Here is a 143,592-nt window from a genome sequence, read left to right as displayed (position 1 = left end):
GAGAACCTTTAAGTAAGTGGCGACTCGTCACATTAGTGTACAATAATGTGTTATTTTATTTTAAACACCAATACATTGATGGTGATTATGTTTTGATCACTAATCTTGACAACAATGTGACCAGACCAACCGTATTCAGTAAAGTCATCTGAAAGGTGAATGAATTAAACTGACTGACTGGTCAGTGTAGTTATGAGAGGAAACGGCGAGGAACACAAGGACAAATGTTGCTTTATGAAAGGCAAGTTGTTCCAAACCGAGCAAAACAAAGTCGCTCAACACTCATGACATGCAGGTTTGTGAATCACCATTGGCTCATAGAATAAAGGACGTGTCTGTCTTGTCTGCCTCTCTGTCCTCTGACAGACTGTAGCGTCTGAGCTGTCAGGCTCGCCCCGTTGCACAATGATAAGAAAAGATTTATTTCAATAGTGCAGACAAAGGACCGTCAGCATAAAGGGAACTACGGATTCATGCAAATAAAGGTTCACGCTGTAAAAAGTGGAAGGTCAGAGACGAGATTTGCTTCCTACATGATTGCGTCTGAGTGTTGCTATGGTACAAACTACTGGCAGCGTTTATTGTAAGTGAAGGCCGCCGGCTCCTTCATCTTAAAAAAATACAAACAGAAAAAATAAAATGTCAGAATTTTGAACTACTTCTAATCTCTCCTTATAATAATCCGGAGAAAAAGCTTTAGAAGATTAGAATTTAATTTAATTGTAAAGCGTTGTCCAACGCGATAGCAGGTACTTTCAGGGCAACGGGGAAATATAATTAAAGATCTGCCGATTAACGATGCAGAGAAACACGCATGTGCTACTTACCCCGTGTAAATTCACCCATATGGACCGGCGTGGGTTCAGAACGCCGCCGGGTGCAGATGCGTGAATACGCTGCACGTGAGCCCGCGTGCCGCAGCACGGAGCCGAGCGGCGCTTAAAGACTCACACGTGTTAATTGGTAACTATTCACTGCGGAGGGAAAAAAGCGCACGGAGCATTGTTCACGTTTCACCGCGTTTCCATCGGGCCTTTGAGACGCGCCAAATGCAGCTAGCAGGTAATCACTCCTGCCTCCCGTGTTTTGGTGTCAATGACTTCACTGCGGCTCACAATCCACGCTTTTCACTCCCAAGGTCGGTGCACAGTTGTTCTGCAAGAGCCGGCTCGCTTCCTCGCCCACCTGCAACACCGCGAGTCACCGTCGGCATGTCGGCCCCCTGTTTTCTGTTCTGCACTCAGGACATCGAGGGGTTTCTCTAGTTTTCCATCGGCTCCGAATGCATTGCTGTTTTCCTTTTCTGAAGGGTTGTTTTTTTTTGGTCTGAATGTTCCTTGCACGTTCCTCCATGTGTGAAGTCTGTTACGAGTCTGCATGCAGGTGTGAAAGCGCACGTGCTCCGAGGCGATCGTCTGCCGCCCCGTTACGTGAGCGGCTTCAATTGGTTTGCTGATTTTGTGTTTTTCGTTTGCTGCTTGCTGTGCGACGTACTTCTTCAAGTTATTATATTATGTGTTTTTTCCCCAAGTTTGTGTGTCCTTGCATGTCTCTGTATCTATGTGTGTGTCTGTGTTTATAACCCAAGGCCATTCAATAGCACCACATGGAATCCATCCCATATCCAGGTCGCCATGGTGACCAGGGCCACTTATCACAGAGGGTCCCGGCAGATCAAACAGGTGTGCCTCCTGACAATGTCTCTCCTCGACGACTGTTGCTACGAACCTTTGTTGCACGTACCACACAGGTGTTTGTGGCCGCCCGTGAAAAGCAGCGGGAGCGTTAAGACATTGTCTTAATGTCCCGGCCTGAACTCATCTCGTTGTTGGAGACAGTCAGGTGTAGTTCTTCTCAAAGGAGGATGTTCTTTGTCAAGATACGAAGGGGACAAAAGAGTTGCTACTTTACGACCTGGAGCTGTGTTCAGTTGAGCGTTTTCTCTGTAACATCAGACATTCCATAATATTGAGGGACGTGTGTGAGAACGATATGAAAAATAAATCTGCAGCGGTATCTTGAATTTCAAAACCTACAATGAGGAGCTTCAGAAATGTCCCATCCTGCAATTCTCAGAATGCAATTCAATAGTACATTTTAATCGACCTGACCTACTTCAATATGCCATCCTTCGTTATCCGTCCTCTAAAGCCCCAGAAGATGCTTCCCTCTGGTTCCCTCTCCATCTTCCAGCTCCTTCTTTATCCCCCGTGGGTCCTTGGGAGGTATCACGCTGTGCTTAAAGCTTTGCTTCTTCTCCACTATATCTAAGCACAGACTTAAGCTCCGCCCTTTAAGAAAAGGAAACAAATGTCCCCTCCCTCTTCCTCTCCACCTGCCATCGGCGGAGGAATAGAGTTACGCCTGACGTTTGAACACTCGTCTCCCGGATTCCTCTCACTCAGTTCGCTCGCACGCACACCAATAACACTGATGGTGTGATTAATGTCGACAGGAAGCGCCCGTTCGGTCAGCCGTGCAGGTTTAAAGTATCCTCATAAATCCATATTGACAAGTGGATCGCCGCCCACCTGCTTGGTGTGACTTCGTCTTTTGTGCATTTACACCTGAGCGGATTTTGCTCCGTCAGATGGGGATTCGATTAGGTTGTAGTCGGGCGCCAGGTGCGTGAAGGGATCTTAGAAAATGTTGTCCTTTTGTCATTCCTCTTCTCTTCTTTTCCTTCCTTCCTTCCCTCGTTTTCCTCCACCTCACCCTGCCTCCCTTTCACTTTTCCCATATGTCGCTCATTTCAACTTTACTCCCAACATAGCACCTTTCCTTTCTCTCTCCTCTCCCTCGCACCTCTCTTACACCACTTCCCCTCACCTCACAAGCCCCCCCCCCCCGCCTCACCCTCCCGCCTCACCCTCCCGCCTTCCCCTCTTTCTCTTCTTCTGCTCTTTCTGCTCCTAACCCGATAACCCCTCCCCACACACACCCCTCTCACTGCTTTCCCTCCCCTATGGCGGGCCGCCCGTGTACAGGATGCTCGCCCCGTGAGAGGTCAGTGGTCTGGCTGTTGTTTCTCTGCCCCCCCCCCCCAGCTATTCTTCGACCATGACCAGAAGATCACAGAGTCTTTCATTCACCCTTCAACAAGCTGCCAACGGGGCTGATTCTTTATTTCACAGATGCACTTGAACCCCCTGATTATTGTAGACGGCTGCGTCCTGTGCTCTGCTTTTTGATCCCTTCAGTCGCACGGAGGGAATTTATAGGCATCCCGACGTGGATCTGTAGACTTTTTAAAACGCGACTAGAAGCGCAAACCCTCGTGGTGACATGCAAAAACGAAAAGGCATGTCGGTTGTGTCTCCGATGGGATCAAACCAAATGCATGTGAGATTTCCTTGTCAATCCTAATCAGAGAGTATGACTCCTTGATTTCTGAAAGCAGGACTACTTGCCCTGTGCCGCCCGATGTGTTTCATGTAGTTTCAGTGACGGGAATTCTGCATAAAAAGGCATCAGATATTGTGTTATGGAGGCCATCACATCGATGCAACGCTGCATGTGTGGCAAAACAAGAATTCTACGCCTTCTAGGCAGCTGAGAAAAATGCAGATTTCTGCTCGAGGCCACTCATTTGTTTGGTTTGGTTTAAAAAGGGGAAAATGTGGCATGAATGTACTTGAGGAAAACAAGTATTTCATTTTCAGCATATTCCAGAGGGATAATTAATTTGTAAACCAATTTGAACGCTGCTTCAGTTGTAAAGAGATGGTATCATTTATTATTTTCATCCCAGCTGAGACGGCCCAGTAGCACCAAACACACACACATACACACACGCAAAAATACTTAATTGCTGAACCTTTTTAATTCAACATCAATTTGTTTAAATGTACTTTCGCTAAAATAATCATAATTGAAATTATCTCCAAAATTGCAAATCATAATGTATGCCGGTGGCCGGAGGAGAGAGAAATCCGTGCTGTCGGCAGGGTGAATAATGAAAATGTGTCATCTTGGATGAGCGAGGCAGACGCACACTGCTCTTCAGAGAATTCCATTTTCTAATTCTCTGACAGACACCGAGGGGGAGCCGAACACATGTACCTCCCCCTCACATACACCAATTACCGCAATGAGCAAATGAAAGGTTGGGTCCCATCAGGGCCGCCGTAGGGGGTAGAGAGAGAGAGAAGAGGGGAGTTATATATAATTGCTCCCCACCCCCATGCACACTCATACATTACCGACAATCATTCACCGCTGTTGATAAATCCAGAGTTGTGTGTGCAGTTTTTTTTGAGCTCACATTTGCTTCCCTTGTTTTTATTTCGTGTATTTTTAAATGTTTCTATCTCGCCCTCGTTTTTTTTTTTGTTTTCATTTCCCCATTATGCCATTTTGCCCGGCACACAGACTCTGCCTTCCTCCTCACCTCCGCCTCCGCCTCCTCCTCATCAACTGCCACCGTGCTCAGTGACATTTTCCGTTCCTCAGTTTGTACAATAATAGCAGTCAAAATATGTAGAAAGAGTCTGTCGGGTCCATCAGGATTATTTGCAGCTTCTCAACATCCCGAAAGAAAGTGACTGACTGCTTCTCCAAAAATGAATCAACCATTGCTTTACGTCAATGCTGCTTTTATATGTAGTTCATAATAATAATTACAATGATTCATTATTATTATTATTATGATCTTACTTTTGACAACACCACACTTGAGAGCCTGTGGGGAGACAAAGGGCTCCTTCTAGTTAAAGGCAACTTAGTGTTTGAGTCTCTGGCAAAAAAAATTAAACCCCCCCCCCCCCCCCCCAACTGTAATTCCAAGGAGCCGCGAAGCCCAGCTGACCCGCGCGTTCTCACAGTAACTCGGCGTGTCGGCGGGCTAATTGAAGCGAGCCGCGGTGCCCTGCTAATGATCAGCCCGCGGCGACCCGCCTCGCCTTCTGCAGCGCCGCGTGGTATTTCGAGAGACCCTGCAGGTCGACGGAAAATGAGAGAGGGACGTGGTAAGAAAAAAAAGAAAAGAGATGGGGGGAGGACTGGAGAAGACCACTGGGGTGGCGGGAGTGCGCAGCGGGCGGATGGGGGGGGGGGGGGGGGGTTGTGAGACGAATGACGCCGCCGATGAAATGGCCGCCACGCTGCGCAGGAAGTAGCCCGCGTCCGGCTCTGCTCACTTCCGCTCAGTGGTCATTCCCCCGGCCCGCCAGTCACGCAGAACCCCCCCCCGCCGCGGCTCCAGATTCACTAACGCAAAATCAATAGGGACAGGTGGAGCAAAACGTGGGAGGACCGGAGCTGTGGATGAGGTGAGAGGGGTGGGGGGGCAGAAGTAAAGGAGTCAAGGGGGAAAGGAATTAAGCGAAAGGTCGGAGGAGGTCAGGATGTCTGGTTTTGTTTTCATGTGGTTACAAAAATCAGGGTGTCCTCCTCTCGTGTCCACGGGACCCCTCCTGGGCCGCTATATAAAGCATCAATCTCGACGATCCCTCGCCTTCTCGCCGCTGGTCACGTTCCCCCCCCCCCCACCCCCTCGTGACATTTGAGTTTCTACGAGTCCCGGGAGCCCGGCAGTCACCCGCCAGATGCAATGTGGCAAAAAATACGAGCATCACGGCTCCGCCAGTCAGGACACGGTGTGCTGTTTTAATGCGAGAGTTCCCTCTGAGCGCCATCAGAGCGCCCTGGTCGGGCCCTTTTAACCGCTCAGCTGCCGCAATAAATTGTCAGACCCCCAAAATGCGTTTGGATCTGTGTAGACTCGCTCAATAAGTCACCGAATAGCAACAACACGTGATGCAAAGGGAAAATGAACAGAATGACCAAATCCCTTCATCTTCTCACGTAATCGCCGAGGCCCGTCGGCAGATGTCCCCTCACAAACACAAAATGAAACGTCCAAAATGTCCTCGAGACGTCCCACGGGAGAGTGAGGCTTCCATCCGATGTACGCGCGGTAAAGGCGACGCCGGTCCAGAGGCCGCAAAAAGTTTCACCCGCCCGAGTTGGATTTCATCAGGTTCGAAGGTGCGCCTTTCATTTTGTCCACCGCCCCCCCCCATCACGTCCCGACATCAAGAGTCTTGTGAAGTGGCGGCGTGGATTAACTTGAGAGGCTTTGTTCTTCAATTCTTCTTTTTCTTTTCTCACCGATGACATGGCGGCCTGTTTGAAACCCCCATCATATCAACATTAACGATTTCATTATCTCACCGTACATGTGGAGGGAAATTATTCATGTTGGAATATGATTTTTTTTTTTTTTTTTTTTAAGGGCACCCTCCCCTGCCTTTTATAAGAATTACATTTCACTAGCTGGCCTTGACAACCTAATTGAACATTAGCCTAATACAGAACATCACCAGAAGAGAAATGAAAGCCTGCCACCCCCGAACGCCGCTGTCTTCCACCGGTTATTTCCGTCTTTGGCGCTGAGTGAAAGGACCTCCATCCCAGAGTGAAGAGCACAATTTAGCCCGCTCTAATGACATAGAAGTATTCAGCAGCCTGCCCGTAATTGTTGAACCAGGGTAAGGAGAATATTAGTCCAAAACTCGCACCCTCCCCCCCCCACACACACGTCTGAGTACATGCGGTGACCCGAGTCCTCAGAAAGTCAGAGAGACGGAGATAACCAGGGCCAGTGAGTTATGTGAACGGCAGGGAGCCCATTATTTCTTAATGGGCTTTCTTAATGTGTGAATTAGAGGCGGACCGGACGTGGAGCTAATTTGTAATGTGTCATTCTGTGTGCAGGCGTGCGGGTTTAACCGGGGCGCCGTGCCCTTATGTGGCGATCTCCAATGTTCCTCGGCTGATACCTGTAACCCAGTTGGCTTGTTCTGGACGTTATGAGTACCAAGAAGGGCACAGCTCCCCCCCCCCCACAGAGAATCCAAGGCGGCTGTAACTTAAGCGCGGCGGCCCGGCGGGGGCAGCTGTCGCTCTGAGCTCTGACGGCTCCGACGGCGGCCTGTGACGGGGGGCGTTGTGAAGAGAGCGAGTCGGACACAGCGACGGGAAAGCCGTGGGACGCGGCGTTCGGGAGGGACGGTGAAGGCGGATGTGCGTGTTTGAGGCTTTTGGGGCTAAACAGAGGGGGGAGGGCGTTTCTGAGAGAGCAGCGACCTCAAAGCAAGGAGAGGTTCAGGGTTTGATCCCCGTTCTGGACGAGGTAGGTTTCCTCCCACCACCAAAAACGAAAATAAATACCTTCTTAAACATATTTAATGTTTGCTATAAAAAATGGCAGTTTTTAACGTCACGTCTGCATTGATGGTTTCATTATTGTTGTTCCGTAAAGATATTGAGGTTTGGACAGACACAAATAATTAAGATGTACCAACAATGTACTTTCAGCTCCTCTCCCCAGGCCACTCATTATCATACAGTCCCTAATTTGTCTCTGTATGAAATTATTACAATTCTATTATGTATTTATTGAGGCAACACATTTTCATAAAATATGAAATATAATATATATATATATAAGATATATTTTGATAATAAAAAGCAACCATGATGAAAGATTCATTTTCAACAAACCCCAAAAAGACCAAACCCGAGCGGCCGCTTGTCCTCACCAAACGGATCAAAACTATGTCATTTCAAATTTGAAAAAGATCTATTGACTTCATAAAACGGCTTTATGTCATTTTAGTTTTTAGAAAAAAATCACTCCAACAGAAGGAAATAGCGTTTATACGCAATGCGTTTACAGCCGGGTGCTGAATGTGGGATCCAGTGCGAAGAAACTGCAGCGGCCGTGTTCATCATAATCAAGGAATGTGTCACCGAGTGCAACGGCGTGGCCCACTGGTGCGTTTGTAATCCTTTCTTGTCGACGTGGAGCTCAGAGACACATCGGGGGCCGGTTACACTGACAAAACTTGTTGATTGGATCGATTCATAGCTGCTTGCGCTGCTGTCATGAGATTAGTGTGAGGTTAATAAGGGCTCTTTGCTTGCCGAACGTACGTGTGGGAAGTGCGGAGCGGAAACGGCAAAGCCTCGGCTAGTTAGCACCCAGTTTGAGAAAAGAACTCGAGCATCACCACTTCTCTGTTCGGGGGCGGCGTTCTCGTTGGCTTCACAATAGTCACAAGTCTGTAAAAACGCTCTTGTCTTTTTGTTAGCGGGTTAATTCTCATCGCCATTATTTTTGATCGTAACACACCTCCGACAATCCTTGGCGGTATATTTTAACACGCAAACCAGGGGTGATTCAGACGTTAATCATCCATATCAGGTGTAAAATAAGAACGGGGACTTCTATGAGATATTACGTTTGCTTCTAGCAGTAGCAAAATGATTTTAAAATGATACTGATTTTACAGTTGGACAGAACCACGTGAAGCTTCTTAATGGGAGGACCTGAAAGGCTCCGCAGAGCACAGCACCCAGAGAGCAGGCATATGAATGGAGACATATTGAAGCGGGTATTGAGATCCTAAAAAGAGACGCGTGTGTGAGTGTGTGTGTGTGTGTGTGTGTTTCAGGTCTTTAGAGCTCTTGTCCACAAGCAGTGAAACATGGAGCGCAGCGCTCCACAAACCTGTCGGCCAATTCGTCTACTTCCAAATGTCACAGCGTCACGGACCTTTGTGGAGATCAGCAAGCAATGTGAGCGTGTGTGTGTGTGTGTGTGCGCGCGCGCGCTGCAGGCTGCACGAGATTGACCTGATGGACACACAAAGAAGAATAAAAAAAAAGAAAAGAGCACAAAAACCCCTCTGAACCCCTCTGGTGACTTTACTTTATCATCCCGGGGACGTCCGCTATTAGATAGAGAAGCTCCATCTCGTCCCGTAATTAGACAACAGGAATTGAAGGCTTGAAGCAGCTCGCTGCAGACAAGACATATAATGGAAAAGCATTACAAACATCACATTCCACATTCTCCATCCGCGTCAGACCAGAGTGTGATTTCGTTTGTTGTTGTTGTTGTTCCCCTTTCTCCCATCCAGGACAATAACGAGGAAGGAAAGCCGCGTCGGCTCGTGTGTGGCGCCGGGCCGTGTGCCGGCCATTAACGATTAATAGAAATAGTAGAGCGGCGGAGGGGTCAGCGAGGCGGAGGCCGGCGATATTAACAGGAAATAGGACGGAGCAGAGGCGCTGTGGGCGGGCTACAGCTTAACAAGCCATTATCTGTCATTTATAGGATATTTGTCATTCACAACACAACCGACGCCCGCAAATAAGTGTTGTGGTGTTTGACTTGAACAGCAGAACGACTGGTGAACATGAAAACAGTTGTTTAATCACTTTGCTTCCTCGCCTTCTGCATTATGCCTTTTTTCCACAATTTGATGTCCTTTTTTCAGCTTTCTTTACTGTTTATTCAACTGGATCTCCTCTCTTCTTATATCCGTACCCCTTTCTTGTCTTTCCCTCCCTTCAGCTTTTTCTTTTCTCCTTTTGCCTCCTCTTCTGTTCCTTTATGTATTTTTCCGCTATCTTTGTCTTTCCTTTCCCCCCCCCCCCCCCCTTTCCTTTCCTACACGTTCATTTCAGCAACTTATTTTCCTTACCTGACCTTTTTTTCCCCCATTGTCTTCTCTGCTCTCCGCTTCCTCATCCTTCGGAGATCCAACCTTATTGCCGGTGCTTTAGAAAACCAATACGAGGAGATTACGCGAGTGTCCTTTTACGCGTGTTATTAAAGCAGCCGCTCTGCTCTGTCACAACTTGCCGCTCAGCTGTGTGTGAAGGTGTGTGTGTGTGTGTGTGTGTGTGTCTTCGATCTCGCAGCCAAAGTGCCTCGATGTTCCTCATTGTTTGCCTTGTTTATTTGACGAAGGAGTACGGTCACGAATCACCAAGTGACTCATAAACACACGAGGAGACAACATGTGTGATTAGCCGCGAGCGTGCCACAATGTTTGGCGTTGTTTTATTACCGTGAATGAATGATTCCATGACGGATGCCTGGTGAAGACGACCAGACACGAAAATGAAATGATCATTTGTTGATCCGTTGATTAATTCAATAATGCATCTTTTTCACATGCAGATTCAGCTCCCGACTTCCCTGTTGATTGCCGCAGTAAAGAGCAGGTAGATCATCCGTATTTGGAAATCAGGCAGCGCCTTTTGCTTGTGCGACGCGCTGTGGAAGACTAGTGATTTTGTTGTTCTAAGCTCACGTCCCTGACAACAAGTCCCAGTCTACCTCAGCGAGTCCCGCTACCACCTCCACCTGGGTCCTCTTTGTATTTTGGGTTTTGAACCCCAGCATCCATACGGCCAGAATTATAATCAGCTCCACTTGTTACTGGAAACCAGATATGCTCAAAACAAATTGCACCAAAACACATTGGAAGTCTATTTCCAGAATAATGCCGAACAAAGATGAAAGGAAAGAAAAGGCATGAAATAATTCTGAAAGATATTGAAGAGAATGATTCAAAAACATTTCTAGTGCAACCCAGCTTTACCCTTGACCTGCAGAGTGCTTGTACATGGCCAACGCTTATGTTATTGTGTACAAATATATGTGGACAACTACACAGCAAATGCTAAGCTTAACCAACAGTTTTGTGAATAAAGTCTCTTTCTTTGCGGCCATGTCTTGCCGACGATTTGTTACTGTATACATGTTCAACTGCACCTGAAATAAACTTAGCGCATGTGACCGGTTGGTGTGAGCTGATTAATGTGCATATTCTACCCCATTGTACATGTCAGCCAGACTCCAACTGTGGCAATCAATTCAATCAGCAACGCTTATGAACCCATTACAATCTAGCTGAGAGCAGGCGGGTGCTGCATCCTTCAGCTGGCCTCAGAGTAATTACTATTTAGTCAAGCCAAAAAGGATGGAGGGATGAAAGGATGGATGGAGGGATGAAAGGATGGATGGATGGATGGATGGACTAATAAAACGCATCCCCTAATGACTCGCATGTGAACATGAATATGCATTACAGCTATTGGGAAACAAGAGTGGGTGTTGCGTTATCTACCCCCCCCCCCCCCCCTACACACACACACACACAAACACAAACACACACAACCCTCCTCCCGTCCCCTTCTGAGAACGCTGTAGCACGTTGCCATGGTGACTAACGTGTGACATGGCAACCACCATGAACTTTCCAATCCCGATAGTGAAGGCCGGAGGTCTAGCCGCGCCGCGTGAATGTCTGCGGGCTTTGAGGTCGACATATGCGATGGAGGGAAGCGATTGGCTGACGGACACGCCGCCCTCACCTCCAGCGTGATTACAGGATTGGCTCGCTGTCCGCCCAAGAAAGAGGGGTTTCAACAATGGCAGGAGTGAAATGGTCAAGCGAGCGTTTGAATTGTAACTTCTGGAAGAACAGCATGTGTCTCTGTGTGGTAGTGATGACGGTGTGTGTGTGTGTGTGTGTGTGTGTGTGTGTGTGTGTGTGTGTGTGTGTGTGTGTGTGTGTGATGGTTGTTCCCTTATAACCACTGACTCCTAAGATTTCTTCTTCTACGCATCCAGTTCGGAGCCTTTTGTTTCCGCTCAAAGGTACGATGTGTAAGATATGAGAAGAATTCTCGTTTACAAATCAGAAAAATGAATTGACCTTATCAACAGAATGTGAAGAGGTCACCACGTTGACATTACGTCGTCCGCATGTTGCATTTCTAGTGAAACGAGCATACGGATGACCTGCCTCGTTTGGACTTTCAGAAGCATGGAGATGACCCGAGGGTATGAAGACATACACACTCCGTGCTCATTGGTACAGCTGCTTGGTCTAGTGGGCTAAGCTACTGGCTACCCTGCATTAAATGAGATAAAGAGAAATAGAAATATATATATATATACACATATATAATTATGCACAATATAAAGTATTCACTATGCTAATATTTTAGTAATGTTAATAATATACTGTAAAAAAGGTCAGATTGTATGGTTGTCTCTACTTATCACTTGATTTATTAGATCAGTATGATCTCAAATGCTTGTGTTGAGTCTTATTCTACACAGCAAATGGTTCATATAGTGAGTTATGCTCAATTTAGAGGAAAATAGGTTATGAAGCAGGGCACGCTTTAGGGCGTGGCTACCTTGTGATTGACACGCGGCCCCTAGGTCACCCATCCACAGTGATAAAAATGCTCTTGGAAGACAAGATGCCGCGGCTTAAAACCTCAAACTCAAGGCTGAGAAACTGCATTCCACAAAGCAATGACGTCATGGCGGCCACGTCCACTTTGATTGAATTGAGCGTTGAGTGTTACCCAGTGCACCTAACTATCTTCAAGGATGAAAACATTTGCAGGATTATGTGTCATTACGTATATTGTGTCAGGCCTATATCATTTTATATACTTTCCCACAAAGCTCTAAACATCATAACAGCATTAAAATGTTCCCATTTTTCGGTGTGCGGATACGGTTCATTCTGATGGAAAGGAATTGAAAGAACCACAGAAAATGTTGCTTTTGAACGTGTTTCTGCTCCATTCTATTAATGTGCACAAGGACAAACAGCCCTGTGCCCCTTTGAGCACATGCACCCACTCCTCTCCTTGTTTACCAGCCTTGACCACAGACCGCCTAAGGTCCAGTGAATAACACATTCACTTACTGCATTGATTTCTTGTAGATTGATGTTGATGAATGACAGTCCTTTTATCCATTTGAATGTGTATTGCATTGATTTTGCTCTCAAAAGGAAGGAGCCATATGAATAGCACTGCCCACATCGGGCAGGAGGGGAGGGGGGGGGGGTACAGACAATAAAGATTGCCCTTTTATCAAATTCCACCTGAATTATTCGATGACAAGAAAATAATTGTTTTCTCTTTTAAAAACGAAGCTCGGCTTGGTATCGACGCTCAGGTAAAGACTTCAAGATCCCCGCAGCTTCAGAAGAGAAAGAGGGCAGGCATGTTTTATAATAAACATGGATTCAGTAGTCAGAACTAGAACAGCACCTCCGCTTCAAGACGCCAAGACAAACAAGCAGCAGTTTATCTGGGGAGCAGCAGGAGGGCTGTAAAACTGAGATTCCGTTTGATGGGCGTTCTCATTTTTCTCTTCTGTAATAAAGTCATTTTAAGCATCAAGAGTCAATTAGCCACCCTTCCGCTTTCCTCCGCTCGTGTCGCGGCGGCAGCAGGTTGACCCAGACTCCCCCTCACCTTCAACATTTTCCAGCTCCTGAGGGATCCCGAGGGGCTCCCGGACCAGCTGGGAGATATGACCCCTCCGGCGCGTCCTGGTCATCCCCGGGGTCTCCTACCAGTTGGGCCCTTCCGACCTTCACCAAAGCGGTCCGGCACGGCGTCTGTGCTTTTGCTGCTGCACCGATTCGCCTGTGAATCTCCCGATCTGTCTCACTCGTGAACGAGACCCCCGAGATACTTGAACAAGATCAGCCACGGTGATGAAACGGTAGGGAAGTAAATAAATAGTATACATCCTCCTGCTTTACCACAATTACATTCATATACTTGACAGACGACATTCTGGAAATACACTCACGTTACATTGACCAACGACGGCTGTTGGCCTAGAAATCTCTTTGAACCAAGAACCTACTACGATGAATCCTCGTTACAACCCCAATATCGGTAGGACAACATTGTTTGTCCGTGTCCTCTGAAGCGGAAGATATTTTATCCACTGCTGTATTCTCATTAGTGAACATGTCTGAACCACCTGACCCAAAATATTTTGGGGATCATGATGACATCCGGTTTCTTTGCGTACAGTCCAGCTGACCTTGTGCAACTCAAGAATGTGGGAGTTGTGAGACGACGTCTACGGAAGCGAGTTAAAGGCTAAATCTCAGTTGGTCAATAGCGTTCCACTTCGGGCCGCTGCGACCCGCCTCTTTTCTCTCCTCGCGGCCGCTTTACGAGCATTCTAATCAAAGCTTGCTCATATGGGACGGATCAATACTGCTCAGACTACAAACGGAAACTGCAATTACTGATACGAAAATGTTGCCCTGTTAGATTCTGCATTCATATGGCAACATCTGTCTAAAGAGATTTACCCACCGCTCTAATCTAATTACGATGAAACAAGTGGATACATGCTAAGAATCTCAGAGATGTGCTCGTGGGAGTCATGACTGATGGGGTGGAAAAAAACAAATTCAATTTGTGCAGTGAGGTGACACCGCGTCTCGAGCTTTCATCAGAAGAATGAAAAACTTTTATAGTTTGATTTTCACTAACCTCACATTGGGCAGATTTTGAAAATCAAGGTTCTTCATTCACCTTGAAACTCAAAGCTGAGATTTTAATGCTTCCCAGAAGAAATTTGTGAGTGTTTTATAAGCTGCACATCTCAGCTTTCGAAAAAAATGGTCATTAAATATTCTAGTTTCCAACCAAAGATTAATATCAAAACCATTTTTTCACATATTGTTAATCAAACATTTCTTACATGAACACCTTCAAAATATACATTGCACTTTTCAAATTAGGGCTTTTGCAATGATTCCTCTTGATACAGTAATAAAGAGGCCATCCTTAGGATGAGCTCAATATAGTACTGCATGTATAATCTTTATTTAAAATGTCTGACATAAAAGGTGTAAAAAGAAAAACAGAGTTCATCCTCGGCCGAGGATATCGCTGCAATGGTGGTGTTGTATTCCCCAACATCCTTCTGCCCTCTGCTGTCCAACCACGATGTAACAAACACACCACACATGCGCAATTACAAATCACATATTGTGCATGATGCCTACACTAAAAAAAACAAGCTGCGGTGAACGTGGTGCCTTTGGAGGAATAATATCTTACAAGATGTCTGCGGTTTTGAGGCAGACTCTTTGAACAACTTCTTTCCATGTCCCTCCTTACATTTACTTCACTTTGGACGATTCTCAATCGCGTCTTATAAAAAAAACTACTCATTGTGGTCTGTCAATGGATATGAAATGAAACATAAAATGAAACATAACAATTGGTTTAATGATAATGAAAAGACTGGAGTTTACTGAAAGGAACATTCAGAAGTAACACTTTCTTTTGAAGACTGAACACTATGGTGCTAAAAATAAAACAATCAGGATTTCTACATTCATTAGCCTCGAGTCACCAATATTACCAACAAAGCCTTTAAAGTTCAATTCTCATTTTGTAGCAAGTCGTTCAGTGGGTTCTGCTACGATCGTGTAAAGTGAGTGCTGCTGTTGATGCTTGCACATCTGTAGCGAATGTATTGAGAGATGTATAAAATAATAGAGGTTGGGTTGTTCTTTTTAGCACATTCGGATCTATAGGAAAAGAAAACCACACCAAATAAAAACAGTAGATCAATTATATGCTTATGGATGTATTTTAATAAAAATAATTCTGTCAAAATTAAACAGAATACAATATTTCTTTAACATGTTTCCAATACATTGTTTTGTTTTCCTTTTTTTAAATATTGTTTTAAAAGTCATGCTAAGTAGAGGGTAACTTATTCACAATTTTAATTTTTGCTAAAACTCAAAAGTCAAAATATGAAATCAAAATGATAAGTCAATTGTGCACAGCTCATCCGCGATGCCTCGATCCATTTCTCCGGCCTCTCGGGGGAAGTCCATGTGGCTTCAAGAGGCCCCGGGCCAACTTCCGAAAGCCGCTCAAATCCCTCCTTTCCTTAAAACAAACGCTGATCACATCAGTGGTTATGTCTATGCAGGGGTGAGAGGAAGGGTGCGTGGTAACAGTGCTGAGACGCAGCCCAGACTCAAACACAAAGGACAGCTGGGAGGCTTGTTCCCTACAGGTGTGCAACAGAGGTTGTTCGTCCATGTAAAGGTGTGCGTGTGTGTGTGTGTGTAACAGAAGTCCTTCACAGCTGAATAAGCAGATGTTGTCAAATGTGTGCTATGTGTGTGGATATTATAAAATAGTTCCTATTATAGCAGAGGGTCTTCATAAAAACCAGCTTGGTAAGTGTGAACATACGTATATCCTGTAGTAACCCCCACATATTATTCCATGTTTCTCTACATCAGAAGGACACGATCTTATAAACGGAATTTTACACTTGATGTTGACTGCACCAGATATTTGCCAGGTCATAACAAAGCAGCTGAAAGTGACAGCTGGCCACGAGTCCGATAACAGTAAATCAGTGCTATCTGGTAGAAAATAAATCTGGTGTAAAAACAAAAGTTGTTCACAATGTTTCACAGAAAGTTAAGGGATGGAACAAAACAAAAGTCTTTGTAATCAAAATCCAAATTATACGATTAGGGCGAAGTACAGTGCGATTACTCTTTGCAAAGAACAATCCTCTGATTAAATACAGAGACAGAAAGTTGTGAAAGTTGTCATGTCAAAATCATTAACTCAATATTAAACTCAAATACTTAATAAATAACCACAATATAATGAACTAAATAATCTAATGAACATATAAGAGCCAATAAACTGTAAAAATTCAATACATTTTCCAAAACCCAACTCAGCCCAACGGGATGTTGCTAACTAAGACCTCTTAAATGTTTCTGCGCACTGAGGAACAATAAGTGAATAAGTAACTCTGAATTAACTAATGATAGCCGCGAACACCCGCTCTTTGCTTTGGAGCTGCGCAATAAAATCCCTAACCCCCGTAAGCTAACCTAGCTGCTCTGCTGGCTAGGTTAGCATTAGGTTAGTAGGTAGCATATGTGATAAAGTCTTGCTAAGCTAGATCAAAACAAAGCTCGCTTCCCATTGACTGTGTTTATGAGCAGCAACAGCTAATTGGTTGATTCAAAATGACTAACTAGCTGGTTGGTTAGCTGCTAGCGAGTAACTTCTCTACTGGGAGCTAGCTGCCTACATTTTGATAGCAGTTGTTGAACAGGGGGCACTGGGGGAGAAGACATTTGAAAGGGGGCCTTTTGAATAGACCACCATATGTAATTTAATTACTTCACAATGCATTGCTTTATTCATATATTTATTTCATAGTCATATTTATTCATTTAATATCAGACAATTTGGGGTTGACAACCAGTAGTGGTTGACAAAGGAGGCTGTAGCTGTGATTTCATGCTGTCGAAGGCCTAGAAGTGATAGTTGGGACGTTTTTCTGTCATTGGTCAGACCCCAAATCAGGAGCAATGTGGTTAAATCTCATAGTGGTCAGCAGCGAACCTGGGTCAATAGAAAAATTGGGTTTTTACATCTTTGTTTTGGACATACTGAAAGACACTCCTGGACAAACTTACAAAGTGGGGCTACACAATAATCAAGTCAAGTTTATGGATGTTAAAAAACAAGAGGGATCTGAGTGGAATAAACAACACCTTCTTCCATTACGCACAGGTGGTTTTCACAACCTGAGAGGGGTTTGACATCAAGCGCCACAAGTGAAAGAAAAACTAAGCCAATTATCACTCACCATAAAATAAAAAACGCTTCGCATCGTCAAATAATTCCATTCGTTTCTTTGAAATTCTAATTGTCCATGGAAAGGACAAGTCTGGCTGTGGGTAATGAAAAAAAAAAAAAAAAAAAAAAAAAAAAGGAAACTGTGGTAGTGAAATTCTCAGGAGCGACTTCAGTCCACAAGCTGCGCTTGTTAGTCTGCCTTTGGTACAGATTTTCTTTACTCTGGCAACCGAAATAACAGGTGTTCTAAATGCAGCTGGTGCGGATCGGTCGTTACAGTAAAACTAAGGTTCCGGCACCTTTATTTTCCAATTTAAAAAGGGAAAATTCTCCCCCCACATCAGAGACACATATGTTTCACATTACCTGTCAGGCTATTTATTAGTCTAGGTTGTTTTGGTGTTAGTTGCTGAGGATTGGAGATAGTTGCAGTAGAGATGTCCACATTCTCCCCCCTATAATGGGACTATACAGCACTGGTCTAAAAAAAAAAAACTTGCGTTTGGGGGGTATAGTTTTGGCTGAAAAAAAGAAAGTGTCATCAAGTCCCATTCTATTTATGCGAAACCACAAGATCATGAAGGCCGATATATCAAACACTCAGCAACTAAAACCAGATTAACTAACAGCACTGTCGGTAAGAAGAAAAGTATATCATTTAGACTTTAGGGGTAAACGGTTTCTTCATCCATCAACCCCTGGTTACTACAGAGGCCCTTCAATTATGTTTTCTTACAAAGATGTTTTTTTACTGTGACCAATAGAAAAGCAGTATGTGGATTTATTTTTTTCTCTCACATAAATCCATTCATTAGTTTAATATCAGCAGCAGTGTTTATTATTGTACGGAATCAGGCTTGACTGGACCTCCTGATCTGCTCCAAACCACTAATGGTGTTTTTTTGTTCATGCTGAGCCCGTTTGCTCGGCCCGGTTCAATTTATTTCAAGACACGAATGCACTGAGTACTTTAGGAGGATAAACAAATCTTTGTCGTTTGCATCTTATCTAAGACGATGTTAATATGTCTCGGGGGTTTGCAAAGCTGACCTACAGTCTTGTGGGTCACGGTGGTAGCTTGGTGATGGTATTGATGCCGGTGATATGGTGAACATCAACGCGAGTAAAATACTGATCGCAGGAAATTAAAATCCATCCATGTAAAAATAGAAGAGAAAATAAAAAGGGCGTTCACAATTTGTTTGTAACAAACTGACAAAAAAATAAAGAACTATAAAAATGACTAGATAAACAGAATAATAATAAATGATCTTAAATAGTGTCACACATTTCTTTGTTTGATAATACTAAATTAAAAAGGAAGCCCTCTTCTCTGCTGCTCTCCTCCTCTGGCTGTGCCACTTGTTCGGTCTGATGGACAGCCAAACACACCAATCACACGCATGCTCTTTCCTCTGTCGCCATGACAACTATCTGCTGGACATGTCTTCTCTCGGTGCCACTTAACATTAACCTGTGGAGAGACGGGTAGTCATCTAAGCAAGGAAATGAAGGAATGTAGCATGATTACAAACAGCTTGCGGTCATATTGCTGCACAGTGGTGATGTGACGTTTTGGTATTTTCATTTCAAGTTAGTAATTGTAGTTCCTTTACCTCATGCACCATATGACCAGTGTAAAATGTGCCAACTAAATATTTTATCATAAATGTAACTCCTTGTAGGAACATAATGAATGGAGAGTGGTCATTTATACAAAATAACATTTAATACTAACAGGACACTGATATATTTCATTGTAGATCGTATTTTCTTAATTGAGGTCACGTCTGCAGTAGAGATTCAGGTAACGTGAACCTAGTTTTTTTTAGCCACATGGAGACACTTGTGGATACGTAGCCAGGCTGTGAACACAAGCTACAGCAACTACAAAAATAAAAGGGATTTCGTTTCTTTAAAGAATCTAAGAGCAGTGTTTACTGAGGACTATCATGAGGAAGATCAAGCGTTATTGTTTCACTTCCCAAAAAACAACTGGAGGAAACATTTGGGATCCCCCTCTCTGCGACCCAAGCAACGGCAAAATAAAAATAAAATAAATAAATAAAAATACACCTACAACGAAATCCTTTATCTGTCCTGTCCTGCGTCATTAAATGAATACGTAGTAATAAGTAACACGTGATGGTTGTTACTGCAGATGAACAGCCTGTTGGGTTTGCTGGAAAATTGCCCAAGAAGCAAATAGCTAATTACTGATCCAGGGGGCTAACTTCCAGGTTCCGTTTCAGTTTTAGTGAAATGATTCATTTAAAACTATATTCAAAATGTACTTATTTAAAACGGTCATACTGGGACAGTCAGTTATTTTGTCCACCTTTGTGAATCTCCACAGCAAGGGGGGGGGAGAACGCAGGCAGCAGGGCGCCTGGTCTGAAGGCTGAAAGCTCAATTACTTTACAACACATTAACTCACTCACCTGGACCTGGGCTAGTGCAAAAAGTTGTCTACTCTGGCGAAGGAGCAGGAGCCGGACCGGACCCGGGCCATGAGCTGAACACACTCAGTGGCCTGGCCGAGCGCTAACATCAGCGGAGGCTGCTTGGGCAGATTTTGGGACTCTGGAGTGGGGAAAACGCGGTCAGGCAAGGGAGCCACACGAGAGTCACAGTTTGAATGGCGTTTGCTCTTTACCCAGTATGGCGCTGTTGAGTGCGGAGCAGAGGGATTCTCTCTGGGTCGGGTCTAGCTGCTGGCCAACGGGGCAGTTCCACGGGTCCGAGTACGCCAGCAGGCTGAATGCATCCTACACATACAGGGTGGACAGACACACACGGCCCATATCAATACAGATGCTGTTGTTTGGGTCAAGGTCTACTTTATTTTTACACACACTCCCCTCTCTCTATATGTGTGTGTATACCTGTAACATCTTCTTGTGCGTGGCGTTCTTGCCGTACTCGCGGCACAGCTGTTCATTGAGCATCTGCAGCTCCCGTCCAAACTGGATCATCCTCTCTGTGGCTGCCTGGTTCCCTCCACACAGCTGTCTGCCATTACTGCAACTCTCATCTGCAGGCAACAGACACGCGCAGTTAAAATAGACACGCGGAACATTTTAAAAAGGAGGGTACACAGCAAAGCACACAAAGGTTCTTCAAAAGGAGGGAAAATAATGAGTGAAACAAGAGGTGAAAGGAGAAAAACAACATCAAATATTCATGATTCTGCAAATATGCTACATGCAGAGTGTAGATGTGTGTGTGTGTGTGAGAATTTACCTGTGACCCCGTTGCCAATGCTGTTGTCATCAGGTTGAAGGATTTCTTCGTGTTTGTACGTGCCGTTCATGATTCGCGCCGAGGAGCCCTCGACGACGCCATTGGTATAGTGCTCTGCTTCGACCTCCATCTCACTGTCGCTAAACACGCACACACAATTTTGGATTGTCAACCGAGGCACAGCTCTTCGTGGGCCTAGTCACTTTGTACGCAAAGTGCCCCAGGTTGACGAACGTGGGTGAACATTGGCTTGCCGAAAACGATGCGATGTCACAGATTATCAACCGCGCCCCACCCATTTCAAATCAGCAAGACGACCCGACCGAGCACACAGACTGGAGGTGTCTGTGGCTCCTTCAATGATCCATTGCTTTATGCTCCACTCGTGTTGCATGTCCGCTGTGGGCTCCGCCGCTCCCTACCTGGTTTCCTGGGTGCTGTTGGCGCTGTGTGGTTGGCTCTTCGTGGAGTCGGAGGAGTTGGACTCTGAGTAGTTGACGGAGGACGGGGAGGAGGAGGTGGAGGAGGAGGCAGAGGCGGAGGAGGACGACACGCTGGCGTATTTGACGCCGCCGGTGGAGCCGTGGCTCTTTGACTTGGAGGGGGGGGTCACGCCGTTGCTGCAGGTCGGGCTGTCGGCTCCTGCAAGTCGGATTTTTTTGAAAAAAGAACACGTTGTTTCCATCGTTGTCGATCTGTTGGTCTTAAAAATAGACCAGAGGCGTAGCGGCGGTGAGCATGTGTACCTGCGGCGTGCAGGTGCGTGTTGCCGGCTGCGTGGCGGGGGGTGAGGCTGGGGGAGCCCGGGTAACTGTCCTGTGACTTGGGGGAGCGAATGCTCAAGCAGCAGACCTCGCTGTCTGTGCCGTTCACCATCTCCACGAACTGACGACACCTAAAAAAAAATTTTTTTAAAAAGAAAAAAAGGAGGAGAGGCACACTGACGTCACAATGGCGGATTCAAATAAATGATCAAAAGCGAGAGGTAGCGAGTTTCTCAAGGGGAAACGATCAACGCTCGGCCTCACGGTTTCATACAGCACCTCCACCCTGCCCTCCATCTCCAAACACTGACTTACTTCAACATGAAGAGTAGGTTGGGGTTGTGTTCTAAGAGGGTGGGGTAAAGCTGCTGAGTGGCCTCTATGGCTTCGCCCACCCGTCCTGCCAGCACCAGCTTCTGTATTCCTATCGGACCGAAGAGACACGGGGCTATTCACGGCGACATGATCAAGAGGAACCGACTCAGACAGCAGAGGCCACCGAGTCATCAAACACTGAGAGAATTCCTTTTTAAAATGACGGGATATTAAAAAAATGTGGGGCAAGTCAGATATATGGATAGTGGAAATGTAATATTTGACTAAGAAAAGTTGTAAAGGCGGGCAGCTGCCCGGGGCACGTTGAGTGACGTCACAATACGGACGTGGTCGGTTGGTTCACTCACTTTGTCTGTTCTTTATGGACGTCTGGTCCTCTTGTATCAGAGTCTCTGTGGCTCTGGCGAAGGCTGTAGCGGTGGCACAGTACCCATGATGCACCAGGTAGCTAGACACCATACTGGAGACGGAACATAACGGAAGGCAAATGGTTAAAGGTTGAATTTCTTAAAGAGGATGAGTTTGCGTGTTCTATATTCATGTTGTTGTTGTTGATCCCATCAACGGTGAGTAAGTCCGTCTCTAAGGCTTCCTGACTGTGGCTTTCGGCCCCGAGCACACTGGTTCCTATTGGCGACAAACAATGCTAATTTTCTTATTAGCATTATTTTTTTTTAAAGCCCACAGACGAAGAGTTTCATCCTTAAACATTGATTGAAATGTCCAAGCACAGTTCAGCAAACCTCACTCCCACATTGGTAAATGGTGCAGTTGTTGGGGAGTATTTTCCGCAGTGGATTAATCCAAATTTTGGAGATCTGATAAGTATTTACAGCAACAGGAAGGTGTAAGTGGGATTTAATCAAAATAAATTACGGTGCCAATCTTCAAGGTAATGAGGGAATGTGTCACCCAGCGCAACAGCGACGCTTTCTTAATAGATTTTTGACAGGAGCGGAGCTCTTTGGAACAGCTGCTCTGAGCCGTCATCCCAAAGGCTTTCAGATAAACTCACTCAACAGCAACACGGATGTGTGTGTGTGTGTGTGTTCAGCGAGCGGCGGTGACTAAAGCTTACTTCTGCAGGACAGCCTGCCACTCGCCCAGCCGCTCTCCGATGGGGAAGCGGGCGATCATGCCGTGGATCTTGGCTCGCCATTCGCTCATGTAGTCCTCGATGTCGAAGACAAACGGCTGCTGGCCAAAGTTGGCGTCTACGATCTCTCCCGGAGTTTGCAGCCCCACGGTGGGGTACAAGTTGGGCTGGTAGAGGGTGTACAAAGAGTGCGTGTCTGGTTATTATGAGATAGCTAAGTTTCGTTAGCTTACATGAAGTGGGACGCTTGCAAATGATCCGCAAAATATAAAAACATGCCATTTAAAGGATACTTGAAATGCAAAAATGAACTTTGTGCCTAAGCCTCACAACTTTCTTTCAAGTGTGATTATTGTTAGGCTGCGGTCAGTGAGTACATACTGTTTTAGATGGACTATTTTAGAATGAACAAAAAACACCGACAGGCTATGAAACCATAAATGCTGGTTAGGTCGACAACTGTGATTTTGAGTTCTTGTTTTTTTTTTAAGAATAGAACATTTGCCCGGTAAACTGTTTAAGTGGATGTTTGGGCTTTACAATGTTTTCTTTCTTCCACTGGACACGAAAAGGTTGGTTACCAAACCGACTGCAAACACAAGCTGCAATTAGTCGCGGACACGCATGTAGAATATGAAAACCATCCATGTATTGTCATTGTCTCTACAGCTACACTTGTGTTTAATCTAGAATAATATTAATAACAACAATAATCATTAGCTCAAAGTGCAGAAAACTAATATAGCTGAATTCATATTTTGGCTTTTTCTCCAGAAGCAAACCGGTACAGATTTGAGTGGTTTCATGGCTGCCGAATGCTACACAATCAAAACTCTGAACTGAGAAAAAGAAAGCAAGTTAAATTTGCATACTTCTGAGATGAAGATATGATGATACTTACAGGGAGGTCTGTAAATGCTACACCTGAGGGACAAACGGGACAAACTGTTATTAGTGAAACATGAGGATTTCCAGCTATAGATGAAGCTGTAGCAGACACAACGCTACTGTATCTGTCACACAACTGTAATCAATTCATGTCCAGGGAGACCACGTGTTGCGCCGACCTAAACTGATGCCGTTTTTGGTGTAAAAGCAAGTGTTGTTGATGAGGTTAACGCAGCAGCCGATCACGTCCCCCGTGGTGAAGGTCGGGCCGTACGGCTGGCCGGTCCCGGAGGAGCAGAAGGAGTGGCCGTCGTCTCCGTGGTAGCCGTACGAGTGCTTGTCCCATCCTGAAACAGTGAGCAGGGTGAGTTTCCTTCTTTTACACTCGAAGAAATTGCAAATGAAGGCCGAGCCCCTGTGACTGACAACAGAGGTGCAGGAGTTCAGCGTGTTGCTTCACAGCATTAGTCTGCCCCCTATTTCAGACATCGAGTGAGAGCTGCTCGCCATGAACACAGCTTCTAAGAACCAGCGCAGCATCTGAGGCGGAAGTTGCTGGTGAAGGAGGGGAGACAGTTACTCATCGACTGCCGTTGCCTGCAGGGCGTCCCAGAGGGAAAACACACACACACACACACACAGCAGTGCCATGGGTGACCAGCAGGCGGATCGCTTCTATGCAAACAAGCTGGTGAGTCACTGCCAACAGGAGAAGGAGGAGGTCATGAATTGTTGTCGACGCCTGTAACTGAGCTGTATTTATTCAAGCAGACTAAGCGTTTCGCTTAGTTTTCAAGGAGTTTATCTGGAAATAAAGGAGTTCTTTTGGTACGAATTAAAAACAAGACTATGAGGGAAGGGTATTTTTTAAAGCAGACATTTTTACTTGTCCTTGTAGTGGAGGCCCTCGTGTGTCTAACAATAGCGCCATCTACTAACATCAACAATGGAAAATTTAATAATTTGTTTTATTATTGACATCTGTGCTTTTCCTACTGCAGCAAGTAGAATTGCCTTTCTTAAAAAAAAGACACTAAAACCAGTTGCTAGCGAGATCAATGCTTTTTGGCAATTAAATATCTGTAAAAATACAAGCGGCAGGCTTTTGTCACTCAAAAAGGTACAAGACTTCATTTAGAAAAAAGTGTGTTTGTAAGTTTAGTTTTGCCTGAGCAGAGCTGTGAGATTCACAGGACAAATGATGGGAATAATCCTAGTTTTCTTCTAGTTTCACTTGAAGACGTCTCACAGAAAAGAGACATTAGGGAAGAAAACACTGTTCAAAGGTTGCACCATTTAAACAATTTGTATACAGGCCTACAGAGTTGATGTATCCATTATTAAAGTCAGGAACAGAAATAATTTAATTGTAATTTCAAACAAGCTACAGTATAACATGTTCCTTAGAGGTGTCACTTAGGGAGCCAGGCTTGCCCTGGCCTTGCCCCCATATTACACCAATATATTAAGTCCAACATCATATACTCCTTTAGGATTTGAAGGGAAACTTTAAAAATCACCAAAACATTGCATTAAAAGAAACCACTGCTATTTGAGTTATCAAACGTGAGGGAGCTCTCATAAGTACATTCACTGCTCTGATTTTATATCTGTGTACTTAACATTAACCATGTTTTCTCACTGATAAAAGAACCTCTGAGGAAAAAAGAAGACGGCCCAGTAGTCACAACACGAGCAAATGTGTAGTTTCAACTCAAATGCCCCAAATATGAATACACGTATCTGTCCAACGGAGCTACACTGACAGCAGACACATCTCTGTATGTCCCCCTGAAGACGAAACACAAGCATAAGCAGAAATCACTTTAATCCCTCTTTGAATGCAACACAACAGAAACCAAAGCATGGATGTAAGAACATCCATTCTGGATCCACAAAGTGCTGACAATGAGGCGGGACTCCGAGTCACACAGAGTCTCAGCTCGCTGCTGCCCCGGCGTGGTCCCTCCCCTCAAATCCCAGGCCGCCCGCCGTTGCCAAAAACGCAAAGCGGGGTTAGCAAAAGTAGGTCGTGGTCCAGCCACGATATGAGATGAACACTCGTATGCGAGCATGTGATAAGTATTAACCTGAGGCCTAAATGTGGGGACCCGTTTCCGTGTCATGTGGCGCCTCCTTTTGAACTTGAGCGTCTACTGTGCTGTCTCTCCATGCATTATGTGTGTGCGAGTGCGTGTGTGTTTGTGGTGAGCTATTAGATTAATCTGCTGACACGGATATTGCCTCTAAAGCCGGGCTCACTGGTCCAACATGCTAATGAAATGGGCAGGCCTCCACAGCAGGATCAGACACAGAGGTCAGCAGTGGAGAACGTTATACTGTTAGGGATACACACAAACATATAGAAATATAAGGTCACACACAAACACACACACACACACACATTGGCCACTTTATTTGGCACAGCTGTTTAATTGCTTGTTAACACAAATTCCTAATCAGCCAATGACATCACATGGTCGCAGCTCGTAGCCAAGACGACTCGCTGAAGTTCAAACCGAGCATCCGGATGGGGAAGAAAGGGGATTTAAGTGACTTTGAACGCGCTGTGGTTGTTGGTGCCAGACGGGCACAAACTGCTCACCTACTGGGATTTTGAACCGCAAACATCTCTAGGGTTTAAAAGAGGATGGCCTGAAAAATAAAAAAAACATCTAGTGAGCGAAAATGCATTGTTGATGTGAGAGGTCAGAGGAGATTGAGCAGGCAGGTTTGAGATGATAAAACGGTACGGCCGGCGAGGGGGTGGCACTGACGGTACGCCAAAGTCGTCCACACTCCGGCCGTTTGTGACCACAGTGAACAATGGTCTGATGGCTACTTCCAGCAGTGTCACAAAGCGCAGATCATCTCAAACTTGTTTCTGTAAGATGACAATGAGTTCCCTGTACACGGGCCTCCATGCAAACATGCAGCAACTGGGTGATGTCATCATGTCAAAATCAGTGAGGAATGTTTCCAACACCTTCTTGGCAGTATGCCATAAAGAATTAAGGCAGTTCTGGAAGCAAAAGGGGTTCTTAAGTGATTACTCGTTAGTTTTATTATAAGAAATATAAATCTTAAAAGTTAACTTTAATTGCAATTAATGGATATCAAAATGTGACATTAATTAATTTGTTGGTTTGTTTATTATATATATATATATATATATATATATATATATATTAAAAAAAAGACGAGATCAGTCCATCCCGGACACAAACACACACAGAAATAATTCCGCAGAGTTAGAACACAAACACAGGCACACAAACGCAGCGATTTAGTCAGAGCTAAGGCAATCCACAGTAATCTGTCTACCACTGCCACCGACCATCTGTATCACAAACCTATAGCAATCAGACATTTTTAGAACTACTGAGGGAGCACATTTGGAGAGCACTCTTTGTTCATTATTCAATGTGTCAAGTATGATTGACCTGTGTGTGTGTGTGTGTGTGTTAAAGAGTGTGGATTCTCAGTCTGCCGAACTGGTGCCCACACGATTGGTCAGAATAGAGCAGTGATCCGACTGGCTTGGAGAGGCTTTTCGTTCAGGCTCCAGGGACCACTGGGCTTCCTCCCGTGTCATCAGGGATCACTAAACCGCTCACGTGTGTCCCCGTATGTGTGTGTGTGTGTGTGTGTGAGAGAGAGTGTGTTTTTCCAAATCCATTTTAAACTTGCTGCAATAAACGACGCGGCCATGTGAATGTCTCTAAGCTATTTTCCAACAAAACGATAACGCAGACAGTCACGGGCCCCCACACAATGCACGTTTGTATGAGTTGAAAGAGGCTTGGGTGGTTTTCTTTTTCTTTTAAAATCTTTATAGCAGCACCTTTGTTCTCTGGATGCGACCAGTGGACTGTTTGGCAGTGGTCTGAGTTTAACTTCATTCACACAAAGTCCCTCGAAAAGGGTCGTATGTATAGGATCAGTGAAGCGCTCGGCATGTGATGTTAAGGATAGAAGCTGCGTCACCACATTCCCACTCCCAGCTCAGAAACAAAAGTACTTGGGCACACAGAGGAAACGATGGTGGTGTGTTCTTGAAAATGTCCCTTTTGTGACATAACGCATACACGCGACTTGAGTTAGACACGTACGTTAAGTAAGAAAAGTAAGGAAAAATAAGCAACCTTGTTATCAGATACTTAGAGATACGTACAGGGTTGCCTGGGTGAATAAAAGCAGACTTTTTTTTGCTCTTTGCGCTCCGTCAGTTACTAAATGACACAAATGGAAGGTAGTTGAAATACAGGGTGTGTCGGTAGCACACACCAGGGAGCGCTGACTAAGTTCAGTTTCGACAAGTTTGGAGTAGGAGCATGTTGTATTGTGATAAGACACAAACATCCTGTATATACATATAAATGCATATTAAATTCATATAATTTGGTGTAAGCAATGCATCAATTCAAGAAGAAGCAGTGTTTGACATAGAGCGGTCGGAGTTCAGGCTGGAAGCCTAAATCAACATCACTCTGTAAGTGATGCCCAGGACTGCTCGGTGACATGCCCAGACATGTTCTCCCTGCAGCTGACAGAGGAATCCACAGCCACATCCAATCACTATGGCAACGCCACACGTCCTCTTCTCCTCCTGCGTTCATCCCCACATCTCAGACATGTCAACACTTCTCCAGCTACATTAACTTGTCTGCAAAATCCGCTTCTTGTCACTTCTCCTCATCCCTTTCATCCACATCTGCATCTTGCCTTCACACACGGAGACATCATCCGTCCACAACATGGGTGGGAATCTCTTGGCACCTCGCGATTCGATTCCGATTCAGAGGTCAACCGTTTCCAAAGCGGCAAACAGCTGTTCGGGTAGCTGGCGGTCCTTTCCGGGTCAATGAATTAATGTGTTTACTGAAAAACAGATACCGTCAGAATCTTTCTAAATCCTAATAATGGATTTTTGGCCCAGCCCAAGCAGCATGAAACAATGACTGGGATGTCCCCAAGAGCCGGAGAGGAGACACATTGAAAAGATGTAACTCAATCCCTTCACCGCTGTCCTCTGCTCGGTCTACACAGGACGAGTGACGTAGGACCAAAGACCGGGAAGAACCTTTTGATGTATTTGACTCCAGCCCCCTTTTCCCAACATTACCCATTAAACGAGTCTTTTTGTTGAATGATTACAGTCTCTGCGTACCCAAATTTATTCTGAGCGCTTGCCGACGCGTCCCCCGAGTTGCCGGAGCGCTGCAAGAATCCTCATCAACCGATTCCAAACCGATTATCGATTCTAAACTGATAAAACTTATCGATGCATCTCGATTTTCTAAATTTTCTCAAATCTGAGTTTGCTACTCAGAGGTTGCTAATCACTTCCTACTTTATTTGATAATTAAAGAAAATCAACAGATGAATTACCTTCTCTATTTTTTTTATAAAGAGAAAAAAAAAATCTGTCACAAATATGATTTTCTATCAACAGTGCAAGAACCAATGCAGCTTGCATTTCAACACAATATGGAAGTAGCCTATGTAAAAAAAATATTAAACAGATTCATTTTTCTTTTAAATGAAGAAAAGGCTGCTCTTAGTCTCAGACCGGTCCGTATTTGGAAAATACCGGAAAAAAGTCCAAATCTGTGAATATCTTGCAAACTTTCAATACAGATCGACTTTTTGGAAAATGGAAATAATGAGGTAAGATATGCACAGGCTCCTCCATAGTTGGGTAAAGTTATTAGATATTCAGATTCAGACTGACGGACCGGTCTGCGAGCTGGACGCATTGCTCTTAATGTGCCGGTAATGATGGTAAATGATGGTTGTAGCTGGTTGTCATCTACGGTCCACTACGATTACCGAAGGGGGGCGTTCGTTTTTTGACAACGTTTTATCTCATAATTTCGACTTTCTATCCCCTTTCTTTAGTGCGGAAATGGGATTCTATAGTTGTGTGAATGCATCACTCCAGCCAATCCAAAGACGGGGTTTGTAACCAATCAGATGTAGAGACCATGGTGACTGGCTCCGCCCCCTTACTGTCAAAAAGAAAAACACCTTCGAGCGCGAGCAGAGACTAACCTCGCGAGCGAGCAAATATCTTGCGCGAGACACTTTAAAAAAATTTTTTTTACTCCAATTAATAAAATGAAATATCAGTGTACAGCTAAGGATTTGAAACAATGTAATTAAAAAAGAAATGCATGCAATGTAATACTTGATGGCACCGCCATGTCCATTGGCAGAGAGACATTCAAAATCTAAGGTAACATTGAAAGCACCATGCAGTGTCCATAATCAGTAAAGGTGTCAAAATGACTAGTTACATGGAACGCACCAGAAGACGTTCTTTGTTTTCTTCTGATCTGTATGTATACCTGAATCTGGCCTGTTTGAGGTTTGTTGTTGGAAGCAGGAGACAAAGTATGTAGTCATTGAACTACTCGGTGGCGCGTGGATTGCAGAAGCCGGCAAATTCTCGGCTGAGACTTTTTCCACGCCTTCGGCTTTATTAAATACTTTTGATTGTAACTTTTTGATCAAACATGTCCTTTGTTCGTCCGGAGAGTTCATTTAAGGACACGACACACATAAAGGCTCAAGTAAACCAACCACCACACAGAACTACCAATGCTTGATTCTAATATTTGCCGATGGGGTCAAATGGCTCGAAACGTTTGGCCAACAACGAATTAAGAAAGTTGAGGTTCACAATCCTTTCATTAATTTATATTACACATCTACCCTTTTTTCCCCACTGTAACATCCTTAAAGTAGTGTCAGCTTTGTTACAAATATAACAAGGACTTATTAGTAATAATAATCTATCCATCTCCACGCCGGTTATGTTATGGTGACATCATGCACATGTTACTCACCAGGCAGCCTGTTCATGTTGACTCCCTGAGCAGACAGGCCGATGCCCATGTACCTGCACACAACATGAGAAGAAAAATTTAAACCCAAGTCGATTTTACACAGCCGGCAATCACATAACCCAAAGCACCTCAGGGTATCACCACTTAGGTGGGGTTAACTCTGAAATATAAATCAGATCAACGACAGGCAGAAAAACTTTGAATAAACCGCCTCTGATCGCTTTTCTTATCCCCAACGAGTGACGATCAGTTAGAATCAGCTTCACTGGCGTATTCATTTACCTTTGCTCGCCACATACTGTGCATACGGTTTCTTTTTACAAATAAAACAAGAAAAATGTAAAAGATAAAAGACATGGACAACACTAAAAAAGGAAAAACCGGTGTAGGTTTAAACATTTAACAACTATACAGTCTTTGTTAGTGGTGTTACAGATGACGGCTCGATAAACAGGTTGTGTCCAGGGTGTATGGGACAAGGATAATTGAACAAGTTGTCAATATTGTCAGTAAAATGCATGTGGCAAAGTCTCAGCGAGCTTCGGCACATGTCGATGACGCCACTCAAACCCAGCAATGACTTATTCCTTGGCCGAGCCGGATGGACGGTGTTATTCCTGCCTTTTCCTCAGACATCTGGGGCAGGTGTCTCAAACTCATTTCCGGTTCGGGCCAAATGCAGCCCACTTAGACTAAACGCGGGCCAGACCATTACGGTCGACGGGGTGGCGGAACTGACGGTCTAACCGGCAAACGGTGCGGCCGGCGAGGGGGTGGCGCTGACGGTACGCCAAACCGGACGCCCCGGCAGGCCGGATGTGGCCGCAGGGTAAGGTAACGGGTAAAAGGGCCGTGACACAGAGTGACAGGAGTAAGTCAGTATCACGCCAGAGAAAGGCCTGTCTGAGGGGTATTTCCTTATTTCAGTCTTAAACAAGACAAAAAAAAAGTCTAGTGCCAAGCTCCTTGAGCTAAACCCCAAAATCTGTGTTACATTTTATCTCTTGGCTCAAAAATTGCCTGAAACGAAAAAAACTCACTAAAGACGGGTTCATGCTGTGCAGACATTGAATGTTTTTAAAGAATTTCTGGACCATCTTGTTTATTGATTCAGTTGGACCCACTCCTGCCGCTTGACAAAAAGTCAGGAAAAGACCAAAGCCAGTAGGCTTCATCCTCCGGAGACTATGAATGTCTCCACAAAATTGCACAACAGTGCACGTAAAGTTGTTGACCAATGTCAGCCAGGTCCAAAGATTGATTGCCCCAAAAGCCGCTAGCATGGCAAAAAACTTGGATAAGAGTAGAAGGAATAGCAGGAATACCGCGAGACTATGCTTTGTCTCAGATTTACATCATAATTTCAGTCAAAACCAATCAATCATTTGTACAGAGGGGTTGAACAATATTTCTAATGGAAGTGTGCAATCACCCCAGAGTCACACCGGTGCGGTTGGTGGTTAAACTCAAGCCACCAAGTTGATTTGTACGGCTTTCCATTTACAGCTGAGGCCGCAGTTACACATGCAGACACTCACACTTACTGGTTTGGTCTGTTTGCACTGATCTGCTTAACTGGAACTGGGGAGTGTCAACAGCATATCATGTAATTACCGGGGAGGCTGGAAGAGAGTTTTGGTTCCCAGGAGGAGGTGTACAGGTCAAAAGCCAGTACCTGGCAAAGCCTGAGCTAAGGGGAAGTAACGAGTCTTTCAGTACAATTACATTTGTATTCATGTTTTCATTTAATTCAGTTGCTTCAGGAGCAGGGATGATGTCACCTATTCTGGCTGCTATCTTGGAGCAAACAACGCCTGGACCCGTGTAATCACAGGGTAAACATTCGGTTAGCACAGAGTGTACCTGAGTAAACATGAGTACAAGCAATAGCATATCAATCTGTGAAAACAGATGTGAACAAGCAGGGAGAATAAAACGGTGTTACAAAATGCAGATTTTTTTTTTTTTTTTTTAAGTTAAAAAATGACCCACCCAGAACCACCGGTTAAAATTCTACATTGCTTCTCTGCTGTTTTTTCATGTACATATATAATGTTGTATGTTTCTGGAAATAACCGCATGTTGTGTTTGGATCATTTTGTGGCGGCTACAGAGAACTTTCAACACTCTTGGTTTTCTGGTTTTTGTCCTGACGGGTCAGAGCATGTTGCTGAACCACTTTTGGATTGTAACGTCCCTATTTTTGCTGACACCGAAATTAGTTTAAACATAATTTCCACCACAGTTGGTGCAAATTGCTGGGCAGGAAAGCGTTTGGAGAACACGACAGCTGATGCAGATGTTGGCAACAAGACAAACAATGCTCCGACGGATGTTCTGTGTGAGTATTTGGTAATCGACTTGGAACAGTCACATCAAGATAAGTAGTTGTTTGCTCTTCTGCAAACTGAGAAGCACGTTCACAAATTCATCATCACGGTGACCCCGGAATGACTAACCTCATCAAAACAACGGAAACTGGCCGAGTGAGGATTGTCACTTTTTGCAGAATTACAGACCTACAGTCTGTCTGTAATAACCTAAAATGAATGACCTCTTCTGGTGTAGTTTCGTCACGTCTTTTACTAGACTTACTAAAAAAACGGATGTAATGTAAAAAAAACGGCTGAGGCCCACGTGCTTCGGAAGCAACGCTGTTGTTTGGTAATCGAGAGCGAAGGCGTTCATCGATCACCCTTTGTTAAGTCCAAATTTTTGTACCACTTTTCACAGTAACACAAGTTAATGTCAAGCCTGAGCAATCCGCCTCCATTGCTATGGTAACTGAGAAAAAAAAAAGCCTGAAATGTAATTTAAGACTTATTGTTTGTTGCTACTAGCAATAACATCTGAATGTTATGTTCACTGTAACTCCTGCATCGTGAGTGCCAACCAATCAGAACGTCCACTTAGGAGGTACGTGCCATGAGATTGGCTCCTGTTGGCGACCAATCCATGGACCTGAACGTGAAACGGAGACTTCACACAATGAAAACAATAGCTTGGTATAATTTAGTCGTTGTGTCCCTTGGTTTACAGTCTTTAGAGAGCAGTGGGGGACAGACGTCCGCTGCAATTGCGTGAATAAGATAAATACAATGAGTTATTTATTCGGTTTAATAAAAAGGAACAAGGTATATACTTCTAACGCAAATGTAACCATAAAGGACTTCTGTTGTGATCTGACGCTAAAAATAAAATGAAAGTAAATCAACCTGACCTTCCAGGCAGTGCAGGGGTGCCATTTGGGGGGGGGCGGGGAGTAATATAATGGTAATGGGAAACACTAAGCAGTTATTGATTCCATCACATCAGCCATTTTCATTTGGTTTGAGCATCAGAAAAATTTGTGCAATAGCAACACGGAAAAAGTGAACGTGCCACATAGGGCACATGCAAGGGAGTTGTGGTGAAGCGGGGTGAGGCCAATGTTACCCAGGGGGGCAGATCCAAAGGTTCAGGTTGGGGGAGGGGGTAGAGGGTCTGTACTACCCAGTGCACATGCGGCAACCCATCGGCGCCTGGCATTGGCCACACCTGCAGCCCATCAGCCGGATCAGAGGGGAAACATAGTGACAGGTAGGGCTGGGCGGTGTACCGGTTCAAACGGTACCAGTATAAGATTTCCGTACAGTCTGAATTTCTCACGTACCGTTCATACCGGTGTTACGCCATAACAACTGATGTTGCTCTTTGGCAGGTGGCAGAATTTATTTTTACACGCCTCTACGGAGCCCAGCGGTCGGAGCTACTTGTCTTACGTGTGTCGACATGGAGTCATAGTTATAACAACCATGAAAAACCCACAACAAAGACTCTTTAACAGGGTAAAACTTCACATCATGACAGCTTGTGACACATAAACAGTTTGTAACACTAATAATTGTACATTTATAAAAATGACCCTGCCGACCTGCATGCTGGTTACAGCTCACAACAACAAGTAACTCTGTTGCTACATGAAAACACGGAAAAGAGCGATACAGGAGGAACAACGAGAGACCAGGAGACGAGCGGAGTCCGTTTAGAGGGTCTTTGGTTTTGGAAAATCCGACAAGTTACGTTAGATCACAAAACGATTCATTGCAAAGTCTGTCTGTAGTGTACAATACACTGTCAAGCCTCCGGTGGCAACACTAGCAGCCATAACAAGCTAACACGCTAACAAGCTAACTCTCCAGCCTGTCAGCCGGCGAGCGGCAAACAGCTGTTCGGGTAGCCGGCGGTCCTTTCCGGGTCAATGAATTAATGTGTTTACTGAAAAACAGATACCGTCACATGCCGGGATACCGTCAGAATCTTTCTAAATCAGGGGTCTCAAACTCAAATCAGCTGCGGGCCAGATGCAGCCCACTTCAACTGAACGCGGGCCAGACTAGCGTCCGAACGGCATGGTCGACAATAACACAACTTAACACTCACTTTCAAAAGCAGTCATTGAACCCCACCCTGGGGGATCGGTCCGAATGAGACTACAACACTAGTCCTCCTTTAACTCAGCGGGGGAGACCTAAGGTCATGTGACCGTGGAATTCCTTTATAGCCAAACGTGAAGTTACGTGAATCGAAGCTGCGTAGTAATGGACGGAGACGCTCGTCGGTGACGTCAGATGCTTCATGTGTTGTTAGTGTGAGTCGTAAAGGAAAACTTTATTAAACGAGCGATGCTAACGGTTAGTCACATGATCACCTGCGCGAAAGAGGGCAGGAAACTGAATTTCACCCTCCTGCTCTCTGCACCTCGGCCGACACACACGACCCGCCCCCCATGTCAGTCACATGCATGCCACGTTCACTGGACAAGCACACAGTAGGAAACCAGAACATCATAACATGTCCCACACAGCAGCTGACAGTGGGGTTACAGTATAAAACTTGCGGGCCGCACTAACATTACACTTTCATATTAAGGATGGGGCCACAAAATATCGTCCCGAGGGCCGCAATTGGCCCGCGGGCCGCGAGTTTGAGACCCCTGTTCTAAATACTAATAATGGATTTTTGGCCCAGCCCTTTTGACAGGGCTGGGAAGCAGCATGAAACAATGACTGGGATGTCCCCAAGAGCCGGAGAGGAGACACATTGAAAATATGTAACTCAATCCCTTCACCGCTGTCCTCTGCTCGGTCTACACAGGACGAGTGACGTAGGACCAAAGACCGGGAAGAACCTTTTGATGTATTTGACTCCAGCCCCCTTTTCCCAACATTACCCATTAAACGAGTCTTTTTGTTGAATGATTACAGTCTCTGCGTACCCAAATTTATTCTGAGCGCTTGCCGACGCGTCCCCCGAGTTGCCGGAGCGCTGCAAGAATCCTAAAACATGGAAATGAGTCTCTATTTTTTAGCAATTCTGGTTCCCTCGTCATGAAGTTAATGCGTTTTTGGTAAGAGGCCTTTTATGTGGTTTACATTTCGTTTCTATGATGTAAAATACACAAGTTAAAAAAGGCAGTCAATAAAGTGGGCAAATTACAAAAGAATCATCTTGCTGAATCATCTTGCTGAGCGGAAGGGCTTATTTTCTACAACAATCCAAACTGCGATGGACAAATGTGCCTAATAATGTCTAAACTCCTCGACTACATGAAGTGCAAAAACACTAAAAGGTTCTTTTAAACAGTCACATGAACAGTAGGGGTATTGTTTGTTTTTTTCTTTCAAATACCGCTGCCTAAACGGTGGCTTAACCAATACTTTTAAAAAAAGAACAAAAAGATTAACTAAATTAACAGGTTTTTTTTATTGCCAAGGCACGTGTGTGTGTGTGTGTGTGTGTGTGTGTGTCCATGTGGGTTATCAAAGTCACTTGATAACGGTCGGGGAAACAGTTACTTTCTACAGTTAAATTCTAAATAGAAGGTAGATGGTTAGCTAGCTACTGCAGCTACACAAGCGGTAGGCTACCGTTAGCTGCTGAGAGGACGGCGCCATCGCTATCAAGTCTGAACAAAAATGATCTGCTTACCCGTCTCGACCTTTGCTTACAATCTTGACCTCAAAGTAGTAGATCCCGCAGGCAGCAGGGATCGGGTGTGTGGCTCGCACAGACGCCGCGTCCTTGTGGTTCTTACCATGGCCTGCAAGACAATGACGGAGAATTACAAGGCGTTCATGAACATTGTCGTTACAGAACGTCATACGAGAAGTTAACTCTTCTAGAAAATGTGTTTTCAGTGTTTGCTTCTTCGTCTGGAAAGATTTTGTAGCAGACAAGACAAGTTTCCCCAAAACCGGAGTTTAATTCCAAAACCAGCACAGGCAAAGCAGACTGCAAACTGAAATCCAAAACACTCAAGAAATGAGATGCCACAGAATTCTGAGATTGTGGAAATCCGCAGGTGGGTTTGCTAGACCCAGTTAAACTTTTCCTCACGTGTGGATGTGGACTATTGAAATTTTTTTTTACATTTTCAAACTCATGCGCCGTGAAAGGCACTAACCTATGGACACACGCGATGACCCAAGTCTGGTATTGCCGTTTTGTTTTCCACTGATCTGATTTGTTTTAGCGTTGGATAAATGTGATCCATGGAGAGCCTTTGTTTCACCAACAAGCTTCTCTCATCATATTTTGTTTCTTTGGGCCATATATATCAATCCACAGACAAGAGATGCATCTAAAGAATTTCACTTGATGCACTGCGACCTGAAATGCCCTCCAGTGATGAGTCATGCGCACAATGAGCGCAGAAAACACTCCTAGTACCTTGTACTTTTGCTAAGGTGACTTTTTTCACGAGCGCATTATAAAATACATACAATACATGGATTTGTATGGGTGCATACAGGTCTTAGACTTTACATGCAGTGCTGGGCAAATGTGTGGCCTCTGGACCAATTAGAATCAAGCAGAACCATTACGGGCCCTCATTCTATATTCAGATGTCTGCTTATGCAATCCCTCGGGTGGGGAGAGAGAGAGAGAGAGAGAGACTATCGAGACTATCCAGTTGTGTAACAGCAATCTAGGCCCTACAGTAAACATGTGCATCTCATTTGCTTACACGCAATCACACCGGTGACTGACGCTGCCTTTTCTGATAAAGTAATTGTGAACTGTGTGTGTGTGTGTTGTAGAAAGGCTGTACCCTTAAACGAGGCAGCTGGCTGTTAGCAGATACCTTGAAGCTGTGTGAAGGTTACAGCTACTAACACACACACACACACACACACACGCCGGTACATACAGGTCAAACGTTATGATCAAAATATGATAGTTGCCTGAAACCAAGTGTTGTGTTCTGCCGCATGGAGTGGAGAGGGAACCGCAAGGTGGGCGGTTCCAACCCTGGCTGCCCCATGTCCCATGTCAAAGTGTCCCTGAGCAAGACACCTAACCCCTAACTACTTCCCGGGCAAAAAATGTCAAACCATGAGTTAAAAATGAAGTCGCTTTGGATAAAAGCTCCAGCTAAACGACGAACTTCAATTTGACATATTTCATCCACCAGGTACAGCGTTTACGGAAGATCAATCGCAGACAATCGTTCCCTTACATTGTCATTTATTTGAAGGGCACTAGAAGTTGCAAAGAGTTATTAATACACACAATACGGTCATGTGCGCTTGTCTGGTCCGACGGTTGCAGCAACATTGGTTTAGTCTATTTTTAGCTGCTTCTTGTGAAAATGAGTCGTCGGTAGGCCAGCAGGTCTCCCTACTCAACAATACAGACTCTGAAACAAGTCAACATGGAAAAAAAAAAAAAAATCACATAAAATAAGATGATTCAAAATGTTAGGGACAAAAAAACACCAATTTCATAAAAGGTTGCTAAACCAGCCGTCCAAATTGTAACGGTCATATGAAATTTAACTGAAATAGACAAACAAAACATGCCGGCACATTTCAGCTGTGACATCAGTCCTCTCCACTAGAGGTCAAGGGTCAAAGGTTGCAACAAACACCACCACCACCAACGACTGACAAATGTATTCCACTACACTGTGGGTGACAGTTAACAACACTAGTACTTGAAGCGGCTATGGTTTAGCTACTGGTGCTTGGTATGGACACGTTATCATTTCTGTTGCAAAGAAAGATCATTATAACAGATAAGTAATACAGACCAAACTATGAAAAGACATTTTAAACCATTTCATGACCCTACACACTTGGGAGCATTCCCACAGGGACCTGGACCCTCTCTTCCTGACTCGGTGGGTGTGATATAAACTGTGATTTTTCTTTTTACAACAAAACAACATAGTTAAAAAAAAACTAGTTAAAGGGTTAGTGTCCTGCTAGTGTGTCAGACTGCTGAGGTGAAATTACAGAGATTACTTGGGATCAGTCCTCGGGCGACATTCAATGAGCGAGCATTTTGGAAATTCAACCTTCAAATACATGTGATCCCAATCCGGTTCCATAGCTCTCCAACCCACCTATAGAACTCACTTGATGAAAAATCGATACAGCCGAAGAGAAAAGAAAAGGCTAACACCAGTTTAATGAGCAGATGGCAAAGATTTCTAGCAGTGCAGACATTTTGCTTTTTGTATCTGCAGTACCTTTCACTTGTGACGGTGATATAGAGGTTTATTGAGCCTGACAAGTGCAAGGTGTCCAGATGAGATAGCTCTGGGATTATGGGCCAATGGGGCTGCTCCTATGAGAAATTAGATCCTTGTATAACTGGACCAAAAGCTCCGTCTTCGCTCTTGGCACCTCGACAGGCACCTTCTCAATAGATTACTCCTTTGTGCTTGGTCATTCTGCTTGTGATTTATTTATTTTTCTCGCACAGGGACAGAACTTTAAGGCACAGCCAAGGGCTGGAGGATGTCCAACCTTCTTTGTGGATCTAAAGATTGCATGTAAGATTTCGTCAAGAGGACGTAGTGGCTTTGTCGGGCCGTGACCTACATCACGCGGGGAGGGTTTTGCATCCGAGTGGTTTGGATCAGGGTCAGCATCTGACGGTTCCCGTCGTGAGAAGGTGAATTATCAGCTTTGGAATGAAGCGCTGACACAATTGCTAAAGCTTAAGCTGCATTAATTGATTTTCGTGGTCCCCTTGGCTGCAGTGCAACAAGTTGCAATCAAAAATACATTTGCATATGACTGATCCTAAAGAGTTGTTAGCAAACAATATCTTACTTACACATCAAGCAGTAGTTTTACCGATGAGGATAGAGGACTTAGATAAAAGCTTGAGAATTGAAGGTGATTTTCTCTTCTTTTAGCAAGAACTATACCGTCCACTTTGTTCTAATTTTGACCCCACGGGAGCTTCAACAGAAAAGTTCCACGTCAGCCGCCATCTTGGTTGTTTAGACATTAAGAATGAAAGAACAGGGTTTGTCTTGTTCCCAGGCAATGTTAGAATAGGTTTTATCTCAAAATACATTTAATGATTCATTCATTTAATGAACCAACATTAGCGACTCAGACAGCAGTGTCAAAAAGCCATGTGTGTTGTTGTTGTTGTTGTTTTTTCTCCTTGGCGTGGCTGCCATGTTTACCCTGGACAGAATGGAGATCGCACCGGCAGTCTCTTGCTTCATGGAGGCAAGCAGCGGAGACTCCAGAAAGTTCCCGTGCCAGGCCAGTTTCTCCAGCATGAAGCTACAGAAAACCTATTCATGTTTTTATTCACGTTCCTTTTTAAATTTTCATTCCGATTTAGTCCCTAAACATCGGTCATTGTGGAGGGCGATGAAAAGAGACGCACAGGATGGAATTTAACTTTCAATTAGTTATATATTCATTCATCACTTCTTACAAGAGGCACAGACAACACTATATGCACACACACACACACACACACACACACACACACACGTACAGAGGAAATCTCATTGACCAGAATAAAGTAGAGAAATCCTTCATGGGCCAGAGGGCCTACACTTTTTTGTAAATGAGACTTCCTCATTAGTGATTTTCCACTGAGTCAGTATGTTTGTTTATGTGTCAATTTATGTACCTATTAGAATTGGATAAACAAATCTCTCTGTGCACAGCAGGACCACGTCGACACCGTGTGGCCTTGAACAGAGAAAAATTGGCACACTGGTCAAAATAGCATTCAAACCACGAGGGTGAGGGAACAGAGCAGGAGCTAAAACTACCGAGAGAGAAATGATCCTGCACGCTCCAGAATAGACCTATTTATACCAGCAGCCCAGAACAATTGTGCAGTGTCACTTAATCTGGGCATTTCTCATGGACATAAAGACTCAATGACCGACGGAAATAACCGCAACATGACATGACACATCTTATCTGCAGACATTCACGGCTCCATTCATCATTCCGTGCCAATGCCACAGCGGTGACGAGTGCTAGGGAAACACGAGATAGACGGCCTAGGTCTCAATAGTACTGATGAAAATGGAAGGCTCGTGGAAAAAAATAACTATGCCACACCTCGATTTGTCACATCCTCAACACATATCAAAGCAGCGGCCAAAATATCTACTCGACTGATAAAACTGAACGCAGGCTTATATTAAATTCAACAGCAGGGATCTGATGCATTATGCATCCAGTAATTTGTGGGTTATATCTGGCAAATCGGCCTGAGAGTCTTGATTTGAAGCAATAAAATAAAAAAGGCCTTCCCAGTCTTTCTCCAACCGCAGGACCGTCACTACGTTCGTGCCAAAGAAGCTTTCCAAAAATGGGTTTCATAGCCTGGCCTGTATCCTCTCATCCTCTGTATGTTCCACTGATGTAAACAGCCAGCAGGCCTCACCGTGCCTCTGTGGGGATTTGACTTTGCCTGAGATGCAGAGCGAGCTAGTAGGAAAAAAAACAACAGGGCAGGCAAAGGGCTGTGAACAGGACTTCTCATAAGAGCCACCTTGTTTTGATCTGGGAGTTAGAAAGACGTGTGTATTTTGTGTTTTAATCCAGTTGATGGGCCTGGCGGGCCTATAACTCACGGCGTTTAGATTATCTGAATAAATGATCGATTGAGCCGCCTGACGGGCAACGTTAGAGCTGCCCTCGTTGTGGAAATGCCCAAATCTGACACGATACCCACCGATTGATTACGAGATGGGGAGATTTGGCCTAATGCAACGCGCACAGGCCTCCTCCCTCGCAGCAGCTGTTGGAAGCGAGCTGGCTGCCCGCTGGAGGCTGGACGCGAGACCGTTGTTGAGCTCAGGGCACACGCACCGTCCTCAACGGTTGGACCCGATTTCTTCCAGGCTTTGGCAAAAACAAAATATTTACCAATTCTGGAAAAGACTTCTCGAACAACGCCACTGAGATCACGCGAGAAACAAAACAATGCCATTTTCCCCCTTCTCTTTTTGGTGGCTCGCTTAGAAGAAAAAAAAAAAAAAAAAAACTAAACCACCGCAGCTTTGCCCTCAGCGAGAGCTGCGTCGTAATGTGTTGACAACAAGTTTGACCCGTTTCCACCTTGTAGCCAGCGTGTGCTGCTGTTTAAGACCAATACAGCTCGGTTAGCTGACGTTAGCCACGGGGCTAACTGCTGTATCTGCTCAGGAGGTAGCGGTTAGCTGTTAGCTGCCTCCTGTTTGTTAAATACCATTAGTTCGCTAAGCTCGATGCGTCGCTGCTGCTGCCAGTGTCCCCCCGTCCGGTACGAACTGTGGAGGACGTCCGACGCACACTTCACTGCGGACAAATAACGTCACGAACGGCACATAAACAAAAAGAGGAGTCTTGTTGTTGAAGGTGAATTTCAGCGTGGGGGGCGGAGGGGGGTGACACCAACTGTCAGGGTTAGCAAGTTCACTGTCCCCCACTTTGGGCATTCCTCTGCTCATTTGTGACACAAAGCAAGGTTACAGGAGAGGCAGCTCAGACTAGATTTAACAGGAGTGCGCATCCACGCACGCACGCACACACACACACAATCAACATAATCGCATACTGTATGTGAGTGAAAGAGACCCCCCCTCTCCAACAGCACATTGACAGATTTGAGCTGAGACCCTCTTAGCTGTTGTGGCTACTTGCTCGGACCATCGGGACTTAGCTAGCTCTCTAACCTTTGTAATGGACCCGCAGGTTGTTCTGTGACAGCCCAATGTAGCTGTATTTATCCTTGGGGCTCCAGGATCGGGGCAACGGGGTCTCTTCCTCGTTCACAGCCGGGTAGAGGCGCTTCAACCGCTCGTTCAGCTCGTGTTCCTGGTAGTTAAAAGCAGGATCTCCTGACGGCAGGCTTCCCGCTGCGAGCTCTGCCATGTTCGCCCCGGTTGTGTATCGTATTGTCCTTTTCTTTCTATCCAAAGCCCCGTGTCAGTGCGCTTGAGCTGTAAGCTGAGAGTGAGAGGGACTGAGGGGAGAAAATAGCAGCGGTGTGACATCCCCGGATAAGCAGCAGCGTGAACTGTAGGCTGGAGCAGGGGCTTCTGGGTAATGTCGTTCCGCAGCACACTGGCTTTAGTGTGGCCGTCTCTGGAAAGGACTACACACAGTTCCGCCGCTGTTATCTTGGTTAAGGGCTTTCAATGAGAGAGACAGCTAGGAAATGTAGTTTTTCAGCAGTTACATTTATGGAACGTTTTTTAAGAACGTTAACGATATATAATTTTAACTACATCCCCAATTGTTAGCATATGTGTTACATGAGAATGTGGAGCATCTAAAGCTTTGCTATGCATGGACACCAATTGACGAAGGTATTATTTTCTCCAGAACAACAGAAAGAAGTGTGTTTTTGTCTCTAAATGTGTCTCAAACGTTTTTAAATGATTTGGTTCGTGTGTGTTTTTTATCTTTAGGATATTAGGCCTATTATACTGTGGCATTCTGAAAGGTGCAGTTGATATGAAATACTTTTTTCTGTCAAATTTCTGTCATTGGTAAACGTCAGAGTTGACAGCTGTATAGAAGCATTCCTAAACAAATTGTTTTCCATGGTTGGAGAAAGTCTACGTGAATTCCTTTCAAAAGGAATGTTTTCCTCTTACAAAATGTGAATACTAGTTAGGCGCGCCGCGGTCAACTGCGAGGGTCCTGCTGCGTGGTCAGTCCTTGTTACCATGGAAACCATGTTGCAGTGTTGTGATTTTTCCGATGCTAATGTCAACTTGGAGCTAGTCATATTCAACAATATCAACAGGCCAAGGGGTTATTATGTTATCCAGCCTCAACAAAGTCGCTAGAGATGTCATTTAATAAGGATATAAAACGTCCACCATTAACACTATCACAAAAAGAAAGGCAAGTCAAGTTAATGCCTGTTTTTTCAATTCTATGTAGTAAACCTGGGATATTATTGGAATAACGAAATATAGAAACATTGCAGCTTTGTAAACGTATTAAACTTACTTGTAACTTTCCATATGTCAAAAATATAACAGTTATTATATTATTTGTAATTCACTAGCTTGTTACCAAACCAAAAGGGCTAACGTTACTACAGTTTGCGTTAACTAAACTACAGGGTTCAATGTATCTTTTTTTTTAGACTGACATATGAGCATAGACTACAAAATGACATTGTCCAGACATCTGTGGAAGGACAAGAAGGAGAAAGTGCCGGGGCTGTTCAACCTGCAGTGACAGAGGTAAGAAAACCAGGTAACTAAGTTAGGTAATCATTGAACCTGGCGGATAGCCTACTTCATGTTAATGAATAATGAACAGATCAAGTGGACTATTATATGCTGGCTGCAAATACTGTATGATTGAAGCACTAACAAAGCTGTGTCTGTGCGTGTGCGTGTGTGTGTGTGTGTGTGTGTGTGTGTGTGCATGGGTCGCGCCCTCTAGTTTAGCTCGAAAGGTAGCAGTTACATTTATTCAGGCCCAGGGAGGAAGCCTCAACTCCTGATGCACATGGAAAGCTACGTGAACAAGGAGCTCCATACGATCAGCTCCCATGAGCCAAAATTCCAGGAACTGAAACTACAGGTGCTATGTTGTGTTTTGTGGTTGTTGTTTTTTTACAAAAACAAATTCAATACACAGTTAGAGGGGCTACTCACATGTCTTGATCTGGCTACAGGTCTACCGTGATGTCTTTGGTTGCTTCATCAAAGAGTTCAAAACCTACCAACCGCTTCTTGCTGCCATCAAAAAGGAATATGAAAACACTTTAGGTCAGAGCATTTTAATTTCTTAATAATAATTGGATTTGATCGAGGTGAAGTTAATACCAGGCAGACATTAAGGTGCCATGTGAGTTTTGCTAAAAATGTTTAAAAAGTTAGAAATTGGGAACATACATAGAACATCAGATCTTTCAGAAACACACACAGAGCATTAATCTAACTTGCACAATCAGCTTATGTGCTATTTATTTATAGAAAAGATTTAATTAAGTGACAACCATATTTTCGATTTGAAATGTTTGAGTTTATCAGTCATTGGCACAAATATTACAAAATGCCAATCTCACAGCTTTAAGACTTGTCCAAAGTCTTTATTTTCTAATTAACTTTGTAAAAGTTTTTAAAACACATTGGCAAGTCCCCATCACATCGTCCCAGATACTTGACGTGATTGATGTCTCCAGATTGCTCAATCGTTTTTCATTTCATTTGAGTAATTGTTTCAGTCTGCGAGTTTCACAATAGACCATTTTAATGCTTTTTTTATCCGTTCAGCATATCAGCAAAATAAAATTCAAGAACTGATGCCCCTCCGATCCCATCTGAGGTTGGTGACAGAGGATTGTGACAGGAGGATTCAAGCTCGCTGGGCAGAGGAGCAGGCTGAGATTGGAGTCTTGAAAAGGGAGAAGCAGCAACTGCAGAGGGACGTTGAGGCCAGCAGGGAGAAGGAAAAGGACATGCAGGCAGTGGTACGCGCTATACATGCTAAATCCATTAAAGTTCCTTTTTTTATAATCCCAAAAGCTTCGTTTGAGGTTCAGCGGGATAATAAGGCCACTTCTATTCTTTCCAGGTGGACCGCCTGCGGTCTGAACTGTCCAACCAGTATCTGCAGTACAGGGAGGAGCGGGATGCTCGGCAACTGCTGATCTGTCAGCTTAATCATCTAACAAGAGGCTCCGTGAATGGGGACCGTCCCAGCGATGAAAACACAGGTAGAACTGCAGTCAGTCCATCCACTAAAAACTAATTAGAAGAAAATTCAATTAAGTTATTTTGTTTTTAAATACTGTTACAGGCTTTTGAAAATTGAATATTTCCAGGTTTTATTAGGTTTTAGGATTGTAAACTGGATAAGTTTGGTTTTTACATTGCAGAAAACCAGTTATTTAAAGACTTCACTTGGGATGTGATGTGCACATTTGACCAGTTTCTGACATTTATCTCATCAAATTATTAATTATTGATTAATGTGTATGTAATTTTCTAATAAAATACACATGAATCAATAATGAAAATGATTGTCAGTTGCAGATAGTATTTCTCATTGAAAACGTTGCCCACTGATTTGCACTTTGCGCTCTGAATAATAGTTTTGCACTTTCTTACAGTCATTTATCTCAGCTTAGCTCCAGTACTGGAAACAGGGAACAGCAACCCTGACTTTGTCCAAAGTTAGAAGCCCCACCTACGAGCATATGTTAAGGTCATTAATCAAAACATTTTATACAGTCTGTTTTATCCATTCAAAAATGAGGTGTGGTAGTACCGGCAGTGAAAGTACGTTCTGGATTTCATGACACAATCTGGAAGAAAGCATGTCACGTAAAATTTAAATTTAAATTTTAGGATTTTATGAATATATTCCCACCTACATTTTGCAATTTGATGCATATACATCTTATTTTGTTCTGGTATTCCTTCCATTGTGATAGAAGTGGCCAAGGACCCTGTGGAGCTGCAGCTCGCTCTGAATGTGTGTCGGAAAGACCTGACTCAAGTCCAGGAGGAGCTCAACAGGATGAAGGCAGACTACTGGGATGTCGTGCCGAAACGCAACTGGGACACCCTGGAACAAACACACAAACAGAACCTCCTACAGGTGGCCACATACAGACGCATACACCATACACGCTGAGCACACCTCCACGTACACATACACAGAATGCACAATTTCCAATTCTAACAGTCCCTAGCGTGGTGTTGTTTGTTCGTGTTTTCTGGCCTGTCCAGTTGAAGAGGCTGCAGGGCGACTTTGACCAGTTGAAGAGTGAGTATGACACCTTGCTGCAGCTCCATAAAAGAGGCAGCATGCAGATGGAGACCCAGGACCTCGTTACCGTGCAGGTAGCCTACTTCATAACACCCATTATTCAACAGCTATTGAGTTGTGTGTCCAAATTGGAAGCTAAATAGTTTGTTGGCACTCCCTAAATGCAAGGGAACACAGCCAGCTCAGCCTGCCTTAGCTTAGCATAAAGCCGAACAGGGGACTCTTTACTTTTTAAACAAAGACCGGCTTACCAGTTTACTAATTGTTCATTATATCCCTAGAATTTGTTTGGAGTTAATAGAAACAAATAGTGAGTGACTTTAGCTGTTACCCGTGTTTCATTTCTTGGGCTAAGCTAAATACCAGAGTAGAATAGAACTTCTCCCATAGCCCGTGGCATGAAGGCGAACAAGCATTTTCTGCCACTGTTTCCATTAAAAAGCTGTTTGTTGTTTTTCAGATGGAGGAGAATTTGTTTCATAGACAGAGTCGATCCGACCGCCTCAAAGACCCGATCAACTCCGACGACCCTGAGAGCGGCAACCTCCCCGTCCAGGAGTTTAGGTGATAAAAAAAATATTTGCAAACGGATCCACACACCCACAATTGCGGTCGCTGCGTATTTATTCACATAGACGAACAAGCCTCTATCATTCAACACTGAATTCAGAAAAAAAACGTTACATATAAATCATTCAGCAAAAGGTGAAGCGCTTCTGTTCTCTCTCGTCAAAAGAGAGTATTTCGTGTTCATGCTTGTTTGTACAGGATGGCCTTGAGGACGGCGCTCCCTCTCAAGTCAGACCAGGGAACAGATGAACTTCTGGACTCGACTCGACGCGAACCAGGCAACAGCGATGACAGCGTCTCCTCTCAGAGCCTCCACAGCCTGGTACGTACCACCAGAGGTTACACTGTCTTCTCAGGCTGATTTGAGTTCTTATAACTCCCCAACTGTGGTATTTGGCCTGAATCTGTATTCGCTCTCAGACCGTTGTACTCTTATAGGGAGAAATTATTTGGAGTCCTCCTGGAACACAGCTCCCCTGTTTCTGCGACATATCAAAATGTGTAAAAATGAAGGGGTCCCAATACATATTTTAGGGTTACTGCTCATTTTGTCAAATTTGTTTCAATTTCTATTAACAGCAAGGAGAAAATCGAGCCATACCTCCCGCTGTAGGAGAGTCAGAGGAAAATGATGCATCCACTTCCGGTCCAGCCAGCGATTGATTTAATGTTGTTGTTACATTTCATGGATTGTTCGTTAAGAAAAGTACAACAACTTGCTGGCTCATCAGATTAAACACAGGAAACAGAAAATGCGTACTGCAAAGACAGTATCTAAATTAAGATATATTTGACTAGCTGATGTAATTCATATTGTGTACTGCATGTGAAACACTAAAGAGCCGCACTATTCATTCTGGTGTGTTGCAGTTCTTACAGCTTGAGTGCAGATGGTGAATCTGCATACGGGCTCGCCTCAAAAGGCCTTGAAGTATGTGGTCTGGAGGAAGAGATTAATGAATGTGTGATGTTTTTCGAAAAAGTAACCACCCCAGATAAACTCTTTATCTCTGTAAATGTAAGTTTTACGGTTTCTTGTTGACGTAATGTTTGAAAATATCTTTCCCCAAAGATGTTGCCTTGCAAATTTGACAAAAAGCACAATGTTTAAGCATGTTTAAGACTTAGACGTTTTCAAACAGTAGTTAATGTTTTGGACACACTTTGTCATTGAATTAAATTAAATTGATTGGTACTGTATACATCATGACCTTTTACTTTAAATTTATAACTTGGAATTTCCTTTTCAAATGCTCTTGTAAAAAAGGCTGAAAATGAAAATGCATGCCACAGATATTTGTTCATATCTCAAAACCAATCCAATTAAATATTTGGATAAGACATTACACTGTATTGGTCGTTTTATTTAAAAACCCAAGAACCCATAAAAACATAAAAACCCAAGGTTTTTTAACTGCAAACATAAAAACCCAAGGTTTTTTATGTTTTTAGACTGCAGTAGTCAGGTGACTTTGCACTGTGATGGCTGGAGAAACCAAGAGGAACAACACACAGTGCAAAACTGTTCATCCCCCTTGAAAAACTCCAATTGAATGCTACTCTCGACCAATAAGTTCCAACTCCTGGATAATCCGCTTGAGCACTGACCTTCACCAAGAAACAGTCACACAATGAATATGGTTATTCATTAACTGAAAGACGCGCGTGTTCTGCATGAAAATATGTCGCCATGTTAACAGATGGTACAGAAAACAATCTCTAAAAGATACTTTCTTTGCACAACTTTACGAAAAACGGCAAAAGAAGAACGTGGAGGCTGCACTGCTGAGAGTTCAATTGGGCTTACACTTCTTACACAATCATCCGTTTGTCACAGCCAGTCATGGCTTTGGTTTGGGTTTGATGTCGTGAACGTAGAACACTTTGTCAAACATAAAACAGGAAACACTTAACATGACTGAACGAAATGAGATGAAACAAAGGCAAAACATGAGGTACGGAGCAGGACAGATTGTGACCTGTGAGCCCCAGTGTGTGATTTGATGACTTGCCAAAGAAGAACAAGTCCTCCTTCCACAACACTAGCGTGCAGAAGCCTCCTACGCTGATGTGTTGGGTGTCGGGCAGCACAGACGCTTTGTCAGAGACCCACAAATATCTGCGACACAAAGCCCTTTTACTGTTATTTGCCCAGAAGGTGCACGTTTGTGTTCTTACTGTCATCCTCTTGCCTTGTTTTAAGAATGCTCTCCGACTGCTCACGCCAGCTGGCTTACCGCTCTCTTAAGTGCACCGTCTTGTGGTATCTAATTATCATTTTTATTGTCAAGCTGGAGCATTGTCTGGGCAGACCCCTCATCAATTTGCCTCCATGCACCAGTTCCTGGCTTTGTCTTCCGCTTACTCTCTCTACACAATTAGATTTTGTGGTGACTGTAGCATAGAAATAGAATACAAATAGAATGGGCATTGAACATTCTTTTCCTGTGATCATTTAACTTCGTTATGGTGATAATATGTCAGTAAAGCTGCTTGCCAGGATAGCCGGCTAGTTAGCGGTGGGGAGTAAGGTGGACGAACGCACCACACAGCCACCGGCCCAGTGCCAGTTTTCTGTGACCATGTAACATTTAAGCATGGTGGAACTATCCAGCTTGTAGGTTATCCGTCATCCAGCAATAGCAATAGTTGGCAAAGTATATTTTGTTTGTTAGACTGTATTTATATTGACACTTTGCACACTAGGTGGTGGTGATTAGGTGCACATGGGTGTACATAAGGGACGTAGGTGACAGGTAGCGAGGGCACAGGTAGGGGAGCACCAGACACTTCTCACCAGACCACGAAGACAGACCACCATCAATAGGAGCACGTTCAACCGGTATCTTCATCTGTTTATACAATTGCCTGCAATAAACTACAAACCTCAACCACAATCATCGCTGGAAAATCTTTTGTGTGTCTGCGTCGAAACATCACTCCCACCTGTGCCTGATGGCAAAGAACAACAACAACGAGCCAGCTAAAGGGGCAGCAAACCTAAGATTGCCATTACATTAAGTGAGAACTGCGCTCTATGAGTGAAAATTGAGCCGGTGAAAGTACTGGAACTGGATAAGGATTGCCGGGGCAGACGGGGCCGGCCCAATCCACGGAAGATTGACGCCACCTGTGCGAGCTGATGGAAGGAGATCGGAAACTCCAAACAACAAGGAGCCAGCGGAGGAGGTACGTGCAACGCTAAGCTTTATTGGAAAAGCTATAGGACCAGAAACCGCAACACAGAATCTCGTTGACTCTCAATACAATATAAGCTGCTCGACGCATTCTGCCTTCAGTGCGGTTTACTGGATCACTTAGAGCGAAACAAATATGTCCTTAGTCAAGTCTGACGTTCGGTCACAAGATGGCGATATTGCACTGGATTCTGAAAAAGGAAAAAGGGTTACTAGACACACTGATAAAGGTTTGGAAATGTTCATTGAAAACTGTCGGAAAGCAAGAAACTTGAAATGTAAGCAAGCTAAGAAGTCAATGGAGTTTTAGAAGAGCTCATGAAATCAAAAGGGAATGCAAATGAAGTGCAATCTAACTTGGTTACATTAATCAACCTCTGTAATGATGCCAAAAGAAGTCATGAGTCATTGGTGAAGTTACCATTGCCTGAAAATGAACTTGAAAAGCCAAATCACTGATTTCAACAAAAAATGACAACTTTTGATGGTTTTATACAGGATTTAAATGTGTGGTTTTCAGAGGTTGGATGGCATACAACGCATACCATTGCTGAAAATGTAATCACAGATGACGTTGGACCGGATGACAATATTTCTAATGTGTCAAAACCCAAATCAAGCCACAAATCAAGTTCTTCATCACGTGCATCTTCAACATCCTCTGCTCGCATTAAAGCTCATGCAGAAAATGCTGCTCTCGTGGAACGGGTCGCCGCTCTGCAGAAAATGCATGAGCTGGAGGTGCAGGAAGAACAACTGAAAAGGAAGAAAGAACAACTGGAACTAGAGACTGAACTGGCAACAACCAATGCAAAAATCAATGTACTTGAATCAAGAAATAGCTCAAGAGTAGGGCTGCAACTAACGATTATTTTGATAATCGATTAATCGGTCGATTATTTCTTCGATTAATCAGATTTTTTTTTTAAACTGCATTAAAAAGCTTTAATTTCCAACCCTTTATTCTAAAACAGAACCTCAAATTCGTCAGAACTAGTTCTCTATACTACACTCACAAACACACCCTCATGTTCACTTGAAGCATATTCATTAAATTATTACCATCATTGTAGTGCAAGTTAAGTAAATGCATACAGCTAAAAAAGCGCTATGAGATGAATTTAAAATGGCATTTGTAAATAAATGCATTAGAGGCTTCTTAGTTGATTTAATGGATCACCATGTGTCTCCCTTTACATGCATAACATCAACTACCGTATAACCCACAGTAAATGCGCAAGCGCACTGGACTACCATATATGACAGCATCAAAAAGTACCACACACACAAATATATTTGTCAACAATAACCGATATGGGACAAAGCACAAAATATCAGACAACACATTGAAAAATGAATGGTCCAAAAGAGGCGAGTAAATAAAAACGTATCTTCGTCTTGCTAACTGCTTTACTGCTGTTGTTAGCGAGCTAACTCTAGCTTGATCAGCTGGATGACGAGTAAACAGGAGGCTTGTTACGTCAAAACGGGACAACGTGGACCGGGACCCCCCACGCTCGCACACCTTAGACGACTAGTCGAACAGACGTCTCGAACAAACAACTGCCGGCTGCTCTTTCCATTACGTCGGCTCGGCGCCTTTATTTTTATTTTTGCTCCGCGCGCATCTCCGCAACTGATTGAGTGACGTAATAATCGCGCGACACAACGAATCGATAATGAAATTCGTTGCCAACGCTTTTAATAATCGATTTTAATCGATTTTATCGATTCGTTGTTGCAGCCCTAATCTGACATCGAGTGTCAGACGGGATGAACTCTTATTTGGAAAAAGGAGCTGTTCAAAGGAAAAGGTCAGTCAAAGAGAATCCACATGCAAACACCTATTTACCCGAGCAAGTGCAAGAAAGACTGAATGTGCGGACGGGAACAGAATCTTCTTCCCAGCAACAGGTTGTTCAGCCAAAGGAAAGCGCTAATGGACCATCTGTTAGAGCTCAGGATATGACTCCTCTAACACAACCTGGATATAATGATCATAATCAAGGTGATATCTATCACATCATTCAGAAGCAAAGTGACATAACCACTCTTCTAGCTCAACACAATCTCTCTTCTACTTTACCACCGAGAGACATTCCCGTTTATGATGGGGATCCCTCGTGTAGGATATTAGAAACAAATATACGACCCGGTTCATAAAATTAATAAAAATGCATATAGTGTACACCAGAATACAGCCATGATTCTGAAACTGTGTAATCAATATTGTAAAACCCCTGTAAATCTGAAACTGTAATAGAATAATACCAATGCACAGTTATGATTGTATTTGATGTAATGTAATCAACTGGAATGCATGCATGTAATACTTGCACAACAACTGATATTGACTAAGGATCATTCGAAATCCAAGTTACATTGAACTCACCAGAAGACCACTCCCAGAGGTGTGGACACTGACTTTCACACCTTTAAGCATTGTTATAAATACCTGTAGGAACCATTGTTCTCGAGTTCACTGGTGGAGGCTACAGACGGGCACTAGGGATGGTCAAAGGACTGACCTGGGGCCTGTTGGTCGCTGAGACCAGCGGCTCCTCAGCTGAGATGTTCTTTTTACCACAACGCCATCTCCTTTATTAAATACATTTGATTTTAACCTTTTGATCAGCGATGACCTCTGTCCGTCCGGCGTTTCTTCATTTTTGAACACAACACTTGCAATATGGAGTTTTCATCAGGGCATTCGAGAGAGGAGTGGAAAGAAAGACTGATGACTACAGCGACTGCCTGCATTTCCTAGAGCAATATACCAGAGGGTATCCAAAAGATTTAGTCCACAGCTGTCAACATTCGTCTTCGACTAAGGGCTATAAAAGGGCAAAGGAGCTGCATAAAGAACATTTTGGTAGCGAACATGAGATTGCTACAGCATACATGGACAAAGCATTTGCCTGGCCAGCGATCAAGCCAGAGGACGTGAAAGCATTGCAAGCGTTTTCATTATTCCCGAGAGGTTGTTGCAATGCAATGGAACAGCTCATCTATATGGAGGAGTTGAACGTCGCTCCCAGTATGAAGACCATTCTTCTGAAACTGCCTTACAAGCTCAGAGACAAGTGGAGGAATAGGGCATGTCAGCTCCAGGAACAACATGGATGTCGAGCTAGTTTCTCTGACTTGGTAGACTTCATGGAGAGACATGTGAAGATATTGTCGGATCCACTTTTTGGGAACATCCAGGATGCTAAGACAACTACATCTGTCAAAACCTATGTCACAGCAAGAGATAGGCCGAGACCAAGAGGAAGCAGTTTTGAAACTACTGCAACACCTGTGGAAATGCCAATACAAGAAAAAATGACGAGTGGAATGAAAAATGTATCTGTCACTAACCCTCAAAATTCCTGTTTGTTCTGTGAGAGAGATGGCACACATTGGTGCGGTGTCCACAAATCAGGAAAAAGATGCACAGGGAAAAAATCGACTTCTTAAGGAAAAGGGGAGTCTGTTTTGGCTGTTTGATAGTAGGACAAATGAACAAAGACTGCAATAGTCGTTTGACTTGTGACATCTGCAACAAAAATCATCCTGAAATACTTCAGATTGAACAAAGAGACATAGGAAGGAAAACAGAATTGGATGGAAAATCAATTGGGAGCAATGCTGTTCTCTCACCTCATATCTCATGTCTCTTCTCTATTGTTCCAGTACAAGTGAAGACCCCCAAGGGAGACACTGTTGCAGACGAATGTGTTTTTGGACCATGGAAGCTCAGCCACCTTCTGCACAGAAAGCCTGATGAGAAGACTGAATGTAACAGGACAAAAGACTAGTATTCTTTTGCGTACAATGAATCAAGAGAAACCTGTGACTAGTCATCATATCCCAGGTTTAGAGATATCAAGTCTGGACAAAACTGATTTCATACAACTGCCCAATGTATTTACACACAAGATCATGCCTGTTTCCAAGCTCAACATTCTCAGACAAGAAGACCTGAATCAATGGCCTTACTTGAAGGACGTCAAGATTCATGAAATAGATTCTGGCATTGACCTGCTCATAGGCACAAATGCTTCTAAGGTATTGGAACCTTGGGAGGTGGTCAATAGCCAAGCCAATGGACCATACGCTGTGAGGACCCTATTGGGGTGGGTCGTCTATGGTCCTTTGAGAGGAGACAACAGCAGGGATGAGAATGGCTGCCCTGCTGCTGCTGTAAAACCGACTGTCCATCGTGAACTTAGAGGAGCTACTGGTTAAACAATACAATCACGACTACAATGAAGAAACCAGCAAAGAAACAGAGGAAATGTCCAGAGAAGAAATAAAATTCCTTTATCGGGAATCACTCATCAAAAATTACAGATGGTCACTATTGCATAGACTTACCTTTCAAGCAAGAAAATCCCCGTATGCCAAGCAACCGTTGCATAGCAGAGCAACGCATCCAAAGCCTGAAACGCAAGTTTGTTAAAAATTAGATGTTTCGCGAAGAATATACAACTTTTCTCAAAGAAATGGTTAACAACGGCTATGCGGAAAGGATACCAGAGGATCAACTGAATCGTACTGATGGGAAACTCTGGTACATCCCACATCACGGGGTGTATCACCCGAGGAAAGGAACCTTGAGAGTGGTCTTCGACTGCGGCGCTGGCTTCAAGGGAACATCGCTCAATGAACAATTGCTACAGGGTCCAGATCTTACCAACTCACTTATAGGAGTACTCCTCAGATTCAGACAAGAGCCTGTTCCCCCGATGGCTGACATCAAAGCAATGTTTCACCAGGTCAAAGTGTCAGACAACCATATTGACTACTTGCGATTCCTATGGTGACGTGCAGCAGGATCTCGTCAAATATCGGATGAAAGTACACCTCTTTGGAGCAGTGTCATCGCCGAGTTGTGCAAATTTTGCACTAAGAAAGACCGCTGAAGATGATAACCAAACTCACTTTCCACTAGGATTGCACTGGTGCGTTGAGACGGATGTGTTCACGTTCAGAATGACTGCACCCTCACAAGCATACACCAGACGCGGCATCCTGCCCGTGGTTGGCTCTGTATACGACCCTTTTGGATTCCTGGCGCCATTTGTTCTGCCAGCCAAACTGATTATGCAGGAACTCTGTAGAAAACACCTTGGATGGGATGAAAACATACCCCAAACCATTTCTCAACAATGGACACAATGGCTGACAGATCTAAACAACATGACCGAGTTAAAAGCGGACCGTTGCATGAAGCCCACAAACTTTAGTCAAATTGGACATGCACAGTTACACCACATATGCTGTCCCGACTCCATAAAAAATACTGGATTATCAAAGCTAACTCTGCAGCAAGAAGGATCATAACAAACTGTGTTGTGTGCAAACGACTGCGGGGAAGAGTTGGAGAACAGAAAATGGCAGACTTACCCCTGGAAAGGATTCTACCAGACACGCCTCCATTTACAGATGTAGGAGTAGACTACTTTGGCCCTATAGCGATCAAAAGAGGACGAAGTCTTGTTAAAAGATATGGCGTAATCTTCACCTGCATGGCAAGCAGGGCAGTGCATCTCGAAGTTGCATATACTCTTGACACAGACTCCTGCATCCATACACTACCAAGATTTATTTGTTGGCGAGGTCAAGTGCGGTCTTTAAGATCAGACAATGCAACAAACTTTATTGGAGCTGAAAGAGAATTGAGAGAAGCACTCAATGCCAGACAAAACAAACAAAATCCAGACGGCTATGCTTCAGAAAGGAATTAAATTGGCACTTTAACCCCAGCAGGATCTCATCACGGCGGTGTATGGGAGCGTTTGATCCGCATGGTCCGAAACGTGCTGCGCTCTGTTCTGGATGATGAAGGATTGCAAACTTTAATTTGTGAAGTTGAAGCAATTCTAAATGATCGACCCATTACCAAACACTTAAAGGACCCAATGTACCTGGAAGCACTCACCCCAAACCACCTTCTCCTGTTGAAAACCAAGCCGATACTACCGCCTGGACTTCGTAAGAGAGGACTTGTATCTAAGGCGCAGATGGAGACAATTACAATACATGGCAGATCTCTTCTGGCAAAGGTGGACACAGGAGTACTTACCATTAATACAAGAACGGCCGCGGTGGTCAAAGGTAAAAAGGAACTTTGCCCCAGGTGACATAGTTGTGGTGGTTGACTCCACTGAACCACGAGGCTCCTGGTTAATGGGTAGAATACTGGAGACGAAAGCAGATGCACAAGGCCTTGTGCGTACCGTCCGACTTCAGACAAAAAACAAAATATTGGAAAGACCAATAACGAAGAAATGTCTGGTGAAAGAAACTGAGATTTAGTAAGGCCTGGTGGTAAGGACCAGATACCACCAGGTGCCATGTTTTGAGCCCCCGGCCCCAAAAATGACTACTTCAAAAAGGAAGACTGAAGAATCACTGAAGAGGATTAATTGCCAACCCATTTGCTTATTATTTTTTGGTAATTGTTATAAAAGACAATTAGGGGCCGGTGTGTAGGGGCCATTATGTGTTGTTGTTGGAAAAGTATATTTTGTTTGTTAGACTGTATTTATATTGACACTTTGGACACTAGGTGGTGGTGATTAGGTGCACATGGGTGTACATAAGGGACGTAGGTGACAGGTAGCGAGGGCACAGGTAGGGGAGCACCAGACAGTTCTCACCAGACCACGAAGACAGACCACCATCAATAGGAGCACGTTCAACCGGTATCTTCATCTGTTTATACAATTGCCTGCAATAAACTACAAACCTCAACCACAATCATTGCTGGAAAATCTTTTGTGTGTCTGCGTCGAAACATCACTCCTACCTGTGCCTGATGGCAATTGAACAACAACGAGCCAGCTAAAGGGGCAGCAAACCTAAGATTGCCATTACAGATTTATTTACTTTGTAGCTTCCTAACGTTACTACACAATTCCATTTAATAGTTACTGCGAAACGTCACCTTGGTGAGTCTGCGACGTTGCCATTAATAGGTTTAGTTTATATGGTCGCAACAGAAACGATACACATTACGATACAAATTGGCCGCTTATCTGACCGTCTTGCTACCTTAAATTAAATGAGGAGGAACCAAACCAAATCAGCACACTTATTGGCTCACAAAATGTAATAGACTACAATCCCCACAAGCCACCGGTCTGGCGTTGACGTAAATCACGGAGAAATAGTATCAGCGGATTGTGCATAAACTGATCTGTGACTGGACTAAGGATGGGAGAGAACAGTGATGGAGAGAGTGGGAGTGAGGATATGGAGTACAATAACTGGACTCAAGTAGGGAGAAATAAACGAGCCAGGAATCGTAATAGTGTATCTGGTAGTAGTTTGGAAGGGAGAGAGGAGGGCAGGGGGATGAGGAGGAGGATTGTTGGGAATGTGGGGTTCAAAGTAATTTTGAGATTCAAGGAAGGTAATTATATTAGGAAAGTGAGTCCGGTGGCTCTGACCCGCGGGTTGAAGGAGAAAGTGGGTGATATTCTGATAGCCAAGGTGCTGGCTGATGGCGGCTTGTTGATCAAATGTAAGGATGAGGAGCAGAGAGAGAAAGCAATGAAGCTGAAAAGGGTGTGCAACATGGTGGTTGAGAGTGCTAAGAAGATAAATGATGGGCCCTTTGTGAGAGGAGTTATATTTGGTATCCCAGTGGAGGAAAGGGTGGAAGATCGTCAGTGTTGCTGGATTTCCAAGAGAGAGTGTTGCCTGATAAAGTCACTGTGGGATATATGAGGTACAATGTAAGAGCTTATGTCCCACCGCCGTTGAGGTGTTTCAAATGTCAAAAATACGGACATATTGCAGCAGCGTGCAAAGGCAAACAAAAGTGTGGAAAATGTGGAGGGGAACATGAGGATGGGAAATGTAAGGACGGGACAGAGCTCAAATGTGCAAATTGCGGAGGTGCACATAGCGTGGCCTATGGTGGGTGTGAAGTAAGAAAGAAGGCAGTGGAAGTGCAGCAGCTAAAAGTGAAAATGAATATATCATATGCAGAAGCAGCAAAGATGGTTCAGAGGGAGAGTAGAATAGAGGGGGGGGGGGGGGGGATATAACAAGGAAGGAACCGTCTCAGCAGGCAAATGAACAACCTGTAGCAAAGGGGAGATGGGAATGTATTGACAATAAATAAGGAAAACTTTATCTTTCATGGCGGAAGTAGTTAACTGCACATTTCAAGCAAAAGGGAGATCTGAGAAGATTGAAATAATAGTAAAGAGTGCAGCAAGATATTTAAATATTCAGGGGATAACTGGGATGGCTGTTCAGGAAGAGCTTAAAAAGCAGGAACAATTAAACAAAGAATCAAGTTCACAGGAATAGTCATAATGTTAATTCTACAGTGGAATGCAAGGAGTCTGATAGCAAATGGCCAGGAATTTAAAAGTTTTCTTAATGGGGTAGAATATTAACCGGATATAATATGTGTTGAAGAGACATGGCTTAAACCAAGCATAGATTTTGTGATCCAGGGATATGTGTGCATAAGAGGGGATAGAGAACGGGGTAATGGGGGAGGATGTGCTACCTTTGTTAGGCAAGGAATCTCTTATCGAGAAATAGGAAAAGACCTAGAATATGTCGTTGTTGAAGTGTGGGTAGGAGATGAAAGTTTGATTGTGGTAAACTTCTACAATCCGTGTCAACAATTGGAGTTGGAAGCATTAGAGGCAATAAAGGGATTAGACAGAAGAAGGGTTATTTGGTGTGGTGATTTTAATGTGCATAGTACTCTCTGGGGAGGGGAAAAGACTGATGGGAATGGATTGATAGTGGAGGAGGTGATGGACTCCTTGGGACTTGTATGTTTAAATGATGGGAGTTTCACAAGAATTAATTACAACTCAGGTAAGGAGTCAATTTTAGACCTGACAATAGTATCACGGCCATTGGCAGGTATTTGTGTGTGGGAGGTCAACTGTTGGAAGTGATCATTACCCTATTTTCTGTGGAGTAGGAAGAGGATGCAGGGTGGGGGCAGAAGATACAGCAGAAAGGTGGGTATTTGGAAAGGCTCAGTGGGATACATTTAGAGAAATCAGTGAATCAAGGTTTAAAGTTATAGATAGAGATCAGGATATAGAAATATTTAATATAAATGTGAGAGACGCAATAATTGGAGCTGCCAAACAGGCAATTTTCAGGAAAATCGGTACAAAGAGGCGGAGGTTAGTCCCATGGTGGAATGATGAGTGCAGTGAGGTAATAAAGAAAAGGAATAAGGCTTTTAAGGTCTTAAAAAACACCCATAGTTTCATAAATTTAATAGAGTACAAGAGAAGCTAAGCAGTAGTACGGAAAACTATTAAAGAAACTAAAAGGAAGTATTGGAGATCATTTTGTAACACAATAGGGAGAAGCGCTTCAATCAGTCAAGTTTGGGGCATGATTAAGAAAATGAGTGGAATAAAACGGGAGTGGGGGTATCCAGTATTGGCAAATGGCGGAGTGGTGACTGGCGATGATGAAGCAAAGGCAGAAATAATAGCTAAAGCACTAATTGAGGTCCATAGTTCTGCTAATATGTCAAAGGAGAGTTTAAATGGAAGACAAAAAACACGTGAAGCAAATAAAGAATTGTTGGAAACAGATGAAGGGAGGGAAGATTCAATTAATGCTCCCTTTACTTTGGAAGAAATAAAAAGGGCAATAAGAAAATCAGGGCTAACTGCTCCAGGTAAAGATCAGATTTGTTACATCATGTTGAACCATTTGTCAGATTTAGCACTAGAGGTGATTTTGCATTTGTATAATAAAGTTTAATAAAGTTAATAAAGTTTCAAAATTAGGAAATTAGGAATAGCGGGTAAAATGTTCAGATGGATTAAACAATTTTTGGTGGGGCGCTCAATGGAAGTAAGTGTGGAAAGGTGTGTGTCGGCCAGCCATTTGGTGGACAATGGAACACCGCAGGGAAGTGTGATTAGTCCGTTATTGTTTTCAATAATGATTGATTATGTATATGAAAATGTTGCAAATAATATAGGGAGATCTTTATTTGCAGATGATGGGGCACTGTGGAAAAGAGGTAGGAATGTGGAATATGTGGTGAAACAGATGCAGGAAACAAAAGAGTGGAACAGTGGTCATTGGAATGGGGATTTAGATTTTCAGTGGAAAAAACAAATAACCTTTTCTTTACAAGAAAGAAAATTGGGACAATGGGCAAAATGTATTTATATGGGAAGGAGCTGAAAAGGATGGACTCGTACAAATTTTTAGGAATGTGGTTTGATGCGAAGCTCACCTGGAAGGGACATATTGAGAAAGTGGTTAATAAATGTAAAAAGGTTTTAAATGGAATGAGATGCTTGGTGGGAACAGAATGGGGAGCTGACAGGGCTGCTTTAAAAGCTACATATATGGGACTGATTAGATCAGTAATAGACTATGGGTGTGTGCTTATAGGTCGGCGTCTAAAACTATGTTGGTAAAATTAGATGTAATACAGGCAAAAGCATTACGACTATGTAGTGGGGCCTTTAAAACACCATCAGTGCCGGCATCGCAGGTGGAAATGGGGGAAATGCCGTTGGAATTGAGAAGGACACAGATAATGATGACATATTGGGCCAGTCTACAAGGACATATCAATCATCCAACAATAAGTGCAATTGAGCCGTGCTGGGAACATGATAAAGCGCCATCAAAGAGCTTTGGTTGGGTTGCTAGGGAGAAGGCTAGGGAACTAGGTATACTAAATAGGAGTTACTCTCCAGCAGTGGTGCAGCCAGCTGTTCCTCCTTACTGCCACAGCCTGAAGTGGACCTGGGACTACTTGAACTGATGAGATATGAGGGTGGGGGTAAATGTAAGATCTGCAAGTCTTATATCAGGGAATTACCATAGCTATATACAAATATATACAGGCGGAGCGAAGGACCCTGAAACTGGTAGAACAGCAGCCAGAATTCCAGCATGAGTGTGGGAAAAGACTCAGTAATGACTTATCAGTGTCTACATGCGAGATGATGGCCATAGTTTTTGCACTACAGTGGGTAGAGGACGTCAGGCCAGAGAGAGTGGTAATAGCATCAGACTCATGTGCAGTGCTAACGAGTCTGAAGTTTTGCCACTCCAAAAGCAGAGAAGATGTAATGTTCAAAATCATACAATCCCTATTCAGATTATTATTGTGTGGGTCCCTGCCCATGTTGGAGTCGAGGGAAATGAGGAGGCGGATAAAGCAACAAAAAGGGCGCTGAAGTGTGGGAGAAATATAGTCGATATAAAGATGAGTAAGGCAGAAGCTAAAGGGGTGATTAAGGGACAAATCAAAACGATATGGCAGAATGAATGGAATTAAGGGAGCAAAGGAAGATATCTGTTTAAAAATAAACCATTGATTGGGAGTGTAGGAACTGGTGGACGAAATAGAAAAGAGGAGAGGGTAACGACAAGGCTAAGAAATGGCCATACTGGTCTTAACAGTTCCCTCTATACGGTTGAGAAACATCGAAATGGAAGGTGCGAATACTGTCAAGAAGAGGAAACTGTGGACCATGTTTTGATGGCATGTCAGAGGTACGAGGCAGAGAGAGAAGTCCTGAGAAAGGGGCTAAGAGAGCTGGGAGAGGCAAATATAAGCGAAATACTGAAGAAGGGCATTAGGGACAAGTGTTGGGAACAGCTTTTGGCATATTTAGATAATACAATTTTTTTTTTATTTTTTATTTGATTTGATTTGATTTGATTTGATTTGGTTTGGTTTGGTTTGGTTTAGTTCTAGTAGAGGTTTAATTTCCTTAAGTCCACACTCCAGATTAGTAGGTGGCGGTAATGCACCCGAAAGTTGTTTGCCAACCGCCATAAGAAGAAGAAGAAGAAGAAGAACGAGAAGCGGACACTTCACTTCACATCGTGAACGAGGCCTCGGTGTTGGTTAGAGGTAAATTTATTTTAATTATTTTTTAAGAAGCCGTCTTGATGAACCGTTACTTGAAACATTTGCTAAAAAGAAAAAGTGAGAGTTAAGTCTGACATTTGAGCGAGTATAATGTATTAGTCGGCTGTTCCCAACAGGTTTAGGGCAACCGTTGGGCACGCCTATGTAGGGTAGCTGTTCGCGCGGGCCCGCAGGAAGCAGCAGCCGTTGGTGGAGACGGGGTATTTTTAGCAACCAGGGAAATGTCGAACGTCAGCCAGCCAGCGAGCTAACTATTGGGAATAAACTGTATCTCCCGTCCAACATCAGCAGGCGGGGGGGCATGCCAAGTTTATATATTCTGCCTTTGCCAACACAGGCTAACGTTAGCAAACAAGACAGCTCACATGCTAGCAGCAGCAGGCTAGTTAGCTTACGTTAACGGCTAACGGTTCTTTCCCGTTTGATAACGTTCCGTAGCAAGCTTCTCTTCTTATGTTGAGCGGACCGTGTTGCTATTTGGATCTTTCATAAGCTGCGATTGTAAATTAATCTTGAGAGTCGTCTGATTGTCCCCTCGATAACGGTGCATAACGTTAGTTGTGTTGGAGCACATGACTCGTTCTGTCACTGTCACCCAACGTTAAGCTTTCACAGCAGCATTGCGGTGTGTTCAGTAAAACTGCTGAGTAAAGTAGTTCTAATGCTTGTTTTTTATATTGTGGTTGTACTCGCACGTTGTTGTGCTCTTTGAATAGTACAGTGTTTATTTGTTCAAACTTGTTATCGTTTTTTGTTGACCCTCTCAAGGAAGTAGTACGTTTTTATTTAAAGGAAGTACATTTAAGTCCGCTTAATACGTATGTGTGATCAACAAAGGTTAGCTATACAGTTTTCTAGTTTAGTACACCATGAGGGTAAACATAATGTTTGAGAGTATTGCTACAATGGTATACAAATACTCTTTACCTTGAAGCCTATCGTGTATTTACATTGCATTGTGTTTGTAAATGGTTTATAGAATATAACACCCTTACACCCCTGTTGTGTCGCTCCATGTTCCCAGTGTGCGTTGCAGGGTGATTCAGGATGGTGGACCAGCCTCTGTGGGAGCAGATAGGATCCAGCTTTGTGCAGCACTACTATCAATTATTTGACTCTGACAGATCACAACTTGGAACCATATATGTGAGTGTGTCCGAACAATGTTTTGGTCCATTTATTAGACGTCACGCCAAAATGTAACAAGATCTTTAAGTCAATTCAATTCATTTTATTTAGTATAGCCCAAAATCGCAAATTACAAATTTGCCTCAGAGGGCTTTACAGTCTGTACACATACAACATCCTCTGTCCCGAAACCCACCATCGGCACAGGAAAAACTCCCCAAAAGATGAAAAAACCCTTCCAAGGGGGAAAAAAGGGAAGAAACCTTAGTGAGAACGTCAGAGGAGGGATCCCACTCCCGGGATGGACAGACTACAATGGATGCCATGTGTACAGAATGAACAATATATAATACATGCAATTCCTTATGACAGAAATGATTCAAATAATTGCGAGTAGTAAGCCAGGCGCACAGCAGGACCACTGCAGAGACAACCACCATCAGATAGAACCACCATCCACAGAAGCCTGTGGGGAGGGAGAGCACAAAGACTTTAGGAGAGGGTAATGTTGGTTTATGAGTACAGTAATATGATTAATATCTAAAATAATAATGATGACGATGATGTCGGCAGCAGGCGTCAGCAGGGCCACGGCTGTATAAAACTAGGTGTGCAATGTAATTAAAGACCGAGCCTGATTTAAAATAGTTTTGTATGCGTTCTCACTTGATGAAGGAAATATCATTGTGAATACCTTTTAAACACAAAATTGATTTAACTAAGCAATTGTTTAGTTAAATCTATTATTCAATGTCTTGAAATGTTACCATCATTTTATAAGTTTATTATAAAAAAAAAATATATATATATATATATATATATATTATAAATTCTAAGTTAGTTTCATCATTGTTGCAAGCCCAAATGCCAAATTTCTCTTGTTCCAACTTCTGGCGTGTGGGACTTTAAAAAGTGCGAAAAACTGTCTTTGCAATTTGACTTAGTGAACACACACGAGCAATGCTGGACTGTTTTACAGGACAAAAAAATTAATCAAAATATTATTTCTCTTTCTTAGAATATAAATAATACATCTTTGAATATGAAAAAAGTGAACTTCTTGTTTTGTTTTTTATATTTAAAATATGTATTTAAAACTGGTCAAATAAAATAAATAAGGCCACTTCAAGTTTTGATGTTTATTTTAAGTCAACAACCAAACAGTGTGCTCTATTAGACCTTTTTATAAGGGGGCTTGGGAGTGTTTATTATGCTCATTGTATCCACGGTTAAGGGTGTTTCTGTGCAAACCTACTGCCTGTTTATGGTGCAATATTGTAGGACCGGTTCCCACACTGTTTAGGAAAGTGCTGGTCCATACAATTACTCCAAGCAGCATTCCTGGGAGTCAAATCACAAGCTATTATATTTGTATGTATTTTTGTCTTTTCGCTGATGGTCTGAATCGGTGGCTAAATTGGTTGCTAGTCACTTTGGCGATTTAAGTTCGGTAACCAGGTCTGATAAACTTGGTGAACATGAGTTTCTCCCATTCCATGTCTTTTTTTTCTCGTAGTCTATTTCCACCAGGTGCAGGCAGTGAGAATCCCACAAGAAATCTAGTTGTGGACTCTGGTCTCATGATGAGAAGCAGTGTGACTAATGACACATTGTCTTAATTTGAACGAGTAACCAGACTTTAGTCTTTTAAACATCAAGACTGAAAGGAAGTTGTCTTACACCACAGTGCTCCAGTCAGTGACCAAGATCGCCACTAATTAAACCACAAAATCAGATTATTTTCTGAGTGTCAGTTGGAATTTGTCCAAAGCGAATGGTGAAGGAAAGCGTTTGAATTTTTTAATATATATATTATTTTTTTTCAGTTTCACACATCAAATTGTCTTGACAAGCCGCTACCACTTGAGTTTTTGTAATTTTTGGTATAGCTTTTTTTTTTTTATGTTTTTTTTACTGTTATTGTAAAAAGCATCCTTTGCAACTGATTAACCCCCCCCCCCCATCCTCACCCCTCTCACTTGCTCTGCACAGATTGACGAGTCATGCCTCACATGGGAAGGACAGCAGTTCCAGGGGAAAAAGGCAATCGTTGGGAAACTCATTGTGAGTTTATTTGCTAACATATTCTGAATACGGGGCAAACATGTTTAACAGGGAGACCAACTGAGAAACACGCTGGCAAGTGCAACCAAGAAACCAGATTGTATCTAATAATGTAGGTAATCGGACAACCATTTACATGCACGTCTGTAACTTGTTATCTAAAATCTGTGTAAACTTGGATGCTGCAACCATTTTGCAGTTGTAAAAGCCCGACTGAATTTCTGTTGTGGATTATTATTCATGATTCTTTTAAGTATATGAAACTAGTTGTAAATAAGTTAATTTTTTATACTAAATGTATTCCTTCTCTTTTGTTTCTTCTCCTTTTTCTGTCTGTGTGCCAGAGTCTACCCTTCCCAAAAATAGTGCATAGTATAACAGTGCAGGACCACCAGCCAACACCAGACTGCAACATCTTGAGTATGGTAGTAGGACAGCTAAAAGTAAGTAACACCATCATTCACTCCTTGTTTTAAAGCATCTCCTATTACAGCCAAATCGTTCAACGTTAAAGCCAAAGTTTTACTGTATATATTTAATTTACTGTAGAAGGGTAAAAGCAGGGTCTCATTTCTAAAGCGCAATACGATACAGACTGATGGAACACTTGTGTTTTGGAGTAAATCAACTCGCTAGCAGCTCCTACTTCCTCTGGGTAAGGAGAGCCCGAGTGACCTTATTGCTCTTAGACTCCCTCACTTTCTCCACAACTAGTCTGACTTCGATGTGTGCGACTGATCTTGAGCTGCTGACGGTGCCCTGATCCCCTGCTGGTTCTCTGCGTTCGTAGGTAGACGACGACCCCGTCATGGGTTTCCATCAGAGTTTCCTCCTGAAGAACATTAACAGTGCGTGGGTGTGCACCAATGACATGTTCAGGCTGGCCATTCACAACTTTGGATAACTCCCTGCTCTGGTGGGCAGGGGCGCCTGTAGTGGAGGACACCACGTGAGTGAAGCATGGAGGGAGGGGGGAAGGAGGAGTGTGGGATGGAGAGAAGAGGGGACACTCGCCTCTCCCTTCTGCCATCTCATTTACGCCTGCTTGACTCTCGCAAACACCGGATTCTAGTTGTCAATCACTGAACCTCATCCAGGTGGGTTTACAGACCGCCCAGCCAGTAGAACTGCGATTCGTTCCCTCGCTGAGAGCCAGCCAACCAACCAATCAGAAGCCCCGGTCTGCCACTTCGCTGATCTGCATGACGCCGGGAGGCCCCGCCCCCCCCACCATTCCAATATCTACACTCACGACACCAGAGAGACAAACAGCCGACCGACGCCGTTTACTCAAGCCGCGCTCCTCTCTCCACCCTCTTCTAAAATCAGCCCCATTCTACTCTGCCGTTAACGCCACCGCAATCGAATCCCTTCTGTTAGCACTGTTTGCCGATTGGTTTGTAGATTCAGGTTCAGAGACGGCTCCATCGCGTGCGACTTCTTGTGTTATGTTTTTTAGATTCCACTCGTGTGATGCCTTGGTGTGTTCAATTGAGTTTCATCTTCTTTTACAAGATTCTTACACTTTGCTGTGATTCACTCTCATGCCTGGCTTTGCTTTCGCAAACCAATGGAGTACAAAGTGTGACCGCTCCTGAAGATTATCTCTCTCTCTCCCTCTCTCGCTCGCTCTCTCAATGTGTCTTTCTCTCTCACACAGACATGTCGGGCAGTAAACATGGACTGCAGCCATGATAGACAATAAAACATGGACTTTTTTTCTTAACGGTGTGGCCTTTTCAATCCGTGTTCTTCTCTTTGCCTGATTGTAATGGTTCCCTTTCATATTACAGTTTGGGGGACATTACTGCAGAGCATCAGCCGGCATAATATCCATTATAGTGCGTTCATATTTAATGTGATCAGTTGATCTGCAGTTAAATAAATAGTCGAGGCCTTAGTATTTGGATTCTGACACAATTTTTCTAAATTTGTTTTATGCAACTCTCAATGATTTGAACTGAATCAGTCAATATTTGGTTTGACTGGTTCAATGGCTAGGACAAAAACACTTTTAGTTTAGATATACCCAGTTTATTGGAAGTAATCTGGCAAACAGTTGTGAATGTAAGGCAATGGCCTCCTGAAGTCTTGCACCCATAGACCTCACTAATTTGTTTGTCTTGTCTTTGACTGCAGCCGCCTTCATTTGCTGCTTGTTTGTTGTTCTATTTGCCTTCGGTTTTATCCTAAATATGTGAAAATCATGTTTAATGTGATCAGAGGACTGACTTGGCCATTGTCAAAGAGGGAGACACAACCTAACTAAGTATCTATTAGCAGAACCACAAGACCTCAATGAAAACAAACCTGCAAAAGCAATACATGCAACACATCTACAATCCTTTACACAGCAAGCACCCAGTCAATAGACGGCTTTTTTATTTTTTAAAGTAATGCGCATGAGATGAAATAACATGGGATAAACTGACGTTTCAATTACTCAAACTGGAGCCTGTGAGAGTGCACTCACAACTACATTACCTTCAGTGTGTGTGATGTCCAGATGTTGCGATTATGGAAACATTATTGACTACCTAACCAGCCTTCGGTTAATCCAATAAAGGTCTATGTAGGAGTCAGACTGGCTCAGTCCGGACCCCACATGGACATGGATGGTCGAAATGGAGAACACAAAAGAGACTTAACATTACCAAAATCTTCCTGGTCCTCTGTTGACCCCACACCGGCCCGTCTGTAGGCGGCACCACAACAATAAAATGAGCCGCTTCATGGCGTCGCTTTATAGCTCTGGTTCCCAAACTTATTCTGTCAAGCCCCCCTTTGATGGTGGAGGAACATTGAAGGCCCCTTGTCCCCAAATGGGTTTTACCTTCTTTGTTTTGAATTAATATATAAACTATTGTATGTGTATATAAACTCTATAACATTAGTTTTCTTTTTGAAGATGAGTACATTTTAACTGACTTAACATATTTCCTCGCACTTAACAGAACCATATTATTTGTTTTCCAAGTGTCTTGTCTATTTAGTTGTTTGCAATTGTATTTGTTAGTCTCATCTTACATTGTTTAACCGGGGTGTCTGTTCGCCTGTGTGTGGGTTGGTGACAAAATTGCCGCCCCTGAGCAGAACCTTAGTGTCTTATTACCTTTAAGCACCAACAAACATGGAGAGAGTCCCAGCTTGATGATTAAGGGCCAAACAATGTTACTATCAACCCTACACTTTACCTCAACATCTAAATAGTTACGCTACCTGGGAGAAACTAGTTAACAGGCCGACAGCGAAGCCGCTACATCGAAGTCGTGGTCAGCCCAGTTAGTGCGGGACGGCACGTCTTCAAACCACCCTCTTCCAAGTTCCTCTGCCTGTGCTTTAACGTAGATCGGTCACAGCTGTCTGCTCCACGTTAACACAGACGGTTAAATTCACTCTGTCTTAAGATGCAAAAAAAAATACCACAATATTTGACTGGAATGAAGTTTTAAAAAAGGCATGAAAAAGGTCAATTAAAGTGTACTTTCTGAGTAAACTACTGTGTTACATCCAAAAAAGGCACTGCCAGGTGTCAATGAGAATATTACATGAGAGGGTACTTTTAGATTTAAAGAACAAATTCAGATTTAAAGAGACAAAACCCATCAACACGTCAACATGTTCAGTACTAGTCAAGGTTTGGACACATTAACTTATTTACTTCAACGAGAAAGTGTCCAAACTTTTGAATGGTACAGTATAATATGTATGAATGAATCAACTTGAAATGAAATAAAGACATTAAACTGTTTATCGGGTCCACTTTCCACTTGGTGGGTGTATTTTCGGGGGACCCATGGATGTGTTGAACTCTGTGTACGCCACACGTTCAGTGTCAATAAACCAGTGAAAAACCGTCTTTGCTGCATCGGGCCGCTGCGTAACGAGTCTAGCATGTCGTCCATATTGGGCCTCGCTGCCTGTTGACCGCAGTTCACTTTTGCTGCTGGATAGTCAACGGTAAACTTTTTGGTATTTTTCTAAATAATCTAAGGGTTGAGTCGAAATTACATTGTAACAAACAAGTTAGATTTTTTTAAAAGCATATCTTGTCCCCCGATGTTATTACTTTACTCTGCTGCACAAAATAAAACTAGTGTGTTGGCAGAGAGAAAACTACTTCCAATACCGTAGCATAACCTGTTAAAAGCTGCCCAATTTTTAGACCTGCTCAAAATTTGCATACCCATTTTTTTAAAGACTATATCTCTGCAACTGCACGGTCTATTTGAATACAACAAATATCAGTGTATGTGTTAAATGAAAATGGCAGACAGCAGAATTTTAAAAAGTTTCAGGTTGCCAAAACTAATTTTCAAGATTTTTACCACAATGTATTTGAAGCTTTAAACCTCAAATACATGGGCATTCTCTCTGCAAAGTTTGACTTTGATTAAGTGAAGCAGAAGAAAGTTAGGGCGTTTTTATTGCAGACAGTTCAGGCAACAGCTCCAAAATGGCCGTTCTGGCACAGCTGTGTCGTTTGTAACAATATCTTCCAAATTATTTATTCCACTTGTATATCACTTATGGTGTCAAATATATCCAAATACAGTAGTTTGGAGCTTTAATAGTATATAGATGCACAAATTTTTATGTGGAATTACCGGGAAAAACACCTTTTCATCTTAACTAAACAGCTACGGTAAGAGGGTATTTTTAAGGTAAGCGAATATTATCGTTTAATAAAGATATTTCTGTTGTTGGCATTCTTTGGCTCTTACCTCACAGATGCTTGACGTTAGCAGGACTTGGCTTATATGTCCGTAATCTGTGGGTTGTCAGTCTTTACAGCATGACGTGTTGTAGAGTCACAGCCAGAGAGGTGGCGAGTAGGATGACTTGGTGGCGCTATAGGAATGTTGACATCTGGTAATAATTCATTTTTGGGGTTTAGTTGTGTTTGGAGCATTGTGATGCCACATTTAGAGGCTGATTTTTTTTTGCGTAAACACAACATATTCACATTACACTGTAACATTTAACATGGAATAAAATTTTACATGAAGCTCAACAGCTACAAATACACTAACTGCAGATACATGAATACAACCATGACCAGATGCTGCTGCTACTCAACGGACAATGCATATAGTCAAATCAATGTTATTAACTCAGTGACGAGAAGAATCAGTCACATTTATTTACAACAAAACATGATCAAAACTGTTCACTGTTCAGTGTGTTTTCACTGGTCGCTAAAACACTGCATACTCAAGATCCATTTAAATATTATTTACATCAGAGGAATTGCTATTTATTATTTAATAAAATCAACTGTAGACCTCTAGGGCGTCACGGTGGCGTGGTGGTTAGCACTGTCGCCTCACAGCAAGAAGGTCCTGGGTTCGACTCCGCCCAGTGGCCTTTCTGTGTGGAGTCTGCATGTTCTCCCCGTGTCTGCGTGCGTTCTCTCCGGGTTCTCCGGCTTCCTCCCTCAGTCAAAAGACATGCTCTGGGGATCAGGTTAATTGGGGACTTTAAATTGCCCGTAGGTGTTTGAATGTGAGTGTGAATGGTTGTATGTCTCTGTGTTGGCCCTGCGATTGGCTGGAGACCAATCCAAGGTGTACCCCGTGTCTCGCCCGAAGTTGGCTGGGATAGACTCCAGCCACCCCGCGACCCTGTGTGCAGGATAAGCGGTTTGACGATGGATGGATGAATGGAACTGTAGACCTCTGTGTCTCTGAATCATAAAGTCTTGGTGTTGGCCTACAATTTACTGTTCCACTTCAAATGTTGCTGTAGTTCGATCTGCACATGACCAAAAACCCTGAAAATGGAAATGAAGTCATAAGGAAGCCCAAGTCTCATGAATTTTAAGTTGTTATAATTAAAACACTTTTAGAGGTTAAGGGGTGACGTTATCATAAAGTGTGAACCTCTTTCACCTCATCTCTAGAACTCGTGGAGGTAGGAACCAATGTCCTGACGCTAAGACTAGCCGGAACCTTTGCGCGGACATGACGGAAGTTTAGACGGTTGCTCTGGGTGAACGAAAGGAACGTTGACAGAATCGAAAAAGACACTATTCTCTTCCCGCGCATGAACCCAGTTTCCCTTGTCCCCCAACACATGGCGTCCAATTCTAACATAGATATTGAGGATGCGACCCAGCATCTTCGGGACATCTTAAAGCTCGACCGTCCCGGGAACACCACCGGTAAGTTGGACCGGGAATGAAAAGCGCCTGCGCTAGTCTAGGCCGCAGATGCTAAACAAGCGCTAGCCTAACTAGCTAACGTTAGCTAAATAGGTACCAAGCTAACGGGAGTTGGTTTAGCGCGCTGCAGCACTGGAGTAAAGTTAGCTCAATAGCAGTTGCACTGCCTACTAAGGAAAAACACAATTTGTATGTCAGTGGGTTCAGCTGTATTTTCTGACTAACTTTCCCGGAGCGACGCGTGTGTTCATATTTGTCGTAATGACGGAGCGCTAACTACATTGGGATGGTGTCAGGTATTTTCTATAGCTAACGTTAGTGGGAACTGAGCTAACGTTACGAGCTTTGGCTAGCTTACGCCTCGGTCTATTTTTGTCGGCTAGGAAAGCTGGGTCTGTTGCTGCCTGGCAATAAATAAGTAGTTGGAACGAATGCTTGTGTAATCAAAATGATCTCGTCAAAAGCTGCAGATATTCGTTAAATACTTCATAACAGTAAAGTGAGGCAGATCTTTAGACCGAATCGTCTAGCAAGAAGTATTTGAGTGCTATCAGGAGTTCGCTCGAGCCTCCTCAACTGCGTAGAAGGTCGGTGTTCTTGGCTACTTTAAACATGCTCCTTTTAGGCTTTGTTTAATGTTTCCGCAACCGAGGAAAGTCAAAGTCGTTTTGAAACTTGCACCTGTCAATAATGGTCGAGCCTAGTTGGGAAACCACTCACGTTACTGGTTCCAGGGAGGACTGAGAAAAAAAACTCCATAGGTCCTCCAAAGGCTAAAAGTGTTTGCATTCGCTATTGAATTCATAGTGATGTTTTTTGGATAAATAAAATATTCCCCCAGCTATCTAATAATGACTACAGTACCAGCCAAGCGTTTGGAAACACGTTCTCATTAAACATAATGAGAAAATGTGTCTAAACGTTTAAGAAAATACATTTTGTGTTTATCTACACACGTATATATGTGTGTGTGTGTGTGTTATGTATATGAGCCATTCAAATGGCTTACTTGATGCCAATAGAGGGTTTGCACACCTGTCATTCTGATTAGTTGTTGCAGGCACACAGCACAGGTGTAATTGATAACGTTAATCATTAACGTTATCAATTAATCTCGTTAATCGATAACGCTAATGATTAACGTTATCGATTAATCTCGTTAATCTGTGTGATTGAGGGGTCCCAGTAAATGATGGCTGGGCGCCAGCAAGCTTTTTAACAGTGCGTTGGAACTGGTAATTGTCAACTAATGTAAGGTTTACAGTTCAAGTTTTCCTTTTGACATATCAAAATATGGGGAGAAACACTGCTGCTGTCTGTCGGTGTGATTAGCACTCGTTGCTCGCGAGGAGAATCTCTGCTCGCGCTCGAAGGAGTTTTCTACGCGCTCGCTGTTGTTCTTTTTGACAGTAAGGTGGAGACGGTGCTTTCAGGGTCCGATTGATGCTGCGAGGGTGCGTCCGCTCCCGCCCTCCACGCCTTAAATCTTCAGCTCCTTTTAGAATAACTTATTTTCCCCGTTAAGATGGTTCAGCTACTGTAAAGAAAAGGACACCGTCTCTCGCTCTTTAAAGTGCTCGGCAAGAACGACAGCTTTGTTTCTCCGACGCGCCCTGAAACAAGCTCCATATCTCACGCGCTTGAGCACCCGCTCAGCATCTCGCCGTCGTAGACCGAGCTTTGGCATGTTTGGCAGAGCGCCTTGAGTGCCGTGTACAACCAGTATGGATCAACCGATTAACCAATTGATGAAAATGTGGTATATTTACTTTAATGCTGCAAGAGGGCGCCCCGTTTGTTGAGCAACGACAGGCGGACAAGAGCAGCTGTTTCGAGCGAGAGCCTTGTTGTTTTATTAATCTGTCCATTTAAATTGTTTGCTTCATCAACTAATGTTTCACATAACTAATGTGCCGCATCATAAATAATTTTATATTAATTTCAAGCTTTTAAAAATTGAAAATTAAAAAACTATTTATTGTAAATGACCTCTCGCGGCCCACCTGCAGTACCTTCGCGGCTGAATTATTTGAATTATTAAAACAATTACTATAGCTGAACAATTTAGCTTTCGTATTTATTGACCAATAATTAAATCTATAGTCTATATGATGTCTATTTTTCTAAATGTGAATTGTAATGGTTGAAGTTGATTTCTGTTACACCTCCTTGCAAAAGCAGTATGATTCCGTTTGGTGCTGGAACGCTGTCAAATAATGCAGTAATAAACTAATAATCAGCATCTCTTGACTATGCTTTGTGTAGTTTCTCCCCCTCCTCCCTAAACCTGCATCTAACGTCTCTCCTCAGATGCATCCAGTGATAATCTAAGAATGGCAACTTTAAATAGAGAGCTGAATGGGTTATTGGGAGCAGCAGGCCTTCTGGGAGGTACGGATCGGTCATCCATGTCGGACTCTACCAGACCCATCTCCACAGACCTGTGCAGCACTCAGGAGTGTCAGATAATGTATGTCCGTTACTCATTAAACGTCAACAGAGTGCAGTCTATCCTCTATTTGAAATGTATGATTTAAAATGAAAAACGTTTTATTAAGCACCGAATGTTTGTTAGCAAACTAAGTCAATATTAAACTTGAGTGGGCATCCTGCAATTTCAGCTGCCTTTCTGGTGATGATGGTTCCACCTGTACCCCCATCACCTCCAACAACGTGGAGATAGTGGCAAGTCAGGATACCAGCATCAATAGCAAGGCTCGTGGCAGCAACAAGGTAAGAAGCCGAATCATCAGCATCAAACTATTGAACGTCAAAGGCAGAAAGACACAAATCACAACCATGTTCGACAGTGAAGCTGGTCGGGACGACTTACCAGAGTGACGAGCTTGCTTATGCACACGAGAAGAGCGATGGAGTTTTATAACAAATGTCAGATTCCTGAATGAAATGGGAAATTATTCATTTTTAAAGGCGTAAATGATGAAGAGTAAACCACCTTAGTCTATGCTTCATTTTGGCCTCGGTTACGGAAAACCACAACCCTGTGGTTAAAGCAAGTAACAATGATCTTTTTTAAGAGTTTTAATTTTTCTCATGCAGGTAAAGATTCAACCTGTTGCGAAGTACGACTGGGAACACAAGTATTATTATGGCAGACTGATTGCGGTCTCCAACTCCTTCCTGGCCTATGCCATCAGAGGTGAGTCATGAGTTCCCGTTTCTATCTATTTATATCTTCAAATGACTCAAACGTCTAAAAAGTACATGAGATTTTTAAAACGAGAAATGCTGCCACATTTTCTCGAATCCTAAAACAATATTTTTATTAAATCACAAACAAAGAAAAATCGGTGTCTAAACACTAATGCTGCTTGGTATACTGATAGTAGAAAGGTATGACAAGAAGTAAAAAGGGGTATGATAAACCATACTTTTAAGTATGACTGTGTTGTCAGAGGAGTGCATGTGTTTATGTGGGCGTGTGCAGCTGGATCAGGAACCAGAGGCTTGCAGCAGCCAGAAGCTATAACTGCCGGTTGCTGGGTTTAGCTGGAGTCAGCCAGAAGGATGCAGTCAACAAATGATTTTTAAAGGAGATTAAAGCAGGTCATGAACCTCACTAGCTGTGCTCTGCTGCTCTAAGCTGGCTTCTTCATCAGCAGAAATGTACCAATACAACTTCTGAATCTGTGGATTTGGTTTTTACATAATCAGATAAGCGCTTGTGTTGAAGTATTCTTCAGACACTATGGTCTGTCTCATCAACTTGAAATGGACAGAAAAGTAAAACCATTACGTTCATAAACAGCATGTTGACCCAATTCAGCATTTCTACTGTTACGTTGGTGTTTGAGCAGCTGTTCCCCTCACGATTTAATTAGAATTCATCACCATATGTGGGTTTTTGTTTTAAAAACCTTTCACCTTCTTACTTACTGTAGAAGCACCACCTGAACTCTTACTTATGCGTAGGCTGGAGCTCCCTTTTACAAAACTATAAACAAAGTATTTTATAAAGCTGTTAAATGGGACATCAGATTACTGCATATAATGCAGATGTTTTGGTTTGATACATTTTTCTTTTTGAATTAGTTTTCCCAAAGTTTATTATGGCAGTGGTCTAATATTGGTATGGAGATATTAAGCCATGTGTGGTATTTAAGTAGCACGGTTTGATATTGTGACCACTAATAAGGATTACATTTTCTTTCCCACTTGTGGAGGGATCTAACCACAAGAATAGAGCGTAGCTGAATGCTCACAGCAAACCGTGACCTTGTTGCTCTTGATAACACCCACCTCACTGTCAAACCAGCTCCATGTGTGCTGAGCACTATCGGGGGCTAGCATTCTAGCTAATTTCTCCCGTCCTCCTGCTTTGACAGAATGTTGACGCATGACCACCTGTGATACCCCAGGTTCCATGTTTAATCTTCATTGAAAGCCACATCTGTCCCCCCCCAGGAGCCAACAACCATGCGATGATTCGCGTCCTGAGTGTGACTTTTGCCGAGCGCTCTCTGCTGAAGGGCTTCACCGGAGCTGTTACAGATCTGGCCTTTGCCCACCTCGACTCCTCGCTGTTGGGCTGCGTAGATGAGGCGGGCAACCTCATGGTCTGGCAGCTCACCTGCACTGGAAGCAAGATATTGTATCATTACATGTGGGAGAGATTCAAAGGGAGTGTGTAGGAGGGTGTGACGGTCTGTGTATTTCTCAGGGTGGTGGTACCTGCAGTTAATGGTTGGCTTGTTTATTTCATCTTGTTTGTGTGTACTTTTTAAGTGCAAATAGTCACTGTCAGCAGCCCAAACCTCATGGCGACCTGCTTTGGCAGTGATTGCTGAAGATATAAATGGTCTTTTGCCTCATCTTCCTTAACCCAACGGCCCTCCAGTGATCAGGTGGTAGTTCATATCCGACGGCCGGAGGACTCTCCGCTGAACTCCCACCGTCGCCTCATCTGGTGCCCGTTCATCCAGGATGACAACGATGATAACCAGGACGACATCAACCAGACGTTAGCCCTTCTCCACGAGGACTTGGTATGAATGTTTTTGCTTCCAAAATGCATCAGGCGTAGATGAAACCAAAACCATTGCCCCCCTAATTCACCCCCACTCTCCTTCCGTAGGCGGAGGTGTGGGACCTGGAGGCATTGAGAGCCAACCACAGCAGTTGGCCCGTGGATGACACGGACGTGAAAGAAGGCCTCATCATAGTCAAGGGACATACCCAGGTAGGAGACGGTAGAACCAATGGAACCATTCCTAAGTGTCTATTCAATGCAGTAGATAGAAATGATTGTCTGCAAGTATGCTATTTTCATTAGAAAAGAAATTACATTGTAGTAAACTAGAGGTAGAAAGTGCAGAGTTTTCCCATCCGTTCCTTGCAGCACTGACTGAGTGTTGTTTGGTGTCTGCCCCTCCAGAGGGTCAGTGAGGGGGCTCTGTCTCCGGATGGAACAGTGTTGGCCACAGCCAGCCACGATGGGTACATCAGGTTCTGGCAGATATACATTGAAGGGGTACAGGACAAGCCACGGTAGGCATTTACTTTCACACGTCACCCTGAAATATGAATGTGGTCTTTTTTTCTGCCTCACCTACTCTGCACGCAACTGTGCTTGTGGTTTCTCACACCATCTTTGCGTCTTTCTTTCATCCCCGTTGTCCAGGTGTCTTCATGAATTGCGGCCCCACGGAGGACGTCCCCTCTCCTGCCTTCTGTTCTGCGACAACCACAAAAGACAGGACCCCGAGTCAGTTCCCACCGGCGCCCACACTCAGCTTCCTGTGAAAATTGTGACGGACATCTAATAATTTGAGGCTGTTGCTTTTTGTTTACCTTCTCTTTTCTCCTGTGCTCCTTTGTAGCGTACCTTTCTGGCGGTTCCTTATAACTGGAGCGGATCAGAACCAGGAGTTGAAAATGTGGTGCACTGTTTCCTGGACCTGCTTACAGACCATCAGGTTATTGCTTAAATAATTCTTGCTATCTGCAGCTCATCCAATGTATTAACATTGCCGCTTCAAGTTACTAATGGTGCTGTTTTTATTTCATCTTGTAGGTTTTCACCAGATTTGTTCAACTCCTCAGTTCTACCGAGTCTGAAGGCCAGTCTGGACCTCGCTTCAGAGTACCTCATCCTCACTGACGTCCAGAGGAAGGTCAGCACAATGTTTTCAGCTCTGTGCTTTGGCTGATGTTCATGAATAATCACAATGAACTGCTGATGTTCCTCCTTAATGGGCACATTTCAAGCCTTTTCTTTCCACTTTATGAACACAAAAGCACTCAACCCTCAGAGACCCAGAAATACCTATTTTATTTTTTTTAATTGGTTTCGGGGGAGATGCAGAATACATTTGGTATAAAGCCTCATCCTCACCATCTGAAAGACGGGAACCTGAAAATAAATATAAAACATCAAGACATTAAAGACTAATGTAGATAAATAATAGTATGTAAAACTTTGGACATTTGGATTTACCATGAGAATTCAATTTTTTGAAGATTGAACTTCTGTTGTGGAAACTGCAAAAAGAAGTAGTGTCAAAGCCGTACGTCCCTCAGCCGTTGGTTAAGCTATTAAAGTTTCATACGGTTGTGATTATTTTGTCACAACAGGTAACTTTATACGGCGATGAATTGTTTTCACTATAAAATGAATTCATTCATACATTGGGGCTCTCATCTTTCCAAACACACCTACTTTATGCAATAGCATAAAAGACTGCTTAGGGTTATACGTGGGATTAGTATAAAGTGGGTACTTCTGCATAAGGGAAAATTGTGTGGCTTTACCTATTTTTCAGGGAGCTGTCAAAAGACCCACTAGAAAATTGCTTTGCAAGTATCCCTTCCACGAAACGTAATGTAACTTTTGTTATTCCATCCAATGCCAGACAAGCATGTCTGTACCTGTGGATTAATTAGGTGTTCTTGTTTCATATTAAGACTAAGGTCGCTGCAACTTCTTAGTAGATCGCAGAGGCCCAGAACGTCCGGTGATCCTTCTCGTCTCAGATGGTTAAACCCTGATTTAAATAAAACCTGTGTGAGCGGGTCATGTAGATTTAATATTGTTTAAAGAGCCACTCGTATTCAAAACTGTGGTTAGTATGTCCGCTACAACGGTGCATTATTTTTCAAGTGTACCCACTATACCACTTTATCCTGGCCCCCAGCCTCCTGGGCCCTGAAAACACAGATTTGGGTCTGGGGTGGTTCGGGACGTGTATTTAAAGATCCCAGTGTCGAACAATAAACTAATCACAAAAAGAATATAGCAATGTTGCACATCACATTACACAGGCGAACAGGGGCTACAAGAATACATAAGCCATATTTACACTTTCCAAACACAACACAAACAACGCCTACCGCAATGACCAAATACAATAGGACAGGATTTAGAAAACCCATTCAAACACGTGCCACGACCTTGAGCTAAACATACCAATGACATTATTCAAGAAAGCAGTCAGCCGGTTTCTGAGATTTCTGCAAACCCCTCAGCAGCACATCAGCCAAAGAACGTCCACAACAGGAATCCGAAAAGACAAAAAATGTTTGTTGAAATTCACGTACCATAGCGGTTAGCCATGATAAGAGTTTTCTCTTATCGTTGGGATATGTGACCTCACCACCTCCTGTTACAGTCAAATCACTTCAGGAGCTTCTTGGGCCTTTTTTTGATGTCTTGGACTTGTGCTGGTTCTGGTTGGCTGACAGTGCTGTTGATCTCATTCTGATGAGACCAGTTCAATTGTAAAGGCTGTAAAGATTCGAGTGAGCTGTCAAACATGCAGAAGTAGCCCTGCGGTATATAACGATCCAAAAACCCAAATTCTAGAGAACTTGCCTGAACTTTCTCTACTAACACCATCCCTAAAAATGTGCCCTTCACTTTGTCAGCATCCACAGGAGCTGCATAACATGTTATGATCTGGTAAGGGGTTAGAGTTATAATGAGGATAACCGTCCTCAAAGAGCTTTTTATTTGAGGCGAACCTCAAACGTTTTCATTTGCACAGCATGCCATCTTCATTTACTCTGAACCTGAAACACACATACTGACATTTACATATCATTTCTCACCAGTGTTTCATTTATTAGACTCTTGTTTTTTGTTGCGGGTATGCAATTTTCGAGCAGGGGCCTAAAAATGGCTGCGGGCTGTGGAAGCCAGCTTCATACTCTGCTGACGCCCTTCTCACCAGGTTCTGTATGTGATGGAGCTCCGGCAGGACCTAGAGAAAGGAAAGGCCAGTTTTACAGCAGTGTCAGAGTTCCTGCTGACTCACCCCGTGCTCAGCTTTGGGGTCCAGGACGTCTCCCACTGCCGACTGCGACACACCGAGGTTCTCCCCGCTGAAGAGGAGACTGAGAGTATGACCACAGGTGACGCGACCGATTGTTCCTGTTACATTCACATTGGCCGCTGAGCCAATGATGTCCGTTTAGTGCGTCATGGTGTCTGTGTGTCGTCAGTGACCATGTTGCCAGTGACCTGACAAATAAGTGAATTTGGTGACGCAACGTTAGGCGTGTTCAGTGACCGCAGGAGGCTGCCTCCGCCATGCCATGCCGCGCCTCGCTGACTGCTCTCAATGTTTACCACGACAACGGACGAACGCACAAGCTATTTTAGCTTATTTGTTCGACAATAACCCTTGAAATTATAATTTGACGTATTTAATCTAGGAGCTATAAGTGACTGTGGATGCAACATGATTACGTTTAGTTCCCGCAAACAATGTTAACTTGATGACAAAGATGCCCGTCTGAGGGGTTTTAGTTGGACGATGCCAGATACCTGCACTAAACCCCGCTCAGATGACGAGGCTAAATGTTAGCCACAACTAGCCATGTTGGAATACCACCATAGAGCACGTTTCATGAATCGGAATATTCCATTGCACGAAGTAACTTCAAGCTAATATCGTAGCTTATGCATGACTGCGTGTTGCAAAAGAAATTTCCCAAAGTCAACAAAGAGATCACTTGACAGACTGCTCTCGTTCTCACTCCTGCCGAACATGACGTAGACGACTGGTGCAACAAACCCGTCGACTTGCCTCATTCAGGGTTCCCGCGGGTCCTTAAAAATTGGACGAAATGAGTCTTCGCAATTTCATAGCTGTTTACGGTACGTCGGCTACAGACGCTGACGTCAGGCTGCGTGTCGCCATTACGCGGTTGTCGATGTGAGGTTGAAAATGCAAAGAGGATGGGGCGAATTTAATGACAAGTGGATGGAAGAGGATGCATTTAGGAGGTGGTTGGCGCCGGTTGAAAACAACAACGAGGCAATGTGTAAACTATGCAAAAAGACCTTTTCATTAGTGACCGTGGGGCTCAAAGTCGTCGAGTCGCACATGAAAGGAGGAAAGCACCAGCGATACGTTGCAGCAGCTAGCCATAGCGGGGCCAGGTTAATCCCTGCATTGTTTGCAGCACGACCTAACGACGTTACAAGTTCACACGCCACCTCTCAGTCGGCTGTAACAAGTTTCATTTCAACACCAGACACCCAAAAGGCAGAGGTACTGTGGGTTCTCCATACTGTGACGAGGCACGATTCATTTAAATCTAATGATGACATACGTGGCGTCTTTGCTGCCATGTTCCCCGATTCGCAATGCATTGTGTTTAGTGTAATCTAAACGTATGTATGTTATGTTGGCTCTGTTCTGCATCACAAAGGAATCACTTTGATTGTTTACATCTATATTGGCCAAACGGTGTTGGAAGGGTTATTGTCAGCCATTATACTGTCTCCTAATTTGAAAAAAAGTTTTGATTTCCATTGTAGGAGGCAATAAATTGCGTATTCCAAAGAAATTGTGAGATTTTTGGGTCTTAAATTATATCTGTTTAGGTCTTAAAAAGCATTACATTTTATTTACATTTCATTTTTTACTTTTGAAATCCTGTCATTCACTGAGTGAAGTAACTGCAGAACACAGAGCTGGCCAACACATTTGTACTATGACATTAACCAAATTGAACTTGCTGTTTATTTCCTGGATCTCTTCCAAACAAATGCTTAAACAACACAGCTGTACTTTGAGCAAAGACACACACGTGGCTAACAACTGTACACCACTAGTTGTGAAGTGGATGCAATGAAGCGGGGAAAGAGTGAGACATCTAGTGTCCGTATGTCATCAATAGCACCGTGAAATGTGTTGCAGTATTGATCCTAATTAGGTGTTGGTTTTTTTCCTCCTCCAGAGGGCACGCAAGGACTAACCGAGTCGAAGTCTGGGATCCAGATTAAACTCTACTGTGTCCACACCAAGTAAGTTTCTTCCTGCAGTTCGATGTCAGGGTTTTGGCTTTTTGGCTTGAGTTTAAAAAAAAAAAATTAAGTCAAAATTAGTCAAAACCCAAGACCATCTTTTTATTTGTAACAGTCTGGGTAAGGGAACCTCAGTGTTTTAAATGCTTTGTGGTCTGGGACAGGAGATATGCAATGGGCCAAGGCTTGATAGTAAGTCCTAATTGAGAAACACTTCTTTGTGCTTTCTTTAGGAGTCTACAGGATGTCCAGATCTGGTTTCAGCCCAGCTCTCCAGTTTTCCTTCCCAATTCTGATACTCAGGATGGTTTTGGTAAGTCACAGTCCAAAGATTGCAAAACACAACGGACAAGGACAAATCTCGGGGAATGAAGGAAATGTGTTCACCGATGTTTCTTACTGCAGAAATGATGTATCAACTCAACGTTGGTGTTTCTTCGGAAGCTGACCATTAAATTAGCAATAGGCAGTAAAGCAGTTCTCCCCAAATCGCCCTACTACGCCTTTTGCTGCTTTTGTACGTCAAATACACTCGTTACTTTTTGTGTCCAGCAGGCTTTTCAGACAATCTCACTGACCACAGCTCGGACAAGGAATCCGGGAGCGGCTCCCAAACTGACCTAAGGAAGATCCCCTCTCTTCCTGCTACCACTGACTTCCTGTCAACCTCGGGGGCCAGCAGTGGGACCAAGCTAATGACTCCGGATGCCTTCATGACACCAAGCACTTCGGTACATCTCTTGTCCTCCATCCTCGTCCACTGCTCCCCTCCAGGATTCATTAGAGCAGTTTTGGTTGCTGTAGTGAAACTCCAGCATCAACCAGTTTACAAAATGGTCAAAAAACACTTCAACCAAAGGACATGCTTGAAACTATTCCTGTATGTTGCCTAGCAACAGCTTTCCCCATGAACAGCACTGCCCTCCTGCATATTGTGCCGCTACTGACAGACACAAGGCCGTAACCCTGTTTATCATCAGTCTTCTCAAACTGAACTCATCTCATGCTGATCCAAAGATAAAGCGAAAGGCTGGGAAGGCACGAAGTAGAAGATTTATAATAATATTATATAATAATATATTCATATCAGCTGTCGTTGTGTACATTGTTCTTGTTTTTGTTTTACCAATGATTGGTGGTTTTCAGAAGCATTTAATCATAATTGCATCTTGTTAATGACTTTATTCGTCTCGTTCCAGGTACCAGCATCCCCGGGCAGCAGCGTCAGCAGTCTGACCGTTGTGACAGCGATCAACAGCAACTCTGACTTAACTAACAGGTGAGCTAAGATCATTAAAATGAATACTGACCATTTTGAATTTAGAATATGATAATAAAGGAAACATCAATTCCATCTACATCCTCCTAGCAGCTCACTGGGGTTGTATGGGCTGTTATGTATGTTCTTCATTGCTCGATTCCTTCCACAAACAGACAACTGTAAATATTCAATTGAATAACATACACAGTCTCCTGCTCTTGAACATTGACGTCTGTGTCACTGTGTAGCGCTATGGATGAAGTCAGTCAGAGTCCAAGCAGAGCAGAGAACAACAGCAGCAGCAGCAGCAGCCTGACACTTTCCAGCAGCAGCCCAAGAGCTGTTTCTGCAGTGCTTCTGCCTGGACTAGAGAACCTACAGGTGGGACACAGTTCCAACTTCTACCAGCCTCTTGATACACTCACTATGGAAGGCCTTTTCTCTCATCAGCACACTCCTCATCTACATCCTCAGGCATTAGCATCCCCCAGCGGTCCTCTCGCACTGGACAGCCCTCAGGTTCTGGACTCCCCCCTCCTTCCTCCTCTGGCTTCTCCGACCAGAGCCCGCTCCCCCGACGTCATCTCCTCTGCCTCCACCGCCATGTCCCAGGACATGCCGGAGATTGCATCGCAGACCCTACAGCTTCAGCGCAGCCACGTTTCCGGTTTGGAGCCGGTGCCTCTCTCCGCCCTCCAGACGGACAGCATGGCTTCCGCTGCATCTGCCCTGCACCTGCTCACCTCCCCGCGCTCAGCCAACAACGGGTATGTTTACTGATATAAGATCTGTCGGCAAAGTAGTATATCTAAGTATGTATATCTAACCCTCCTTCATTTTAACAAGCATGCATTCAAAACAAGTTCATCTGGGATTAAAAGCATACAGACAAACCTTGAAAAAACTTCACTGTGGGCCTAATTTTCTGTCTCAGCCTGTTGCCCCCGGAACTTGGGGGTGCAGATGGTCCGGTGGGCGGAGGAGATTCTGAGCCCAGGCTCAGCCACACCCCGTCCCTGCTGGAGAACGCCTTATTGCAGGAAAACCCCGGGGTCGGTGGAGGCTCTTCAGACGGCAATGTGGGCCACACATCGTGGCCGGCTGCACCCGACATCACCAGGGAAACCAGGAACAGTCTCAGGGACAACGGCCTCGGAGAATAGTAAGAGTTAGAAGTAAAACGTTTCCACGGGGGATAAGGAAAGTCTTTCCTGGGATCATGTCTGATGGAGGGAGAGATGGACTACAGAAAGAGTTGCCTATGGTGTATCTTTGAGATTTTCAATGGCACCGCCTGAATATTTAACTTATTTGGACTTTGTAGTTGAAGCCTAAACCCCTTTTCAAAACAAGACACAATAACAAACGGATCGAGTGACAATCTCAGCTTGTCCTTCGCAAAACAATGATACCTGGAGGATAACATTGCAGCTCATTCAGGATCTCAATACTGGTCCACTTTAAAGTATTGCTCTACCTATTTGTTACTTGGACAAAAAAAAAAAAACTGGTTTGAAAAATGATGAAGCTACCAGTTATCATTTAAAAGTGCATAAAGTGCCTGGGCAAAAAGATAATAAGCCAAGGGATGATATGGCGTTAAAAAAATGACACAACCATTTTTGTTCATGTCTGTTGGAATTGTTGTGATGTTTGTGTGAGAAACTAAAGCCAAAAGTGTCCGCTGTGTTGTAGTTCGAGAGAGGAGTCGAAGGACAGACGCCTCAGCTCACCTTACCATCGGCGCTCCTATCACCTCACACAGATTGACAGTCAGGACGCCGGCGGGGAGCAGAGGTAACGCCGACGAAAACATACCGTCCTTTTGTTTGTGCAGAAAAGACGCATGCGTACCGTGTCGAACTAGAAGAGATTAATCACAAAACGGAACTTGACAAATTGAGTGCTTTTAATTCCAGCCCCAATAATGATCGATGATTTGATGGATTTGAGGAACTCAAAGCGCGGGCGTACGCTCTGCTGCATTGATTGACATCAGCTGTCTCACTAGTTGTGTCTGTATGTTTCTGTGTTTGACCCAGTGACCCGAACGATGAGGGGTCCGGCCTCGTATCATCCTCAGTAAATTGCGGCTCTCGTTCCTCTCACCGACTACCGGTTAAGGACTGGAAGACATCACCACGAGCCTCACCCAAAGTGAAGAGGAAGACCAAGAAAGATGACGGGTAAGTCGATGTTTGCTGGTGAAGCAATCGCTGTGAAAGAACAAGTGCCTGTGTGTGAAGTCGGTAGGCCTGTCGCAATATGCGATAAAATGATATATTGCACATTCTCTGAAATCGCGTGCAATAATTTTTGGTGGTGCGATATTCATTTTACATATAAAGAAACGTCACCCACATTTAAGCGTGCAGACAGACACAGAGCGGACACAGACGGGTGAGGAGAAGCAGTGAAGCCAACTAAGATAACTAAGCTAAAATCTTACCTAAAACAACAACAACCATCCGCCCGGTCTTTCAACCTGACCTACTGTCGGTTCCTCCGGACTGCTCGTTCGCCTCTTTGGGTGGGAGGAACGCTGTCCCCCGGACCCCCGTCCTGCGTTCCTTCCGGGCCGGCCGATTGTTAGCGGCACCGGGCCGCTCTGTCTCTCCCTGCAGCCGTCGAGAGCGTCGCTCTGCCGGCGGTCGAAGATCCGCGTTAAACTTCCCCGGCTGCCGCGGTGCGCCTTTCCACTGGACACATTTTCTCGAGCCCAACCGCGTCGCCCCCAGCCCGATGCTTCGCCCACTCCGTGCCCCTTGCACTTATTATTTTTGTATTATTTATATAGGATATATTTTTTCAGATTCTAATGTCTAACTATTCTGACAAATAAAACGTTATTTGTTCTTTGAAATGGCATACTTTTATTACTACGCTATTATATTTTCATTATGTTATCAGTGGCATAAAATGGTCTGAAAATTTGAATAATCGCAATAAATGTTGCTGCAATAATCGCACAACAAAAATGTGATATTGTGACAGCCCCAGACGTCTGGTTGAAAAGGTGTTTTTGGTTTCAGCTTCGAACTGATTTACAAAAACATGCGTGAAACCTTCAGTTGACTTAATCTCATACTGTGAATGCCGCGGAACGGCCAAATAAATGGGATATTGGCACCACCATCAATGATAGAGAGCCGTGAGGAGGCAATTACCTACGGAGCTCCATTAATGTAGAAACAAAAACGATAGAATCACAAGTGTCTTTTAAGCTTATTCTAATGTTTTCCCGGCTGTGTGTTCACTGTGAGACATTGCCGTTTTACTTCCACTGCTCTTCACAAAAAGTAACTGCCAAAATAAACAAAGCGCTCCCAATACATCTCTAAACGTGATTTGGCACGGAGTGCTTTTGGCGGTTTTATGGTTACCATTCAGACAAAGACACAGATGTGTTTGTAGCACCAGATGCCGTACTGGTAGCAGACTACAGTTGACCAGATACGCTTAGAGTGAGGCTCAATATCAATCTTTCAATCTAACGTTCAACAACGTTAAACTTTTCAGTTTGTTGGAATATTATTGGTAAAAGTTCTTACTCATTCTTTCTCATTCTCCTCAGGGAATTGTCTCAGTCCAGGCAAATGGACTCTGGTCAGGTAAGGTGATCTTAGATGAACTATTGTTAATCTACATAAAAAAACAACAACAATGTGTTATCGAATCGTTTCCCACTTTTATCAATGCGGAACTAATGATTAAGTAATTTATGTGTCTCATCAGCACTTTGTCTGAAAAAGATCTGCCCTCTACTCTTAGATGAATGCCGAAGTGCAGGACGAGCTGCTGATGCTCCTGCGTAGCCAGCAGAGGGAGCTCACTGACCTGCGTGGGCAGATCGAAGCCATGCAGAGCACCATCATGGCCCAAGTTGAGCACGTCCTCACCAACCACCAGGAGCAGGAGCGTATCCTTCTGGCTTTTTCTCGGCTCACGGACTCGTTGTCGCAGCTTTGCGAGTGGAACGCCGCTACGAAACGATGCATTTGAGTTCCCCAAAAGAGCTGCATACTGTAATGTAATATTACTCCATGGTAGATTAACAATATGTCTTCCTTTGCGTGACATGAGTTCATCGATAAATGTAATAATATGCAGTAGTACTTTACGGCAGGTATTGTAATGGTACGTTCACACCGAACCGTTTCTCTCGGGGAAGTCAGCGCTATTTTGAGGAAAGTAGCGCCAAACGCAAAAGTTTAAATATCCCATCTTTGGCGACAAAACACTGTGACGCTGCGGCGCAATAAAACTGCCCCCTGTCGTCACTGACACTCCGGTATCCTGAGCTGTACGATACATATTCGTACCTTTATTGCATCCGGTCCAGGAAAGACCTCGCACTTTTAACAAACCGCATACAACCATATGTGCCGTTTACAATATCCCATCACTGCACTGAATATAGTACAATTAAGTCTATGATAATTATATTTTTTAACGACACACTGATACTAAATATTAAGTAATACCAAGGATATTTGCTCAGTGAAAACGTGTGTGTGTGTGTGTGTGTGTGTGTGTGTGTGGCTCTAAAGAGCCGTTTGGTTGTGCTTAAGCAAGCAATGTCTCCATGGGACAGGACCCTCGGCATGGAAGTATGATGCGACAGCGGTAAGGTCCAGTGCCCGAGCCGAGCCAATGAGCTATCAAACAGGCTAACGGCTAGCACCATATACCGCTGGAAGCGCCAGTCATCCAGACGCAGTTTTCTGTAGAAGTTGGTGAAATTCACCTACAGATGCTATTTACTACAAAAACACGACTCCGTTTGAAAGTCTGACATTAGTAGGACTTGCACAACAAATAGAGTTGCTATGTCTTCCACGGTTGATGCGGAGGAAAAACTATGGCGGATGGTGATTGACCTCGCCGTCGCGTCAGGCGCGAATACGCGACACATGCAAATTGACCAGAAATGATCCCCATGAGTCCTGCGGCGCGTTTAGAGCGATTGAGGCGACGCGTTCAGTGTAAACGTACCATTAGGATGAGGTGAGTATTTCGTTGTGAACGGTACATCACACATGTGAGCTCCATCCCTTTTACTCTAAAATTTCCATTAACGTCATCTCGTTTTCTTTTCTCCATTATGGGACAAGTCATGTACTCTAGAAATCAGAGTATTTCTCCCAGACATAAATCCCACACAGCTCAATACATGCGCTTTCAAACACTGCTCTCATCCTTTCTCATGGATTTCTACCGAGCTGTTGATGTTTTGTCATCTGCATATTGTTGCGAGCCTTGACCTCTCGTGACCCCAGAGCGGAGACTAGAGCGGGTTCTGGCAGAGAGACAAAGTGACCAGCAGCAGCTTCAGGAGCAGCTCAGCAGCACCCTTAGCTCGGTGCTAACCAACAGGATGGACAAAGTGCTCCGGGAGGAAATGAAGAAGACCGTCCCACCAAGTGAGCACATGCACATTAACAACAGGCCCAAACAGCTCTACTCTGACCGCGCGGACTGTGAGCGAGTGGTCGTCGACGTTTGTTGCCAGATGAGGGGGGTTTTGCTTCCATTTTGTTATTTTGGCAGTAACCGTCGGATGGTTTTAAGCATCATTAACATTCTGCTGAACCTCGTCCGTGGCGCCTCTTCTCCATCTTCTAACAAATCTGTGCTTTTTTCTGTTGTCGCTCTGTCCAGAGTTCTTCAAAAATGTGTTTCTGAATGACACTTGAAGGTGTCTTGTAATGTTTTGTTAAACTTTCTTTTCTCTAACTTATATTTACAAATGGGTTTTCTTTCTCGTCATCGTGCACCTCAGACAGCTCTGTATTTAGTTTAGGAATTTGCTTTCCGAGTTTTGGGCGTTTTGCAGCAGGGCAGATGTTTGAGCAGCTGCACTTATGTTTGTGATGCAATGATTTTTTTTTGGCTGTTCATCTGACTGCCTTTGCCTTGACTGCCATCGGGCCTCTGGCAAATGAGATGACGTTCACCTTGCGTCGTGTGGGATCAGGGATCCCATTGGTGGCAACGATAGATAACAAATGCGTCGGAATAACCCAGAGAATCCGATCTCTGCAGTCTCAACCTGAGGGCAGTACGGTCACTAGACTTTTAAAACTGGCCTGGAAACCATTTTAGCGTTTTTTACGCTAACTTTTCTTTTCTTTTTTTTTTTTTTTTTTTTAAACTGTTTTGCTATCTCTGTCGCACTCTTGAGGTCTGCTGAGGAAGAGTGAATAAAACGTATTATTATCTACTTGGGGCCCTCTTATAATCCGTCCCCTCTCTTCTCCAGGCATCTCTAAAAGTCTGGAGCCGGTGACGGGGCAGCTGAGCAACACCATCGCTGCCAAGCTGACCGCCGTGGAGATCACACTGAAGGATAATGTCAGCAAGGTGGTCAAGTCCAAGGCAAGTGGATGTTGCCCCCCCAACCCCCCCCCCCCTACACACACACACAGTCCTGCCCATCTCACTGTAAACGCTTGTGTTACAGAACACGACGGATGCGATTGGTCGAGCAGCGGCCGAAGCGATGCAGGGGCCCATCCAGGCGGCCTACAAAGACACCTTCCAGAGCATCGTGCTGCCGGTCTTTGAGAGAGGCTGCCAGTCCATGTTCCAGCAAATCAACGACAGCTTTAAACAAGGCACCCAAGAATGTAAGGCGGTCAAGCAGCCATGTGTTGTTTTGTCAGCAAGTAAATAAATGCAGAAATAAATCACCATCAAATAAACATTCCTTTCGGTCTCTGGATGTCCAGACACGAGAATGTTCACGGCCAATGTTCTGCTTAAGGCTCTTCTATTGGTGCTTTACCTGCAAATCTATTTAAATAAACAAGGCTGTTATAATGTGTGCAAAGGGGAGAAGCACACTTCCCCTGCAGTAAATGGGGAGGCCACAGTACTCCTATGAGCGTGTGCTCCCTTGTGAGCTTGTTCCAATTTAATTTGTAATCCCTGACCAAATTTTGGGTTTATCTTTTTGTGTGTAAATATTGATTGTAACTTTTGTGAATGCTGTGTTAAGATCCACACTGCTCCCTAGCTACAGTGGTGTCGTTAAAGGCCATATTTTCTCCTTGTTTCTGGTGCATATTATGACGCGCAGAAAGGCCACAGGTGTAATATTTATCAATACATCCCGCATTGTTTCCCGTAAGTCGTCGTATTCCTGGAAGGACGTAGAATCCAATTCTGTATTTTGAGGACTGATTTTTCTGTTCACCTTCATCTCCGTAGACATCCAGCAGCTCGAGAGCCACATGAAGAACAAGAAGCAGAGAGAGCAGGAGACACGAGACCCCGTGATCAGCCAGCTCCAGCAGACCATCGAGACCTTCCAGAGCTCCACCGATCAGCTGGCCAATAACATCACGGCTAATGTGCGGGCCGAGGTCCAGCACCAGATCCAGATGATGGTGGGAAAGTATGTGTTCTGGAGAGACCACACAGTCCGCTGCTTAAGATTAAAAATCTGTTTTTTGTTTTTATTTATTTTTTCACACTTCACACAGTATAGGATCTAGTCCATCACTCTAAATATCGGCCTGCTGCTGTTAACTTTCATTCCTCGTAGCAATTGATCCGATAGCAATGATTAACATTCCAGGCAGATATTTTGAATATCAGATGTGCGTATCAGCAGCTGCCTCTGCAATAAAGCCCTGGCCTCACCCACTGCCTATTGAGCAGGTGCATAATGGGGCCGGAGAGGAGAAACAAGCAAGGCTTAATCCTCAGGCTAATGTAATGTAACATAAATTCAATCAAGTCTCTTATTCCCTCTGCAATTAATTTTGGGCCCTCTAGAGTTCATAGATGTGTCGGAGGGAAGGGGATGGAGCAGGGACAAAGTAGTTGGTCTAAAACTTTGATATCTTAAAGGAATTGACAAATGGAGATGGAACATTACATTTTTTAAGTAATCGCTTAAAGGTTATGGCAACAAACAGAAGGTAACGCCCTCAGAAAGTGCTGGAATGGGTGTCCCTTGATTGGGCCTTCCCACTACGGTGCACTAAAACCCTCATACGTAGGATGCCCCCCTTTCTCACGTTCCGTCCCTCCTGCGGTTTGTCTCTTCTGCAGTTTGCAGGAGTCGATTCTGAGCCATGTGCAGCGAATCGTCAAAGGCGAGGTGAGCATGGCGATGAAGGAGCAGCAGGCGGTGGTCACCTCCAGCATCATGCAGGCGATGAGGTCAGCGGCCAGCACTCCCGTCCCCACAGCGCACCTCGACTACCAGACGCAGCAGGCCAACATCCTGCAGCTCCTGCAGCAGGGCCAGCTGAACCAGGCTTTCCAGCAGGTAACACACACACACATACAGCGTTAACCAGGTGTTTTGCTGTTCACATTGCGTGCTCGGCAGCTGAGCTGTATTTCCAAACTTTTGATAAATCTGTGTACATTTAGTGTTTTAACTGCTGCAGACGCCTCTCATGAGATGTTTATACAAAGCAGCGTGTCAGTGAATGGAAATCCATGCTAGCACATATTAACATATTAAGGGAAAAAGCTTCCCTTCTGCTTCGGCATAAGAGACTTTTTTTTTTTTTTTTTTGGTGCTGGGTAAATTTGTTTTTTTAAACACTAATTACTAGTCACTATCAAAATGCTTAAATGTGTTTGGGATGCATGCGGATACGCCGCCCCCCCCCGTAGCAGACTGAATCTTAAACTGCGGTTTGTCCAAGCAAGCCATGTCTTTCATATTCTGAACCTTCACAGTTTATGTCCCATGGATATTTTGATTGACACTTGAAAACATCACAATAAACTGCAACGCTCATAGTTTAAATAGACATGACCAAGAAAGACGACTGTACTTTCTTCAGACATTTATCTGGATGGCTTTAGAAGCAACATACAACAAACAAGTCGCTTCTGGCTGGAAGGTTTCTCCCTTTTTAAGCTGTTCCTTCCTTTCCGTCCAGGCTCTGTCGGCCACAGATCTGAACCTGGTCCTGTACGTCTGCGAGACCATTGACTCCCAGCAGGTGTTTGGGCAGCACCCGTGTCCTCTCAGCCAGCCCGTGCTGCTGTCGCTCATCCAGCAGCTCTCCTCCAACCTCACCACCCGCTCTGAGCTCAAAATCAGGTGAGGTTATTAACAATGGCGTTCAATTTGTTTAGTCTGCTTGTCATTTGTGGATTGTTTCTAGACAAACCCAATCAAGGTCCGAAGACAACTGACACATGACGATATAATTATATCAGTCAATAATGATGTAAGGAAGCAGAAGGCTTCCTACACAGGAAAGTAATGGATGAGCAATACAAAGTGTTGGACAACATGGATGGTACTGCGATATAAAACATCTGTATTACAGAGTTAATGAGTATCTGCGGTATCTATACATTCTGTTCACCCCACACCACTGTATTAGATGTAAGACTTGTTGAGCTACGCAGCAGCAATAGCGGTTAAAAAAAAAGAGCTATGAAATGTGTCCGTTAGTAGGCAAGGATTGATAATTAGCACGACCTAGTTTTGGGTTAAACTAGCTCCCGCAGTCGACCGTGCATGCGTGGTGACTCGACAGCAGGCGATTTGCACTGTCCAATCGACCTATTGGCCGACGCTCCTCGTGTAGTTGAACAATTGGAATACAATTGAATACGTTTGGTTTATATCCGGCGCAATTTCTCCGGCTCGTTCTTTCTAAAATGGGAATATGGGCTTTGAGTCAGTCTGTTATTGAAGTTCAAAATAATTAGGTTAAATATAATTAAGTATGCTGCAAATAGATGTTGTTTGTTTAGAATTCATTCAGGCATCTGTGTAGAGTGCATTGTAGCGGATTTAGTCTTTGTTTTTTCTTTATTCTCAATAGAGCAGTACTCCCACAGCAGATTCTTAGCTTTAGATGTTCCCTCCAGCCCACAACATGGACCCAAATGTCTCTTCTGTCCTCATCGTCTGTCCCCGTTTCAGCTACCTGGAGGACGCCGTGATGAATCTGGACCACGGCGACCCGCTGACCCGAGACCACATGTCCTCGGTGCTGGCCCAGGTCAGGCCGAAGCTCTACACCTTCCTGCAGCAGGACCCCCACAGCCCGCTCAGCAAGAGGGCGCGCCGCCTGATGATGATGCTGCAGGGCCTCGTCAGCCACTAGTGCAGCAGAGCCGTCTCCTCTATAGATAACGGATCACACAAGCCCCTTCTTTTCTTTTTCTTGTAGTTACGGGCAGTTTCTCCAAGGCCCGGGCGGTCGTTGGGTGGAGATAGATTGGAAGACGAGAGTTTGCTTGGTTCGAGAATACAGATCTCCGCCCGTCTTCTCCTTTTTTTTTTGAACATAACTTGAATGCAAGACAATGTCCTCCGTTGTTTTTTTTTTTTTAGACATTCATGTTCCTCCCGGCGACCAGAAGTATGTAACCCTCAAAGACATTTCATGTCGGCGGCATATTTTCTTTCAGTTATTTCGTAATAGGTTGGAGAGGACAACCTTGCCAGGCCGAATGCGTCTCTGCTCTGAAAAAGATCAACGAGCCGCATTGTTGTTAATTGTATTCGTTGCTGCGGTGTTACCCAGGGTGGGAAGCGCGTCTTGTACACTCTCCATCTGTCCTAACAAGACGTCTCCGATGGATACAAATAAGATGAAAGAATGAGAAATAACATTTATTTTAAATAGAACAAATATTTGCCAAGCTGCCCCCGGCTCAAAAGAATTCCGCTTTAACAGTCTGAAATGTTGGGAGCTCGACATTGGGTTCTGCACGCCGTCCACGTGTACATCGGTTTCCCCCCTCCCTTTTTATATAAACATTTGGCATTCGTGAGACCTGTACACCGGCTTTAATAGTTGTCAAACTAGTTATAATACATAAAACACTTGCCGATAATGTTCTTTTATCAGGTTATTCCAAATGTTTGTGAAGGTAATGTGCAGTTCCTCCTCATAGACTCTAGGAGGCAGCACTTAGTTGGACTGCAGATGTGCACCCTTCTCGTTATTTTAGGTTTTAGGATGCATTCCTGCTCTTCCAGTATCTGTTTTACCAAACGTTCTGTTTCTGTACTGAGAGCGTAGGGTCATTTGTGTCCGGCCCGTTCGCCCCCTGCAGGGCGGCCACACTGTTTTGTTGATTGTAAAATAAAGTTCTGTTGTTTTCACCTGCGTGTTTAGAGTTCTGTTGAGTTTAAATTTGTCTAGCAAAGTGCCTTATTGTATTCATGTTTGGGCCTTTAGACAAGTTAAAGCATTATTCCATAGTGGTTCCCTTTTCTTTTTAAAGCGTTTGTGTCTAAAACGTTGACGGCTCCAAATGCCAAATATTCAACCCGCGATACATTTGATTTTTGGACGGACATTTGAATGATCACGCAACAGAGCGGGAAAACGATGCCATTCAGACTACTAGCTCCTCCACTTCTGGGTTTTCTGTCCTCAGTCCAGAGGACGCGTCGACTCCTAAAGGCGGCGCTGTGTGGGAGTCACAGGCAAGAGTATGCTACTTTTTTTCCTCTGTCCATTCTACTTGGATGCTTATGTTGTATATTTTACATATTAATTTTACCCATTTTGGAATAATAAAAAAAGTTGTTTACTTGATTGTGTCTTCATTGTTCCTGTACTCCCGCGTAACAGTTGTGACCTAAAGTTCAAGTGAGCGGCTTCGCTGTATTTTCCCTCCATGCTACTAAATACTTTCACTGGACTGCTATGCAGTTCATATGATGCGTTCAACAGATTTTTAGATTTTTCTGGATTTTTTTTTTTTTAGGGCTACAGTGGAATCTCTTGTGCAGAGCGAGTGAGTGACCTTTCACCCCAGTTTCACGCCAGTGTCCTTGGCTCATCTGCTCTGCTGCAGCAAACTGCATAATGTTTTGGATGGTATTCTCGCAGGCCCAAAGACCTCTAGTGGTTGGAGCGACTCTCAAAACTACTCGCAGGCTCAATATCTTGTTTTAAAATTCACCTAAAAACATTTTCATCCCGCCCATCATTAATCTCTCGGCCCCTACATATTAATATTGACCTTTCTGGGGGCTCCAAACACCTGCATTACACTTCCAAACGTTTTACAGAGTAGTCGGTCACCAGATACAAGGATCTTTAAACTGCAGAATTGGACCGTAATCCCGGTTTGGTGACGCTTTCGAACTGCACGTTACCTTCAGTCGTATTTTGAATCTAGCACTTCAATTTAAACCAGGGGGCTGGTGCTTTGCCTGCAGCTCATCAGAGACACTCTGCAGCTGTGGACGCACCTTCCTCCTCCTCCTCTTCCTCCCGTGTACGGACGCGCCCTCCCCTCCTGCACTGGAGCGGATGAGCGCGCCGTGGATGCGCTCACACCGCAGCTCGGAGCCGCGCCACAGACGGGAGGGGACAGCTCTCCACGGGACAGCGGGGGCTCAGCCTCGTCTTCTGGGAGACAACTTTTTTTTCCTCCTTTTTTTTCCTCTTTCATTTTTCCGGTTCCTCCCTGAAACTTGAGAGGTCGGAGGACGACTCGTCGGTGTCGGCATGGCGTCGTCGGTGATCCGCGCGTGTCTCCTCTTGCTGCCTGTTGCTCTGCTGCTGAGTAAGTAGCGTTTCTCTTGTAACTTTCTGTTCCCGAACCACCTTCCACTCCCGCCGCAGTGCCGGGACCGGTTCCGGCTGCGAGTCGCTATGCGCAAACGGATGACATGGATGCAGATGTGTAGTTCTTAGAGGGTCTTCCGTTGCAGCGTGCTGGCGTGGACTTACTGCCAGTTGCAGGGGGTCCCGGCGCTTCTTCCCCCCTCCACGTGCTGCTGCGGGGGACATCCGATCGTGACAAATTACCTAAAGGATGTAGCGTGCGTGTGCTCCAATGTGGAATGTGATATTATTTCCCCGGAGCCTTTGATACCTTTTTGAGCAATAAAGTAGATTGGATTAATAGTGCGTCGATGGTGGATTCATTCACAAGTCGGTAGATGATTGCGAGCCTGTTTAAGTCACCGATGGGAGGTTTCTCCACCTCACACTTTGCCTCTGAACTCTAGAAAAGTGAAACGTGTTCTATTAAAAAGGGAGCTCCGGCAATGTTGTACTCTTCTTCCTTTAAAGTAGCAGGGCTTCACCAGAAACAGATTCTTAATAAATGAAAATATTAAAAAAAAATCATCAGTTCATTGCAAAAGGATCATACATATCCCACAACGTCATTAGGCCGGCCTTGTGGTCTGCCTGCACCTCTCAAGCTCCCTTCTATCGGTGCCAAACCTGGTTAAATACTTTGCTCCCTAAAAAGCCCCTACAAGATGTCAAAATTGGCGTGGCCCTTTAAATACACACAATACAAAATTTCTGATCTGGAACCAATTCTAGTGCACTTTACAAAGCAGTATACGTTAAAAAGTCATCCCAATCATGATCATCACAGATCATCCTCGCATGCTGCTGCAGATGTCGCAGCAGTATGTGGATGAGGGTTTGGATGGCATAGGGGTCCCCTGTGGAGGGGAGTTGATGGAGATAAATTATGAATGATCTGTCCCCCTCCTCTCGCTCAGCGGAGTCTCTGGAGATTCCGTTCAGCCAGATATCCGAACCTGACCGGGAAAACACTCCTCTGCTGATGCCTGTGGTCTCATTCACTCACTGTGTCGCTCAGCCAACTTCTAAAGCATAAATTGGCTTGGATTAAAAGTAGCCTATAATTAGGACTAGTATTTATAGCTGTCTTTGATTAATAGGGATCTTCACAGCACAGAGCTCCTGTGTGTCACACCGTGTAGAAAGTCGTTCCAATGCATCTTCAACGCCTCTACTCAGTCCTGTGGGAGGAATTTCACCATATGTTTACGATTTCTGCAAATGGTAAAATAAAAGTGAAAAAAGGACGTATTTTAAGAGCCGAAGAGTGGGAACAATTGATTTACTCAGCAGCAGGGTGGTTCTGTGTCCCTGGGAATTAAGAAAAAGAAGGACATGGCACGATTCAAAACGATTTCTTTTTTTGCCTTCTCCACAAAAGTGGCTCAGGTGTAAATAATTAAGCCAGAGTGAGGACTTAATTCCATACAGCTCGGTCAGTTTCAGGGTTCTGGTCTTGTGTACGTAGGCCCACACTGTCACGGCTCCCTGGGACACTTGAGTACAAACACCGCCGGAGTTGTTCTGAGGAGCATCTGTGCTTATCCTGCTACGACGCATGCAAAATGTCTGCAGTGGAAAAAGGACTATTCCAGTAAATATGACTATCAGTAAAAGCATAATGATGTCACGTTGTTGGTGAGGAAGGAGGACAACGTTCAGACGATGCCTGCTAAACAATACAGATGCAATGGTTGGTCAGAGTAAAAAACAAACAAAACATCAAGCCCAACCAGGAGGCTAAAACCCTACACAACGACGTGGCCGCCATGCTAGCAGCTCTATAGAGACGTAGCTAACTGATGTCGACGTGTTGCACGTATACAGGGACAATGCTAACGTGCTACGGTTTACTGTGGATGGTTCTCTGTTAACATGCTAACATTTGATAATACACACCACGCGCTACTTACCTTGTGACCTTTATGTGCTGGAATGCCACTTTTGTTCCATTTGAACGGAGCCAAGATAACTGTGTCCAGTCTTTCACTTAAGCTAAGCCAGTGTCTCCGAGTGGTCCCCAACCACAGGCGACTGGTCTGCAGAGAAAGAAAAACTACTATTTGTTTTGTCTGATGGAGCAATCTGGTCTGATTACTTTTTTTATTTGAAAAAGCATAGGATTACAATGTTATGTCAATAAAGATTTAAGATGTTGAATTTTGTTGGCGGTTTCATGACATAAAAAGTTTGAAAACCTCTGACCTAAGCTTACTGGTTACTGGCTCCAGCTTAATTTGTACCATACTGACACGAGCGGGGTTTCAATTCAAATCTCAGAAGAAAAGTGTATTTCCAAAAATGTCAAACTAGTCCTTGAAAATTATGTTGCACCACCCAAAACCGCATGTCATTGCGTGTTGGCTAGCTAATGGCCGCGCGTCTGTACTGCGCTCATACGTTGTTATGGCAACGTGGCGCCCGCACTGCGGCTCCCCCTCAGGTCAACGCTGTTAGCTCATTTCAGCACTGTTGCCGTTGTTTCTGCAGTTAGCGTTGCTAGCATTATGGCCGCCGCTAACTGCTGGTTAAGCTTCAACTCAAAGTGGTCGTATTAAGAATGCCTCATTTCTCTTTGGAACACAGGGTTATTATTACTCGTGTGGTCTGTCCTTGTCTCTCCAGTTGAGGATCACTTCAATGTTGGTCTCAGAAAGCTCTTTAGCATGAAGGCCAGAGGGTTTCCCCTGGGTCCACGTCTCCTCATCAGCGCCCCAATGATACCATTAAAATCAGTCCATAGAAGAAGAGCAGAATATATTTAGCTTTTAATTGTTCTCTCCAGGAAACACTTCCTTTCCTCGCGCTCTCTTTAGCTCGAAGTCACCCATCACTGGGTCGACTGCTGGGTGTTTTCCCCCTTCTTTTTCCGTTAAGCGTATCACAGACCCGCAACATGAAAGATTCCTCATTAAAATTGGTGTAAAAGTGTCAAGGAAAACTGTCTTTGCTTCCCATCCTCCCTCTGCAACCAACTTACAGAGATCACAGTCTGAACACACATAATTGTGTCCAACAAAATGCACACTTGTTTCTTTTATTCTTTCCCTTCTTTCCCCTACTTCTTTCCTTGCCCTCGACTTTCCTTCTCCACTTCAAGCAAACCGCATTTCCTCATTTGTCTTACTTCTCGTGTCCCTGCAGTCATTAATATCACTACGCCATCCCCCCCTCTTTTTTTTTATTTATTTCAAACTTCTTTCGGCTTCTGCTTCTTTCATCATCTTCTCCTAGTCTCTCTTTTACCCTCTTCTCCGTTCTCCGTTAGTCCTCCTTTTGCATCAGGGATTCACAAATTTTGATAAATCTGACAGCGGGAATCCTTCGTTACATGTCGAATCAAAGTGAGCCTCTTAATTTCCAGGATTTCTTCTTTAAAACCCGGAGGAGATTGACATATCTCATGGGCCATATTAACCGACTGATTGACATGTGATCACATGTGAGGAAAAAAAAGTTGACCCGTCGTCTCATTCCCTTCATTTGCCTTCATAGGAAGGTTTTGAAAAAGAACTTCTGAAGTGAACAATGGTATTTATTCTTCATACGTTCTGATTAAAGCTGCAGTAAAGGATCTGCTCGGGCCACTTAGTGGCAGCAGAAACAAGATGTGAACATTATCACTTTCTTTAAGTTGAAGAAATAGAGTGACATTGGAATCATGTTTTTGTCCAACTGATAAGTAGATATACTGTAATAAACAGTATATCTACTTAAGTGCATAGCCTACATTTAAAAAAGGACTTATTTGCAGTAAGATACAGGTTTTGTCTAGAAAAGAACAATGAATGTTATTAATGAAAAAACACTGGGAAATTCTTGAAGTTTGAATTGTATCACCATCAAAAATCTCAATTAGAACAAACTGAATAACTTGTGTTGTTCTGGTGCACTTCTGTAGGTTCCATCACCTAACATAGTTGTAGTGCCAAATGGGCTTCTACAGATGCATTGATCGATGGACATTTGCAGAAAAACGCCAAAATAGCTTTTTATAAGATAATCGGGATACTTTTGTTGTATTATCAATGGTTGGCATTTTGTCAATAAAAGCCATTCAGAGGAGAACATGCTGGATCACTATTACACCACAGCAAGCAGGGCTTATCACGCCGTCCCTCGTGCTGCGCTGGGACACTCTGACGAAGTCATAGTCCTTCTGATTCCTGCATACAGGCCGAAACTAAAGCTCTGCAAACCTGTGGGGAGTGAATTCAAGAAGTGGAGAAGTGAGGTGCTAGAAGATATTCAGGCGTGCTTGAACTGCACAGACTGGGATGTTTTCAGGACTGCCACTAACAGTCTGGATGAGCCCTGACCTCTGTAGTCATGAAGTCTTTTGAACGGCTAGTCCTGTCCCACCTGAAAACCCTCCTGGACCCCCCTGCAGTTTGCCTTTAGAGCCAACAGGTCTGTAGACTACGCTGTCAACATGGCCCTCCACTACATCCTCCAGCATCTCTCCAGGAACCTACACCAGGATCCTGTTTGTGGACTTCAGCTCTACCTTCAACACCATCATCCCGTCTCTGCTGCAGGACAAACTCTCCCAGCTGCACGTGCCCGACTCCACCTGCAAGTGGATCACAGACTGGGGAAAACATGGAAACATGTCTCAGCCTCTCTGTCCATCAGCACCGGTTCCCCCCAAGGCTGCGTTTTTTCACCTCTGCTCTTCTCCCTGTACCCCAACCGCTGTACTTCCAGTCCGTCAAGCTCTTGAAGTTTGCAAATGAACCCTCCCTCATCTGGTCACGTGGTGCAGCCAGAACAGGAGCTCAACGCTCTAAAGACTGTGGAGATGGTTGTGGATTTCATGAACTGAGTCCCACCTTCCCCCATCACCCTGTGTGACTCCCCCGTCGCAGCTGTGGATTCCTTCCGTTTCCTGGGCTCCATCATCACCCAGGACCTCAAGTGGGAGCTGAACATCAGCTCCATCACCAAGAAGGCTCAGCAGAGGTTGTTCTTCCTGAGGCAGCTGAAGAAATTCAACCTGCCAAAGATGATGATGATGGTGAAAATCTACACGGCCATCATTGAGTCCATCCTCTGCTCCTCCATCACCGTCTGGTACGCTGCAGCCACAGCCAAGGACAAGGGCAGGCTACAGCGTGTCATCCACTCTGCAGAGAGTCCCTGCAGGACTTGTTCGCTTCCAGGTCTCTGAAGCGAGCTAAAAAGATCGTAGCAGACCCCTCTCACCCCGGACAAAACCTCTCACCCTGGACAAAACGTGTATGTGCCCCTTCCATCTGGCAGGAGGCTGAAGTCCATCAGGACTAAGACCTCCGCTACACAGTTTCTTTCCGTCTGCAGTCAGGCTCATCAACAGAGCCCGGTCCCCCATTGACTGACTTTCCCCTTTTCCACCGGTCACTCTTTTCACACCCGCAACACAATTGTGTAGAGTATGGCTATCTGTTCACTGGTGAACTTTATTTTTAACTTTTATTCCTTTTATTTTTAAACTAACCCATAGCCTTATATTTTATTGTTTTTGTCGTAATGTCTCTCTAACTGTCTGCTGTTATTCACCAACCGCCAAGTCCAATTCCTTGCATGTCTGACATATTTTGGTAATAAATGTTTCCTGATTCCTGACCAGGTGCCCTTCAATCTTCCACAAACCCATAAAGACCCTCCAAGGCCACACTTGAATCTAACACCTGCTAACGCCTAGTATACGCGAGTATTATGCACACATGTATCACACTTGTGTGCGTGAGATGAAAGTATTGGATTAAGACCGCTTGAATAAGCTTTGTGTGAGTGTGTGTCAAGTGTCCTCTAACAAACACCAATTAATGAAGTGCCAGCCGAGCATGACTACCAAAAACTACACTGGCAATAAACATTCATACACACACGTACAGTTTAAAGACGTGCGACATGCACCCACCCACACATCTCTCTATACCGTTTAATGTAGGAGCGAGTCACTATCTATTATTACCAGTCTAATTCATCTCCCGTTCTCACAGGGTGGTGCTGTGTGTGTTGGCATGTAGAACCTAACGTTTTAATTGATGTGTTTGTAATGCCTTGTGTTTGTACCCCTGTTAGACACGCACACACACAATTCTCTCCTTGCTGCATGTCCGGAGAGCATATACAGCTATTGGTAAGGAGGAGAGAACTGGGTGTCCAAGGTCAGTGGAGCTCTTGTCTTTTGCTTTAACACACACACTACATAATCCACAATTCTATAGGGAAGGACTGCAGAAAGCGTTGGCTTTGAGTCTGAAAGACTGGGCAAGCAGAGAAAAGTAAGACATTGCAAAGCAGGCTGCAGGTACACAGTAAACAAGGAGTGAGAGATGCTTTATTGAGGGAGGGGAGAGAGACCTGGACCTGCATTTATTAGGCCTGTTGGAAAAAACGCAGACCATCATAGATCACTGACCGGAACTCCCCGGATAGTTGAATTACATAAGACCTGAAACCAAAAGATACTGCGGAAGCGCTCCAACTCTTCAAACCCACACACACGTCGGTGGTTTTCAGTGCCGGACGAATAAGGAGGAAATCAGTTTAGCGCACAAGCTCACAGGGGGAAACTTCTTTGAGTACATTAGGCGTGTAAACAGTCGGGAGGGCCATGTCGCAACATCAGTCCACATGTAGTCCGGCTTCCCTCCAAATGGGCCGAAGATGTGATAACGGCCGGTACGGCCGGGTTACTCAGCGTCTTTTAGATTGATAATGTTCTCGTTCCATCCCTGATGAGCAGAGCGGGATCCAGCGCTAATGTGAAATAAGGGCCTGCGTCTTAGCAGTGGGGACTCCACAGTACAGCTGCTTTATTATTAATAATGGCAACAGAACTGGCTGTAATTATGACGTCCGTAATGGCAATTCCCTAGTGCGGCGTTTTGGTGAAGTCGGCTGGAATTTTCAGTTGTTTGTCGCCATTTTGGAGCCTTTAGTTCGACCGTCGCCATCTTTGTTTTATGCGTTTGTTGTTTTGCCTTAGCTTCCAGAAAAACAGAATAGTTTAACATATTTGGAGTTTTTTTATTTTTTTCTAGAACATTAGCACCGATTAGTGAGCGTTTCCCCCCCAAGCTCTCTGTCTTCGTGCTAAGCTAGGCTAACCGCCCTCTGCCTTCACACTTTACGAAGAAACGAGGCTGATGGCAAATGTTCTGCTCTGGTTCTCAGAAAAAGATTGTGTTTTCGTTTACCCACATTGTGCCACAGAGGAGAGAGGAGTTTGTTTGAACGGATGTGCTCGACCTGCAAGAATGTGAAGTGAAAAGAGCTTTAAAAAAAACATATGCATGCTTCTTCCGATGGGCACGTATCTACGCCTGAAATCACCGCTGTGTACTTGTGTGTGCGGATTTGTCTGTGTGTCTGCGTGTCTGTGTGCATGCTCGAGCGCCTGTGGGCAAAGCGAAGCTGCGGGTCCGAGGGCTTTTGAGGCTCTGTGACTAAGAAAGAACCGCATCGACCGCAAGCTTCAGAAAGCGGCCGGCCCGGGATAAAGCCAGCCAACGGGTAAAATGGAACTGACGGTTGAGGGAGCTGCATTTTATTCAAGCGAGCTCAACCGCTCCTCACCTTTCCAGAGCGTAAACTTTAAAGAACTTGTGGCGCTTTGCCCTTTTGGGTTTGTGTTTCATGTAGAAAAATGCCCCTTGATTTCTGTAAAACGTTTAAATCTTCATCTCCTCCTCGCCGAGTCGACACGGGAAACATGCACACAAAGGGGCAAAGCCACGGGGTCACTGCCAATCGGGTGGTGCTTTGAAGTGGAAATGTGGATGGACACTTGTCAACGGCAGGTTACCACGCACACAAATGTGCACAAACAGACCTAATTACTTACTGTGAGTTGAGTAACAGTATTTAAAACAACCTTTAAGGGCTATGATTTATATACTCATATACATACTGCCCTATAGGAAATTGAGTGTTAGATTTTTAGTGATTTTAATAGATTCATTTCCAATCATACATCCCCTATAAAACACACACTGTTCAGACCATTCTGAGCTTCTATCCTTCGAGAGCTGATTTCTGAGATACTGCATCATTAAACCCCACTTGAATCGGATCTGGATTGGACACTAGTTATTGTTTCCGTTGGTGCTGCTTCCGGGTTACGAATCATTGATAAATGCTGCCAATATTCTGTTTCTCATGGGTAAACATGGCAGTGGATGGAACATTAGAAGCAGCTTTAAAACATAATGCAGTACAATTCCTGGTTGACTGGTTCTTGTGAGTTTGCGCTTGTCATCGAGTTAATTGAGTTAATAGATTTGAATATATGGCTCACCTGCGCCACAGATTTGCCACGACGTCAAAGTGATGTCGTCCTCGCACACCTCATTTGTTGATGAACAAACTGCGAAATGTGCTCCAAGCCCCTTTAGTGAGTTCCTCCCTGTTTCCAGTGTCCCTGGAGACCCTGTCGGTCTCCACACCGAGAGCCAACTGCCTGTGTGTGTGTGTGTGTGTGTGTTTGAGGTTGTGTCCCTGGATCTACACACACACACACACACAAAATGTGTGTTTGCTTGTCAGCGCGCTCTCCGGTGCGTTGTGCGTCTGTGGAGTGAGGTGCTAATGGTGATAAGTTACAGCAGCAGCTGCAGGTGCTGGAGTCAATAAAAGCTCATTAACTCAATGAGGGGGGTCAGTGGTTCCGTACGCCACAATATACGCCCCACTTTGTCTACTTCACAGGGGACCACTCTCTCTCGTTCTCCGTCTCCGTCCATCTGAGGGACGGCGCTGTGTTTTCTGCCGCCCACTCGTGCGCGCGTGAGCTGCAGGATCAATGGGAGCCGGCGGTTCGGTCCCTCTGACTCCCGCAGAGAGGTGCAGGATGGGGACCGGGAGGAAACGGATGAAAGAACGACTCCATTAGCGGGATCAATGGCCGCAGTCATAGTGACAGAATTGGTCATGATAATTTCAGGGGAGATGAGCGGACGCGAGTCGCTGCAGGGAAGGCACAGGGGGGAGTGAATAATGCCAACCGTGGGAAGTGCACCAGCGCCTCTGTGCTGAAGATCGGTGTTGTTTGGCTGTTATTGGGACCCTGCTGCCACTGGTTGGTGTTACCAGTAACACCTGTTTTTCGAGTTAAAAGCACGCGCTTATGTCGCACACGGGCTCATTTAGACGCTCTTCTTTCCATCTCACACAAGAGAACATTGACGATAACAACATGAAGTTTTTCAGAGACCCTTTTTGGGACATTTTTTGATTGAATTAAACAGCCAGGACAGAAATGAGGCACAGCAGCGTAACTTCATCCATGACGTACATCTGGTTCATTTTCTTGTCTATTTTGGGAAAAAAAAAAAATCATGTAGTGGGCCTTTTATTCCTTCACTTTTCGAATTGCTGTCATCACTGATCTTTTTGGATTTGTAAAGTCTAATTTTCATCGATAGGAAATTACTTTTGCTCCGATTTCTGCACAGTAATTTAAATATATGTATGTCGCAGAAGAATCTGTCACAAGAGGGGGACGGTTCTCATCTCACGGATGTTTCTTGCTGACATTCCTTCTATATACCTGCAGAGTGTATCTTGTGTGTTTTGCGCTGGTCTGCTCTGTGCTGCCGTGTGCAGCGCGCTGCTGTCTGTCTCTGCGCTGTTTTCTGCTGACTTGTTTGGTCTGGGGAACTTGTTACTGGTGTCTCATCCGGAGACGTGGGGCCGCGCCTTACGAGGACCTTATTAATTCATCTGAGATTACTCTCTGTCTTGTCAGCGTGCTGGCTGTCTTTCCCCGGTCTGCTAGGATTTTCACCATCACTCGGCCCTTCTGCTCCTTGTTAGCGCGTCAGTCCTCGCGTTCGCCTTGTCTGCTGAAATTCCGTCTCAACTCCGTCCACCTTATTTCCCCCTCTGAACGGCTGCTTTGTTGCTTTACATAACATGGACTAAACAGTTTCTTGCACATCAATCTTTCATTACTGCTACATTGTGAGGTCTCCTTAACAAGCTTTTAGGCTGAATAATGCACCGACCGGGGGTCCTCGCTGTGTGTGTGTGTGTGTGTGTGTGTGTGTGTTATCAGATTCACATTGACGTAGGTCAGATTCATTTCCATCGCCCATCTGCTGCCTGCGTCGCAGCGGACTACTCTGTAGCCCCCGGGGGGGGGGGAGGTTGGAAGGTTAGGTGCTTTGCCCAAGGGCACATAGTGGGACTTCAGGGAAATATCTCAATTTAGAAAACACGCATGAAGCCCTGGGAACTGTTCTATTTGTGTTGGTCAGGCATAAATACGTGAAAGAGTCAGATTAAGGAGTGAAGGTTAATTTGACTCCTCATCAACAGTGGACTCAAACTAGCGCTGTGATCTATATTCTTTTAGTCTGTTAGGAACCAGCGTCTTTTCAAGCATTCACTTATAGGGTGTCGCTGCTCAGGACTAGAAATGTCACAATTGGATGTATTTGGTAAGTGTTCAACTAATCAATGAATCTTCTAAAATGTTCTTGTATAAGGCTGCACATAAGCAGCACGTGCATCGACACGTTCCCACTTCAAACTCCTCCAAGTAGCAAAGCTCACTGGCCCAGCACATCAATATGACTCCTTTAGTTTCACATTGTTACATGCATCGTTTTTAAATGTCCATGTTTGCAGGAAACGCAATGTTTCCACCCTGTTACAATTTTCAAAATAAAACCCTGGGACTAGGATGACTTGTGGTTTGGATAAATATACCTACGTCCGTGGAATAAAATAACAATTTTTGTTACGTTACTGGCATTAGTAAAGTTTGTAAATTGTATAAACAAAAATAAACTGGGTGAAAGTCTTATGGGAGATCTCCGCAATATCTGATGCTGAAGGGAACCGACCAAGAGTTGATATTTGATGAGTTGGTAGAGGGAACGTTTGGATCCATAGGTAAACAACCTCCTGTCGGCAGTGTATGAAATACAGATGTTCTAAGGCTCAGTATTTAACACCTACGGACCCTTGGATTCCTTAAAATCCTGTTTTAAGAGTGTCTCCAAAGCAAGGAGAATTAAATAAAATGGTGCTGAGAAATGTAGACGTAAATAATGGGAACTTTAGTGAATGAATATCAGTTAGTCAAAGCTAAATATTAATAGTCAGTTAGTTGTAACTCACGATCCATTCATTAAACCCTATCGCAAAGTTACTGAAAAAATCCCAATATATCTACATGGGAATGTAATCAAAGCGGGACACTGCCTCACCCCTCATCTCAGTCCAGTGTTGTGGTGTGAAATCCAAATTGAATCTTATGCCGCTGTTAGATTTATGCTTCAAGGGAAACGAGTAACAAACAGGAACAACATACTTTCTTTTATTGTGAAAAGCTACTTTGCATAGGCATCCCATAAAACAAATCTGTGTTGTGACAGACGAGGTTTTCTCTGAGCAGACTAGTCTGGCGCATCGTTTGTGCCGTTCCAGTGCTCTCTGATGGGCAGTTATGTAATGTGTGTTCTTGCACACAGCGCCTCATAATGCTACATGGGCATGAATAAGGCACACATTGTGGCTGCATAATTTCCACAGAAACTGTGGTAATTATTTTAGGATTGCGGCTCCGTTTGCATGGGATTTGAGTAAAATCCGATATGGCCACAGCAGCGGATTATAAACAAGGTAATTATCTCAGGGTGTTGCCAGGAGGAATACAAAGATTCTTTGTGTTCACTTGCCAAATGGACTTCCATTTTGCAATTCCTTTTTTCTTTCATTTTTAACATTTTTTTAAATTTTTTATCAGCGCTTTATTATCAGTGTTCTTATTTATCAGTGTTTTATTTTTTTATTTTTTTCACGTTCCAGTGAGCGATCATGTTTATTTTCCTGCAGTTCCTGCACTCGCACACCCACAGAGCTGGCAAAGTCATCAGATGAGACAAACCATCTGTAATAGGCTGGAGAGAGAGTTCCCTCATTTGCTTTTAATTACCTGGCAGCTGGGCCTAAAGTGACCAAAGACCAGAGGAGCAAATGAGGGTTGTGAACTCCAAACAGGCTAAAGCGCAACGCTGTGGCCCTCAATGCACCACGGCAGTAGGTATATACATTGGGAGGTGGATATATAAATATGCTCATTGTTCCTCCCAACAACATAAAAATGGAGCCATCTGAAGCTTTACTCCTGTGGGTTGGTAGAATCACTGTATTCTACTGTAAATAGGGACTTTCAAATGCATTAAAGAGTGTTTCGTATAGTCTGTTTAAAGAATGTGAATAAGAAATAGACTCTCTTGAGTCCGACAGCCGTTGCCATCTTGTATTTTCCAACTGGTCGTCTTGGTCCTCTGCATTTGCAAGACTCCGGTATACCAGAGTAGGGCTACATACAGACTAACAATACAAATGTTATCAAATAGAAATTCTTGGGATGATCCTGACCTTTTTTTTTTTTTTCTCTAAACGGACCACGTTGAATTTCAAATTGAAAAGCTGCCCTAAATCACACCTTTCTATGTCTGTGTTACTCTAAATGGGATCATCTACTAAATCAATATTGCTGTAATGAATAATTAAACCACTGTAGTAATTGAGAGCCATAAAACATTTTTACTGAGGTAATAAATCAAATGACACAAAATTGTACTTCTTCTTTTAGGAACTAGACCAGTCGCCCCCTGGTGGCCATTAAAAAGAATGCAGCTTTAAGGCCTTTTTTCCTGAACTGGAGGTTGCTGAAAGCAGGTTATATCTGGTTTGTGTCATGAAATGTTATGTCTGGAGGCAGGACACGAGAACCCCCATAACACCCTCCCCTCCATAATGTTGCCTTTATAGCTACGGCCTTACAATGCGCCGCGGAAAGATCGAACTATTTCAATCCAAAATGTTTTGAAGCTCTCGCATCGTCACGATGAGATGCACTTCTGCCAACAAGCAGCTGACGCCGTTATGTCACTGAGGGAGAAAACGTCTTCCAACCACCACTTACACTGGTGCTGATGTTAAAAGCATCCTGCCAAAATGATTAGATCCCCCACCTCCCGTGGTGCAACAGTCACTGAGGTGTGTGTGCGGAGGAACGCGTTCGGCTTGTAAACGCCCGGAGGATCCCCGACCACTTTGCAACACACACACACACACACACACACACACACACACACACACGTTACAGACATTCCTCAACGCCGTCAAAAGGGCTTTTTAATCACCCCGGTGGTACTCTGCAGGGACTGGAACAGCGTGTGTGTTGCCTCCACTTACACACACACCATTTTGTGTGTGTGTGTGTGTGAGAGAGAAACGCAGACCAGTTGGGAAATCACCACAAGAACAATCGTGACCACACATCGCTGCTTTCTTTGTTTTTATCGGAGAGACTGACAGGCGTTCACCGCGGCAGAACGACTTTGTCTCATTTTCCGCGTCTTCCAGCAGAGAGAGATCTCCATCCCTCTCGTTGCTTTATCTACTTTATCTCTCGTCAGTCTGCACTTTCCCCTCCTCCCCCTCACAGCTGCAACTCGCACTAACTTCTGGACCCAAAACAAGATGAGTGGCTGCATTTCTCTGCTCAGGCATTTACTCCACGCCTCCCTCCTCAGCTCCCCTCTTCTCCTCCTGTCTCCCTCTTCTCCTCCCGCCTCCCTCTTCAGCTCCCTTCTTCTCCTCCCGCTTCAGCTCCCCTCTTCTCCTCCTGTCTCCCTCTTCTCCTCCCGCCTCCCGCTTCAGCTCCCCTCTTCTCCTCCCGCCTCCCGCTTCAGCTCCCTTCTTCTCCTCCCGCCTCCCTCTTCAGCTCCCTTCTTCTCCTCCCGCCTCCCGCTTCAGCTTCCCTCTTCTCCTCCCGCTTCAGCTCCCCTCTTCTCCTCCCGTCTCCCTCTTCTCCTCCTGCGTCCCGCTTTAGCTCCCCTCTTCTCCTCCCGCTTTAGCTCCCCTCTTCTCCTCCCGCTTTAGCTCCCCTCTTCTCCTCCCGCTTCAGCTCCCCTCTTCTCCTCCCGCCTCCCGCTTCAGCTCCCTTCTTCTCCTCCCGCTTCAGCTTCCCTCTTCTCCTCCCGCTTCAGCTCCCCTCTTCTCCTCCCGTCTCCCTCTTCTCCTCCTGCGTCCCGCTTTAGCTCCCCTCTTCTCCTCCCGCTTCAGCTCCCCTCTTCTCCTCCTGCCTCCCGCTTCAGCTCCCCTCTTCTCCTCCTGCCTCCCGCTTCAGCTCCCCTCTTCTCCTCCCGTCTCCCTCTTCTCCTCCTGCGTCCCGCTTTAGCTCCCCGCTTCAGCTCCCTTCTTGTCCTCCCGCCTCCCGCTTCAGCTCCCTTCTTGTCCTCCCGCCTCCCGCTTCAGGTCCCCTCTTCTCCTCCCGCCTCCCGTCTCCCTCTTCTCCTCCCGCCTCCCGCTTCAGCTCCCCTCTTCTCCTCCCGCTTCAGCTCCTCTTCTCCTCCCGCTTCAGCTTCCTTCTTGTCCTCCCGCCTCCCGCTTCAGCTCCCTTCTTGTCCTCCCGCCTCCCGCTTCAGCTCCCTTCTTGTCCTCCCGCCTCCCGCTTCAGCTCCCTTCTTGTCCTCCCGCCTCCCGCTTCAGCTCCCTTCTTGTCCTCCCGCCTCCCGCTTCAGCTCCCCTCTTTTCTCCTCCCGCCAACCTTTTCCTTCTCGCTCCCAACTTTCCCCAGAGCCTCCTCAAACTTTTCCTCCAATCTTTTTTTTTATTTTTTCTTGTCCTCTCATAAAATTCTAACTGGCTTTTTTCTCTTTCTGTTGCTCAGATAAGTGCATCAGTCACTCCCACTCGGAGGGTTGCATCCGTTAGATCGTCTGGTGCGAGAGCGGGGTTTTACTCATCACAGTCGCTCTCTGGAGGAGTTCACTTTTACACATGTGCTGTGGCGGTTGGAAATGAGCCTTATACATATTCATCGACACGACTCTGCGTATTTCCAAAAATGCGGATAGACTGATGTGTTCCTATCCCACTTTATTAAGCGTGCCGCTCGGTGTGGGTAAATGTTACACGGCAGCACTGGAGACTCAGCGGGGAAGAAGGACCTAAACCCAAATCCACCTCCCAGGTTTCTGTTGATATAACATTTAACATCGACTCTTATTTTAGGTGGAGGTCTAAATCTTTAAGAAAACTGTAAATTGACTGTTTATGTCGCGTTTGACAAAGAGCAGTTTGAGCTTCAGTACGATGTGTTTAGAAAAACAAACACTTTTATGTCCATTTAAAATACATGGGCCACACCACGAAAACATCAGGCCAGGACTTTGACATTTGAAGAAAAGCTAAGTTTATATTATTGGCTTCCTGAAGCGAACGTTGCTTTCAATGTTTCTTTGGCTATAAAGTATCACATGATGAATGTTGCATGACAGAAATCTGAATTCATCAGCCTGATCTCGTTAAAACACATGAAATGACGGTGGACAATGTCGTGGTGACACAAATGGAACGCTGAAACGGTCTTGTTTTCATGTTCTGTGTAAAACCAAACCTCTGTGTTGACTCATTTAACCGACATAGCAAATTTTAATCTATTTTCACTCAAAGATATTTTCCTTCCTTAACCTCACAATTTGATTTTGTTCCTTAAACCTAAATTCTTTCTGCGATGGCGGCGCACATTTAGTCGCCACCACCACGTAACATACTGTGAAGTCATTTCACAATTACAATGGCTTTACAGTGACACAGTATTTCATTACCAAAACAAGCAGTGACTAAGTCTAAGTCAATGTTTTGAGATGCACATTTATCCAAAAGCTTAGCTGGAGCTCCACATTAAATCCGCCAAATTCATAATCAGCCTTGTTAAGAGCCAAACCGATTTTTGGAGCCACTCTCATGCACGGGTCGGCTTGGTTGGTCATCTGATGCGGCATCTGATGGAGACGCTCCCGTTGCCAAAAATCCACCAGCATCGACTGGTGTTCATTTGAGACTCCCACTGATCCGTCCCAACTTTGTTAGCTGCGGTGACGGTCTGACTGGGATTCAACCCACCTTAATCCCACTCAGTGTTTGTTTGTCATACATAGATTTAGCAGCCAGTCAACGTAATTGGCTATGCACCAGCAACTTAAAGCCAAGGCCAGGCTTATTACTCAGTAAACCCCACCCCAAGTGGGGTTTTATCCAGAGATTTTAAGTAGGATATGCAGTGTGGAGGCTTGGTGTTGTGATAAGTGCATAAATGGAAGCATGCACAAGGGATGGATTGGAATAATTGTCCACGTGAACATTTTTTTGAATGATCAAAAGAAACTACTTTCAGGTGATAATACTGTATCACCTGCAAGAGACACCGTACACCCATCAGCAGCTTGCAGCCCTTCCACCTCAGCCTGTTGGCTGGCGTCCTCACGGATTCGTGTTCTCCGGAACGAGGAGGTGGATTTTCTTGGTGAAGTGAGAGCAGCTCGGAGGAGGAGCGGAGAGTTTGGTAGCTGTTGCAGCACTAATGCAGCGCAGTGCGTGTTAATGGCTTAAGAGACCAGGGGCTCTGCGTTTGGAAATTAAGAAATCTTTACCCTTCAGCGTGAAAGGGGCCAGAAACTGTTGTGACGTCATCGAGAGACAGGCTGTGAAGCTGCTTCATAGAAATTTAATGACTTTGTGGATCCAGACTTACGGGGTATTTTTAATTTTTTTACATAAATGAATTAGTAAACCGGAAAGTAGGCCACTATGGGGATATATGGATGGGTGGACGTCTTCTTTTTATCATTCCATTAGGAATGTGAGGCCTGTTCTAGACTGTTGGTCAGTACGTCGTCAGGATGAACGACTTCCGCCACGACTACAAAGCCACAGCTTTGCGACTCCTAAATGCGCTCGGTGGAGGCATTCGAGGCTCAAAGCGCTGAGAGTGAATAACAGAACGCGCTTTAATGTTGTTGTAGTGTTTTAGTTTTCTTGTTCGAATGGTAGACGGCCTCCTGCCATGGCTGTGAATAACACCTCTTTTACACAAGTAGCACCAAACTGATGCTTAAATCATTGCCGGTTGACCAGAAAAGGGTGTGAAAAAGCCACTGCGGTGAATCTGCTCTGACTAATTAAGTGAACTAAAGCTGTCATTTTGAACGAAGATTCTAGGCGAGCAGCGAGATGTTACACGGCGGGCTGCAGCAACCGCTCACCAGCTGTTATAGCCTTAAATACCACCGAGTTGCGTGTGCTGGTTGAGGAAGCGGGGAATCCCTGTGTTGCCCCTATGGTTACAGCGGGGCAGGTCTGGTGGAGAGCTGAATTGATTTGTCTGAGGAAAATGTTTTCCCCGCAGCACCGAGGAACGACTACAACAACGGCATACAAAGTGGAAGCGGATGTTCTGCTGACATGGCATATAGAGCTTGACCCCATAGCAGGCTGTAACCATAGCGACATTTATTACAAACCAAAGGTGGCAAGCGGCCTGTTCGTAAATTCCTGCTTTGACTTTAGCCTGACATTCTCCGGCATTTTTTTAAATAGCGGCTTCAATATTACAACATCACATTATGATAATCAGCAGAGAGCGCGGCGCTCCTCTGGTGCTGAAATGATCCGAATCAGCACTTCCTGTTTGCCCTGACAGCGGAATGGGTTGTCACGCTGGCTCATTAGCATGTGTAAAGGGTTTAACCGTCCCATGAGGAGAATGATGAGCAGTATTTTACTGCACGGGGAATGTGGCCGCTGTGTTGGGGGGGGCTGTACAGAGGAGGAGCTCCAGCTGTGACCTCAACTGTGTGGCGTACCGATGAATATTCATTCACCAAGTTGCCAGTAGGCGGCCAACACCGCTTCTAATACTTCACTGTTCTGTCCTTTTACCTTTGATAGAGTTTCAAGGTCGTCCTGAGGTGCAGAGAAGGCAAGTTGTCTGCTTGTAGAATGATGAGGAGAAGAGGATTTGAAGGGGGGGTGTAAAAGACAAGGATTTTCTTTCAAATACTTGTCTTTCGTGAGCACCTGCCGTGTGTCGGAGCGTTGGGAGAGGGCCACAGAAAACGGCTACATGCTCCAATTTGACCAATTTATATCAAACTGGGGAGCACACGCAGACACGCTGAGACCTCCCTGCTTTTGAAGCCAATTTAATCAGTGATCACAAGCCTTATCACACTTAAAAGGGCCTGCATAAACTCTGAGACTCGTTTCATTTCATCTCTGCTTTAGAGAGAAAGTTACTTTGCCTACTTGGTATTAAACATCTCACTCTAGCCAAGTATGTGATGCACCAAATGTATGAACATCAGAGCTGGCTCCGAGTGCAACAGCTCCTACAGAGCGGGGCTGGCGGCTTGTTGGTATAAATAAAGCATTGGCCCAAGTGTGACAAAGTAATTCTTCCTGCTGTTTTTGTTGCCAACTACATTTTTGCCGAAAAGAGGAAAAGTAGGGTTTACAACGGATTCGATGTACTGAAGGACTTCATGGCAATGCAGCGTACACTTGGATCAGTTTAGAGCCAGACAAGACTTGGTGGACGTCTCCACATAATATAATAACATTGAACCTTTACATTTTTTGTGCCGTTGCCGTGGTGGCCTGTTACAGCCATTTATGTTATTTAAGCTGTCAGGGTGCCAATATTTCGTAGGATAAAGAAAGAGTTGCATTACAGCATCTATTAAACATCAGTATGATTGAAGAACCTCATTTTCCATGTGCAAAGTATTTCTTATGACCTTGTACAAACTGAAGTAGTTTTACTATACATTACTGTTTAAAGAAAGTCAGCCCAAACAACACAAAGACAAATATCTTCCCTCTAAAGGTTTTCAATGAAACATGTTCAGGGTTACTTCAAGGCCAGAGGAGGGAGTTGAGGGCATATGAATGGAATCAAACATACATTACCGGTGTATGAATATTGAGTAGTGCCAGATATGAGATCTAAATCGCGGGTGATGGGAATAGGACATGGCTCACAGATTTAACCATGCCAGAGCTTCATAATGGCTGAGTAACGAGGCTGCCGCTTCAAAAGCAAAGCAAACGTTTATTTAGCAGAGCGCTAAATCTATATTTAGAATGACTGAACAATTCTCTGACAAATCCGCAGAGGGAGGTGCATAGAAACGTCTGTTTGTCTGTTGATCTCCACCACCTCCATTTCAGTACCACGGACAGCACCACACACACACACACACACACACACAGCATTGTAAGTGGAAACACTCACACACTGCCTCTGTCTTACATCGCCGACATCCTCATAGCTCATTGTTAAGAAGGCTCAATCTTTTGCTTAAACAACTTACTACTCTACGCCTGAAAAAGTCTTAACATTTTTTCCGTGAGTTGACAACAGTAGGGGTAGTAGTTATTGAAATTAGTGGACTCCTCTTGACGTTTGGCTGGAAACCGGCCATCAAACACTTTTTGGGGGTTTTCTCTGCAAATCTGAAAATGTTATTTTCCACACACCTTCTCAAATGTGACGGAATGGAAACGTGGCTCGTGTTTTTACAAACCCTTTCAGAGGGGTTAGCGTCAGCAGAGGAAACCTTGAACAAAATAACCTTTAGGACTTTAGGAAACAACATTTAAACTGTTGATAGAATAAAAAGTGTTCATCATCAGAGGATGAACATGAGTCCTGTGTGGGAGGAACCTTATGCTACTTCACCACACCTTTCTCTTTCCTTTCAGCTTCTTTTTTTCTTCCCTACGTTCCCTCTCTGCAGTGGTGCGCCACACACGGAGGTGTTAATGGAAATGTACTGTACGCCGGTTTGTCAGTCACGCTAGAAAGTCCCCCGACCTCCAATGGTCTAATTATAAGGTGTTGTTGTTCACTTCTGGTCCCAGAGCAACACACAAACCCGCACCTGCATTAATATGCACGGAGGTATGTACCTGCCTCACAAACGCACTCACTAGGTTTAGCTGCTCTACCGGTTTCATCACCTCCACTTGTGTCACATTCGGCCTGTTTGCACTACCGGGATAAAGATGAACACATTTTGGTTTTAAGCGCACGCACACACACACACACACACACACACATATACAAGGATTATGCAACCTCCAGCCGCTAGCCGAGCAGCTCCTCCTTCAACTACACTGGTTATCCAGCATCTTCTCTGCGTAGCTTTAAACTCGTCAGTTAAGATGTCTGCTTTCTGTTTCCTCAAAGACTTTGATACCTTATTATCATGTAATTCCCAGTTTAGCTATTGTGAAAAAAGGGGAAAATAAGTAGCTATGTGAATAATATCATTTTTGTGGCTAGATATTCTCCAGGCTACTCGGCAATACACTTCTCAACATCACTAATTCATGATGATACAGTTGAAGAGGGGGCTCCTCCTCCAAAAATGCACAGTACGAAAGCTTGTACCACATTTTAATTTATACTACAAGCTTTAACAAAAAAAACTCATTTCTTGAGGGATGTTCCATTAAATTACTATTAGATTGAGAATTGATAAAAGAGGTTTTGAGTATTTCTAATTTTATGATCCAGTGTCGTCCCATCACCGCAAGAAAAAGAGTTCGGTGTATAACTCGAACATGTTTTCCACTCGTGCGCGCACACACACTAACACATTGAAGTAAACCGCCTCACTGGGACGCGGTTTCTCTCACGCGATGAGGCCCGTCACCCTTAGTACCATCATTAGCTCTACATGTGTTTTGAAACGAAGGCACATCAGAGGCCAAAGTCTCCATAGTGAAGGTTACCATAGCGTCAGTTAAAAGCGTGTGTGTGTGTGTGTGTGTGTGTGTGGGACCTATGTGCATTATTCAGCAATGGATTGACACCTGAAGAAAAATAGCTGCCTGTCTAATCAATTTGAATGTTTTCCTCTGAGACACTGCTGTGTGTGTGTGTGTGTGTGTGTGTGTGTGTGTGTGTGTGTGTGTGTGTGTGTGTGTGTGTGTGTGTGTGTTGTCCGGTGAGGTGAGCAGCAGGCATCAGCAGCATTTCAGTCCAGTCAGCAGTGATCTTGCCAGCCACTGCACAACCAAACTCATGAATAGATCAGGACACTGTGTGTGTGTGTGTGTATGTACACGTGTGTGGTACTGTGTGTGCTGTTGTCGTACATGCGCGTATCTGGATGCCATCTGCATTCTATTTTCCCAAAGACTGTGCATCGCGGTAACCACGAGCCCAGCTCAAGCATTGGCCGTTTCAACATGAGCGCTGTGCTGTCAGCAGGGCGCTGCTGCTCCACGAGCTGCACGCTGCCTTCAAAGCGGAGCAGACACCGGCTTTTATGGGGGTTTTTCTCTCTCTGCACGCACAGATGTAAACAACGCTGGAGCTGAAGCTGATGCGCAGCCACTGATAGCGTTGGTAGAACTACAAAGAAGGAGAGTTGGACATAAACAAGCTTACTTTCAGTCCCCCAAGCTCTGCGTGCGATTTACACGTCGTGCTAAAGTGCTTTTATCAAGAAAAGCCTGGTAGAGCCGCAAACCGGCTGCCCGCGGGAAAACATCACAGCTAACTTTTTAGCCTGCTAATAAAGTTGCCCGGTGGGGGGGGGGGCTGTTAAAGTTTCTCCAAGTCTCAATGGTAGGTGACCAAAAGACAAATATGAAAATGGCAACAAAAATCAGCGTGCTAGAATGTGGTCCTGTGAGCAAAGGGTAAATATTAGAAATCCTAGAAACTTCAGCAGCGAAATCCCCACTTTCACATTATTCAAAATGCATATTAGTCTCAGATGAGTTTGTCGATGATTGTTGTTGATGATGACTTTGTCGGAGGTATTTTCCCGTGTTGCTACTGTGACGACCGTCCCACGTCCCACGTGGCCTTGTGGTGATTGTTGTTCCGGGTGCTGATTGGAGGGTCGTCAGCTGGATGAGCCACACCTGAGCCGGCGTGGCTCCGCCTCAAAAGATCCTCTCCATCCAGAAACCCGGGGGGGGGGGGGGGTGAGGCTCGTCCAGCTGACGACCCTCCAGTCAAGACCACAAGTCTACAACCCTTCCGCCGCTGTCGTTTCCATAGCAACGGCTCACGAGCAATATCATCAAACCTGAGGAAAACGACACAACCTGACCTCTTAGAGACATTCGGATTGCGGTTATAGAATTTAAAACCGGAATGGGAGTTCCTAGTGGGTGAAAAATATTTTACCAAAACCAGCAGCTTTACAGAGTTTTAAATTTCCAAAAGCCTAGTTTTTGTGTGGCTGTATTCACTTCTCACCGGGGAACTCTATTCTCTTTCAATGACCGGCTTCTCCCCAGCGAGTGGACAGTTACTGGCTGGTGATCTTCTGACCATGAGCCAAAATGCTCAGTTTGCATAAAACTGATTCTCTGTAGTTATGAAAACGATGCACAAACTGGCAGAATGTGAAACGATGGAATTCATGTCTGATGAGCCCCTTGCACAACACGTGCTATGACGTAGAGGGATCATTTAAAAGTTTGCCTTTAGTTTTCTAATGAATGTGTTGGATAATTAGTGGTGAACATCCTCCGCCAGTAAACCACCATGTTTTCGCTGACCTCTGCTGGGTCAAAGGGGTCACCTTGCTGCAGCGCACCATTGACATCACTGTAAAGCGAGCCGACGGGTGCAACAAATGAGCATCATTACTAACCAGAGAGCTGCGCTTAAGTGATGCAGGACAAACGGCTGACACAGTGAACACAGATTGTAGTTTACATTCTGTGCAGCTAAAGACGGTGATTTACGACTCGGGCCATCTGATTACAGGCGAGTCCAACGGCTACAGCGGAATACGCTTCACATCAACGTTTAAGGCCTTAGGTCACATATTTGAGGAAGGCACACAGTCGTGAAAATGTTCCTGTACAATGTAACTTAAATCGAGAGAAAGTGGAATCCAGTATATACTTGCAGGTGAATTGCTGGTTGGAGAGACATACTAGAAACAGTCATTCACTTCTTTGCTTGATCTCACAATATTAGGCAGCACATTTCCACAGTTAGTTTCACACCTGACAAATGTGACTGTCATATTCCAGGTGGCTCAGAATCACAAAGCATTGATTAAAACCAAATATTAATGTAGTTGACATTTGTTTTTCACAGCCAACTGCGATTGGACTCACAAAAGGGCGTTTCTGAAAAAAGAAAAAAAAAAACGCTCGCCGCTTATGTGAGACTGCTGCATGACATGTCTTCATCGGCACTACCCAGGACGCTTTGGTTCATTCTGGGTGAGAACATCATCAGAGATAAACGCACTGCTGTCCACGGGGGCGAGGAGATCCAAAATGTAATCATTTCAGAGAGAGAGCGAGACAATAAAATACTGCAACGCGGCATATGTGCGTGCTGATCTGCCGCTTGATGAAGAAAAACAACTCAATTTAAGTGCATTGCTTTTCCCCTAAAGTCCCTGGAACTTGGATTTAGTATCTGATCCACAGCGGTGACGAATGTGTCGCCCACTTTGCCTTGTTTGTACTATTTACTCTCTGTGAAAAATGGAACCGTATAATGTGATCTGTTTTAAAGATTTCCATCTTCAGTAGGAATAAAGGGGCTGGGGGGGGGGGGGTTAGGAAAGTATCGAGAGATGGACAAGCACTATTAGTCTTGGGATTTGATGACAATCAGAAAGATCTTAGATAACAGCGGTCTTACCCTTTTACATTCGTCACCCAGATACTAAACCTGGCTGTGTTGGATGCGGTGTAAGCGACATTTCCTGACGTCAATAGTCCTAAAACAACTCTGCCAAACAAATACTACTTATCAGTGCTATTCATCAAACCCCTTCAGCCTTTCGGCACTTCTTCATCTCTCGTTATCCCCTCTATCTCTTTTCGATCGCAATCAAGTCTGCAAAGCCTGGAGATTTCTGCCGCTGTCCATATCAATCAGTCACTCCACCTCTCTCTTCTTACTGCCCTCCCTCTCTCTGGGCTCAGTCTCAGTTCAGATATCAAATATTAATCAAGGCAGGTTGAGAAGCAGTTGATCAGCTGTCCCTTCATTGATCCGCCTGCTCCCCTCAGCCACTCTCGGGTTCTGGCGGCAGAAGTTCTACTTCTTCTAAGCATTTAGTTTCAAGTATGCATGCTTCTCGTTTCTCTCTCTCTCTGCATTGTTGTACTTCTGCCCGTGTCTTCATGCCACGAGGCAACATTTTGAAAGCTGCCAAGTCTCAATTACAAACTTCCAAGCAGCCATCTGGTGTCCGGCCCTGCTGGAGTTAAAGAAGTGCATTCAAATTCAGTCAGCGCACATCTGCACTGACCTTGGCAGGTTCTTGCCTCTGACTTACGGGGAAACTCCTGCCAGTCCCACCGTCCCAAAGGGAATAAAGCCCTCCCCGATATACTCTAAGGAAGAATCCGTTTCAGACCCTGAACGTCCCGCATGTACACCACTCTAACCTTTAGTAACAGACTGTTTGGTTTTTTTCTGGAACCATTTTGGGAGCTCGAACGGCCGAGCCTTGGTTTCGATACATTGGCCGGTTTGAGAAGAGAATGTATAGATTTTGTGACGTCAACTGACTGGCGGTTATGAAGCCTTGAGTTTGCAATTTTTGCTCTCGTCGCCATCTTTTGAGCTTGGCGCTAGAAACCTGTCAATCAGCGACTCATGCTCCCCAGAGAATGAAACCCGCTGACTAAGATGAAGAGACCATGACTTCCTGGACTTGGATCCTAGGACTGTTTGTTTTAATTTCAAAAGGCACTCAATACGTGAAAAGATACTTTTTGCAGGTCATTTACAGGCTTCTCACATACATGCTTTCGTGTACTCCACACAGTAAAGGCCGTTGCACCACCTCTGGAGACACTGTTGTTAAAATCCTGAGTTTAAACAATGGCGTTGAATAATGGTGCCCTGTCGGACCCCCCCCCGGTGACCTCAGCGTAAGGTGGAGAAGGCGGCGGGATCGAGGCATGAAAACCGATAATTACATAACAGGAACAACAAATTCCTGCCAATTGAACAGATGCTCCTCCCGCGTTGATTTCCCATGAACTCTCCTCAGTTTAAACAGAGGCTGGTGGAAATTACCATAAGAGGCTTCTCTGGAGAGGGCCTCTTTCCAAGTGTAGAAATTCCACTTAATTAAACTGAATCCAAGCAGAGAACCTTGCTTTCAGTAGACTCCGGCCGATCTCTTGCACACGCAGCCTCGGTGCATTTGGCCTCACCCTTTTTTTGGCACCGCGTCATGTCGATCAGTGATGTAAAGTTACCAATTCTATTTATTCAAGCGGTACGCGCAATTCTGATGCTACTTTCTACACCGTTTCTAATTTATTCATTCTTAAAACATATATTGTGACTTTCAAACAGGATGAAATTTGTTTAGAATCACCTAAACAGCCACAACATTAACAAACAAAATATTACGGGGGTTGAGACGAGCATTAGCTCGACCTCTCACCGTCTTCCTCTTCTCCAGCCCTTTCTTTCCTCCTGGGGTCTCCTCATTAAATCTTGATGGAGACGAGTGAAGCCAATAATCCTCAGGCACCGTGAACTACTCTGCCTGAAATCAATAGGTTTCCTGCAGAAAACAACAACACACCGGTAGGAGGCGGGTGGGGACGGAGAGGGGGACTGGCGTGTTAAATATTAAACCGGAGGTCTCTTGGGGGGGGAGAGTTGTGGTGATGCATTGTCTGACCCAATTAGCATCTCCTGTTCACCTGCCGAGCTCCCGCTGAGGCTCGGCTCTGACTTTTACCCGTCACGACAAGGCCCTTCTGGGACAGTCGCACTCTTCAGCGGCGCCAGCCTCGCCGCCGTGTACACTAATCACGACACGGTGCGTCCGCGACACCGCCACACCCTTGAAGAGGACCATCTTGGCTCCGTGTATAAATCAGTCACCGCCACCTCCATAATGATCTCGCTCTGGGGGCTAATTGAGGCTCCTCTGGGACGAGACCAACCCGGCCCAAACGCTGTCTGATCCAGATGTTCTTCCAGGACTGTGTTACTTAAGCTACGGATAAAACGCTGACGCAGAAGTGTCAAACTTCATTCATTCACACGCCGAAAAACACATTGTTCTTGAAACGTTCCGTTGTCGGACTCTTCCGCTGGACGGACTTGTTCTGTGCCGCTATCCTGTGAATCCGTTAGCACTGATTGCTATCGTTAAAAAGTGTTATGAAGAGGATGTTAACCATGCCAGACTAATGGGGGAGAGGCCATTTTGAGTTTGAAGCCAATCTGGAAGTGTGAAAAGGGTTTTATCTTTACTGAATAGTACGGAACGACTTCTCCAGTTGCAAAAAGAAATCCAATTGAATGGAAATCTGAGGAAATCACCCTACTTTTAATTTTGTTTATAAGACCAGTAAAGAGTTTATCATTATGGTCAATTTACAGTCAAATAGAGTGGAAAAGTGGCCATAGTTTAAATAAAGGAATGAATGAAAACGTGATTTGATAAACCTCCATCATCAGAGTTCTGTGTCTTGTGTTTATTGCATCTTTTGCATGGAGTTTAAATCATTAGCATTTAATGAAGGGCAATGCACTGACCATAATGTCAATCAATCCACCCGCCCGAGGAATGTCCTTTCTAAACCCGTTTCATTTAAATATGTAAAATTTGAGGCTCAAGGAGGCAAACTCTTTAAATACTTTACAAAACGGCAAAGATTAAAAGCTATTCGTATACATTCAAAGGCATTCTAACGCTGCTGTACTGCACGACTGGACTGCAGTTGCACTCAAGCTACCGCTGGCTATCCATCAGTAGTATCAGCAGCAGCATTTGGCCATTTACTGTCAATGAAGATGACATATGGCATATCCTGTTCTCATCCTCATGCACCGGGCCAGGTCCTTTCCCATAGAAGGCTGGTCAGCCTTTGCGATGACATGCTGGTCTGGTCTACAACTTGGAGCCACAACGCTTGACTAAGAGGACCTTTTTAGGACATGGCGAAGGAAGGGATCCAAAATCAGCGTTTTTATGTCTGATTAAATAATGCCTCCAGACCCTGTTATTGTCAGATTGTCTGGCCGTCCAATTCCGTTCTCTTGACCGACACAAGAACACATCAGGGGGGCCTGAAGGGAATTTGGTTTAATTTGCACAGACGTCAAGACTAATTTCAAGGATGAACCGGCGATATTTTGGGGGTAAACGGTCTCTGTGACCATAGAATACACATTTCTCGCCATAAATCAAGAATGTATGTGCTCATTTTGTATAAAACATGGAACATGTATCAAAAATAAATGTCCATATATAAAGATTCATTTCTCCAAAATAGTTTCACTTTTGACTTCCCATTAGCTATCTCACACTGTGGAGACCTACCTGTTTTTTTTTTAAGTAGCTAAAACAAAAAAGCACTGCTGACACCAATGCTGCATTAGTATTGACAAACTTTACAATCTAAAGCTTTAATATGTGATACGATCTCAAACGGTGGGGAGAATTCTGACACCGTAAACATAGGATCTTCCGTGCACGGCTTAAGTATTTCAGTACCGTTGAATCTGGTTCTTTTACTCAACTAAAGCATCTGAATGTGAGTTTTACACAACCAAAAATTTTGGATATGTATATGTGCTCATGTTCATGACAAGTGCAAAGATTGAAAGATTTGGCTCATCAGAGTTTTGGTGAATAGCAAAGATAAGAAATGAAAGAAATCAACTTGGATTAAGCGTTTTTTAGTGTGATAGTGACGGATCTGCATCTAAATTCAGGATCGCGGTTTTGATCAGCTTCTGCATCGTGCATCCCCCTTCTCTGGTGTGTACGCGGGAACTGCTCAGCGGCGCGCGCGCTGCCCTTCATGGGACATGGAGCTTCGAGATGAATGAGGAAACGGATGAATTAAAACACAAGAAAGACGGAATCCAAGCAACAGATGGCAAAAGAAAGAAGCTGCCAAAAACCTTTCACGACACCTTTTGTCTCCATTTTCTCCATCCTTTGGAGTCAGCAGAGAAAAGGATGGAGGTGAGGACGCGCAAAGGGGGGGGCAAAGCATGCATCACCTTTAAAACAAACATATTTCACAAAGGTCTGTGTCAATCAATTTGTTTAACATTTACGTTTTTCTGTTTCCGACAGTCAATTAACACTTTTTGTAGACGTGCCTGAGCCGGGCCGTCGGTTCTTGTATTGATCACCTGTCTCGTCTTCATCCGAAGCAACTCCTCCCGTCTCCCAGCTTATCGGGGACGTAATCACTGCTGACGCGCCTACGTGTGGCCCGATGGTCGCACACTGCATCCTTCAGTCCGACTTCCAGCTCGTTCGCCGACTTCTTTTCGGGGGCAATTCAGTCCAGTCAATCGGCACAAAGTGATATATTGGTCCTTTTCAGTCAACGTGGAATCTGCATAATGAACATATCAGTAGGATGGTAACTTTGCATTTTTCTGTCATTTTTTTTAGTCTCCACTCACAGCATATACAGCATTATAAGACCTTTCATGGCGGTTTTGTAACGTTTAAAAGGATTGTCTCCTCGAGATTTCCATCATGGTTGTTTTGGCCGTGGTTAGCGTGACCCAGTGTCGATTTTTGTGTGTGTGTATTTGGTCTAACCCCGGTCGCATACTGATTTTTTTTTTTTTTTTTTCCCTTCGGCTGTTCTCATACATATACGCATATATATTTGATCAGTCATACATGAAAAAAATAGAATTCCATTTAATCCATGTAACTCGCTTTTCCAGAGGAGACCACTCTGCCGTTCACATGCGAAATGAGAAGTCCAAATACCTGAATATTCGTCACATTTTAACATTAACCCCGTTAATGTAAGCTAACTAAATACTTTCCTGTGACGACAGCAGATCATTTTGAAAAGGCTGTATGCACGTAGTGAGTTTAATCGACCGGAGTTGCTAGACTTCATTAGAGAAATTCCCATTATTTGAACCTTTTGTATAAGGACACGTTGGTTTTCTTTTCAGTCTAATCCAATACACCCACTGTCAAATTCAGCAAGCATCACCTCCTACTTATTACGCTAATAAGTAATCCAATGTTCATACAGCACAAATAAGGTAGCTTGCACTGATCCACACAACTGTTTTCCAGTCAATCAGCAACGGGGGGGGCACTCATGTTCGTACACGGAACAGGGGGAAGGATGTATGAAGCCGTTCCCAATGAGGCGAATATCAATGGCGGGATTGCGAGGAAGAATCATTTCCCACAAAATCCCCCGTGCCGACGTCGCCGAGGGTGGTGGACCCCGCCACTAGTACAAAGGGGTCATTGCTGAATGAAGATACATTGTCGTTGTTTTTTGCTGAGGAAATGCATTGAACACGGGGTTTATTTTGATAATAACCTTCAGTATTAAGGATTGTAATTTGGTATAGGTTAGTTTGCAATTCGTGGCATGAGAGTCCTTAATAAAATGATGACCTTTCCCTATCTCAACCAAGCGGGTTTGCTGCCCGGGCATAATCACAGATGGGGCATAATGAGAGGTCAGACCTACAGTATATCAAATCAATAAGAAGTCTGGAGTTGTGTTTGGTGATTGAAAGGTCCGGAACTAAGAAGTTTGAAAAAAAAAAAAAAAAGATCACAAACTTGAAAAGCCTTTGAAGTAATAATTGCATCTTCTGTTTTCATGACACTTATCTGCTACTCAAAGTCTTCTCAGTCTGATTCACATTCATTTGCTGCTGCTGCTGCTTAAAAGACATGAAAGGATCAGTCTAATCAAACAGTGGTGCCCCGGTCGCAGAAGGGCCCCCCCGGTCTCAGTGTGTACTATGAAGCTTACTTCCCAGTCTTTTTCAATCCCCTATAAATGATGGCACAACAGCAAAACGATTGAATGATGGCTGATAGTGAAATTAAAATATATGGATCAAATACGCATCTCTCTGGATGAGATTCCTCCTTCGAGTCGGATTCAACAAACCGCTCGGGGCTTTGGTGAGATGCTGTAAATATATACATAGTAAATGACTTGTGAGGCAGGGTGTGTGTGTGTGTGTGTGTGTGTTTGTGCGCCTCCTGAATGCGCCTCTTAAAGGACTCTTCTTTTGGTTTTATCCCTCTGCAACATGATTTCTGTGTGGATTCAGTCTTTGGGAGATGAGTTACTTTTTACAAATGCTCCGTCACGATGAACTCGATTCAGAAACTATCATATCAACACTGTGAAGAAACGAATATAAAAAACAGACAAGCTGGATGAACCTTAAATGCATTTCCGATACGAAGCACTGTCTTTGGGTTCCTACCCTAATATTTGAACCTAGTCAGAACTGTGAGCAGACCTACTACATCATCTCCTTGTTGCTTCTCTCTCTGACGATCCGTGCTGTGGACCTGAGCAGGTGGACACCTGTTGGTGCTTCTGCCCAGTTCATTTTTCTAAGTGCACAGACCCTGTATCTCTATTTTTAAGTCAAAGCTGCGAAAATATTCTTTTACCAAAAATCAATAAATTGATGCGCTCAAAATATTTTCACTTCACCTCATAGATTTTGGACCGAGCTCTCATCTGATACCTCGGCGCAAAATCTAGCGTGTTTCGGTGGATGCAGTGTGGGTTGAGTAATCAAGGTTGTCAGTAAGCGTAATCCGTGTCAGGATGGTGGAAGGTCGTGAGTGAGCGTGTTGTTGCTCCCAACGGAATCGGATCACTGAGGATGAACAAATGCACTTCTCCTCTGTTGCATCTCCACTTCCTGGTCAACTGCTGGATTTCAGATCATATTGATTTCCACCGGGATTAATCTTTCTGTGTGTGTGTGTGTTGTCCAGTGCTCAGCCCGGTCGCCGCGGCGTCGGCCAGAAGGTGTCACTCCATCTACAAAGGATTCGCTCAGTGTCTGATGGCCCTGGGAGACAGTCTCGCCGACAACGCCCGCAAGGACGAGGACGCGCACGAGATACACTCCATCTGCAGGTCGGTGTGATCACAAACACTTTTTTTAAACATTTGAAAAAAGAAAATATAAATTTCCTTTTTGAACGGGGAAAAAATACACAGGCCGGGGGGGGGGGGGTTGCGACACGCCCAGCGACGGCTCTCGACGGCTCATTTTTGGAGGAGGGGATGGTTGGTGATGGAAGCTGTCCTCATAAACGTCACCTGGCTCCAGATCAGCCCAGCTGCAGTTTCACTATATGTACAATTCAACTGATTTGCCACACTGTGTGAAGACCCATCAGCGGCACTAATAAATAATCATATGTGTGGTTTCTGCTGAAAAAGAAATTGGTTCCGGGTTTTAATTGTTTAGTTTTAGGATCCGAATATGCATTTTTAAACCCGGATCCGGACCAACCAGCGTCTATTTAGTGATTATTATAGGATTCTAGAATCTCGCTGCCAGTACACCTTTTCTGAGCTGAAGTTGTTCTGCGAGGCTTTTGGACAGAAAAGTTGACACAAGCATTTTGCATCTCCTCAAAGTCAATGTTCTATCTGATATCGACAGGTCACACACACATCTGCAGAATCCCACACGGCGAAGCCTTGTCTTTCTAATCCCTCGCTGAACTCACCCGTGACCTGTTCCCATGCAGTTCTGGGATTAAGGGGGAGAACTAGAACCGGGGCTGCAGTAAAAATGAGATGGGTTTTCCAAAGGGACTGTGGTGTGAAGAAGGTCTTCCAGACATCTGGTGTTTCGAATCCACGGGTACCATTTGTAACAAACGCTTTCCGTTAAACCGCCTCCAGTCATGTCGAGTTAAAGGATGGAGAACTCGCCACAGCGTACGCTAATGTTTTTTATATATATACACAGTTGACGGGAGGTTTGTCGTGTTCGAGGTTCCGTGGCATCATGATGTTGAACATTCTGGTGCGCCAATCTGACATCAGGACTGTTCCTCCCTCCATTGCTGCGAACTAAATTTCCGTTTGCCGTTAAGCATTCCCCAGGCAACGTGGCCGTCCCCAGCACATCTTACACGATCACGATGCACTCTGATAAAATGACAAATGATCTCACTGACTGGGATTATACGAAAGGGATATTACGTCTTTCACTTACACAAACAGTGATTACTGTGAGTTATGCAGCTCGACTGCTAGATTGCCACAACTCTGCCGGCTTTCAGTTGAAGTTGGAAGGAGGAATCAAGCGTTTATCGTGTTCGGCGCATCATCATTTCATACCAAAGGTACGACATTTAGTTGACAAAAATGTTACAAACGGCAACGTCGCGCGTGACTTTAACCTCTGCCATTTCGGTGTGAGGGAAGACAAACGACGCCCCGCGATGAAATGATGCTACTTCTCACATTCTCCCATTTCTCAAAAGTGTAAAGAGCGCCGGGGCTTTAGACGGGGGTGGCGGGAGCTTCCCATGACAGCGGTGACATTTGAGAGCCGCGCTGTGAACACCCCGGAGTGCTCCGTTGACTGGAGCACGTCAGCGCTCCGTTCAGCAAACAAAGCGCGTTCAAGGTCTCCACAGCTGCCCAGTGCGGCGATTCGTGGCGCCCCGCGCCTTCAACGTTTAGCCCTCTGTAAGTCCCATCGAGGTGCTGAGCTAAAATTCCCGAGGATACATCGCCTCCCTGGGCAATCGGGACGCTGGTCTGAAGGGTTTTTCCAGTGAACTTTTAGAGAATTCATTTGATTTTGTGCCCAATCCAATCCGGCGTTTCTGCTGACAAGCTTGAAGAATGACTATACGGAAACAAGCAACCGTCTCGTCGGTGGTCTCGGTTTACTTACGTAGGTCATACGTTTCATACTAAGGCTGTTTTGTAACCAGTTCCCCACAGTAAGTTTAACGCACCAACATGAAAGTGAGATCAGTCCTCTCATCTAAAGCAACTCTCAGCTGGGAAGCAAACAAACAAATCACAAAAATACGGAACTTTTCCTGTTAGGAGTTCGGTGTTTTCTTTTTCTTGAGCCCACTCACACACACACATTGATCCCAACATAGCAGGCACTGCAGAAAGATACTGATAAAATACAAATGACTGGTCATTTCTTTGGTAATTATAATTTGGATCAAATAAGAAAGGCTAAGAAAAGTGAGGAAAAAAACCCCCCACCAAGGATGAACTGATTCCTCAGAAAACCTCCAGTTGATTTTTTTTCACCTTGAACACTTTGTCCCATACAGCTTCCTCTCTTCTACCAGCACATCTCCACTCCGCAGCTCTCTTTTTAGCCTCTCATTGTTTGGGCTGGAGGCCCGATGACTCTGATAAAAGATGCATCTCTCTCCCCCCCCCCCCCCTCCCCCCGACCCACCCTCCCTACACATACACACACTTTTTTGTTCTCTTTCCTTTTCTCGACACACTATCAATCCATCACCCCCTCCCTCCCCCCCCCGTCACATCCATTCACCACTCTATTTATATGTACCCCTGTCATCCATCTTCCACAGGAGTCGCATCCTCTCAACCAGGGAAGGGAGCCACTAATGTGTGAGAGGGTCTCCAGAATAGGTCCGCTGATCTGGGAGCAGCGTTGCCGCTGAGTTGAATCACTACGGTTGCGACATAATAATGAGCTCCTGGCGTAACGCGGAGGCCTCCCAGCAGACTGTAAACACATCGGGGGAACAGCAGGGGTCAACCAAAGAGGTCAACGTAGTTACTCCATCCACATAGTAGTAATTTAAACGCCATACAGCGGCAATTGTGACTAGCACTCCCCCCCCCCCCCCCCCCCCCCCCTGCATTATGAATGAGGCCTGAGCGAACCAAAGTGCGCGATCATACATGCTCTGTGTAACGCAGCTCGCAGACATTAAGCAGTTCACAGGCGAGTGTTGACGCTGGGCTCCAGGGGCTCCGGCGGAGGATTTGCCTGTTTTGTTCATGAAACATTTTCATTGAGATGTGCAAAGCGGGGCGTCATAGTCCTGGTGGAAAACCTAATGGAGTCATCCTGAGTATGTCGTCCTGTGGGGATGCGTGCACGTACGAGCATGTCCTCGCAGTATCATTGGTATTTGCTGCCAAACCAGGTTTTTTGCCTCGGGCACCATTAAACTCCACTAAATATTATTCTTAAATGGACCTTTCTGCATGGTGCAGAAATGACTCCACCATCCGACGAGCATTTTTCCTCCATCTCACCATTATTCACCCGACAATGACGTGTGCATTAATCGGCAATAATTCTGATTTCCACATTCTTAGTAGCCGAGTTTGGTTTTGACCTCAACTGTTCTACCGCCATCTTATTAAAATTGATTGATCATCATCTGTTTGTTTGTACTGTATTGTCACGCACCTCAAGAATGTGATGATTGTTATTAATCATAGGCCATTATTTTAAAAGCTCACAAGTGAAGTCGTTTTTCATTCATTAGTTAATTTAACCAACAAGTAAACTAACCCGCCTCTGTCAAATAGCATGTAATAGTGAACTGCTATTTATTTTTCCAGGTTCATTATTGAGTCTATTTTTATAATTATATTCTCATTAATTTCCCCGTATCTAATTCTAACAATAATAATATAAATGAAAACAGCATATGATGAAACCGTTATATCTTCTGCATACTGTGAAAACCCCACTGCGTTACAACCCTAAATGAGGGGAGAGGAAGGGGGGAATGGTTTGAGAGAATATCCTTACAAGTAGAATAACATCTTGTGTAAGTGTGTGTGTGTGTGTCACCATGGCCCTGCAGCCCACCCACGGTACCACTCCACTGTTGTTGGATCTCCTCTATTCCTTGAGGTACCAATTAAACTACTAATCCTGCAACCCGGCCACCTTAGTGTGAGTGTTGCCTAATGCAGGGACAGAAGAGCCCTCACACCCAATCCACATGTGCGCACACACTCCTCTCCCCAATCTACACTCTCCGTGTCCTCCGCTCACTTTGTCATTCTCGTATTTTCCTCTCTTCTCTCTTCCCTCCTCCTCTTTGTTCGCTCTCTCCTTCCATCCGTCTCTCTTGTCTTCTTGGCCTGTTCGCCTGTTTACCTTCCTCCCTCCCTCCACCCCCTGCAAACATGGTATTAGCGCTTTAGCTTTAATCAGAGCCACCTAATGAGGAGGTAGCGTGACGCTCTCCTCTGAATATTGGCCACCCCACACACACACACACACACACACACACACACACACAGGCATGCGTCAGTGTAGTCTGAATAAGAGGCTATGATTTGCATCTAGGCCAAGGCTGCTCCATTGTCAGAGGACTCCCAGGAGTGTGCCGCTGCTTTTATTCCTCGTACTCACAATCGGCTTTATGTAGCTGCAATCATTCACTGTGGATCCGGAGGAGGTTAAGGTGAAAAGGAAATATTTGGGGCTAAAGATACAGAGTTTCTAGACACAATAGAATTAAACAGTAACCTTTTGCTGCAGCTCTGAAAGGAGTAGGGAAGGTTCGGATGAAAAATAGGTACCTCTTTATTAAGTAAAACCTCTAAAGGGGTTATCCGTAATACGTTTATTCATGTTAAAATCCCTATGAATGATTTCTTTGAATGACTTTAAGCCGCTAATACGTTTTCGTATATAATACTAAGAAGGCTTGCTTTGCCAGGGTGTGAACCCACTACAATAGAACTAAAAGCGGGGAGCCCATGTTATGAATGGATGCCTGTAAGACTGAATATGCCTTTAAATCAATAATAAATACAGAAAGGTTTTTTCCTTTCCCCCCCCCAGAATGGTATTTCTGACAGTGTGTAAAAAATAAATAAATAATTGAACCGCTAATTGGGATACCGTTTGGGGGATTGAAACTGACTGGTAAAACAAAATATTCAAAGGGACAGTGTGCAGTGGCGTCTAACGATGTGGTCTCCTCTTTTTCCCAACAGCTGAACTCACCATGAGCCGCTGAGCAGAGCAGCGGCTACGCCGTCCGCCATCACAACCGTAGTAATGCTGCTTCAAGGGCGCCGCGCTCAGGGGATTATACAGTCATGAAAAAATGAAAGTGTAAAGAATATTACATTCTATTTCTGCTAATAGAGCCACAACAATTTGAGAAACTCTTTTAGTAATAAATATATGAACTAGAATGACATGATTGAAGGCCTTTCTCCATGAGTCCCTAACCCATCCAAAAGCTTCGCTTATGAAAAAGATATAAAAACTTTTCTTTCACTCAGCCGCTTTATTTTCTTTTATATTTGTATCCTTTACAGATTTAGATAAGGCCATTCATGCATTCATTGCACCTCATTTCAACGTCTCTTTTCGTATTCATGCATCACTTCAGGGTCTCGGTCAGCGTAGTTTCAGATCGCATTTCTTTTTGGATATCGTATGGATTAAAAATGATATTAAGCATTTTCAATTCTTCCTTTTTTATTTCTACAAAAAAACCTGTCACACATAAGACTATAGATGCTGCTGTATTCTGTAAGTTGTTAAACCGACTTGCTGCTTGAACCTGCAGCTGCAAAATATAGATCAAGTCTTGATTTGGCACAACATAGATATTTATTTCTCAAAAAGGTGAAGCACGTCAACACGGTAACCCCGACTAAGGCCACTGCAGGTGAAGCGTGAGGATTTTCTTATGAAAGCATGTCAAAATATTCATGAAGAATAACTGAATTCCTTTCATTTCTTTGTTGCTTTAAAATTTGTGCAATCCCCCGGAGCTCAGAGGCTGTGGTAGTTCATATGTATTTTCTTAACTTAGTTCATCAACCTTGGACAAAATAGTCACAAGGCTTTATATGAATTTGGCAGGATTTAAAAAGAAAAACCAAATAAAGTGATGTTTCAGACAAGATTTATTTTACATCCACGCCTTGTGAAAGATGGCAGGGAAACCTTGGTGCGCTTTAATGTCAACACGCGTTCGTCGAAAGTCTTCACTGTGTTCAGAGTGATGATTGGATGATATCTGGGTCGTAGTGGTGAAAACTGGTTAATCTGTCTGATCATTTCCTGAGAAGGTCGAAACGCGTCGGCGTGTGGAAAGCGGGTTCTGTTGAAGGTGAGATATGCGAGTGACGTCGTGGAGAGGGTTTTATACAAGTCTTAGGAGGAGGGGGCCGCAATATTTGTCCTCCTCCGAGGTTGTAGGTAGTTTTTTCCAATCCGCCAAAAGAAATACCATTGACGCGCTGTTGATTTGTGTTTTTTATGCATCAGACCAGTAGTGCATCACCCAAAGAACAAGCTCCCATCCCTTGGCCCCTCATGGTGGGAAAACAATCCAGTGTAGACAGAAACCTCATTTATTTCTCTCCCCGTGTCTTTAAAAATATCCCGATGAAACGCTATTGTGGTTCCAAACTGCTCACCAGAACAGTGTCTTTTTATCGCGGAAGCCAAAGTGCCTTTTGGGGGATGGAAACGGGAAAATACCCCTAACGTGTGTGTGTGTGTGTGTGTGTGTAGCGGAGGCTTTCAAACTGAGATGTGAGGTATACGATACTTTAATATCCACTGTCAGTGTGGTAAATGGCTAAACGAGGCTGGAGACAGTTGGTACTGATGGAGAGCTAATATTAGCCTGCGCGGGAGGCTGCTGACTGTCATCTCTAATATATCTGCCTGCAGATCAAACATTAGAGCATTAACAGGTTAGTTGTGCACAGACGACGCTTAGCGTGATTCTATTAAATATGTCTGGGTTCAGACAAGGTTACGAAATAACTATTAAAGTCTGTCTAACAAGATATAAATGCATACAAACTTGTCCAGATTACAAAATGAAATCTAATAATCAATCATTGTTTCTGCTCTACCTACTTGCGCTCCATTGCCTGCCTTCAATTTCCGGACACAACACTTAGCAATATGTTTGAATGTCAATAATTTAAAAGACAGGACAGTAGAACGTTCGCAACTGAGGTTTGGAGGTTTTTCGGGTGTCAGCAGCAGCATGTTAGCAGCCGAGCAGACGTACCCTCAAGAGCTTTTTTTATTGTGAAAGCAGCTGGCTGTCTGTCAGTGCCCTCGCTGTGTTTTTGCTGTCTCTGCACCACCTGTGACTTGAGCAGAGACACACACACACACACGGAGGAGAAGCCCTGCACCGCTGCACATGACAACATCCCTTTCAATTTTTTTTTTTTTATTCTTACACTATCTCCCTACATACACACACACACACACACACACTCAGGTGCCAGATGCCACTTTCTCTCCATCAGCTGCTCCTCCCACTGCAGCAGTTAAGCAGAGTCCTCTCCCGTAGTCGGTGGGTGGACCAGAGGTGTTAAGTAAGGTAACACCCTTGACACACAGAGTCATCAAGGGAGGCCCGGCCCGTAGTGGCGCTTGATCATTTTATGAAGCTGCACGCGAATATTCAAGTGTCCCTCGCTGCGGCGACACAACCACGTTTCCATTGAAGAAGTGGGTCTAGAGAAATTCTATGCACAGTGTGTGATAACGTGTGTGTGTGCTTGCATTTCTGACCTGAAAATAAGGACAAAATGCCCTCAAAATGCACAGTACAAAGACATTTTCTTACTTATTTCAAAGACATTTGGAGCTGTAAGTGTTGTGATCGGGAGTTCAGCTTAGGTGTTAATCACAGCTACACTTTGCAAGATTAGCAATGAAGCCTTCGGGGCGAGACGACACAGGACTGCAACAATCCCGCCGTGATTAATCCTATTTGTCTGAATTAAACTGTGATCAATCCCTTCCCAGCTACAGTGATGAATCAAAACTGATCAACGGCTCCATTCGGAGACTGCCGGTCTTCTCTTGTGCGTCTCTTACCTTTTGGTGTGTGTATGTATCACACGCTTACCTGCCATTAACCTTGAACTCTGATGAGAAGTTCGATATCCGTTGAGAGAGATCAAGAATGCGATTAGCTGCAATTGAGGTGGACCTTTTTAGTTGTTGTTTTTCCATCCTTTTGACATTGTGTGCGCGCGCCATATGTGACTGACGCAGGCAGCCGTCATCAGTACAGAACTCTTTAGCCACGTGACCAGTCCACGGGGCTTAATCGTGAACAAGCAACTTTTGTAGAAGGATGTGATGTCTGTCTCCTTATCTGACGCATAGATCATGTGCTGTCAAGCCCTTCTTTGTCCCCATTCCTCAAATACTGACACTTGGTCAGTAGCCTTTGGACAATTAGACGGGCAAAGCAGCTGGCGCTGTACGAAGAGCGAGAAGGTCTGCTTAGGGTGGGCGGTCAGGTCAAAGCAACTTTTAGCCGTTCTTTTCTTGTCCCGTGTGAACTGAAGCGTATCTAAATTGTAATATATGCGGAAACTGTATGTTTCTTTTCGACACAGAGGTTTGTATTGACGCTGTTTTGATATAACACAGAACTTTATTTTCAAAAGGCACCATTAATAAGTGGAAACGAACCGAGCGAGCGGCATAGTTGGAAGCGCAGGGCCACCGACCAAGCGTCGCTATTTGACGAGTGTGGAGCGCGAGCGTGTTGGAACCTGGCATCTGGAGGACATGCGCGTCTGTTTCAAAAGAGGCATGTTTGTGTCAATCATATGGACTTTAATGGCTTTCATGTAAGATGCTTCAGGTGTTTTGTGTCGGGCTCATTTTGAACAGAACCATCTGCTTCTGCTTTGTTTGAGGGCCCTCCTTTTTCTCTTTTAACACTCCTCATATTTCCTCAGAGAAAACTCAACACATTCGTGATGAGTGGAAGAATTAGCAGCCGATTCAGATGTACTCAGCTTCAGGTGTGAAAATTGAAGGTTACTGGAATTAAATTTTATCACGTTACATGTCATTTAGCTGACGCTTTTATCCAAAGCGACTTACAATAAGTGCATTCAACCATAGGGTACAAACTCAGAAGAACAAGAAACAAGAAAGTGCAATTTCCTCAAATAAGCCAATTTACAATTTGCTATAGATGAGTGGCGTTATAAGTACAATTTAAGTGCTACAATTTGTTAGTCGAGGTAGAGTCTGAAGAGGTGTGTCTTTAGTCAGAAGATGTGAAGGCTCTCTGCGGTCCTGGTGTCTTCAGAGAGCTCGTTCCGCCATTTAGGAGCAAGGACAGCAAAGAGTCGTGATCTAGTCGAGTGTTTTGCTCTCAGTGAGGGAGGGACGAGTAGTTTTGCAGGTGCAGAGCGGAGAGTGCGGGTCGGGATGTAGGGTTTGACCATGTCCTGGATGTAAGCTGGACCCGATCCATTCACAGCATGGTAGGTGAGCACCAGTGTATTGAACTGGATGCGGGCGGCCACCGGTAGCCAGTGAAGAGAGCGGAGGAGTGGAGTAGTGTGGGAGAATTTGGGAAGGTTAAAGACCAGTGGAGCTGCTGCATTCTGGATGAGCTGCAGAGGTGGAATGGCGGTGGCAGGGAGACCTGCCAGGAGAGTTGCAGTAGTCCAGGCGGGAGATGACAAGAGCCTGAATCAGTACCTGCGCTGCCTTCTGAGTGAGAAGAGGACGTATTCTCCTGATGTTGTAGAGCGTGTATCTGCAGGATCGCGTTGTCGCGGTGATGTTGGGAGTCAGGGAGAGTTGTGCTGTCGAGTGTCACGCCGAGGTTCCTAGCGGTCAAAGTGAGCGTTAGTACGGAGTTCCCAAAGTTAACCGTCAAGTCCTGTGTAGGAGAATCTTTTCCCCGAAAGAGAAGTAGTTCAGTCTTGTCAGGGTTGATTTTCAGATGGTGAGCGGACATCCACTGAGAGATGTCAATCAGACAGGCGGAGATCTGTGCCGCCACCCGAGTGTCCGAGTGAGGGAGTGTAGAGTTGGTTTATGCTTTCATTCTGTGTAAGAACTGTGTAAGATTACTTCCTCCTGTCTCTTTCATCATTTTTTCCTCATCCTCTTTTATTTTACTGTTTCCTTCACTTATTACACTTCAATTCAAGGAGTGTTTCAAATGAATTGATATAAAACAGCAGTAGTTCAACAAATACGCAGTTCATGACAGCTTGACAGCTTTTCCATTCCCTGTTCTGATGGCGGCCGTCCTCCCCCCCCTTTAACTTGAACTGCAACCTTCGCTCTCGCAGTAGTGAAGACCAGCAGATGGTCTCATGGCAATTGCGGAGAGAACTCAAAGGACTTGAAGATTGAATTAGATTTACCCAGTAAAAGGACTTGTTTTTCATCGTTGTCGCATCTTCAGCTATTTTCATAGTTTAGATAATTATTAGTGAAACAACGGGAGCATTCACCAGATAGGATAATCATATGTGTTTGGCATGTTATTGGCCAGGGTGTTTCGTGCTTATGTGGGAAGTGTTATTGTATTTATAGCACACATGCATGGGGAGTTGAAAATTCAGAAGAAAAAAAAACCTTGGCACGTCCCTCAATTGAAGTATGCATCAACCGTGTATGAGAAATGCCACGTTTTTTCTTGTTATTTGGTTGTTATTAGCAATTGGGCTTGAGCAAGACTTTCCAACCATACCAGTGATGGTTTGGATTATACTAGGACACTGGGTCTATGTTTGTTTTATCCTGAGATGGCAATAGATCACCAAAGTCATTACAGTTCATCCTGAGGCGGACATGAATGTCTATACCAAAGTCATGGTGACATTTCACTCAAAACCAGTGGCTCCACAAGGACACTGGATAGAAAGTCAGGGGATCATCAGTGAGAAAGATTTATCCTCTTGGGCAGGGGTCTTTTTTCGAGCTTCGCGCTCTTTAGACGTGAGCATAAATGGGATCTAATTGGATAGTGCCTGTGCTGTCCTATTTTCATGAAAGGTGCTGTGAACGAACCGGTGCCCAGCTTGTGTTGGGGACTGAAAGATAATATCTTCTCCGCAAAAACAGTTTCTCTTCCTCATCAGCTGCTCTCATGAACCAACTCCGAGCCCCATGTAGTAACATATGGACATTTAATCTTATTTTATTCTTATATTGCACCAATCATCAAGATAAATTCCTCTGTGTGTAACATATCTGGCAATAAAAGGCTTCTGATTCTGATTCAATCAGAGGCAGTGTAAGGGGGTGTCTGGGTAACAACATTTCCCAAACAACTTTTATGTGTACTTACTGCTAGCGTGCCATTAGTAAAGGTACCATGTATTACCATTGGCGTATTTAATGTTTTGAGGCAGGCTACCACCATCCACTATAAACATTTGCATAAACACAATAACTTCGACCTGCTAATTTAAGATTAAGCTTAATCTTAACCCAACTGACAACTATTGCTGACAACTATGTGGAAACGCTGTTGCCGTTTTGACTTCCCATAACCTTCTTTGCTCATTTCTTTTATAGGTTTCCATGATGGCTTCCTTTTGTTTTCACGTGTCCCGAGTTGCATCTGACTCCTCCCTCTTGTCTTCAGGTCGTGGGATGCGTTCCATGACTGCGCCAACGCAGCAATGGCCGGCTGTCCGGACGAAGCTGCGGCAGTCTGGGAATCCCTCCGACAGGAATCCAAGAAGATGCAGTTCTCCGGGAACCTGTACGACATGTGCTCCAACCGGGACAAGCACCTGGGGGCCTCGGCCCCCCCCCGCAGCTCGTCCAACCAGGAAGCAATCAACCAGGAGTCTCTAAGAGGGGGTGCAGATAACCTGGCAGGCAACCCTCACATTCTCATGCTACTATCTCCACTGCTGATTCTGTTGTTTGGGATATAGCTCCCTTGAAAGACATAGGACTTGTGTAGATATATATATATATATAAACTTTGTGTATTTCTTTCTCCTTCCACAAGTCCGTAGACTTTCCACTTCTTTTCCCTTTCTCTGCCAATGGCAGAATATTTCTTGTTGCATGTTCAGAGGCCCGACAGTCGTTTTGATGATGTGTTTTTTAACTGCCTGTGCCGTTTCTTGCATATTCTCTGCCTTTGAACCAGTCCCTCTGTTGGAAACAAAAACAATTCATACAGAAGCACAACCACTGTACAAAATGAAAACACATACATAGTTAAACAGACAGTGGCCTCATGTCATCTGTCTCTATCCCCCTATTCCTCTACATCTAGCGTATCTAGTTCTTTAGTGTGAGAGAGACAAAACAACGCCCCCCCCTGAAAAACGTGAAAATGAAGTGACAAGGGGGCCAAATGCCACGACAGGCCACACTCATTCACTCATTAGCTTTACAGTATGAATTCTTTGCTAATTATGTAAATCTAACATTATTGGCTTGCTTGATAGGCGAGGTGATGGTGAACTACTGCACGTCATGTCTCCGTAGGTTAATATAAATATCACAAACCTGTGCCCAGCCCGCTGTTGAGTACAGTTAAACACACACTAAAAAAAAGTTGGTTGTCTTGCTAGCGGTCAAATTGTTTTTTTCAAATTATCGCGGTGCTAAGCTAAGCTAACAGTGCCCAAGCGAGCTAGCACTATCGCTAAAGGCCAAATACACGTTAGCGATAGTGCTAGCTCGTAAGTTGTAGTCATATCCCTCTTAATGGTCACATCTAATGCGGAATTAGAGAGTACATTAGGAAGCTCTATCTAAAATTTCCCTGTGTCCTTGATGGGGATGCCACCCGAAACCCAGTTCTAAACAGGAACTGGTTCCTAATTAGAAAGAACAAGTGTGGCTACAATTAAGTTGACTAAATGCTGTGAACTTTCTTGTCAAAATACAATAAAACCCTCACCAGTAAGAGAGGTATTGCCGGCAATTTACCAACATCATTTGGCGAAACAAGCAGAACATCTATCACCAGAAATGGTTTGGCGAGCAGGCAGCCGTCCATCCTGGTCCTCTGCGGGTAACATTAGCGTTAGAATGGTCTCGTAGCGTTAAATGTAAGATAATCGCTAAGCTAATTGTTTAGTAAATGTACTTTAAATCCTTTGGAAGTTGTTTCATTGCTGCTCAAGAAAGACTATTTGTATACATACAAGAATAATAAAGCAATATCGATTGTTTTTATTAATTGTCTTTTTCTCTCGTGGTATATCAGAGTATCAATAAGGAAGCGAAGTGAGGCGGCAGTATCGATGAGGGTACTAGTATAAAAAAAAACTAATGCTAATCGTCCTCTGTTCCTTCAGGAGAACGTTTTTGAGAAAGTTATCAATTAACAAATGATTTGCTCCTCAAATCATCACATGAAAGTAATTGATTATAGCGTCTCTCCCATCAATATGAGCAAATTCTTCAAGTAACATTGTTTGGGTTGGTATGGAAAACTGGATCGGTTCCTGGCTGGTGTGTTTTTTTTTTTATTTTGCTGCTTGCCCAGGTTTTAAATCCTCCAAGGGTCCGTCTTGGCATCCTATACCGTAGCCCTACAGTATGGGACCAATATGTTCGCCAGTCAAAATCACAACAACTTGCATGCCAAGCGTGTTTCATGCTCCGGGAGCCATGGTTTCGGCCCTGCAGACCCACTGAAGCTGCTTGTTATTCTAAGTGGCTCGAGGTAACAGTTGTTTCTGTCTGGCCCAGGTTCAGAAATACAATCAGATTAGAGAAAGATGGAGAAAGAGAGAGAGAGACAGAGAGATGAGCACACCTGGAAAACAAATACCGTTGAAGATTGAATCCACCTGTTCTAGCCCCGAGGGTGGCCCAGGCGGGAGGCTTTAGGTTGGAGGTGTACTTTATTTTTTATTTATTTACAAATAATAAAAATCAAAGCCGCGTTGACTTTAAGGAGTCGCACTAGAATTTGAAATTCAAAAGGAAAATCATTAAAGATTGAAACAACCACTTTAAGAGAGGAGGGAATTGATAAAAAAAAACAGCTCACCTTATGAACTCATTGAGCATCAGCCTCGCCGGTGGCAAGTTTGATATATACATACCTACAGGGTTGAATTAAACAGAGAATATTGGCAAACATATCTCTAGACAGTTTTATAAAGTAGGGGAAATTTTATTCTTAGTGTTGATTTGGGACCTCAATGTCAAAAGTTGACATTTCATTTGAATATTGAGGGTTTTTTTGACACACACACACACACACACACACACACACACACACACACACACACACTACCTTAACATGTCGACCCTGGGATGTTTCAGATAAACCAAGCTACATTGACAGAATACATTTCCAGGTAGATCCAAGTGTTATATAGTTAAAACTCCAATCAGCCTTAGGCTATTTATTTTACACATAAGGGACCTCAGCCAGGGATGTTTTTTAACTGTATTAAACTGACAGAATCACCAATTAGTGGCCTCAATGACTGATTCAGCAAGGTGTGGTATTGGGAAAAAGCATCTCGACGGTCCCCAGATAAGATGTTGTCACTATACGGGTGGAATCCGAGTGAATCCCAATCTTGAGGCTACATGAGCAAATTGGATTGGATGTGTTTGGCCTACAGTGATTCAGTCATCATCACCCCAACGGAAGCATTTTTTTATGGGGAAATCACCTCTGTGGATTACAAGTAGAGCCTTGCTGTGCGCAGAGGTTCTCCCAAACGCCGGCACACAAAACAAATGTATTTACGAGGCGATGTGTTTCATGGTACGTGAACAGATCCGATTGCAGAGCAGTTTTCAATAGCGCTGCAGGACAAATGCAACATTATTGACCAAAGCAAAGCTAAAAATTATATTCCAGCACTGCGCTTCGAGACTGTACATCTCCTCGCCTAAAGCTTGGTGCTCGGACAAATAGGTTAAATTGGACAGAAACAACCACGGGAGAATTTGTAATATTCTCAAACACCGATACATCATTGTCACATTAATGGCGGAGTATATTTGGTGTTATTAGTGTGAACAAACAGCAGAAAACACTTTTCTTCTGTGCTAAATGTTCTTATTTTTACATAAACACTTTTCTTTGTATACCAACAAAGCTGCTCCAGTGTCTCCCTCCTCAACAAACAATCAAATCCTTCGGCAACTCCTGAAATTCAATGTGGCGCAGTGTGTGATAATTGCCGCTCTTGGACTCTGTTTCTTCTCACGTTTGGTCTTAAAGAGGTGTGCTTGTTTTGCTCTAAAAGTATTTTCGAGAAGTTAAACACTACTTTGCAATGAATGCCGGAAAAGAGATCGGGATCATTTCTATTGCCTCTCTAGGGATCTCAAAATGGAGAAATCTGATCCCACCCCCCTCCTTCCCAAAAAAGGTAGCAAGTTCAATTTCATCCTGTGAAGTTACCTGGAGAAATCTCAATAATTAGCCAAAGTCAATATAATCTGCTGCTGGAGATATTTGCTCAGTTAAACTGTCAGGATAAGATCAAAATGATTGCTAAGATTACCTCAATGCTTTGGTCTTTGCAGATTGAGGTGTGAGAGATATTGTTTGGTCGTTAGAACACCGTTTGAACCAGTCGTTAAATAAATTGACTACAAATTGTACCATAGTTCAAAGAAATCTTTGAAGAATCAACATTTAAGGAAAAAAGGCGAAGTATGATGAATGTTTCCTAATCTCATAGAGTTGTACCTCATTTAATTAATCTGTACAGAAAAAAATAATGTAATTTTTTGAAGAGTTGAGTTCAGCTGGGTGAAACGTGGCAGATGGCAGTAGTGAAAAATGTATGACATTTTGACCAGAGCTTTGAGTCTCAGACCTGAGACGAGACAGACGGACCTGATCCGTCCACCTGGGTCCCAGAGTCGTATGCTCGCCTCCAGCAAGTGGCTGCAAGCACTGCTTGTTTTCAAATTAAAACCGCAAGCGTCCCAGTTTTAATTAGGAATAAGACAAAAGGAGAAGGACATGAGAACACAAACTTGGGGTCATTGCAGATGCGTTTTGTGAAGAATAATTTGACGTCAATTTTGCTGCTGACAAAAAGGAAGAAAGTACTTAAATGCATACGCATTATGCAGAAGTTTAAACCTGCCATTGCTAAATAACATATTTCATATGTATATTGACTATAAATCTATAAAGCAGAATACATTTATATAGCCAGTTATCATCATGCTGCGTTCTGGATTTCCACCTTTAGTCAAATATATGGTAAAAAAACAGAAACTCAACATAAACTCTGTAGATATGTAACGTGATTGTTTGTCTTTTTCTGACTAAATTGTTGTCTTTTCACTGCACATGGGGATTTTCTGTGTTCGAGGTCTGTGTAAGACAAAGAAGAGAAATCAAATCTCATTATGGTGTAAATTAGATTGTTAAATTAATCATTCATCCGCACAACACCTTTTTGAATTTCACATTTACTGATTCAAATGCTCATCTCCCGCATGTTCCAATCCAAATGCCGCTTTCTTCTGTTTGTTGTAGCAATAGCATTTGTCTGCCTTTTAATGTGAGAAACAGAACAGCCGGACTAAAGCCAGTGTGTACGTGTATGATCCTGTGACACACATGTTAACTTCAGACATACATCACAGGCTGGGAGACAAAGAGAAATGAAAAAAACAACTACGCAGGTTATCTTTTAAGTTGTGCTGCTGTTGCTGCCGTGGGCTCACCATCAAACAGAATGGAGAACTTAACATCTGGATCATGGATGGACTTTTCCAAGGATGAAAGCACGAAGCCACTCATCAGAAGCTGTTCGCCCACACAGATGGCGTAGCTGCATTTTACTGGGGACAGTAACAAAAGCTCAATATTATAGTTAGCCTGCCACCTTGCACGGCCGAGATTCTTTTCCAACGGAGCAGACGTCGACTTTTCTAGTTTCAATTTCTGTTATTGGTCCTTGACTGGCTTTCGTAATGTGCACGTGTCTGTGCTCCTCCTAAAGGTGTTTTCTCTATCCCTCCATCCTTCTATCCGTTCACATGTAAGTTTTGCTAGATTTATAGAAAACCATTAAAACTGGTGCTGACTGACCGACTATTCGAGTGTGTTCATGTTGCTTTGATGCTATAGCGTTGCAATTAATGTTTCCAGTTCTCTTTGAACGCATGAACGCTTTCACGTAGACGCGCACACAGACCCCTCACGTAGACGCAACCACATAAACCCATCATGCAAACATATAGGACCCTTAAGTAGACCTACACTTCGACGCCCTCACTTAGACGCACACACATTGACCCTTCACGTACACGCACACACAGACGCGCACACATAGACACACACACACAGCCCTCACATGCATACGCACACACGTGAACGCTCTCACGTAGACGCACACACATAGACCCCTCCTGTAGACCCACACACAGGCGCCCTTACGTACATACACACACATGAACGCCTTCACTTAGACGCTCATAAGTAGACTCGCACACAGACCCCTCAAGTATACGCACACACAGAACCCTCACGTATACGCACACACAGAACCCTCACGTAGACGCACACACAGAACCCTCACGTATACGCACACACAGAACCCTCACGTAGACGCGCACACATAGACCCCTCACGTAGTCGACCTCAC

At 44.2% G+C, this 143,592-nt stretch overlaps 5 protein-coding genes across 11 annotated transcripts; 4 read left to right on the top strand and 1 right to left on the bottom strand.

Annotated features, from left to right (window-relative positions):
* Positions 1 to 15,228: 15,228 nt before the first annotated feature.
* On the bottom strand, positions 15,229 to 42,823 carry ranbp10 (RAN binding protein 10). 2 transcript variants are annotated; one of them, XM_040162726.2, is made up of 15 exons: positions 42,436 to 42,823; positions 36,432 to 36,543; positions 30,462 to 30,514; positions 23,790 to 23,957; positions 23,624 to 23,646; positions 22,705 to 22,889; positions 21,974 to 22,086; positions 21,606 to 21,714; positions 21,273 to 21,421; positions 20,949 to 21,168; positions 20,527 to 20,666; positions 20,169 to 20,317; positions 19,940 to 20,051; positions 19,725 to 19,866; positions 15,229 to 18,757 (listed from the first exon to the last, which is right to left on the bottom strand). In XM_040162726.2, the coding sequence occupies exons 1-14, from the start codon at positions 42,632 to 42,634 to the stop codon at positions 19,736 to 19,738; spliced, it is 1,863 nt and encodes a 620-aa protein (XP_040018660.1). In that variant the 5' UTR covers positions 42,635 to 42,823; the 3' UTR covers positions 15,229 to 18,757; positions 19,725 to 19,735. The 2 variants fall into 2 exon arrangements, with proteins under 2 accessions (XP_040018660.1, XP_077938578.1); XM_078082452.1 differs by lacking the exons at positions 36,432 to 36,543; positions 42,436 to 42,823 and adding an exon at positions 34,884 to 34,906.
* A 598-nt stretch (positions 42,824 to 43,421) lies between these two features.
* On the top strand, positions 43,422 to 48,420 carry tsnaxip1 (translin-associated factor X interacting protein 1). Of its 2 annotated transcripts, none has more exons than XM_040162728.2 (11): positions 43,422 to 43,615; positions 43,863 to 43,962; positions 44,168 to 44,308; positions 44,403 to 44,496; positions 45,004 to 45,200; positions 45,305 to 45,446; positions 46,167 to 46,333; positions 46,465 to 46,578; positions 46,965 to 47,068; positions 47,273 to 47,396; positions 47,945 to 48,420. In XM_040162728.2, exons 1-11 carry the CDS (start codon positions 43,560 to 43,562, stop codon positions 47,969 to 47,971), a joined length of 1,266 nt encoding a protein of 421 aa, XP_040018662.2. In that variant the 5' UTR covers positions 43,422 to 43,559; the 3' UTR covers positions 47,972 to 48,420. The 2 variants fall into 2 exon arrangements, with proteins under 2 accessions (XP_040018662.2, XP_040018661.2); XM_040162727.2 differs by having other exon boundaries at positions 47,654 to 48,420.
* A 13,221-nt stretch (positions 48,421 to 61,641) lies between these two features.
* LOC120808979 (nuclear transport factor 2-like) lies at positions 61,642 to 67,082 on the top strand. The gene is made up of 6 exons (XM_078082451.1): positions 61,642 to 62,146; positions 63,189 to 63,310; positions 65,285 to 65,356; positions 65,701 to 65,799; positions 66,147 to 66,305; positions 67,017 to 67,082. The coding sequence occupies exons 2-5, from the start codon at positions 63,212 to 63,214 to the stop codon at positions 66,258 to 66,260; spliced, it is 384 nt and encodes a 127-aa protein (XP_077938577.1). The 5' UTR covers positions 61,642 to 62,146; positions 63,189 to 63,211; the 3' UTR covers positions 66,261 to 66,305; positions 67,017 to 67,082.
* A 4,130-nt stretch (positions 67,083 to 71,212) lies between these two features.
* edc4 (enhancer of mRNA decapping 4) lies at positions 71,213 to 94,588 on the top strand. 5 transcript variants are annotated; one of them, XM_078082447.1, is made up of 30 exons: positions 71,213 to 71,519; positions 73,830 to 73,989; positions 74,141 to 74,252; positions 74,580 to 74,679; positions 75,945 to 76,131; positions 76,378 to 76,525; positions 76,615 to 76,719; positions 76,915 to 77,027; positions 77,161 to 77,244; positions 77,360 to 77,455; positions 77,554 to 77,653; positions 79,709 to 79,889; positions 81,726 to 81,792; positions 82,026 to 82,105; positions 82,348 to 82,523; positions 82,992 to 83,071; positions 83,302 to 83,434; positions 83,528 to 83,820; positions 83,988 to 84,215; positions 84,749 to 84,850; positions 85,096 to 85,239; positions 86,628 to 86,664; positions 86,825 to 86,972; positions 88,333 to 88,476; positions 89,316 to 89,431; positions 89,517 to 89,682; positions 90,266 to 90,452; positions 91,115 to 91,334; positions 91,963 to 92,126; positions 92,964 to 94,588. In XM_078082447.1, the coding sequence occupies exons 1-30, from the start codon at positions 71,402 to 71,404 to the stop codon at positions 93,145 to 93,147; spliced, it is 4,173 nt and encodes a 1,390-aa protein (XP_077938573.1). In that variant the 5' UTR covers positions 71,213 to 71,401; the 3' UTR covers positions 93,148 to 94,588. The 5 variants fall into 5 exon arrangements, with proteins under 5 accessions (XP_077938573.1, XP_040018334.2, XP_040018333.2 ...); XM_040162400.2 differs by having other exon boundaries at positions 82,345 to 82,523; XM_078082450.1 differs by lacking the exon at positions 71,213 to 71,519 and adding an exon at positions 71,774 to 71,815.
* A 390-nt stretch (positions 94,589 to 94,978) lies between these two features.
* On the top strand, positions 94,979 to 139,179 carry LOC120808978 (neuritin-like protein). Its single transcript, XM_040162403.2, has 3 exons — positions 94,979 to 95,572; positions 126,204 to 126,348; positions 137,625 to 139,179. Exons 1-3 carry the CDS (start codon positions 95,515 to 95,517, stop codon positions 137,920 to 137,922), a joined length of 501 nt encoding a protein of 166 aa, XP_040018337.2. The 5' UTR covers positions 94,979 to 95,514; the 3' UTR covers positions 137,923 to 139,179.
* The last annotated feature ends 4,413 nt before the right edge of the window (positions 139,180 to 143,592 follow it).

Source organism: Gasterosteus aculeatus, chromosome X (assembly GCF_964276395.1).
Source record: "Gasterosteus aculeatus chromosome X, fGasAcu3.hap1.1, whole genome shotgun sequence".
Classification (NCBI taxonomy): Eukaryota; Metazoa; Chordata; class Actinopteri; order Perciformes; family Gasterosteidae; genus Gasterosteus; species Gasterosteus aculeatus.
The sequence above is the reverse complement of the archived record's forward strand: the minus strand, read 5'-3'. Positions and strand labels throughout refer to the sequence as shown.

Coding starts and splice junctions, on each gene's coding strand:
- ranbp10 (XM_040162726.2), bottom strand. CDS start 42,634: ATGGCAGAGCTCGCAGCGGGAAGCCTGCCGTCAGGAGATCCTGCTTTT. Junction 22,087..22,704: donor TGGCAGGCTGTCCTGCAGAA/GTAAGCTTTAGT, acceptor TTCCGTCTCCAG/TATGGTGTCTAGCTACCTGG. Junction 21,169..21,272: donor CACGCACCTGCACGCCGCAG/GTACACATGCTC, acceptor TCCGACTTGCAG/GAGCCGACAGCCCGACCTGC.
- LOC120808979 (XM_078082451.1), top strand. CDS start 63,212: ATGGTGGACCAGCCTCTGTGGGAGCAGATAGGATCCAGCTTTGTGCAG. Junction 63,311..65,284: donor CACAACTTGGAACCATATAT/GTGAGTGTGTCC, acceptor TGCTCTGCACAG/ATTGACGAGTCATGCCTCAC. Junction 65,800..66,146: donor TGGTAGTAGGACAGCTAAAA/GTAAGTAACACC, acceptor CTGCGTTCGTAG/GTAGACGACGACCCCGTCAT.
- edc4 (XM_040162399.2), top strand. CDS start 71,402: ATGAACCCAGTTTCCCTTGTCCCCCAACACATGGCGTCCAATTCTAAC. Junction 74,680..75,944: donor CCTGGCCTATGCCATCAGAG/GTGAGTCATGAG, acceptor GTCCCCCCCCAG/GAGCCAACAACCATGCGATG. Junction 90,453..91,114: donor ATCCAGATGATGGTGGGAAA/GTATGTGTTCTG, acceptor TCTCTTCTGCAG/TTTGCAGGAGTCGATTCTGA.
- LOC120808978 (XM_040162403.2), top strand. CDS start 95,515: ATGGCGTCGTCGGTGATCCGCGCGTGTCTCCTCTTGCTGCCTGTTGCT. Junction 95,573..126,203: donor GCCTGTTGCTCTGCTGCTGA/GTAAGTAGCGTT, acceptor TGTGTTGTCCAG/TGCTCAGCCCGGTCGCCGCG. Junction 126,349..137,624: donor GAGATACACTCCATCTGCAG/GTCGGTGTGATC, acceptor TCTTGTCTTCAG/GTCGTGGGATGCGTTCCATG.
- tsnaxip1 (XM_040162727.2), top strand. CDS start 43,560: ATGTCATTTAATAAGGATATAAAACGTCCACCATTAACACTATCACAA. Junction 44,497..45,003: donor GGAATATGAAAACACTTTAG/GTCAGAGCATTT, acceptor TTATCCGTTCAG/CATATCAGCAAAATAAAATT. Junction 46,334..46,464: donor ACAAACAGAACCTCCTACAG/GTGGCCACATAC, acceptor TGGCCTGTCCAG/TTGAAGAGGCTGCAGGGCGA.